The sequence below is a fragment of the Coregonus clupeaformis genome, chromosome 31 (genome assembly GCF_020615455.1).
Source record: "Coregonus clupeaformis isolate EN_2021a chromosome 31, ASM2061545v1, whole genome shotgun sequence".
Classification (NCBI taxonomy): domain Eukaryota; kingdom Metazoa; phylum Chordata; class Actinopteri; order Salmoniformes; family Salmonidae; genus Coregonus; species Coregonus clupeaformis.
The window spans coordinates 36,988,257-37,132,435 of NC_059222.1; the positions used below are offsets into that span (position 1 = coordinate 36,988,257).

Below are 144,179 nucleotides of genomic sequence, written 5' to 3' on the forward strand. Positions count from 1 at the left end.
CGCAGCGATGCTCCACGGACAGTAAACTCCATCCCTGCGCCTACTACTCTCGTCGCCTTTCGCCTGCGGAGAGGAATTACGATGTGGGTAACCGGGAGCTTCTCGCGGTGAAACTTGCCTTGGAGGAGTGGCGCCACTGGTTGGAGGGGCGGAGCAGCCGTTTATTGTCTGGACTGACCACAAGAATCTTGCTTACGTGCAATCGGCTAGACGTCTCAACTCCCGTCAGGCCAGGTGGTCGTTGTTTTTCGGACGATTCAATTTTTCCCTGACGTTCCGACCTGGATCTAAGAACGGCAAGGCGGACGCCTTGTCTCGGATGTTCTCCAAGACGGAGGAGAGTGGGTCCAAGACCGAGACAATTCTCCCCCGGAACTGCGTCGTGGGAGCTGTTAGGTGGAGGATTGAGGAGGAGGTGATGGCGGCTCTTCGGACGCAGCCCGGTCCCGGTAACGGTCCACCCGGTCGGTTGTTTGTGCCTGAGTCGGTTCGTCCTGCGGTCCTCAAATGGTCCCACGCCAGCAAGATGGCTTGTCACCCTGGCGTGGCTCGGACGATGGCGTTTCTTCGCAGAGCGTTTTTGGTGGCCTGCCATGGCCGAGGATACTCGGGGTTATGTTGCTGCCTGTCCAGTGTGTGCGCAGAATAAGAGTACCAATCGGCCCAGCTCTGGACTACTTCACCCCCTTCCTATTCCCCGGCGACCATGGTCGCATCTGGCCCTGGACTTTGTCACTGGGTTGCCCGCTTCTGAGGGGAACACGGTCGTTCTGACTATCGTGGACAGATTCAGCAAGTTCGCCCACTTTGTGCCAATTGCCAAGCTTCCCTCTGCCTCGGAGACGTCCGAGATCCTGGTTAGGGAGGTTTTCAGGGTCCACGGGTTGCCCAGTGATATCGTTTCCGACCGTGGCCCTCAGTTTACCTCTGCTGTCTGGAAGTCCTTCTGTTTGGCCATTGGAGCTACAGTCAGTCTCACATCTGGTTATCACCCCCAATCTAATGGTCAGGCGGAGAGAGCCAACCAGAAGATGGAATCCACGCTACGCTGCCTGGCCTCTTCCAACCCCACCTCCTGGGTCTCTCAGTTGCCTTGGGTTGAGTATGCCCACAATACTCTCCCTACATCTGCCACTGGGATGTCTCCCTTCCAGTGCCTGTATGGCTACCAACCTCCCTTGTTCCCTTCTCAGGAGAAGGAGCTCTCAGTGCCTTCTGTTCAGGCCCATATTCGTCGTTGCCACCGGACCTGGCATCGGGCCAGAAAGGCACTCCTTAGAGTTTCGGACCGGTATCAGCTCCAGGCGAATCGTCGCCGGATCCCCGCTCCCACCTACACCATCGGAGATAGGGTCTGGTTGGCCACACGGGATCTTCCTTTACGGACTGAGTCTAGGAAGTTGTTACCGAAGTTCATTGGTCCGTTTGTGGTGGAGAAGGTGATCAATCCGGTGGCAGTTCGACTCAAACTCCCGAGGACGCTCAGAGTCCATCCCACCTTTCATGTCTCCTGCCTCAAGCCTGTTTTCCTCAGTCCTCTGTTGCCTCCTCCGCCTCCTCCTCCTCCTCCTCGGATGATCGGAGGTGGTCCTGCCTACACGGTGCGACGCATCATGGATTCCAGACGGCGGGGCCGGGGTTTCCAGTATCTCGTGGACTGGGAGGGGTATGGTCCTGAAGAGAGGAGTTGGATTCCGCGGCGACAGATCCTAGATGCTGACCTCATCCGTGACTTCTACCGCCTCCATCCTGGCGCTCCGGGAGTCCGCCCGGTGGCGTTCGTCGGAGGGGGGTACTGTAACGATCCCGGCAGTCTGAGTCGGGTCCTGTCTGTGGACTAGTTTTCGGCTCGTGATCTCCAGTTTCCCGAGGGTTCTGGAACGCTCCGGGGAGCTCTCTTGATTTCCGCACCTGCATCCCATCAGCAATCTGCACACCTGGTCCTGATCATCACCCTTCTTAGGCTCTGGCCTAACATCCATTCCCTGCCGGATCGTTAGCCATGAACAGTAGGTTTACCAGAGTATCAGTCTTAGAGCTTCTAGCGTTAGTTTTGTTGTTTTGCACCTTGTTGGTTTGTTGTTTACTTACCTCCGTTTTGTTCCATCTGCAGTCACTCGTCCGGAACCTTCATCCAACCTCTGCCTGGTGGTCGGCGGCTGCCGAGCCATGATTGGATCAACCACTGCACCCCCAACAACTAATCAACGCCGCCCGCTCTGTTCCCTGGATTATTCAGCATCACTCTTGAATTTGTAAATAAACACTCACCTTCGTTTCAACTTACCTTGTCCTGGTCTGCTTCTGGGTTCTGGCTTTGTAACTCGTGACAGTCCTACCACTACGAATCGGGAAAACATGCAGTTTATTAGGCTACAGATGAAATAAGTTATGAACTTCACAGGGTGGTGAAAGTGCAAGGTGATGAGCTTGATGCTCCTTTCCAATAAATATCGAGGGTCTTATTCTGGTGACATGGTACCAACAGAGATGGCGCCGGAGGAGATGGCTGCCGTTTTTCGGCCCTCTAACCAATTGGGCTATTATGTGTGTTTTTTCACGTTATTTGTAATTTATTCTGTACATTATGTTTTTGCCACCGTCTCTTATGACCAAAAAGAGCTTCTAGATATCAGGACAGTGACTACGCACCTCGTATTGGATGAAGATTTTTTATTCAAAGAGTCGGACGCAAAGGATATTCTACAGACACCCGACAAGGCCCAAATTCCCGTCATTCGCATGAGAAAGAGGTCAGGACGTAGGTCAGGGTGCCTTGCAAGGATCCGACGGCGAGCGAGTAATCTGCCTCTTCCATCAATCCTATGAGCCAACGTACAATCATTTGAAAACAAAATGGACGACCTAAGATCAAGGATATCCTACGAAAGGGACATAAAATGTTTTAATATCTTATGTTTCACCGAATCGTGGCTGAACGACAACATGGATAACATACAGCTGGCGGGATATACGCCACATCGGCAGGATAGAGCGGCTGACTCCGGTAAGACAAGGGGTGGCGGTCTGTGTATATTTGTAAACAACAGCTGGTGCATAAAATCTAATACTAAGGAAGTCTCGAGATTTTGCTCGCCTGAGTTAGAGTATCTCATGATAAGCTGTAGACCACACTATTTACCAAGAGAGTTTTCTTCCTATATTTTTCGCCGTGGCTTCGTAAGAAGCATTTCAAGGTCCTGGAGTGGCCTAGCCAGTCTCCAGATCTCAACCCCATAGAAAATCTTTGGAGGGAGTTGAAAGTCCGTGTTGCCCAGCGACAGCCCCAAAACATCACTGCTTTAGAGGAGATCTGCATGGAGGAATGGGCCAAAATACCAGCAACAGTGTGTGAAAACCTTGTGAAGACTTACAGAAAACGTTTGACCTGTGTCATTGCCAACAAAGGGTATATAACAAAGTATTGAGAAACTTTTGTTATTGACCAAATACTTATTTTCCACCATAATTTGCAAATAAAATCATAAAAAATCCTACAATGTGATTTTCTGGATTTTTTTCTCATTTTGTCTTTCATAGTTGACGTGTACCTATGATGAAAATTACAGGCCTCTCTCATCTTTTTAAGTGGGAGAACTTGCACAATTGGTGGCTGACTAAATACATTTTTTCCCCACTGTATCTATATCTGTTCAGGGTATATAATGTACTTCTACCTCTGTGCCAAAGTTTACTATTGAGTCTACATTTTCAGTTTAGCCACACACCATTAGTAAACAAAAGAGAGGTTATTTTTTATTTTATATTAACACAGAAATCATGATAAATTGTTGTTTTTTTTGTCTATAACTAGTTGCTTGACAAAGTCCTACAATTTCAGAGGGGTTTAGAAATTGACATTTTGGGCGCTTTTAGGGTTAACATTGGTTTTTCAGTGATCTAATTAATAGATGTAAATGAATGGCCACAAAACAACAGCAATTGTCAATTCTGTTGGGTAATCCCCACTTCTGTTTCCCTTGAGTTAACTACAGGATTTTGTCATTTTTCTTTGCCTCACAGTTTATTTTCAAAGTGTCAGCTTACACTCTGTCCACAAGGCTGGTGAAATTGTATCTAATAAAAATGTTATTCAGTTTACTTTATTCATCATTCTACATGGTTCTCCCTATAGAGTCATTTATATAAAGAGTTGGGCCAATGCGGTTTCTGCATAATGAGCTATTTACATGACCCTTTATGGCAGCCGTGTTACTGTTAGCTCCCCATTACCATTACATTAGGAATATTTAGACAATACTATCTAACTGAATGTCTAGAATTAGAACCATATACAACATTCTATAAGTTGGCCTAACTGTCTAAATATATGGCTCCGGCCCCTGTTTGTCTTCTTTGAGTGGGCTGGGACTTCCACTACAGCTCAATCAGTGTCTCTTAAACAGCACGGCCATCTGGGTCAGATTTGTACATGTTGTTTGGTATGACAAGGCTGCAGCAAGACACACAAAGAATGTCTCCTAACACTGCCATATAGTGTGTATGTGTGCTTGTATGCACATTTGTTTCCTGAACTAGAGAAAGTGTGGTGGTGTGTTGTCTTCCCAGAGTCCCAAAAGGCTGCATTTGACCTGATATGTCTTCTCCAATCATTGTAAAATGAAGGACCTGTGCCTTGGCAGGATTTGCCCTGAAACTTTCATCTTCAGACGTCCTTTCATGAGAAGCAAGCATTTTCCCAAGGTTAACTTGTGTCTTGTGTTGTAAATTTAGGACAAATTCAAGGTTCCCCTCCATTGTTACAAACGTAAATGGAGGATTACGTACTGAATATTGGCCCTATGTGAATTACCTACTGTTTGAAGATCAGTGGATAACATTTTGCTATCAATCTTAAACAACAGTTTGCCAGTCATTTATTCTTGAGAATGTCATGCCAAATGATTGCAAATGATGCCATATTTCCACATTTTATATATTTTTCCTGTCCCATTTTATGTGTTACATTTTTGTTTTATCATCGCTAACTCTAAATTGAATAGCTGGAACTGACAAATGTATCTGACAGTTTATCGCCTGTATAAAAATGTAAACATGTTCTGTATGTGTTCCTGTTTAGTGTAGTCTCCTTGGCAACTACAGTATTGAAGAGGTGAGGTGCATTCCTGATTCTGCTGTCATGTAATGATCGGAGATTTGGGATTTACTTTCAGTTATGGAAAGCTGTGTTTGTTGTGGATTTCATAAAAATAACTATTTTTTTGACTAATACAGGAAACATGCCTCGCAAATAATTATACAGTAACGGTGTTATAGACTGCTGTTTCATGTAAAGTGTGACTGGTTTAATAAATTACTTTCTTGAATACATTCTTGTAAATCTGTCTTTGAAATGAAAGTCCAACATTGAGGGTTTTAAGAGTAACATCTAATGCTACAATGAATACCTTTGGAATCACTCTATGATGTTATCAGAGGCAGGGTGGCCAGTGCAAGTCTCATATTGATGAAACACATCTGTATTTCCCCAAGGGGTCTAATTCAAACAGGCTAGCCTCTGGATAATCTCACTTGTTAATGTTTTCCAGTAGGAACAAAGTCAGAGCTCCTGGCCACATCATGCGAACTTGGGAAGAGAATGTGTGCTTTCTTCTTACTGTACAAGGCTGTAGGCATGTTACAGTAACTTGCAGTCAGCCATGTCATAAGGATACAGTCAAATAGCGCTTTTATGCATGTTTTCCAATACTACACCAGGACAGAACAACATGACTGATATGTGTTTTTCAGGGGAAAATACCTAAAAGAAAAATATAGTAAGGAAAAAACGGACTAAATCAGCTGTACAGTATTAACCATCTTCTTCTGAAATGGGTTTAAACAAGGTCCGAGATCTCATATTAAACATACTGATTTATCATCAAGACTCAAAAGCCGATGGTTGATCTCCTGCCAGAGATCAGAAGACAAACCCACCTGGTTTCTATTTCTCTGTCAGTTCTGGGCCCAAGTGAAATTAAAAAGCACTATTGCCTGTCAGTGGTTACATCCAGAAGTAACATCCTTGCCAAAAGAAGCCTGATGACAAACAGTATTCCAAACGGATGTACATTGACACAGTATTAGTCGTTTTAGTCTTTGGATAAAAGAAGAGACTATAATTTCCTTAGTCAATCTTCATCACTGTCATGGCAGCCAAGACAAATATTGCATCAAAATGTGTCTAGTTGTGTAAGACGGATAGGTGGAGTAAAATAGATTTGCCAGGCTAGGGGATGCTAAACGGAAGTCTACCTTCCATCTGTTGTTCTAGGCACAGGGAATAATACTGTTGCTTTGGATACGAAATCCATTGTGCATTGGGTTCCTCATCAGTCAGGTATTTCTTTGTGTGTAGTTATGTGTTAAACCTCACCAGAAAGATTAGTTATGCTCTCTACTGTCTTTTCATCCTCTCACAACATCCGAGGAAGACATGTTTGTTTTTGAAAAATAGATACAGGGAGGAATCATACAAAGCAGGATCAATGAGTTAGCCAGCTAAATATTCAGAAATAACTTTTTATTTTTTAGAAAGTTAAGCTTGAAATGGGTATGGTCTACTTGACTCAACAACCAAAAACCCATACTTATGTTAAGCTTTCTTAATGAATCAGAAATTTTTTGGGGTTGTTTCTCAAAGTAAGCTGGCTAGATCATTAATTATCCTATGTAGTATACCTCTCTGGTCACTTAGAAAGTAAATAGAGATATCAACAGCTGCCATTTAACACATTGTCTCTCTGGCTCTTGTAAAGAATGCTATTAAATATAATTTCTCCCACCAAAGAGATGGGAATATTTGAGAGATCATTTATAACATGAGCAGAGCCTTAGATTCCTCTACTGGGTAATTAACCAATCTGCACAATACATCTTAAGCTGCATTAGAACATCTGCCTAGATACATCAATGTCAAACCTGTTGTTACCTAGTGTTCTATTTAATAGCCCAGCAGGAGTCTTCTCAGGATTCAAATTGACCATGTGGCAATCTTACAGCCAATCCATCATGTTCAAGCAAAAATAATAACTTTTCATCGTAATTCGGATTCCAAGTTTTAATGATTCAATGACGGTACATTATTCTGCGTTCCCACCTGCTGAACAGTACTTTAACAGTCAACATGTTGCTGCTGTGTACATACGGTAAAGCTGTCATAGAAGGCATGACAAGCAGTCGACGGGTCTCAAAGCCAGCTACTGCTTAGTAGCATGAAAATCTGTTGAGAAATGTCCTACATGACCCTGCACTTGATGGTCCTTTGGGGACAGTGGCCCCAACGCAGAGGTCAGTGACTTTTGTAACCAAAAACCAAGGGATGCTAGGCAATGTGACTACTCCAAAGTAATCTTTAACACACATGCTGTCTCTGAGGGGTGCTATGGAAAGTTGGCCACAGCCAGTCGACCTTCCTGAAAACTATAAGGTAACCCGCTGTTTTTATAAAGGCTTTTACGTTGGTTGAGGGGGAAAGGTCACAGATCTGTTTATTTTTATCGCATTGTATCTATTCAGCATATCTGATGCCGCCCACATACACATCTCAATTCATCCATTCTGACCAGATTTTGCTGACACAGACCTTTGCAACCAGATAATCACTGGTAAACTAATTTAGTTCTAACTTTCCATGGTTGAAGAGTACATTTATAAAGCTTTCCTGCTGCCCATAAATAACGGACATTGTTAAAACGTATTCTAGCATTCACAGTTGAAGAATGAATGAGGATCTTCTATTGCAACCAGTGCTTTTAAGCAATTCAATCAAATACATGGTTTAGAATTGAAGACAGGTGTAGGGATGAAAATGGGTTTAATCTGGATCCTGTTTTCTGTGTTCCATTTTGTTTTCAATATCTGAGAGTTTAAAACCCTTTCATGTCGTGAAAAACCTGTTCCCTATAAAGTGTGTTTTTCACATTTGTTTCTTTCTGAACATAATAAGATATACTCTCAATTACTCACAAGCAACATTTTCCAGATTAGATGGGTCTTTAAGAGGAAAACTGTTGCCGTTTGCCATTGAGTTTTTATTTTACATATTTTAATTCATTCGTCTTCTGATTGCTCTCCAAGAGTTTCATGTGTAAAATATATTGTGTATATGAGGTCCAAAAGTATTTGGACAGTGACACATTCTTGGTTGTTTTGGCTCTGTACACCAGCACTTTTAAATGATACAATGACTATGAGTTTAAAGTACCGACTGTCAGCTTTAATTTGAAGGCATCCATATCAGGTGAACTGCTTAGAAATTACAAAACTTTTTGTACATAGTCTCCTCATTTTAGAGAACCAAAAGTATTTGGACAAATTAATTTATACGTTTATTAAAGTAGTCAAAAGTTTAGCATTTGGTCCCATATTCCTAGCACGCAATGACTACATCAAGCTTGGGACTACAAACTTGTGAGATGCATTTGCAGTTTGTTTTGGTTGTGTTTCAGATTATTTTGTGCCCAATAGAATTTAATGGTAAAAATGTATTGCGTCATATTGGAGTCACTTTTATTGTAAATAAGAATACAATATTTTTCTGAACACTTCTACATTAATGTGGATGCTACCATGATTACGTATAATCCTAAATGAATTGTGAATAATGATGAGTAAGAAAGTTACAGAGACACAAAGGTCATACCCCCAAGACATGCTAACCTCTCACCATTCCCAATAACAGGGGAGGACGTTAGCATTTTTTGTGGGGTATGATATTTATGCCTCTGTAACTTTCTCACTGTGGCTAGGTCAGCTAATGACCACTCTGCAGAGCTGCCTCCAGGACAAGATTCATCCCAATAAATGCCAGCCTGCTCTTATTCATGGCATGAATCGTTAAGCTATTTCAAATGTACAAAAGCCCTATAATATCCTTTTGATATGTGTTTTCTCTAACATAAAACTTCCTCACTCGCCTGCACTGCGTAGCTTTGAATAAGTAGGGATTCCCCTAAGGGGCTTTTTTCCCCCCTTTAAAAGTTACCCTCAGCAGCTGGTATTAGTCAAGATGAGCTTCCATTGTTGTCCTTTTAGCTGCATAGCTCTCATGAAAGGGAAACATTAAATGCCCAGTTAGGGACATGCAACTGATGTAGTTTATTCCAGCTGCCAGAGATTCAGTACCAGCCTTTAGAAAATCTACCCTGCAGAGGCCATTTTCATTTGCCCAGGCCCCAGATAGTAACACTGTACTGTATAGTAGAATTAGAAACTTGCTTTGGCAATGACACATTGTTGTTGGATTACTTTACCTTTAACCCATTCAACTGAAATTGAGTATTAATGCAGGTATACAATATGATGATACTGTATGTGTCCGCAGAAACTCCACAGAATAGTAAACCTACAGCCAAACTGTTTTTTATCGAGATGACTAAAATGACAGCCTTTCAATAGCAACCTTTCAATTTCATCTAAACTCTCCCTTTCAATTTAACTGTGATTTATGCACCCATCATGGAAACCATCTGCAAAAATGGCAGGGTTGGCATTCCATGCCGAAACCCTTCCCTATTTTCAGTGGCCCAGAGAAGGTTGTGAGGGTGGGATTCTAAATGATCTGCCATGAGGGAGTTTTCAAATTTAGGGAGGTGACAAGTGATGGACATAAACCTGGGAGTCAATGACACAAAGAGACCTGAAGACCTTTCATGGGACGGTCATACGAGTTCCGTCTCTCCCCCTGAGTGAGGTAGGGGTCTCTCATTGCAGGGCAGCTTATTATGGTGAAAGGGTTCAGTGCTAGGACTTCATTAAGCCCCTCTATTGTTAACATCTGGGTGAGAAAGAATGGGTCTTTCTCTGGTAAACTGTGCCCCTGCTTTACAAGAGGATTTTATTACGCTACGCCGTTGACATTGGCAGCTAGTGGCACACCTGGCAATGGAAAACCTTCAGCTGTTTCAGTCACAGGAGATCAATCAAAGCAGCCTGTTTCCCTGAAGCCTTAGATTTCATCCTGAAAGGGGGAGGTGGGGGACTTACAATAAGCAGTGTGTGACTGGTCTTATTCTAGAGCCCAGAGACTCGGCAGGCAAGTACTTCCCTTTGAGAGCTTCCTGACCTCTCAGCTCACACAGTCCCTCGTAACACTGTCAGACTAGTCCAGACAAAACATTAGCTCACACTTGAGTCCCCAGTGAGCCAGCTAGTCACTGACACTCCCGTCCCTTCCATATGCCACTCTCTCATCGCCTTTTTAAATCTCTCTCTATCGCTCGCTCCCTCTCTCTCTCTCTCTCTCTCTCTCTCTCTCTCTCTCTCTCGCTGACTATCTTCTCTCTGTCTCCATCCACTCCCTGCTAGGGATGCGGTTGCCACGGCAACTGCTGAGTCACTGCCAGCTCTCTGCTGTCAGCTGCCGTCCTCTAATATGATTCTTTCAGCGAGGGGGGGGGTGGCCAGGGTCTCAGTCATCCACCCTGTCTGCTTCGTGAGCGTATTGATCAGAGAACTCCACCATGTATATTTGTTGCAGTCGAGCATAAAGATCCATCACTGCGGGTGTCAGAGCCAGAGGATCCTGGGGGAGCTCTACAGGCCAAACGGGAGCGTTTCGGATGGGCAACATCCCCACCACGGTGAAGCACTGCCTGAGCTATGAACAACTCATCCAGGATTATCCGTGGCTAGGAAGCCGGCTGCAGGAGGAGAAGGTAAGGGTCATTATCGTGCTTTCTTCCCTCTGCAAGCATGACACATATACAGAGGGAGGGTGCAGGGTGGAGACATATGAAAGGACAGAGAGGGGGCATCACCCTGGGATGGCAGAAACAGGCACTATACTAACTGGCGTCAAACTGTGCAAATGCTCTATTTCTAAATCAATTAAATTGTCGTGATAAGAAAGAATTGTTATGCCTACTGTTTAATGTTGTACCACTGTTGACTTGCGGTCTAAAAGCAGGACCCTGTCCTCCCAATGATTTATAGATACACTAGATTACTGATAGGGGGCGCTGTGTTGAATCCACCGCGCCAGTGGCAGCCCCACTGTTGTAAAAAATTTTTTGGAAGCTATAGAAATGAATTTATTAATGTCTACATTCGTTTTTTTCAAGTTTATTCCATTACAGACACCTTAATGCATACTTTTAAATTATATTATGTGAGATAAACATACAAATAAAACAAATCCTTAAAGTATAATTTTGAGAGATTACTAATGTTATTATCCTCACTACAACAACAAAAATACTTAAATACAGTGGCTTGCGAAAGAATTCACCCCCTTGGCATTTTTCCTATTTTGTTGTCTTACAAACTGGAATATAAATGGATTTTTGGGGCGTTTGTTTCATTTGATTTACACAAGATGCAAAATATTTTATTTGTGAAACAAACAACAAATAAGACAAAAAAACAGAACTTGAGCGTGCATAACTATTCACCCCCCCAAAGTCAATACTTTGTAGAGCCACCTTTTGCAGCAATTACAGATGTAAGTCTCTTGAGGTATGTCTCTATAAACTTGGCACATCTAGCCACTGGGATTTTTGCCCATTCTTCAAGGCAAAACTGTTCCAACTCCTTCAAGTTGGATGGGTTCCGCTGGTGTACAGCAATCTTTAAGTCATACCACAGATTCTCAATTGGATTGAGGTCTGGGCTTTGACTATGCCATTCCAAGACATTTAAATGTTTCCCCTTAAATCACTTGAGTGTTGCTTTAGCAGTATGCTTAGGGTCATTGTCCTGCTGGAAGGTGAACCTCCTTCCCAGTCTCAAATCTCTGGAAGACTGAAAGAATTTCCCTGTATTTAGCACCATCCATCATTCCTTAAATTCTGACCAGTTTCCCAGTCCCTGCAGATGAAAAACATCCCCACGGCATGATGCTGCCACCACCATGCTTCACTGTGGGGATGGTGTTCTCGGGGTGATGAGATGTGTTGGGTTTGCGCCAGACATAGCGTTTTCCTTGATGGCCAAAAAGCTCAATTTTAGTCTCATCTGACCAGAGTACCTTCTTCCATATGTTTGGGGAGTCTCCCACATGGCTTTTGGCGAACACCAAATGTGTTTGCTTATTTGTTTCTTTAAGCAATGGCTTTTTTCTGGCCACTCTTCCGTCAAGCCCAGCTCTGTGGAGTGTATGGCTTAAAGTGGTCCTATGGACAGATACTCCAATCTCCGCTGTGGATCTTTGCAGCTCCTTCAGGGTTATCTTTGGTCTGTTTCTTGCCTCTGATTAATGCCCTCATTGCCTGGTCCGTGAGTTTTGGTGGGCGGTACTCTCTTGGCAGGTTTGTTGTGGTGCCATATTCTTAGAATTTTTTAATAATGGATTTAATAGTGTTCCGTGGGATGTTCAATGTTTCTGATATTTCTTTATATCCCAACCCTGATCTGTACTTCTCCACAACTTTGTCGATAATCTGTTTGGAGAGCTCCTTGGTCTTCATGGTGCCGCTTGCTTGGTGGTGCCCCTTGCTTAGTGGTGTTGCAGACTCTGGGGCCTTTCAGAACAGGTGTATATACAGTTGAAGTCGGAAGTTTACATACACTTAGGTTGAAGTCATTAAAACTCGTTTTTCAACCACTCCACAAATGTCTTGTTAACAAACTATAGTTTTGGCAAGTGGGTTAGGACATCTACTTTGTGCATGACACAAGTCATTTTTCCAACAATTGTTTACACACAGATTATTTCACTTATAATTCACTGTATCACAATTCCAGTGGGTCAGAAGTTTACATACACTAGGTTGACTGTGCCTTTAATCAGCTTGGAAAATTCCAGAAAATGATGTCATGGCTTTAGAAGCTTCTGATAGGCTAATTGACATCATTTGAGTACATGTGGATGTATTTCAAGGCCTACCTTCAAACTCAGTGCCTCTTTGCTTGACATCATGGGAAAATGAAAAGAAATCAGCCAAGACCTCAGAAAAAAATTGTAGACCTCCACAAGTCTGGTTCATCCTTGGGAGCAATTTCCAAACGCCTGGAGGTACCACGTTCATCTGTACAAACAATAGTACGGAAGTATAAACACCATGGGACCATGCAGCCGTCATACTGCTCAGGAAGGAGACGTGTTCTGTCTCCTAGAGATGAACGTACTTTGGTGCGAAAAGTGAAAATCAATCCCAGAACAACAGCAAAGGACCTTGTGAAGATGCTGGAGGAAACAGGTACAAATGTATCTATATCCACAGTAAAACGAGTTCTATACCGACATAACCTGAAAGGCTGCTCAGCAAGGAAGAAGCCACTGCTCCAAAACCGCCATGAGAAAGTCAGACTATGGTTTGCAATTGCACATGGGGACAAAGATCTTTGGAGAAATGTCCTCTGGTCTGATGAAACAAAAATAGAACTGTTTGGCCATAATGACCATCGTTATGTTTGGAGGAAAAAGGGGGTTGCTTGCAAGCCAAAGAACATCATCCCAACCGTGAAGCACGGGGTTGGCAGCATCATGCTGTGGGGGTGCTTTGTTGTAGGAGGGACTGGTGCACTTCACAAAATAGATGGCATCATGAGGAAGGAAAATTATGTGGATATATTGAAGCAACATCTCAAGTTATTGGAGTGGCCATCACATAGCCCTGACCTCAATCCTATAGAAGATTTGTGGGCAGAACTGAAAAAGTGTATGCGAGCAAGGAGGCCTACAATCCTGACTCCGTTACACCAGCTCTGTCAGGAGGAATGGGCCAAAATTCACCCAACTTATTGTGGGAAGCTTGTGGAAGGCTACCTGAAATGTTTGACCCAAGTTAAACAATTTAAAGGCAATGCTACCAAATACTAATAGAGTGTATGTACACTTCTGACCCATCGTGGCCAGGTTGGTGTCGGGAGAGGTCGTGTTTTTCTCTAGCTGGAGGTAAGCAGGAGGTAAGCTTCTCATATGGTGTTGAGTAAAGCTTAACCATGTATTAGATCGTAGGTAGGTAGTTAGCTGTAGTTAGGTATTGTATTTATTATAGGTTAGTATTGTTGTTATTGTAGGTTTCCGTAGGTAATTGTAGGTTAGTATCGAAGCACGAGGCTAGCTAGCTAGCGGGTAGCTACTGGTAACGATTAGCAACGCTGGAGAGCTGTTTCCAATGTTAATGTAGTCCTAGCCAACGTTTAATTTTTTGCTTAACCATGTATTAGATCGTAGGTAGGTAGTTAGCTGTAGTTAGGTATTGTATTTATTATAGGTTAGTATTGTTGTTATTGTAGGTTTCCGTAGGTAATTGTAGGTTAGTATCGAAGCACGAGGCTAGCTAGCTAGCGGGTAGCTACTGGTAACGATTAGCAATGCTGGAAAGCTGGTTCCAATGTTAATGTAGTCCTAGCCAACGTTTAATTTTTTGCTTAACCATGTATTAGATCGTAGGTAGGTAGTTAGCTGTAGTTAGGTATTGTATTTATTATAGGTTAGTATTGTTGTTATTGTAGGTTTCCGTAGGTAATTGTAGGTTAGTATCGAAGCACGAGGCTAGCTAGCTAGCGGGTAGCTACTGGTAACGATTAGCAACGCTGAGAGCTGTTTCCAATGTTAATGTAGTCCTAGCCAACGTTTAATTTTTTGCTGCGTTATGCGTTATGAAAGGAACTAGACACGGACTTGAATTATCTGTTTAGTGTGCTAACACACTCTTGGCAGTTTGTTGTAACCAAGTATTGATGCTAAATTGTGTGTTAATGGATGCTAGCTTGCAAGTTAGCTACGGCGTCATAGCTAGGCTTCGTGGGTTGTTGTGGGTAGTTACTGTGTCTTGGCAGTGTCCTCGGCCGTGCCGGCTGTAGCACGAAGCTAGCTAGCTAGCCGTTCTTCAAACAAAGTCAACACAGTGGCCATTGCTAGCTCCCCAACACGACCAGCTAGCTGTACTGTAGTAACTAACTACAATATACTTGTCCTAGCTAGCCAACGTCTAATCATTGCTGCGTCACGAAAGGAACTTGACACAGACACGAATGATCTGTTTAGTGTGTTATCACATTATTGGTGGTTTGTTGTGACCAAGTGTTGGTGCTAAACGGTGTGTTATTGTTATTGGATGCTAGCTTGCTAGTTGGCTATGGTGTCATAGTTGGCTAGCTGAATAAAGTGGGTTGAGTCTATTCCTTAAACATTGAACCGCTGTGGTTCACAACAATTCTGATTTCTAAAGGCGGAAGTTGGGAGAGTTTTTGTTCGGGTGGTTCAGTGAAACAATTTTAGTTTCTGAGGTAGAAGTTTTTGGTGAGGGAGGCCCTGCTCTCTCCGCTCCCAGATGCTTAGCCCATTTCATTCCGATCTCCTCTGCATTTTTGTAGCCATTTGCTACAGCCTGTCAACTATGCCTCTGCCTATCCCTGTTCTCTCCTCTCTGCACAGGCTACACAAACGCACCACACCGCGTGGCTGCTGCCTCTCTAACCTGGTGGTCCCTGCACGCACCACCCACGTGGAGTTCCAGGTCGCAGGTAGCCTCTGGAACTGCCGTTCTGCTGCCAACAAAGCTGACTTCATCCCAGCCTATGCCAACCTCCAGTCCCTCGACTTCCTGGTGCTGACGGAAACATGGATCACCACTGAAAACACTGCTACTCCTACTGCTCTCTCCTCGTCTGACCATGTGTTCTCGCATACCCCGAGAGCATCTGGTCAGACGGGTGGTGGTACAGGAATCCTCATCTCTCCCAAGTGGACATTCTCAATTTTTCCCCTAACCCATCTGTCTATCTCCTCATTTGAATTCCATGCTGTCACAGTCACTAGCCCATTTAAGCTTAATATCCTTGTCATCTATCGCCCTCCAGGTTCCCTTGGAGAGTTCATCAATGAGCTTGACGCCTTGATAAGTTCCTTCCCTGAGGATGGCTCACCCCTCACAGTTTTGGGGGATTTCAACCTCCCTATGTCCACATTTGACTCATTTCTCTCTGCCTCCTTCTTTCCACTTCTCTCCTCTTTTGACCTCACCCTCTCACCGTCCCCCCTACTCACAAGGCAGGCAATACGCTTGACCTCATCTTCACTAGATGCTGCTCCTCTACTAATCTCACTGCAACTCCCCTCCATGTCTCCGACCACTACTTTGTTTCCTTTTCTCTCTCACTCTCCTCCCACACTACTCACTCTGCCCCTACACAGATGGTAATGCGCCGCCGCAACCTTCGCTCTCTCTCTCCCACTACTCTCTCCTCTTCCATCCTATCATCTCTTCCCTCTGCTCAATCCTTCTCCCTCCAATCTCCTGATTCTGCCTCCTCAACCCTCCTCTCCTCCCTTTCTGCATCCTTTGACTCTCTGTGTCCCCTATCCTCCCGGCCGGCTCGGTCCTCCCCTCCAGCTCCGTGGCTTGATGACTCATTGCGAGCTCACAGAACAGAGCTCCGGGCAGCGGAGCGGAAATGGAAGAAAACTAAACTCCCCTGCCGACCTGGCATCTTTTCACTCCCTCCTCTCTACATTTTCTTCATCTGTTTCTGCTGCTAAGGCCACCTTCTACCACTCTAAATTCCAAGCATCTGCCTCTAACCCTAGGAAGCTCTTTGCCACATTTTCCTCCCTCCTGAATCCTCCCCCCCTCCTCTCTCTCTGTGGATGACTTCGTCAACCACTTTGAAAAAGAAGGTTGACGACATCCGATCCTCGTTTGTTAAGTCTAATGACACTGCTGGTCCTGCTCACACTGCCCTACCCTATGCTTTGACTTCTTTCTCCCCTCTCTCTCCAGATAAAATCCTGCGACTTGTGACTGCAGGCCGCCCAACAACCTGCCCGCTTGACCCCATCCCCTCCTCCCTTCTCCAGACCATCTCCGGTGACCTTCTCCCCTACCTCACCTCGCTGATCAACTCATCCTTGACCGCTGGCCATGTCCCTTCCGTCTTCAAGAGAGCGAGAGTTGCTCCCCTTCTCAAAAAAACCAACACTCGACCCCACTGATGTCAACAACTACAGACCAGTATCCCTTCTTTCTTTTCTTTCCAAAACTATTGAGCGTGCCGTCTTTAGCCAACTCTCTTGCTATCTCTCTCAGAACGACCTTCTTGATCCAAACCAATCAGGTTTCAGGACTGGTCATTCAACTGAGACTGCTCTTCTCTGTGTCACGGAGACTCTCCGCACTGCTAAAGCTAACTCTCTCTCCTCTGCTCTTGTCCTTCTAGACCTGTCTGCTGCCTTTGATACTGTGAACCATCAGATCCTCCTCTCCACCCTCTCCGAGCTGGGCATCTCCGGCGCGGCTCACTCCTGGATTGCGTCCTACCTGACCGGTCGCTCCTACCAAGTGGCGTGGCGGGAAGCTGTCTCCGCACCACGTGCTCTCACCACTGGTGTCCCCCAGGGCTCGGTTCTAGGCCCTCTCCTTTTCTCCCTATACACCAAGTCACTTGGCTCTGTCATATCCTCACATGGCCTTTCCTATCATTGCTACGCTGACGATACACAACTAATCTTCTCCTTTCCCCCTTCTGATAACCAGGTGGCGAATCGCATCTCTGCATGTCTGGCAGACATATCAGTATGGATGACGGATCACCACCTCAAGCTGAACCCTGGCAAGACGGAGCTGCTCTTCCTCCCGGGGAAGGACTGCCCGTTCCATGATCTCGCCATCACGGTTGACAACTCCGCTGTGTCCTCCTCCCAGAGTGCGAAGAGCCTAGGCGTGACCCTGGACAACACCCTGTCGTTCTCCGCCAACATCAAGGCGGTGACCCGCTCCTGCAGGTTCATGCTCTACAACATTCGGAGAGTGCGACCCTGCCTTACACAGGAAGCGGCGCAGGTCCTGGTCCAGGCACTTGTCATCTCCCGTCTGGACTACTGCAACTCGCTGTTGGCTGGCCTCCCTGCCTGTGCCATTAAACCCCTACAACTCATCCAGAATGCCGCAGCCCGTCTGGTGTTCAACCTTCCCAAGTTCTCTCACGTCACCCCCTCCTCCGCACACTCCACTGGCTTCCAGTTGAAGCTCGCATCCGCTACAAGACCATGGTGCTTGCCTATGGAGCAGTGAGGGGAACGGCACCTCTGTACCTTCAGGCTCTGATCAGTCCCTACACCCAAACGAGGGCATTGCGTTCATCCACCTCTGGCCTGCTGGCTCCCTTCCTCTGCGGAAGCATAGCTCCCGCTCAGCCCAGTCAAAACTGTTCGCTGCTCTGGCACCCCAATGGTGGAACAAGCTCCCTCACGACGCCAGGACAGCGGAGTCACTCACCACCTTCCGGAGACATTTGAAACCCCCACCTCTTTAAGGAATACCTGGGATAGGATAAAGTATTCCTTCTAACCCCCCAAATTGTAAAGTGGTTATCCCACTGGCTATAGGGTGAACACACCAATTTGTGAGTCGCTCTGGCTAAGAGCGTCTGCTAAATGACGTTAATGTGCCCTTGAGCAAGGCACTTAACCCTAATTGCTCCTGTAAGTCGCACTGGATAAGAGCGTCTGCTAAATGACTAAAATGTATGATGTAAATGTGATGAAAGAAATAAAAGCTGAAATAAATAATTATCTCTATTATTATTTCACATTCTTAAAATAAAGTGGTGATCCTAACTGACCTAAGACAGGGAATTTTTTACTAGGATTAAATGTCAGGAATTGTGAAAAACTGAGTTTAAATGTATTTGGCTAAGGTGTATGTAAACTATACTGAGATCATGTGACAGATCATGTGACACTTAGATTGCACACAGGTGGACTTTATTTAACTAATTATGTGACTTCTGAACGTAATTGGTTGCACCAGATCTTAATTAGGGGCTTCATGGCAAAGGGGGTGAATATACCACTTTTCCGTTATTTATTTTTTATACTTTTTTGAAACAAGTTATTTTTTTCATTTCACTTCACCAATTTTGACTATTTTGTGGATGTCCATTACCTGAAATCCAAATAAAAATCAATTTAAATTACAGGTTGTAATGCAATAAAATAGGAAAAACACCAAGGGGGATGAGTACTTTTGCAAGGCACTGTACATGTAATTTTGTTCTTGAAACATTTAATTGAAATACTGCAGAATTTCATTAATTCGTTCCTCCTCCACCGTCTATCTGAAGTCTGTGTATTGTCAGATAGAGTGCATCAAGTCAACACCCTGTTACTTCCTATCTTCCTCTCATATTTTCCCTTTATCTTTTTACAACTGTTAGATTAGTTAGTCAGGTATAATATCAAAAAACCTGTATTATTGTTGTTGGTGGACTGCATTTGTTGTCAACTGTAAAATCGACTGTTGATACTATTAGAAACTAAAAACTGACACACGTTTCATGCATTATTAAAGTGCCAGCAGTGATCTGAAAATCAAAGTGTTCTGGGCTTAAAGAGCGACTGCCCGTAAAAAACAACTAATCCGTTTGAAAACGGCCTATGTGGCATCCATGTGAGTAGGAATTATTTATTCTAGTGTCAAAATTGACTACAAAGTGTAAATAGGATAATTTTGGTCGTAAAGTCAGTCTCGCCTAAAACAAAGTTTGGAACCTCAGTGTGTCACAACGAGTAAATTAAGGTTGGGTTTGGATTGCAATTATGTCAACAAATCATGCCCCCTTTTTCCAAGCTCCACACGCAAATCGCCCCTCAGCCCACTTCGCTTCCCTTTATTGAATGGGGCTCCTGTTGTTCATCGCCCCCAACCAACGCGTTCAAAGGATCACGGCTGTTCAAGACTGAACAGCCCTATATGGATTGACCATGCAATGCATCGTTCCAGAAGGATGCACAGCCAACAACTATGGTTTGTATGCCCTGCCGAAGGACCCTATCATGCGCAATAGGTGGTTGGAGTTCGTTGCTCCCCAGTGGTGGTGAGTATACTGGTAGCTAGACACTAGACTGCTGGTTATGTATCTGGTTATGTATATTTTGATAATCATTATCACTATCATCGCTAGCCTAGCTGACGTTCTCTAGCTAGCTAACTACCTACCTAACTAACTAGATAGCTGGCTACTGTTAGCCTACCTCAATACAACTCGGTCTTGGCAATAACATTTCGAAAGAAGACAAATAATTAGTAGGAAAACCTTTTGTCATGATTGTGATGTCACCAGATTGACTTTAGATGCAGTATAACTTTAGCCAGCTAACTAAGATCGAAGACACAACAGTATTTTAGCTAGCTAACATTAGCATTGCTAGCTATTTTTGACAAACTTCGCTAGTAACAGTAATGGCAACATTGCCATCTCTCTAGAGTAAATTTGACGACATGTTAGAAATTGCGTAATTCAAATCTGGTATTGGAATAAGAATCAAGAGATCTTCAATCCAAGCTTAATTTATTATATGCAAAATGTATGTATGATAAGTATGAAGGTTCGTATATACGGGTCCGCTGAAATACCACGCAGGGCACTCAGAGAACTAAACTATTGTTTACAGGTTCTTTCTCAAATACTCTGACAGAGAGTTCCCACCTCTTCTGTTGGCCAATCAGAGTAAAGGACTGAGTGTGGTTTAGACTTTACTCAGCCAATCCGTTGGCGCACGGGTTAGTCCCAAACCCTTGGCGCTCCACCCCTTGGCGCTCCACCGTTCCCAGGCATAAGTTGCTATCATAATAACCTGTAGAGTCAGCACCCAAAAGACACCCTTCCAATCTGTACTCTATGTACCTACGTTCAAGGACGGTTTCACAGACAACAAAGAGAGAGTGTTCGTATCTGTAAGAAATACAAGTCTTATCTGTCCTACCCCCTAACGTTCCTTACATGAATCACAGCCTGTTATGTGAAACAATTTATATCAGTATAGTACAAACCTATGCTTATCATTAATGCATTCCTTCTAAGTTATTCATCACATACAGATCCAATTATGAGAAAAATAGAACCCAACAGACATCATAATATGGCAAAGTTGTTTCCAACAAATGTTTTGCCTACTTTAGCATTGCCATCGTGTTTCCATGACCCTCTTCTTTAGTTTAATGTAGACTAAACAATCACATTAGCCTCCGAGGTGCAACCCATGTCTAGTGCACAAATACAGTAAATATTGGATGCAGCTATGATAGTACTAGGTAACTCATGTCAGTCTACAACAGTGTACTAACTAGCAGCAACAAACTCAAACCAACCCTGGGCCATAGCAAAACATGCATAGTGTAACGGCGTCACCGGCCTGAATCTAATCCAATCTGGAGCAGTCAGTCTACATCTGTAAAGCATCCAAACGAGATTGTTATTTCTCTAGCTATGTTTATAACTGAGGGATGATGACAATCATTGACCTTGTTTTTCTGTTAGACAAAATGCACAGTTGGTCATGAACGGATGCCAGGACCTACCAGAAAGAGCAAAGGTGGGTACCATAACATGTCTAGCAATGGGACTGCAATGGTTTAGCGACCTCCAAAAATAATTTAATTCACTGTTCTCTTGCTATTTTCACAGCTTGTCAGGCAAGACCTCAGAATAAAAGTGTGTAATGCGACACAAGTACCCGTGTGACACCTCATTCATTGTTTCCAGTCTCCCTCGACTCCTATGAAAAGGACAGACCATCATGAGGCCTCTGATTGTGACCCGAGTTGCTGCCCTGATGACACAGATGACTTCATCAACACAGACAAGTAATGTGAAAAGTTGTATTCAAAAACACTTGATAAAATAGTAGGCTAATTCCCCAGCCAAGCAGATACAACTAGTAGAGTCATTTTGGTTGTGAAGTGCATTAGCAAAAAGCTTTGCCCTTTCTTTAGAACAAAATGTAATTTACCACTTGGCTGTCTATTATATCATCCTGTTACAGGCCCTCCCAGTCAACACCACCTCATGAGATTGCCTGCTGCACTTGTTCAAGAGATGTCCAGTTTGCAGCCGGACATGCAGCATAAAGAACACCAGCAAGAGGGCCCCCTATCAGCATCATGCAGACATGCCCTCGCTGTGAGCACTCCTATGAATGGAACAGTTAGCCACATATTGCCAAGTATCCGACCAGCAACCTTCACCTGTCAGCGGCAACAGCTTTCACAGGCTCATAATTTGTACTAATACAGAAGGTAACCCACTTCATTACTTGGATACATTTGATAACCCAATTGTGAAACAAAATGTATGTAAACTGATATTATTTGTTGCTTATTTTCTATAATGTCCAGGGCATAACCTAGCCTGGTTGAACCAGCCTGATTGCTGTGTTCACCATTCTTTTTCATATAGAAATAGAAATGTGAACACAGCGATCAGGTTGGTTCCACCAGGCTGATCATAACCACCATTAATAATGTAATCAGTGCTCTGTGTGTGTGTGTGTGTGTGTGTTTGTGTGTGACTGACCAGTATCTTTGATGAGGGGCCAGGAGCTGATCTACGCTGCCATGCCTATCAATGGGGCTCTGGCAAAGGCCTCACCTCCAGCCTCACCTCTTGCCTGCTCACCAACGGTCGTCGATGGGGAGAACAGAATTAGGTAGGTTTAGTGTGACCTGCACAAACTTCAACATAGTACCTGTTTGTGTGTCAGATATTACCTATCCTAACTGCCATTGGTAATAGAACAGTGACTATGTGTTCACAGAAACATGTATGGAGCCAGCACATGGAGACTTGCAAGATGACGTGATGAAGTCCAGACAGACAGACGGGCTTGATACTGGTGTCTCTGAATGGAGAGAGACCTGGCACTCGGCATAAAATGTTTACTAGACACAACTTTTACTTGTATTGTCTTTTTTATTATTGAATTTAATGGTATCAGTCAGTATGCGGAAGGAGAAACCCTGTGTTTTTTTCTCACCAGGATGAGGGAACTCCTGTTGTATATGGGACACCACACAGGAAGGTATGACTACTCTGACATGTTTGCCAAGGTATCCCCATTATCACAAGACAAAATGCCGATAGGCAAGGTATCTGTATCAGCTAGGAATGACAATGAAAGATAAAAGGTGCACATTGTTATATTGGCAGAACACTGCTTCTATGGTATTATGTACAGGGTTGTTTATTCTACATGGACCTGTTACTACATTTGAAAGATATCAAAACACTTAGTTTAGAATATCTACATAAATTCAGCAATTGCATTCTTCTCATATTATTCTGTAGGCTACTTACCTATTCAAAGCTTCCTCCGGCATCTCACCATACATCTTCCTGTCGTTATTGAGTTCAAACTGCAGGATGTTTGTTTGTTGTGATTGAGTGGGGAGAAACAGTTGTGGGCAAGGTTCTGACAGATGGGTGTGTCTTGGTGGTGGCAAGGATACACCCAAGAAACACCCACATCAAACCACACCCCCAAGCCAACTCGCATTCGGCTTCTGTCATGGCCGCCAGCATTTCTTGAGGAGCAAGCCAAAAAACGAGGCCAAATCAGCAGGTGTAGTTCCCCTTTTACGGTTGTAACACATTATTGGACAGGAGAAACAGAGTTAAGTGGGAAAATAGTGCTTTGTTAGAGTTTGTGACAACAGATATAACATTTGTTTTCAGTGGTGGAAAATGTACCCAATTGTCATACTTGAGTAAAAGTAAAGATACCTTTATACAACATGACAAAAGTAAAAGTCACCCAGTAAAATCCTACTTGAGTAAAAGTCTAAAAGTATTAGGTTTTAAATATACTTAAGTATCAAAAGTAAAAGTATAAATAATTTTTACTTCCTTACAGTGGGGAAAAAAAGTATTTAGTCAGCCACCAATTGTGCAAGTTCTCCCACTTAAAAAGATGAGAGAGGCCTGTAATTTTCATCATAGGTACACGTCAACTATGACAGACAAATTGAGGAAAAAAAATCCAGAAAATCACATTGTAGGATTTTTAATGAATTTATTTGCAAATTATGGTGGAAAATAAGTATTTGGTCACCTACAAACAAGCAAGATTTCTGGCTCTCACAGACCTGTAACTTCTTCTTTAAGAAGCTCCTCTGTCCTCCACTCGTTACCTGTATTAATGGCACCTGTTTGAACTTGTTATCAGTATAAAATACACCTGTCCACAACCTCAAACAGTCACACTCCAAACTCCACTATGGCCAAGACCAAAGAGCTGTCAAAGGACACCAGAAACAAAATTGTAGACCTGCACAAGGCTGGGAAGACTGAATCTGCAATAGGTAAGCAGCTTGGTTTGAAGAAATCAACTGTGGGAGCAATTATTAGGAAATGGAAGACATACAAGACCACTGATAATCTCCCTCGATCTGGGGCTCCACGCAAGATCTCACCCCGTGGGGTCAAAATAATCACAAGAACGGTGAGCAAAAATCCCAGAACCACACGGGGGGACCTAGTGAATGACCTGCAGAGAGCTGGGACCAAAGTAACAAAGCCTACCATCAGAAACACACTACGCCGCCAGGGACTAAAATCCTGCAGTGCCAGACGTGTCCCCCTGCTTAAGCCAGTACATGTCCAGGCCCGTCTGAAGTTTGCTAGAGTGCATTTGGATGATCCAGAAGAGGATTGGGAGAATGTCATATGGTCAGATGAAACCAAAATATTACTTTTTGGTAAAAACTCAACTCGTCGTGTTTGGAGGACAAAGAATGCTGAGTTGCATCCAAAGAACACCATACCTACTGTGAAGCATGGGGGTGGAAACATCATGCTTTGGGGCTGTTTTTCTGCAAAGGGACCAGGACGACTGATTTGTGTAAAGGAAAGAATGAATGGGGCCATGTATCGTGAGATTTTGAGTGAAAACCTCCTTCCATCAGCAAGGGCATTGAAGATGAAACGTGGCTGGGTCTTTCAGCATGACAATGATCCCAAACACACCGCCCGGGCAACGAAGGAGTGGCTTCATAAGAAGCATTTCAAGGTCATGGAGTGGCCTAGCCAGTCTCCAGATCTCAACCCCATAGAAAATCTGTGGAGGGAGTTGAAAGTCCGTGTTGCCCAGCGACAGCCCCAAAACCCTTGAGCAAGGCACTTAACCCTAATTGCTCCTGTAAGTCGCTCTGGATAAGAGCGTCTGCTAAATGACTAAAATGTAAAATGTAAATGTAAAACATCACTGCTCTAGAGGAGATCTGCATGGAGGAATGGGCCAAAATACCAGCAACAGTGTGTGAAAACCTTGTGAAGACTTACAGAAAACGTTTGACCTGTGTCATTGCCAACAAAGGGTATATAACAAAGTATTAAGAAACTTTTGTTATTGACCAAATACTTATTTTCCACCATAATTTGCAAATAAATTCATTAAAAATCCTACAATGTGATTTTCTGGATTTTTTTTTCTCATTTTGTCTGTCATAGTTGACGTGTACCTATGATGAAAATTACAGGCCTCTCTCATCTTTTTAAGTGGGAGAACTTGCACAATTGGTGGCTGACTAAATACTTTTTTCCCCCACTGTATATTAAAACCTCTTAAGGATCTGACCCTTTTTTTTCAATTTTCGCCTAAAATGACATACCCAAATCTAACTGCCTGTACAGTCGTGGTCAAAAGTTTTGAGAATGACACAAGTATTGGTCTCCACAAAGTTTGCTGCTTCAGTGTTTTTATATATTTTTGTCAGATGTTACTATGGTATACTGAAGTATAATTACAAGCATTCCATAAGTGTCAAAGGCTTTTATTGACAATTACATTAAGTTTATGCAAAGAGTCAATATTTGCAGTGTTGACCCTTCTTTTTCAAGACCTCTGCAATCCGCCCTGGCATGCTTTAAATTAACTTCTGGGCCACATCCTGACTGATGGCAGCCCATTCTTGCATAATCAATGCTTGGAGTTTGTCAGAATTCGTGTGTTTTTGTTTGTCCACCCGCCTCTTGAGGATTGACCACAAGTTCTCAATGGGATTAAGGTCTGGGGAGTTTCCTGGCCATGGACCCAAAATGTCGATGTTTTGTTCCCCGAGCCACTTAGTTATCACTTTTGCCTTATGGCAAGGTGCTCCATCATGCTGGAAAAGGCATTGTTCGTCACCAAACTGTTCTTGGATGGTTGGGAGAAGTTGCTCTCGGAGGATATGTTGGTACCATTCTTTATTCATGGCTGAGTTCTTAGGCAAAATTGTGAGTGAGCCCACTCCCTTGGCTGAGAAGCAACTCCACACATGAATGGTCTCAGGATGCTTTACTGTTGGCATGACACAGGACTGATGGTAGCGCTCACCTTGTCTTCTCCGGACAAGCTTTTTCCCAAACAATCGGAAAGGGGATTCATCAGAGAAAATGACTTTACCCCAGTCCTCAGCAGTCCAATCCCTGTACCTTTTGCAGAATATCAGTCTGTACCTGATGTTTTTCCTGGAGAGAAGTGGCTTCCTCGCTGCCCTTCTTGACACCAGGCCATCCTCCAAAAGTATTTGTCTCACTGTGCTTGCAGATGCACTCACACCTGCCTGCTGCCATTCCTGAGCAAGCTCTGCACTGGTGGTGCCCTGATCTCGCAACTGAATCAACTTTAGGAGACGGTCCTGGCGCTTGCTGGACTTTCTTGGGCGCTCTGAAGCCTTTTTCACAACAATTGAACCTCTCTCCTTGAAGTTCTTGATGATCCGATAAATGGTTGATTTAGGTGCAATCTTACTAGCAGCAATATCCTTGCCTGTGAAGCCCTTTCTGTAACGATCCCGGCAGTCTGAGTCGGGTCCGGTCTGTGTACTAGTTTTTCTGCTCGTGATCTCCAGTTTCCCGAGGGTTCTGGAACGCTCCCTGCCTGGTTGCCGGGCAACGTTGCTAGGCGGGAGCTCTCTTGATTTCCGCACCTGCATCCCATCAGCAATCTGCACACCTGGTCCTGATCATCACCCTTCTTAGGCTCTGGCCTAACATCCATTCCCTGCCGGATCGTTAGCCATGAACAGTATGTTTATCAGCGGATCAGTCCTAGAGCTTAGAGCATTAGTTTTGTTGTTTTGCACCTTGTTTGCTGGTTGTATGCTTACCTCCGTTTTGTTCTCCCTACAGTCACTCGTCCGGAACCTTCACCCAACCTCTGCCTGATGGTCGGCGGCTGCCGAGCCATCATTGGACCAACCACTGCACCCTCTACAACTCATCCACGCCGCCCGCTCTGTTCCCTGGATTATTCAACATCACCCGTGGATCAGTTAAATAAACACTCACCTTTGACACCACTTACCTTGTCCTGGTCTGCTTCTGGGTTCTGGCTTAGTAAACCGTGACAGAACGATCCGGCCAGTAATGAACCCAGCGGACCTGGACTCTGTTCGCCATGCCATTACCCATCAGGAGAAGATGTTGGGCCATCATAGCACGGAGCTACAGGAGATCGCGTTGGCAGTTCGGAACCTTTCTACCGGTCTGACGGAGGTCCAGAACCAGCGCAAGTTTCCGGTGGAGGATCCACTACCGGTTTCACCCATCTCGCCTGCCGCGTCTGGAGCTGTGTCCTTCCGTGAGCCCAAGGTTCCGACGCCGGATAAATATGAGGGGGAGCTGGGAAGATGCCGTTCTTTCCTTATGCAGTGTGGGTTAGTGTTCGATCTACAGCCCTACTCTTATGCCACAGACAAGGCTAGGATAGCCTTTGTGATTGAGTTGCTGCGTGGTCGGCGCTGGAGTGGGCTTCAGCCGTTTGGGAACGACAAGACCCCTGCATGGCTTCATACCAGGGGTTCACGGCCGAGATGAGGAAGCTCTTCGACCATTCCGTCCGAGGGAGGGACGCAGCTAGGCGCCTGTTTTCGCTTCACCAAGGAACTCGCAGCGTGGCCGACTTCGTGATCGAGTTCAAGACGTTGGCTGTGGAGAGTGGGTGGAATGAGGAGTCTCTGCAAGCGGCCTTTTACCAGGGTCTGTCGGAGCAGCTCAAGGATGAGTTGATCTCCTATCCGGAGCCTAGTGACCTGGACAGCTTGGTAGCCTTGTCTATTCGGGTGGATAATCGAGTCCGAGAGCGAAGGAGGGAGAAGCAATGGGGTCCGTCCAATCGATCAGCTTCTCAGGTTCCAGTCGGGTCGGGGATTGGACCAGAATACGTCGATCATCGTCCACCACACAGGATTAGTGGAGAGGTCCTGTCTCCCGATTCTGAACCAATGCAAGTAGGGCGGCACGGGTTAACCAAGGAGGAACGCCAACTCAGACGTAGGACTAACTGTTGCCTCTACTGTGGTGGTTCGGGACATTACCTCGCCACCTGTTCCCGGCGGTCGTCAAACTGCGCGGCTCGCTAAAGTTGGGAGGACTTTTAGCGAGCCAGTTTCGACCTCTCAATACCTCTGTCAGACCCCGTTTCCCGGCTACCCTTGTGAACAGGAATCAGAGCTTAGCGATTAACGCTTTTATCGATTCAGGTGCCGATGGAAGCTTTCTTGATGCCGAGTTGGTGGAACAGCTGGGGCTTTCCAAGGAGCAATTGCCGGAAGCCATTGAAGCGACCACTCTGAACGGCAGTAGTCTGGCACGTATCACGATGAGGACTGAACCGGTTAAGATGCTGTTGTCGGGGAATCATTCGGAGATGATTTCATTCTTCATTCTGCCGTCTTCCCATGTTCCTCTGGTCCTTGGATACCCCTGGCTGAAGGAACACAATCCCACGTTCGATTGGGTGACGGGCAAGGTAACGAGTTGGAGCCTTGATTGTCATGCTAACTGTCTCAAGACTGCCTGTCCCCATTCGGTTCCCAGTCAGGTGATTGAGGCTAAACCCCCAGATTTGTCCCTGGTTCCCGAGACATATCACGATTTGGGGGAAGTGTTCAGTAAGCAGAAGGCTCTGTCACTCCCTCCCCACCGACCATATGATTGTGCCATCAACCTGTTCCCTGGAGCTGTCTACCCCAAGGGAAGGTTATACAGTATCTCCCGCCCTGAACGTGAGGCTTTGGAGACCTACATCAAGGAGTCCCTAGCTGCTGGTCTCGTTCGTCCCTCGTCATCACCCCTGGGGGCAGGATTCTTCTTTGTGGGTAAGAAGGATGGCTCTCTTCGACCGTGTATTGATTATCGGGGGTTGAATGACATCACGGTCAAGAACAAGTATCCCCCTGCCCTTGATGAGTTCTGCCTTCGACTCCTTACAGGGTGCTACGGTGTTCACCAAGCTAGACCTACGCAATGCGTATCACATGGTCCGGATCAGAGAGGGAGACGAGTGGTTGACGGGTTTCAATACACCGATGGGTCACTCGAGTATCAGGTGATGCCGTTTGGACTGACCAATGCTCCAGCGGTATTCCAGAGTATGGTGAAACGGCGTCCTGAGAGATATGATCGGTCTCTTTGTGTTTGTTTACCTGGATGACATTCTGATCTTCTCGAAGGAACCTTCCGACCACGTCCAGCATGTCCGGCAGGTTCTGCAGCGATTGTTGGAGAATCGCCTGTTCGTGAAGGCCGAGAAGTGCGAGTTTCACGCCCACACGACATCCTTTCTCGGGTACATCATCTCCAGGGGAGAGATTAGGATGGACCAGGAGAAGGTTAGAGCGGTTCTGGAATGGGCCCAGCCCGGTACGAGATTGCAGCTCCAGAGATTTTTGGGGTTTGCGAATTTCTACCGCAGATTCATCCGGGATTACAGCCGTGTGGCCGCTCCGTTAACTGCCTTGACTTCCAGTATCAGGAGCTTCAAGTGGAATCCGGAGGCGGATCGAGCGTTTCTGGATTTGAAGAGGCGATTCACCAACGCACCGATTCTCTCTCAACCGGACACGGCCCGTCAGTTCGTCGTTGAAGTGGACCGCGTCTGATGTGGGAGTTGGCGCCATCCTGTCGCAGCGATGCTCCACGGACAGTAAACTCCATCCCTGCGCCTACTACTCTCGTCGCCTTTCGCCTGCGGAGAGGAATTACGATGTGGGTAACCGGGAGCTTCTCGCGGTGAAACTTGCCTTGGAGGAGTGGCGCCACTGGTTGGAGGGGGCGGAGCAACCGTTTATTGTCTGGACTGACCACAAGAATCTTGCTTACGTGCAATCGGCTAGACGTCTCAACTCCCGTCAGGCCAGGTGGTCGTTGTTTTTCGGACGATTCAATTTTTCCCTGACGTTCCGACCTGGATCTAAGAACGGCAAGGCGGACGCCTTGTCTCGGATGTTCTCCAAGACGGAGGAGAGTGGGTCCAAGACCGAGACAATTCTCCCCCGGAACTGCGTCGTGGGAGCTGTTAGGTGGAAGATTGAGGAGGAGGTGATGGCGGCCCTTCGGACGCAGCCCGGTCCCGTAACGGTCCACCCGGTCGGTTGTTTGTGCCTGAGTCGGTTCGTCCTGCGGTCCTCAAATGGTCCCACGCCAGCAAGATGGCTTGTCACCCTGGCGTGGCTCGGACGATGGCGTTTCTTCGCAGACGTTTTTGGTGGCCTGCCATGGCCGAGGATACTCGGGGTTATGTTGCTGCCTGTCCAGTGTGTGCGCAGAATAAGAGTACCAATCGGCCCAGCTCTGGACTACTTCACCCCCTTCCTATTCCCCGGCGACCATGGTCGCATCTGGCCCTGGACTTTGTCACTGGGTTGCCCGCTTCTGAGGGGAACACGGTCGTTCTGACTATCGTGGACAGATTCAGCAAGTTCGCCCACTTTGTGCCAATTGCCAAGCTTCCCTCTGCCTCGGAGACGTCCGAGATCCTGGTTAGGGAGGTTTTCAGGGTCCACGGTTTGCCCAGTGATATCGTTTCCGACCGTGGCCCTCAGTTTACCTCTGCTGTCTGGAAGTCCTTCTGTTTGGCCATTGGAGCTACAGTCAGTCTCACATCTGGTTTTCACCCCCAATCTAATGGTCAGGCGGAGAGAGCCAACCAGAAGATGGAATCCACGCTACGCTGCCTGGCCTCTTCCAACCCCACCTCCTGGGTCTCTCAGTTGCCTTGGGTTGAGTATGCCCACAATACTCTCCCTACATCTTCCACTGGGATGTCTCCCTTCCAGTGCCTGTATGGCTACCAACCTCCCTTGTTCCCTTCTCAGGAGAAGGAGCTCTCAGTGCCTTCTGTTCAGGCCCATATTCGTCGTTGCCACCGGACCTGGCATCGGGCCAGAAAGGCACTCCTTAGAGTTTCGGACCGGTATCAGCTCCAGGCGAATCGTCGCCGGATCCCCGCTCCCACCTATACCATCGGAGATAGGGTCTGGTTGGCCACACGGGATCTTCCTTTACGGACTGAGTCTAGGAAGTTGTTACCGAAGTTCATTGGTCCGTTTGTGGTGGAGAAGGTGATCAATCCGGTGGCAGTTCGACTCAAACTCCCGAGGACGCTCAGAGTCCATCCCACCTTTCATGTCTCCTGCCTCAAGCCTGTTTTCCTCAGTCCTCTGTTGCCTCCTCCGCCTCCTCCTCCTCCTCCTCGGATGATCGGAGGTGGTCCTGCCTACACGGTGCGACGCATCATGGATTCCAGACGGCGGGGCCGGGGTTTCCAGTATCTCGTGGACTGGGAGGGGTATGGTCCTGAAGAGAGGAGTTGGATTCCGCGGCGACAGATCCTAGATGCTGACCTCATTCGTGACTTCTACCGCCTCCATCCTGGCGCTCCGGGAGTCCGCCCGGTGGCGTTCGTCGGAGGGGGTACTGTAACGATCCCGGCAGTCTGAGTCGGGTCCGGTCTGTGTACTAGTTTTTCTGCTCGTGATCTCCAGTTTCCCGAGGGTTCTGGAACGCTCCCTGCCTGGTTGCCGGGCAACGTTGCTAGGCGGGAGCTCTCTTGATTTCCGCACCTGCATCCCATCAGCAATCTGCACACCTGGTCCTGATCATCACCCTTCTTAGGCTCTGGCCTAACATCCATTCCCTGCCGGATCGTTAGCCATGAACAGTATGTTTATCAGCGGATCAGTCCTAGAGCTTAGAGCATTAGTTTTGTTGTTTTGCACCTTGTTTGCTGGTTGTATGCTTACCTCCGTTTTGTTCTCCCTACAGTCACTCGTCCGGAACCTTCACCCAACCTCTGCCTGATGGTCGGCGGCTGCCGAGCCATCATTGGACCAACCACTGCACCCTCTACAACTCATCCACGCCGCCCGCTCTGTTCCCTGGATTATTCAACATCACCCGTGGATCAGTTAAATAAACACTCACCTTTGACACCACTTACCTTGTCCTGGTCTGCTTCTGGGTTCTGGCTTAGTAAACCGTGACACTTTCTGTGCAAAGCAATGTGTTTCCTTGCAGGTAACCATAGTTAACAGAGGAAGAACAATCATTTCAAGCACCACCCTCCTTTTAAAGCTTCCAGTCTGTTATTCTAACTCAATCAGCATGACAGAGTGATCTCCAGCCCTGTCCTCGTCAACACTCTCACCTGTGTTAACGAAAGAATCACTGACATGATGTCAGCTGGTCCTTTTGTGGCAGGGCTGAAATGCAGTGGAAATGTTTTTGGGGGATTAAGTTCATTTTCATGGCAAAGAGGGACTTTGCAATTCATCTGATCACTCTTCATAACATTCTGGAGTATATGCAAATTGCCATCATAAAAACTGAGGCAGCAGACTTGGTGAAAATTAATATTTGTGTCATTCTCAAAACTTTTGACCACGACTGTAGTTCAGGCCCTGAAGCAAGGATATGCATTTTCTTGATACCATTTGAAAGGAAACACTTTGAACTTTGTGGAAATGTGAAATTAATGTAGGAGTATATAACACATTAGATCTGGTAAAAGATAATACAAACAAAAAAACATGTGTTTTCTATTTATTTATATTTATCATCTTTGAAATGCAAGAGAAAGGCAACAATATAATATTGCAGTTTAGGTGCAATTTAGATTTTGGACACTAGATGGCAACAGTGTGTGTGCAAAGTTTCAGATTGATCCAGTGAAGCATTGCAATACTGGACCATTTTGTATCAAGTCTTCCCAAATGGGCCGAATTGGTCAATTTTCAAGTACATAACTATAGAGAACATACAAAAATGATATGGTAATTCAAAATGTAAGTTTACACACACCCAGGAATGTCATACATGATGGATCATTAGCTTATACACTAACTTTCACACATCTAGATGGCCGGGCAGGGTGGGTGTGGAGCCAGAGACAGCAGGGGTTCAAACTGTAGAACCCAGTTCCTACATTTGAATATAAAAATTGATTTTATCAAACAAAACTATGCTACATTTTATCTCTGGGACCCTTAGGATGTCAAATCAGAGCAAGATTAGTGAATGCTGTTGTATTTTTTTGACTTTGTTTTGTTTTACCCCATATGTAACTCTGTGTTGTTGTTTTTATCGCACTGCTTTGCTTTGTCTTGGCCAGGTCGCAGTTGTAAATGAGAACTTGTTCTCAACTGGCTTACCTGGTTAAATAAAGGTTAAATAAAATAAAATAAAAATAAAAATGTAAGCACATTATTTACATTCAGAGGTGAATGTATCAAACCAGTTGCTGTGATAAGTTTGTTGTTGTTGTGCACTGTCCTCAAACAATAGCATGGTATTTATTCACTGCAATAGCTACTGTAAATTGGACAGTGCAGTTAGATTAACAAGAATTTAAGCTTTCTGCCCATATAAGACATGTCTATGTCCTGGAAAGTTTGCTGTTACTTACAACAGTCATGCTAATCACATTAGCACACGTGAGCTCAACCTTCCCGTACACGGGACACCGATCCCGTAGAGGTTAAGCAAACCAGAAGGCACCATTTTCTTGTTTTTTTATGGATAGCCAGGGGAACGCTCCAACACTCAGACATCATTTACAAACAAACCATGTGTTTAGTGAGTCCGCCAGATCAGAGGCAGTAGGGATGACCAGGGATGTTCTCTTCATAAGTGTGTGAATTAGACCATTTTCCCATCCTGCTTAGCATTCAAAATGTAACTTTTGGGTGTCAGGGAAAATGTATGGAGTAAAAAGTACATAATTTTATTTAGGAATGTAGTGAAGTACAAGTAAAGGTTGTCAAAAATATAAATAGTAAAGTACAGATAACCCAAAAACTACTTTCAGGTATTTTTACTTAAGTACTTTACACCACTGTTTGTTTTCAATATCTAACATTACTCTTTCTTTTCATTTTCAGCGCACTTTAACACGTGAATATCCAGAGTATGTCAAAATTATTGAAGTCGGTCCAAGAGACGGACTTCAAAATGAAAAGGTATATATTTTCATCACAGTCACACATCTGACAACACAGCCTTATTCTAAAATTGATTAAATAAAATGTTTTCCTCATCAATTCACACACAATACCCCGTAATGACAAAGCAAAAACAGGTTTTAAGACATTTTTGCAAATGTATTAAAAAATGTTTTACAAAACTTATATACATAAGTATACAGACCCTTTGCTATGAGACTCGAAATTGAGCTCAGGTGCATCCTGTTTCCATTGATCATCCTTGAGATGTTTCTACAACTTGATTGGAGTCCACCTGTGGTAAATTCAATTGATTGGACATGATTTGGAAAGGCACACACCTGTCTACATAAGGTCCCACAGTTGATGGGGCATGTCAGAGCAAAAACCAAGCCATGAGGTTGAATGAATTGTCCTTAGAGCTCCGAGACAGGATTGTGTCGAGGCACAGTTTTGGGGAAGACTACCAAAACATTTCTGCAACATTGAAGGTCCCCAAGAACACAGTGCCCTCCATCATTCTTAAATGGACGAAGTTTGAAACCTCCAAGACTTCCTAGAGCTGGCCGCCTGGCCAAACTGAGCAATCGGGGGAGAAGGGCCTTGGTCAGGGAGGTGACCAAGAACCCCATGGTCACTCTGACAGAGCTCCAGAGTTCCTCTGTGGAGATGGGAGAACCTTCCAGAAGGACAACCATCTCTGCAACACTCCACCAATCAGGCCTTTATGGTAGAGTGGCCAGACGGAAGCCACTCCTCAGTAAAAGGCACATGACCGCCCACTTGGAGTTTGCCAAAAGGCACCTTAAGGACTCTCAGATCATGAGAAACAAGATTCTCTGGTCTGCTGAAACCAAGATTGAACTCTTTGGCCTGAATGCCAAGCCTCATGTCTGGAGGAAACCTGGCACCGTCCCTACAGTGAAGCATTGTGGTGGCAGCATCATGCTGTGGGGATGTTTTTAAGCGGCAGGGACTGGGAGACTAGTCAGGATCGAGGGAAAGATGAACGGAGCAAAGTACAGAGAGATCCTTGATGAAAACCTGCTCCAGAGATCTCAGGACCTCAGACTGGGGCGAAGGTTCACCTTCCAAAAGAACAACAACCCTAAGCACACAGCCAAGACAACGCAAGAGTTTCTTCGGGACAAGTCTCTGAATGTCCTTGAGTGGCCCAACCAGAGCCCGGACTTGAACCCGATCTAACATCTCTGGAGAGACCTGAAAATAGCTGTGCAGCGACGCTCCCCATCCAACCTGACAGAGCTTGAGTGGATCTGAAGAGAAGAATGGGAGAAACTCCACAAATACAGGTGTGCCAAGCTTGTAGCGTCATACCCAATAAGACTTGAGGCTGTAATCACTGCCAAAGGTGCTTCAACAAAACACTGAGTAAAGGGTCTGAAGAATTATGTAAATGTGATGTGGGGTATTGTGTGTAGATTGATGAGAAAAACAACAACAATTACATAACTTTTAGAATAAGGCTGTAACATGTGGAAAAAGTCAAGGGGTCTGAATACTTTCCGAATGCACTGTACATTTACAAATGATTTGTGTTCACTACACCATTACAAACTCAATATGACATCTGAGACCTGAAAGCTTGCTTCTTTTGTGGTAAGCCCACATTTGTATTACGTAACTATCCTTTTGATTGATTCCTGGTTGATTTGATGATCCCCTTAAACATATGGATTATTTTTCTATGATTACCCCAGACATGTGTTTCACATTTTCTTCTCAAAAAATGTATTGATCAAATGAACACCAACTGCCCTTGAAATCTATGGGAAACATGACATGATTTTACCAGATGGCTCATATGTTGTATGTTTAGTATGGCTGTGTCGCAACCTTATCATTCCCATATTGAAATCTGCTGTAGCTGTACAGATTGACATGATGACAAAGTCAAACTCTGGGGGTACTACATGCTTTAATTGTAGGAGATACTGTATGTTTGGAAGAAGTGGACCTAGCAGGTGAGTGCCGTAAATTACTCTGGTTGCAAAGACATTGTAGCTGAATTGCCCAGATGTCCACTCCGCATATACCTCCAATCTTGAGAAGGGATCAGAATCAGATCCAGAAAGATGGGATCAGAATCAGATCCAGAAAGATGGGATCAGAATCAGATCCAGAAAGAGACGGTCTCCATGTCATTGTTTTCCAGGAAATGGTTCCGACAGGAGTCAAAATCCAGCTGATAAACATGCTCTCAGAAACAGGCCTGCCTGTGATCGAGGCCACCAGCTTTGTGTCTTCAAAGTGGGTACCACAGGTAATAACTCTTCTTTGTGTTCCCAGAAAGTTTACTGAGTGATGTATTAGGCTGTCATTGTTCTCTCCAGGACTACTGGGAGAAACCTGCTCCTCCAGTATCCCAGTTATGCCCTGGACTCGCAGATGTTTTCGGGGAAAACCTTGACAAATAGGCCTATTCCAGAACCTGTTGTTTTCCAAGCACTTTATTTTGTTTGCCTGTGTAAAATATAGGACAGCTCAACTCATGAAATAAACTACAGATGTCTGTGTCATATTCTTGAGTTGTATTGAGACATATGATGTGGAGCAGCTATCTCTGCATTTCTATAAGTTTTCGCAAAACCCATATCTAGGCTACATACTAGTCTCACTTGCCAGGCGCAGGGACCTCCACCAGCAGCTGTGGGAAGAGACTATACTCTGTCGACATATTTTGTAAACATTATTTTCTATGTTGTCAAGATGGCGGACCACACTGAAGTGCTTCAAGCCATCCACAGATCTTCTCATGCTCGTTATCCTGTTCTGACACCCAACATGCACGGCTTTCGGGATGCTGTAAGCATTTCATTATTCATGCAAGAAATCACACTCTTTAAAAAGAACAGATATCTCCCCAGGCTTCTCTGATGTTTAGTGCTATATAGAGGCTGAGGGTACACTATGCCTGAGATTAACGGAGAAGTTTTAAAGTAAAATGTTTTGCATTATGTTACATCTGATAAAAAGCATGAGCTAGCGCACACCCAGAGAACATCACTTAGTGTAGAGGTGCTGACCAACGGAGAATAAACTGTAAGCTATAAAAACAAATAAAGAGAGTCGCACCCTCTATGTATAAACTCCCAGTCATTTATTGGGTAAAAAACCACCAACGTTTCGGCATCAGGTCTGAAGAAGGCACAGTAATGCCGAAACGTTGGTGGTTTCTTACCCAAGAAATTACTGAGAGTTTATATAAAGAGTGTGCGACTCTCTTTATTTGTTTTTATACCATAATGTTACATCAAAATAATGTGATTACATATTCCTATGTTGCAACTTCCCTCTGTCCTGTTGAAGGTTGCAGCTGGTGCTACTGAAGTGGCCGTGTTTGGGTCTGCCTCTGAGACCTTCAGTCGGAAAAATATAAATTGCTCTATCGATGCCAGCATGCTGAGGTTGGAGGAAGTCATTTGCGCTGCTAAACAACAACAGATTCCAGTCCGTGGGTTTGTATTATTCCTTACTTTGTGCTTCTTCCCCAGTAAAAACATTTTACTTTAATATCTTGCAATAATTCCATATGCTCTATAGCTGATGTCAACCATGTACAGTTGCACTTTTCTTAATTTTTTTTCCTATTTCTTCTAAAAAAAATAAGTTGAAATTGAAAAAGCAGTTTGGTCTCCACACCATGTTATTGGATTTTCAACATTGCAGAACCAATTTTATTTTTGTAAACTTAAGTTTACAATTTTAATTTAAAAAATAAAGACGAATTGTATGGAATGGTTACTGGGGGCCTTGAACGTGTGCAAGTCATCATGAAATCAAGACTATCAATGTGTTTTGGGGTCCAGTGTTCAACTCAGTGTCCAAAAACTGGGTCTCCATTGAAGGTTGTGGGTCTTCCAGCAGGACAACGACCCCAAACACATATCAAAAGCAACCATGAATGGTTCAAGAAGAAACACTGGACTCTCTGAATCAGATCCATAACCCACGGCGAGAGCTGAAAACAGCAGTTGGTGGAGGGCAACCCTCAAACATTGAAGAATTTGAGCAGTTTGCTGCTGAAGAGTGGGCCAAATTGCCAGTAGAAAGGTGCAACAAGCTCATTGAAGGCTACAAGAAGCAATTGTTGTCAGTTATCTTGGCCAAAGGCTGATCAACCAAGTACTATCTCTGGGGTGCCAGTAATTGTGTCCATGCCATTTGTCTTTATTTTCTAAATTAAACTGGAAATTTAAGTTTACAAAAATAAAATTGGTTCTGCAATGTTGGAAATCCAATAACAAGGTGTGGAGAAAAAGGTTTTTGAAATTTCAACTTATTTCTTAAGAAATAGGTAAATATTTAAGTGCAAGGATGCCAATATATTTGACCAAAACTGTATGTTTATGTTGACTTTGAAAAAAATGAACTACAGTAAAATGTTTCATAGGCCTAATGTTACTCTCTCTATTAGCAAAGGTACACTCAGACAGCGCTAAATGACTCCAGAAATAATAGGTTAACAAGCAAATTTCCAGATGTGCACTGATCGTTCTATGTGTTGCTACAACTACAAGTCCAGATGGACAGTATAGAACCGCTGACATGAAGCATGTTTAAATTCTTTGGTACAGTAGCCCCCTTTCATCCAAACAACGCCGCAATGCCATGGCAACGCATCAGTTTGACACAGGCGTTCTGGCAAATGGCCTGCTGTTGGAGATGGCTTGGGCAGCACTCCCTTCCCTCGAGTCCAGCTAGAACTTTCTGGAAGTTCCGGTGGCAAACTGAGGTATCGTCTAACGGCTGCGAACCCAAGAGAAACATTTTCTACTTTTCACATGTTGTCCGCTATTTCAGGCGGTGAACGTTTCCTACACATATGGAATCGCCATATAGTTTGACAACACTCCCCTGCCTCATTTCTCACTGCTACTGTCAACAACATAACCACTACATATAACAAAATATTCAACACCAATTGGATATAAGATTTGAAGTCTATATTGCACTGGCAGTTAGTGGTTACTGAATCCAGAAAACAGAGTTATGATCTACCTTAATTCTAATGACAGATAGCATAAATGATATGAGTTTTTGACTAGAGAGAGTTAACCTTTTAGTGCAATTCACTTTGTGACATTTGGCAAAGTTGGCATGTTTATGACCCATGTATTAATATATGCCATGAGTGTTCATGATCCATGTATTAATATATGCCATGTGTGTTTATGATCCATGTATTAATATATGTGTGTTCATGACCCATGTATTAATATATGCCATGAGTGTTTATGATCCATGTATTAATATATGCCATGAGTGTTTATGACCCATGTATTAATATATGCCATGAGTGTTCATGACCCATGTATTAATATATGTGTGTTCATGACCCATGTATTAATATATGCCATGAGTGTTTATGATCCATGTATTAATATATGTGTGTTCATGACCCATGTATTAATATATGCCATGAGTGTTTATGATCCATGTATTAATATATGCCATGAGTGTTTATGATCCATGTATTAATATATGTGTGTTCATGACCCATGTATTAATATATGCCATGAGTGTTCATGATCCATGTATTAATATATGCCATGTGTGTTTATGATCCATGTATTAATATATGTGTGTTCATGACCCATGTATTAATATATGCCATGAGTGTTCATGATCCATGTATTAATATATGTGTGTTCATGACCCATGTATTAATATATGCCATGAGTGTTCATGATCCATGTATTAATATATGCCATGTGTGTTTATGATCCATGTATTAATATATGTGTGTTCATGACCCATGTATTAATATATGCCATGAGTGTTTATGATCCATGTATTAATATATGCCATGAGTGTTTATGACCCATGTATTAATATATGCCATGAGTGTTCATGACCCATGTATTAATATATGTGTGTTCATGACCCATGTATTAATATATGCCATGAGTGTTTATGATCCATGTATTAATATATGTGTGTTCATGACCCATGTATTAATATATGCCATGAGTGTTTATGATCCATGTATTAATATATGCCATGAGTGTTTATGATCCATGTATTAATATATGTGTGTTCATGACCCATGTATTAATATATGCCATGAGTGTTTATGATCCATGTATTAATATATGCCATGTGTGTTTATGATCCATGTATTAATATATGTGTGTTCATGACCCATGTATTAATATATGTGTGTTCATGACCCATGTATTAATATATGTGTGTTCATGACCCATGTATTAATATGTGTGTGTTCATGACCCATATATTAATGTATGCCATGAGTGTTTATATTTACCATTTATGTTTGTTCTCTTTTAGATATGTTTCTTGTGCACTAGGATGTCCATACGAGGGACCCATTGAACCCACTAAAGTTACAGAGGTAAGACAACACTTCTGCATTGCCTTCTTCTGTGAATAATGTATACTTTGTATGTGGGTCGCTCCACGATATTAGTCCCTTTTGGCTGGTGTAACTTGGTGAAAAAAAACAACGTTTTATTCAACGTTCAACTTAATAAAAAACGTTTTCCCATCTCAAGATAAATAAAACAATTACTATAGTACGTGCCTATTAAGTGCCAAATAAAATAACAGGGTTGACCGTAACAGGGTTGACGATTTAATCTTAAATCAGCCATAAATCCCCTTGTGACAGGGGAAATGGAAGCTTGTTGTGTGCAACAGGGAGTGGCAATTGAATGCAAGCTTCACAAAGAAAATGTAATTGTGCAAACATTTCTTGTCAATTGTACACTGGAGTTGCTTACCAAGAAGACATTGAATGTTCCTGAGTGGCCTAGTTACAGTTTTGACTTAAATTGGCTGTCTAGCAATGATCAACAATCAACTTGACAGAGCTTGAAGAATTTCCAAACGAATAATGGGCACATATTGTACAATCCAGTTGTGCAAAGCTCTTAGAGACTCATAACTGTAATCACCACCAAAGTCGGGGTATTGTGTGTAGATGGGTGAGAAAAAAAATCAATTTGGAATTCAGGCTGTAACACAACAAAATGTGGAATACGTCAAGTGGTATGAATACTTTCTGAAGGCACTGTATAGTAAAGAGCACTTCATTTCATATATCAGGCTTTTAAAATTAAATATTAGTGTACAATTTCTACTTAAAATATGAAAGGGACCAAATAGGGATTCATTTCGTGTACATGTAATCTAAACAAAGGACTGTTTTCCTTTTCTCGACAAATGAAAAAACATTCATATGTCTGTAATGCTGTAAGTACAGCATACACAGTTCTTATCAAGCGAAAGAGCTCTGAGCTCCTGCCCGTTGATGTTTCCAAGGGACTTGTTATGATAAATTGCTCTATTCTTGGCTATAGGTGGTCAAGCGGTTGTATGAACTGGGCTGCTATGAGGTGTCTCTGGGGGATACTACCGGTGTAGGCACCCCAGGTTCCATGGCCAAGATGCTGCACTGCGTCATGAAGGAGGTACCCAGCAGCGCTCTGGCCGTTCACTGCCACGACACCTACGGCCAGGCTCTGGCCAACATCCTAACTGCACTGCAGGTAACGAGCTAACAGCTAACATTCAAGCACAATATGGGCACGATGGTTGTTTCAAAAGCCCCTGACAATCTAGGGTATGAGTAATCTGTAGTAAAACATTACTGAAAGGCTGCATGGTAAACCTTCATGACACATTACATAACAATGTGGTAAAGGGACATTATGAAGTGATCCAAGATAGTACAAATGTTGGATCTTCATTTGAGCCAGTTTGCTACAGCAGGAAAATAATCCTGTAACAACAGGAAATGTGAACTATTATGTGGATTATAATTAATGGGCATTTTTGTAAGGGTTGATACACTTTTCGTAAGGGAAAGTCTGACATTTCAAAGTGGAAATTACACTCAACTACACTACACGTTTTACATTTCCTACATTGCAGGAAAGTTCTCTCATCAAATGAAAGTTCTACATCTGCATTACAGTATGAATGCTTTTGCGTGCCAAACGTCTTGTGTGCTCGGTTTGTTTTGTGAGAATTGAGGAGGCATTGTGAAGGGGGTCCACACAAAGGCTCACCTATCTGGTGTCTGTTTCACATGACAGTGCCCTGGCCTTGAAAAAGGTACTGAGTGCGAGGGGAGGAAACAGCCAGCCCTGAGGGACTCCGAACTCATCTGCTGCTTGGCTGTTGCACTATCTGACAGTGCTGCACTTAAAAGGCACGGGGAAAATTATCCTATCATTGGCCCGCATGAAACACATGGCAAATGGAGAAGGCGAAAGAAACCCGTCCAGACCAGTAACTATGTAACCGAGACAGGGAGAATGCAGTGACTATCGCTGGATTCATTGAGAAATCGAGAGCTTGGGACTATAAGGTTCTATCTGCAAAAAGATGATTCTGAGATAATTGGCTTCAAAGTTTCGAACTCTCATTGGTTTGAATGGTGTCAGCAATTCTAATATTGTATTATTTTGAACTTAACAACATGAATTGGGGTATTTAGAGTACTATATAGGTAGAGGGCATTGAACAGAACAAGGCTATGTCATTTTGACAAAAATGCAGATAGAACCTTATAGTCCCAAGCTCCCGAAATGTAAGACTCATGGTAAGACATTTAGAAAAAGTCTAAATGTCAAGAAAAAAGGCATCATTCACTTAAGATAATCTCTGACAATTTTCATTGTTTCATTGTGTTGCAATCCCACTTACCCTAAATAACCCAAAGTCTGCATAACTGTTATCACCGATTCATGGCTTTACTTAAGAATTTATATACACAGCAAATTCTCCAGTGTTAAATCAAACACTGACAGTGTTACATTTAACACTGGTCCAGCGTCTATGCATTTCCACACTTTTCAGTGTTAAATTAACACAGTGCTTAGTCTAAAGCCTTATTTGCATAAAACATAGATATTGAAACAAACAATTCTAAAAATCAACCTGCAATAGAGCATGCTGGGAAATTTGATAATGATGGCCGTGGTTTTGGTTTAACACTGGTTATTAACACTGACACTTGGGTTCTTTTACAACAATTAGTTTTAATTTAACACTTACAGAGTTAATTTTAATCCTGAATCAACACTAGAAATGTTACACTGAAAAATGTACACTATTTAACACTGGCCAATTTGCTGTGTACTTCCATGCTCAAGGAATTGTACATGTTCATAAAACAGCTTTCTGTTTTGCATTTAAACAAATAACCTTTCAGCAGATCCTGATGTTGGGCACTTTTGACAAGGGGTGAGAAGAACCAGAGGGTGGGTGAAATTCCTTTCTGTGAATCACATTGAAATTGATTTATCACAGCTGCCCCATGAACATTGAAAATAATAACAGGCGTGGATATTTAGCCAACCATTTGTTCTCCTCCCATCTCAACAACCTCAGTGGAAATGAAAGATTTTATCACAGACTTTTCATTACTGAGTGCCAGTAGTCCATGCCACCAACAGGGATAGAAATGAATTCCACTAACCCCTGTCAACCCCGTGTCAACTCTGCTTTTGTTCATGATAATGACATTCCACGCTCTTTGTACCTTTCTTTTGCAACGTTCTGGGGTCCTTTGTTACAAACCCACCTTGGCGGGTCACACAATGACAAAGTATGTACTTGGTTTTTCAGACTTGACTGGGAAATAGATTTGATCTGGCCCAACGTTTCCATGTAAACTGCAGCTGACTTGCTGAGCTATTGATAGAACTCAGTGTAGCCTCTTGGCTGAGAATTCAGACCTGTTCTTACTCACGCTTAGCTCCTCTACACTAAGCAAAGTGAGTCCAAGCCAAAGCTCATGGACAGAGCTTTAATCTTGTGAATCTCGCTAAATACACTACATGTACAAAAGTATGTGGACATCCCTTCAAATTAGTGGATTCGGCTATTTCAGCCACACCCATTGCTAACAGGTGTATAAAATTCAAAGTGCCTCTGGAAGCAACGTCAGCACAAGAACTGTTCAATCAATCAATCAATCAATTTTATTTTATATAGCCCTTCTTACATCAGCTAATATCTCGAAGTGCTGTACAGAAACCCAGCCTAAAACCCCAAACAGCTAGTAATGCAGGTGTAGAAGCACGGTGGCTAGGAAAAACTCCCTAGAAAGGCAAAACCTAGGAAGAAACCTAGAGAGGAACCAGGCTATGAGGGGTGGCCAGTCCTCTTCTGGCTGTGCCGGGTGGAGATTATAACAGAACCATGCCAAGATGTTCAAAAATGTTCATAAGTGACAAGCATGGTCAAATAATAATCAGGAATAAATCTCAGTTGGCTTTTCATAGCCGATCATCAGAGTTTAAAACAGCAGGTCTGGGACAGGTAGGGGTTCCATAACCGCAGGCAGAACAGTTTAAACTGGAATAGCAGCAAGGCCAGGCGGACTGGGGACAGCAAGGAGTCACCACGGCCGGTAGTCCCGACGTATGGTCCTAGGGCTCAGGTCTCTCAGTTGGCTTTTCATAGCCGATCATTTAGAGTTGAAAACAGCAGGTCTGGGACAGGTAGGGGTTTCGTAGCCGCAGGCAGAACAGTTGAAACTGGAATAGCAGCAAGGCCAGGCGGACTGGGGACAGCAAGGTGTCATCATGCCCGGTAGTCCTGACGTATGGTCCTAGGGCTCAGGTTCTCAGAGAGAAAGAGAGAACGAGAGAATTAGAGAGAGCATACTTAAATTCACACAGGACACTGGATAAGACAGGAGAAGTACTCCAGGTATAACCAACTAACCCCAGCCCCCGACACATAAACTACTGCAGCATAAATACTGGAGGCTGAGACAGGAGCGGTCCGGAGACACTGTGGCCCCATCCGAAGAAACCCCGGACAGGGCCAAACAGGAAGGATATAACCCCACCCACTCCGCCAAAGCACAGCCCCCGCACCACTAGAGGGATATCCCCAACCACCAACTTACAATCCTGAGACAAGGCCGAGTATAGCCCACAGAGGTCTCCACCACAGCACAAACCAAGGGGGCGCCAACCCAGACAGGAAGATCACGTCAGTAACTCAACCCACTCAAGTGACGCACCCCTCCCAGGGATGGCATGAAAGAGCACCAGCAAGCCAGTGACTCAGCCCCTGCAACAGGGTTAGAGGCAGAGAACCCCAGTGGAGAGGGGAACCGGCCCGGCAGAGACAGCAAGGGCTGTTCGTTGCTCCAGCCTTTCCGTTCACCTTCACACTCCTGGGCCAGACTACACTCAATCATATGACCTACTGAAGAGATAAGTCTTCAGTAAAGACTAAAAGGTTGAGACCGAGTCTGCGTCTCTCACATGGGTAGGCAGACTGTTCCATAAAAATGGAGATCTATAGGAGAAAGCCCTGCCTCCCGCTGTTTGCTTAGAAATTCTAGGGACAATTAGGAGGCCTGCGTCTTGTGACCGTAGCGTACGTATTGGTATGTACGGCAGGACCAACTCGGAAAGATAGGTAGGAGCAAGCCCATGTAACGCTTTATAGGTTAACAGTAAAACCTTGAAATCAGCCCTTGCCTTAACAGGAAGCCAGTGTAGGGAAGCTAGCACTGGAGTAATATGATCAAATTTCTTGGTTCTAGTCAGGATTCTAGCAGCCGTATTTAGCACTAACTGAAGTTTATTTAGTGCTTTATCCGGGTAGCCGGAAAATAGAGCATTGCAGTAGTCTAATCTAGAAGTAACAAATGCATGGATTAATTTTTCTGCATCATTTTTGGACAGAAAATTTCTGATTTTTGCAATGTTACGTAGATGGAAAAAAGCTGTCCTTGAAACAGTCTTGATATGTTCGTCAAAAGAGAGATCAGGGTCAAGAGTAACGCCTAGGTCCTTCACAGTTTTATTTGAGACGACTTTACAACTATCAAGATGAATTGTCAGATTTAACAGAAGATCTCTTTGTTTCTTGGGACCTAGAACAAGCATCTCTGTTTTGTCCGAGTTTAAAAGTAAAACGTTTTCAGCCATCCACTTCCTTATGTCTGAAACACAGGCTTCTAGCGAGGGCAATTTTGGGGCTTCACCATGCTTCATTGAAATGTACAGCTGTGTGTCATCCGCATAGCAGTGAAAGTTAACATTATGTTTTCGAATAACATCCCCAAGAGGTAAAATATATAGTGAAAACAATAGTGGTCCTAAAACGGAACCTTGAGGAACACCGAAATGTACAGTTGATTTGTCGGAGGACAGACCATTCACAGAGACAAACTGATATCTTTCCGACAGGTAGGATCTAAACCAGGCCAGAACTTGTCCGTGTAGACCAATTTGGGTTTCCAGTCTCTCCAAAAGAATGTGGTGATCGATGGTGTCAAAGGCAGCACTAAGGTCTAGTAGCACGAGGACAGATGCAGAGCCTCGGTCTGACGCCATTAAAAGGTCATTTACCACCTTCACAAGTGCAGTCTCAGTGCTATGATGGGGTCTAAAACCAGACTGAAGCATTTCGTATACATTGTTTGTCTTCGGAAAGGCAGTGAGTTGCTGCGCAACAGCTTTTTCTAAAATTTTTGAGAGGAATGGAAGATTCGATATAGGCCGATAGTTTTTTATATTTTCCGGGTCAAGGTTTGGCTTTTTCAAGAGAGGCTTTATCACTGCCACTTTTAGTGAGTTTGGTACACATCCGGTGGATAGAGAGCTGTTTATTATGTTCAACATAGGAGGGCCAAGCACAGGAAGCAGCTCCTTCAGCAGTTTAGTAGGAATAGGATCCAGTATGCAGCTTGAAGGTTTAGAGGCCATGATTATTTTCATCATTGTGTCAAGAGATATAGTACTAAAACACTTAAGTGTCTCTCCCGATCCCAGGCCCTCGCAGAGTCTGTGCAGATCCAGGACAGCTAAGCCCTGGAGGAATACGCAGATTCAAAGAGGAGTCCGTAATTTGCTTTCTAATGGTCATGATCTTTTCCTCAAAGAAGTTCATGAATTTATCACTGCTGAAGTGAAAACCATCCTCTCTTGGGGAATGCTGCTTTTTAGTTAGCTTTGCAACAGTATCAAAAAGAAATTTTGGATTGTTCTTATTTTCCTCGATTAATTTGGAAAAGTAGGATGATCGAGCAGCAGTGAGGGCTCTTCGGTACTGCACGGTACTGTCTTTCCAAGCTAGTCGGAAGACTTCCAGTTTGGTGTGGCGCCAACAGTTGGATGGCGCCATCCAACTGTTCGTCGGGAGCTTCATGAAATGAGTTTCCATGGCCGAGCAGCCAAACACAAGCCTAAGATCACCATGCGCAATGCCAAGCGTCGGCTGGAGTGGTGTAAAGCTCGCCACCATTTGACTCTGGAGCAGTGGAAACGCGTTCTCTAGAGTGATGAATCACGCTTCACCAACTGGCAGTCCTACGGACAAATCTGGGTTTGACGGATGCCAGGAGAACGCTTCCTGCCCCAATGCATAGTGCCAACTGTAAAGTTTGGTGGAGGATGAATAATGGCCTGGGGCTGTTTTTCATGGTTCAGGCAAAGCCCCTTAGTTCCAGTGAAGGGAAATCTTAACGCATTATAGATGATTCTGTGCTTCCAACTTTGTGGCAACAGTTTGGGGAAGGCCTGTTTCAGCATGACAATGCCCTCGTGCACAAAGCGAGGTCCATACAGAAATGGTTTGTCGAGATCGGTGTGAAAGAACACAGAGCCCTGACCTCAATCCAATCGATCACATTTTGGATGAATTGGAATGCCGACTGCGAGCCAGGCCTAATCGCCCAACATTAGTGCCCGACCTCACTAATGCTCTTGTGGCTGAATGGAAGCAAGTCCCCGCAGCAATGTTCCAACATCTAGTGGAAAGCCTTCCCAGAAGAGTGGAGGCTGTTATAGCAGCAAAGGGGGACCAACTCCATATTAATGCCCATGATTTTACAATGAGATGTTCGACGAGCAGGTCTCCACATACTTTTGTCATGTAGTGTATTTACAGAGTGGAAAGTATGGATGTTATTCTGATAATGGGTGTAAGTCGGTCAGTAAAGGGACACTATTCCATCTTGTCCAATACATCTAAATACTCAGATCAGTGTTTTCCCAATGGTGGCTTGAGAGACCCACTAATGGGTTGTACTGTAGCTAAATCCAGCTGGGTAGTGGATTGTGACAGGGTTTTGTATAGAGATGTTTCTGTTCACTTGTGGCATACAAGAAACCTCACAAAGCTTTAGATGATCCCAGAACCAAAATGTTTTGGAACCACTGGTGACAGAGACAAAGTTGGAATTAGGATAATAATGTTTCGTAATCATGGTCATGACAAATCAAACAGGCATGTTGTCCAATAAACCTAGGGTTTTGAGTTAAACCATGCAATCCAGAAGACATTACATTTGAGCTGTGTAGGTGTAATGTTGAGTGTCATTAAAGTGAAGTGAGATGTGTGTAAAGACTTGTCAGTGGTATACAACTCAGCCTATTTTCAACAAAATGACTAAACATTTAGACAGCTTCATCCATGCAGTTTGATGGTTGATTACTAAAGCCTTACTCAAAGGTCAAGGAGCAAAGTCTCTAAAGTAATGAGTGTTAACATTAGTTTAATGTTATTGACTCTTCAAACGAATTGTTGTTGACATATGAACAAAGGGAGTCTTGCCCAAAGGGAGTCTCTTTTCTAGAGAATTTGGAACGCTCACGTTGTGCAGTCTTAGCAATGTTTAGTGCTCTAGCTAGCTAGCCTACAGCACCGCATATGACAATACTTTAACCTTTCCCTAAAAATGACTTCTGGAAATTTGGCAACATTGCCAACATGACAGGCTAGAAGGAACTCCCATTTAATTGCCTGCTGAGGATATTAGCTTATTAGAAAAGGCCTGTGCACCAGAGTGTGGTGCAGGTGTCAGTGTATGTGCCAGGTAACCATAGTGATGAAAGCCAGTAACTTGGATGGAAAATATTCCTCTCCGCGTGCGCTTAAGCTCAAGACAACGCTGCCCTGGGCATGGTCCCTTTAGAACATGAGTACACAAATAAATGGTGCCTTATTAGAGAGTAAAACACTATCAATTAATCAACCTTAGGTCGACATGAGGTGTCTGCTGTGTCTCAAGGAGGAAAATATATTTTAATATTCTGAAAATCATGCATCTCAAAGAAAACTACAAAAGGATAGATTGGCACAGGAATTGGTGCAGCCCATGAGGCAGGTGAAATTAGTATTTCTTGAATTTAGTATGACTTACTCCTTCAGCTCACTGTACAAACATTGGTAGTCAAATGCTTTGAGTGGTTTATACTGTAACTGAGGGGTGCTTTCTTTAAGAGTGAGGTCTCTACTTGGCCAATGACCTCCATGGTCTGACTAGACAATAGAAGGTTTTCATGCTTTAAGGTTAAAATTCCCCTCTTTTCATTTCTGAGTAATCCATTTATGTTTTTCTGTCTACCTCCCTATTACCCACAAATATCAAGGAAGAGGTTGTGGCTTTACAGTGACAGGACAGTTTATTTATTGCTGGAAAGGGCTGTCCCAGGTTAGAAATTTGTCAGCCTTGTGAGTTACCATTGAATACAATCTCCTTCAGTTCCACAGTTTATGTAGAGAAATGTCAAGGCTGTTTTGGCGAAACCTTGCTGCCTCAAACACTTCAATGAACATACCCTTTCTGCCCCAAGTGACGCACGGCCGCACTTAAAACAAACAATACTGGACAAGAGTGTGGCAATCTCTCAAGTTGTTCACTTACAGTAAATTAGCCGCCTTCCTTAATTCCATATCATGTGCTGTGAACAGCCCGAGCACACACTAAAGTGTATTTTGCCAGGAATGCAGTGTTTTTATACCTCCACGGCTCACTGAATGTGGCTCTTTAATAGCCAGGCCACATCTGGTTTCTGGGCTATGAGAGGCTAATTGAATGCTGGCAATTTGGACTTTCTGACCACCAGTCCCATTGAGCAACAGGAGTCAGACGTGCTGTCGAAAAGGATCGCTGTGCTCTTGCCTTTTGTTCCTCTCGGAAATGGTCCGCCGGAGACCCTCTGACCCTCTGACCCTCTTGCAGTTAGCGGCAGAATGCGACAGGTTTGGCATGATAAATGACAACTCTGTTTACACAACAAAAAGTATCCCGGTACAATATCCTGCCCTGGAGTTAACTAAGGTCTGGGAATCTTGTGCGCAGTGTACACCGGAGTGGATCACTAGGCCTTTGCCAACACAAACAGCAATTACAGGTGTGTCAGACAGCCCCTGGATAAAATAGACCCTTGTCTCTGAGAAAAAGCACAAATTAGGACCATTGTTTAGAGAGAAAACCGTGCTTCCGTTATTGTTGTTTGCTTGGGTCTGTCCTCCAGGGAAAGACGTCCTTCATGGTTTCAGTCTGATGTGTCCCCGTGCCACAGGGGGGTCAGTGGGAGGATAAGCGAGTTAATTTTGTATTACCTCTGACATCTGGCTCTGCCACGGAAGCTGGAAAACATCTTTAATATTCTCCTGACAGTCGCTGAGATATGTGGAAAACATTGTGGATATCTTAATTTGCAATGCCTGTGAAAAATAGATGCTTGGCTTCGGGGCCTTAGCCTTTTGGGGGTTCCACCTCACGGGCAAAACATTTTAGTGGCTCCCCTCTTGACGGCAGAGAGAAAAAGAGAACATTTCCTGCAATGCTACACATTTTGCCATGGGGCGAAGAGAAAATGTTGCAGTTTTAAAGCACGTTTTCTGCCGTTCTACACATTTTGCCATGGAGCGTAGAGAAAATGTTGCAGTTTTAAAGCACGTTTTCTGCCGTTCTACACATTTTGCCATGGGGCGGAAATACATTTTTGACATTTTATAATATGTAAGATTTTTTTTTTTAATGTATAAGAAATTTCATGCAATTCTACTCATTTTGTCATGGGGAAGAGAGAACAAATTTGCTGTTATAAAGCCAATTTCCTGCAGTTCTACCAATTTTGCCATGACTTACAGTGCATTCAGAAAGTATTCACACCCCTTGACCTTTTCCACATTTTGTTGTGTTACAAAGTAGGATTAAAATGGATTTCATTGTTTGTTTTTTTGTCAATGATCTACACAAAATACTCTGTAATGTGGAGAAAAATGTGAACATTTCAACAAAAAAACAAAATGTATATTGAATAAAACACTAATATATAAGTATTAAATCCCCTGAGTCAATACATGTTAGAATCACCTTTGGCAGCAATTACAGCTGTGAGTCTTTCTGGGTAAATTTCTAAGAGCTTTGCACACCTGGATTGTACAATATTTGCACATTATTCTTTAAAAAATTCTTCAAGCTCTGTCAAGTTGGTTGTTGATCATTGTTAGACAGCCATTTTCAAGTCTTGCCATACATTTTCAAGCCGATTTAAGTCAAAACTGTAACTAGGCCACTCAGGAACATTCAATGTTGTCTTGGTAATCAACTCCAGTGTATATTTGTCCTTGTGTTTTACAGTGCCTTGCAAAAGTATTCATCTCCCTTGGCGTTTTTCCTATTTTGTTGCATTACAACCTATAATTTAAATTGATTTCTATTTGGATTTCATGTAATGGACATACACAAAATAGTCCAAATTGGTGAAGTGAAATGAAAAAAAGAACTTGTTTCAAAAAATTCTAAAAAATAAATAACGGAAAAGTGGTGCATGCATATGTATTCACCCCCTTTGCTATGAAGCCCCTAAATAAGATATGGTGCAACCAATTACCTTCAGAAGTCACATAATTAGTTAAATAAAGTCCACCTGTGTGCAATCTAAGTGTCACATGATCTCAGTGTATATATACACCTGTTCTGAAAGGCCCCAGAGTCTGCAACACCACTAAGCAAGGGGCACCACCAAGCAAGTGGCACCATGAAGACCAAGGAGCTCTCCAAACAGGTCAGGGACAAAGTTATGGAGAAGATCAGGTTTGGGTTATAAAAAATATCAGAAACTTTTAACATCCCACGGAACACCATTAAATCCATTATTAAAAATGGAAAGAATATGGCAACACAACAAACCTGCCAAGAGAGGGCCACCCACCAAAATTCACGGACCAGGCAAGGAGGGCATTAATCAGAGAGGCAATAAAGAGACCAAAGATAACCCTGAAGGAGCTGCAAAGCTCCACAGCGGAGATTGGAGTATCTGTCCGTAGGACCACTTTAAGCCGTACACTCCACAGAGCTTGGCTTTACAGAAGAGTGGCCAGAAAAAAGCCATTGCTTAAAGAAACAAATAAGCAAACACGTTTGGTGTTCGCCAAAAGGCATGTGGGAGACTCCCCAAACATATGGAAGAAGGTACTCTGGTCAGATGAGACTAAAATTGAGCTTTTTGGGCATCAAGGAAAACGCTATGTCTGGCGCAAATCCAACACCTCTCATCACCCCGAGAACACCATCCCCACAGTGAAGCATGGTGGTGGCAGCATCATGCTGTGGGGATGGTTTTCATCGGCAGGGACTGGGAAACTGGTCAGAATTGAAGGAATGATAGATGGCGCTAAATACAGGGAATATTCTTGAGGGAAACCTGTTTCAGTCTTCCAGAGATTTGAGACTGGGACGGAGGTTCACCTTCCAGCAGGACAATGACCCTAAGCATACTGCTAAAGCAACACTTGAGTGGTTTAAGGGGAAACATTTAAATGTCTTAGAATGGCCTAGTCAAAGCCCAGACCTCAATCCAATCGAGAATCTGTGGTATGACTTAAAGATTGCTGTACACCAGCGGAACCCATCCAACTTGAAGGAGCTGGAGCAGTTTTGCCTTGAAGAATGGGCAAAAATCCCAGTGGCTAGATGTGCCAAGCTTATAGAGACATACCCCAAGAGACTTGCAGCTGTAATTGCTGCAAAAGGTGGCTCTAAAAAGTATTAACTTTGGGGGGTGAATAGTTATGTATGCTCAAGTTTTCCATTTTTTTGTGTCTTATTTCTTGTTTGTTTCACCCCAAAAAATATTTTGCATCTTCAAAGTGGTAGGCATGTTGTGTAAATCAAATGAAACAACCCCCCCCCCCCCAAAAAAAAAATATCCATTTTAATTCCAGGTTGTAAGGCAACAAAATAGGAAAAATGCCAAGGGGGGTGAATACTTTCGCGAGCCACTCTAGGTTATAGTCCTGTTGAAAGGTGAATTTGTCTCCCAGTGTCTTGTGGAAAGCAGACTGAACCAGGTTTTCCTCTAGGATTTTGCCTTTGCTTAGCTCTATTATGTTTATTTTTGTCCCCCCAAAAAACTCCCTAGTCCTTGCCGATGACAAGCATACCCATAACAAAATATGAAGTGTGGTATTCAGTGATGTGTTGTTTTGGATTTGCCCCAAACATAACACTTTGTATTCATATGGAGGTCAGGGCCCCTGGGTACGTGCGTTGCGTTGCGTGCCTGGTCGGTATTCGGCCATGATTACTACAAGTTTAGATAGCTGGCTAGACTAACTTACCCATCTAAAAATTGTTAGCTGACATGAATCTCAGTGACTGACATAACAAGATAAAAAACTGCTGATGCACAACCAGATTTCGAACTTGCATTTTGTGTATTCTACTATTCTAACTCTCAACAGTAAGTTGAGACCCTGACTGAGTACCTAATAAATGTTGTTTTTTGGGGTCATGGGCCCCCTAGCAGCCGGGGGCCCTAAGCGACCGCTTGTGTCACTTGTGCCTGGAGCCGGCCCTGCTTGGCTTCATAATTTGTCCGATTGAAGACAAAATGTTCCAAGGCTGTTGTAAATAACCTGATGGCTTTGAGGCCTGAGGTCCTGAGAGGCATATCATATAGTCATTTCCCCCATCCTGAAAGTAAGTGAAGCTGTGTACAACGTTTTTATCACGTGGCAGTTGATAAGCTGTATAAAACTCAGGTTCTCTGTTGGAGCATATAAATCATGTCTAAAACCCAACATAACAACAACAGCATATCCCGTGATTTGAGAGTAAACATCTGGTAAAACTTCTCTATGGTTCATAATGTCTTTAATGAAACGTAAATGTATTCAACAAGAATGATTAAATTTATCTGGCGAACTGAAGATGTTTTCATGACATCAACATTTTGGACGAAACAAGCTCTTGATTTAATGGAAGACAAATTAGTGAGGTGGGTTTAAGGCAAATGGTTATGCTTTCATGTGTTTTTGAGGTTTTTGAGGTATTCATAACTTGGTATTGAACTGTCACTTTCAGCTCTACTTCCTGTCTCCTTTGCTTAAAGTCTGAAGGGACAACAAAGGACAACAACACATCTTTATGCCTTTCTGCATTCTTTATACAGTGATGTTGCATTCCATATGAAAGATAAAAACATTATTATTATGATCAAGTGGATTCTTCTCCCCAGGACCACATGAGGTGGATGTTTTAGGAATGTTTAACTACAATAATGATTTTTTTCCCCTTGATAAGCAACATGTTCTGGCTGTTTGGTACTGTGGTCCAACAATAAGCCCCACAATGCATAATTAATTATCATATGGAGGCCAGACAGTTGGTGTCGTAGGCAGTAAAAAGTTGTTTCCCACAGAAAGTAGAACTCTCTCTGCAATCACTTTTATTGTGGACATTGCATAAACCAATTTGAACTCAGAGACATTAAACAAGACATACATTTTATATGTGATTATTTTTACATATGGGTGCGTTCTATTTATTCAGGACATGGGAAAGACTGAGACATTGTACTCAAAGACAGCAGAGGGTGTCTTGATATCATTGAAATTGAGTTATAGCCTTGAATTTAAACAACCCCAGAGCTTAGTAACACACACCTTTGGAATTAACCATTTACAAATGGACCGTAGGTAGAATACTAATTATCCAATGAATGGATAAAGTTATAAGTCTTTGAGTTATAGAAAAAAGACCCAACAAAATATACAGTACCAGTCAAAAGTTTGGACACACCTATTCATTCAAGGGTTTTCCTTATTTTGACTATTTTATACATTTTATAATAATAGTGAAGACATCAAAACTATGAAATAACACATATGGAATCATGTAGTAACAAAAAAGTGTTAAACAAATCAAAATAAATTTTATATTTGAGATTCTTCAAAGTAGCCACCCTTTGTCTTGATGACAGCTTTGCACACTCTTGGCATTCTCTCAACCAGCTTCATGAGGTAGTCACCTGGAATGCATTTAAATTAACAGGTGTGCCTTGTTAAAAGTGAATTTGTGGAATTTCTTTCCTTCTTAATGCGTTTGAGCCAATCACATTTACATTTACATCATTTAGCAGACACTCTTATCCAGAGCGACTTACAAATTGGTGCATTCAACTTATGATAGCCAGTGGGACAAGCACTTTATTTTTTCCTTCTTTTTTTTCTCTTTTTTTTATGGGGGGGTGGGAGAGGGGGGGGTAGAAGGATTACTTTATACTATTCCAGGTATTCCTTAAAGAGGTAGGGTTTCAAGTGTCTCTGGAAGGTGGTCAGTGACTCCACTGTCCTGGCGTTGTCCTGGCGTCTGTCCTGGCGGAACTTGATCCACCATTGGGGTGCCAGAGCAGCGAATAGCTTTGACTGGGCTGAGCGGGAACTGTGCTTCTGTAGAGGTAGGGGAGCTAGCAGGCCAGAGGTGGATGAACGTAGTGCCCTCGTTTGGGTGTAGGATCAGAGCCTGAAGGTAAGGAGGTTCCGTTCCCCTCACAGCTCTGTAGGCAAGCACCATGGTCTTGTAGTAGATGCAAGCCTCAACTGGAAGCCAGTGGAGTGTGCAGAGGAGCGGGGTGACATGAGAGAACTTGGGAAGGTCGAACACCAGACGGGCTGCGACGTTCTGGATAAGTTGTAGGGGTTTAATGGCACAAGCAGGGAGCCCAGCCAACAGCGAGTTGCAGTAATCCAGACGGGAGATGACAAGTGCCTGGATTAGGACCTGTGCCGCTTTCTGTGTAAGGTAGGGTCGTACTCTGCGAATGTTGTAGAGCATGAACCTGCAGGATCGGGTCACCGCTTTGATGTTAGCGGAGAACGACAGGGTGTTGTCCAGGGTCACACGAAGGTTCTTTGCACTCTGGGAGGAGGACACAATGGAGTTGTCAACCGTGATGGCGAGATCATGGAGCGGGCAGTCCTTTCCCGGGAGGAAGAGCAGCTCCGTCTTGCCGAGGTTTAGCTTGAGGTGGTGATCCGACATCCACACTGATATGTCTGCCAGACATGCAGAGATGCGATTCACCACCTGGTTATCAGAAGTTAATTGTGTGTCTTCTGCGTAGCAATGATAGGAGAGACCATGTGAGGATATGACAGAGCCAAGTGACTTGGTGTATGGAGAGAATAGGAGAGGGCCTAGAACTGAGCCCTGGGGGACACCAGTGGTGAGAGCACGTGGTGCAGAGACAGATTCTCGCCACGCCACCTGGTAGGAGCGACCTGTCAGGTAGGACGCAATCCAAGAGTGAGCAGCGCCGGAGATGCCCAACTCGGAGAGGGTGGAGAGGAGGATCTGATGGTTCACAGTATCAAAGGCAGCGGATAGGTCTAGAAGGATAAGAGCAGAGGAGAGAGAGTTAGCTTTAGCAGTGCGGAGAGCCTCCGTGACACAGAGAAGAGCAGTCTCAGTTGAATGACAAGTCTTGAAACCTGACTGGTTTGGATCAAGAAGGTCATTCTGAGAGAGATAGCAGGAGAGTTGGCTAGAGACGGCACGCTCAAGAGTTTTGGAGAGAAAAGAAAGAAGGGATACTGGTCTGTAGTTGTTGACATCGGAGGGATCGAGTGTAGGTTTTTTGAGGAGGGGTGCAACTCTCGCTCTCTTGAAGACGGAAGGGACATGGCCAGCGGTCAAGGATGAGTTGATGAGCGAGGTGAGGTAAGGGAGAAGATCTCCGGAAATGGTCTGGAGAAGAGAGGAGGGGATAGGGTCAAGCGGGCAGGTTGTTGGGCGGCCGGCCGACACAAGTTGCAAGATTTCATCTGGAGAGAGAGGGGAGAAAGAAGTCAAAGCATAGGGTAGGGCAGTGTGAGCAGGACCAGCGGTGTCATTTGACTTAATAAATGAGGATCGGATGTCGTCAACCTTATTTTCAAAATGGTTGACGAAGTCATCCACAGAGAGGGAGGAGGGAGGAGGATTCAGCAGGGAGGGAAAGGTGGGAAAGAGCTTCCTAGGGTTAGAGGCAGAGGCTTGAAATTTAGAGTAGTAGAAAGTGGCTTTAGCAGCGGAAACAGAGGAAGAGAATGTAGAGAGGAGGGAGTGAAAAGATGACAGGTCCGCAGGGAGTCTAGTTTTCCTCCATTTCTGCTCGGCTGCCCAGAACCCTCTTCTGTGAGCTCGCAATGAGTCGTCAAGCCACGGAGCAGGAGGGGAGGACCGAGCCGGCCGGGAGTATAGGGGACATAGAGAGTCAAAAGATGCAGAAAGGGAGGAGAGGAGGGTTGAGGAGGCAGAATCAGGAGATCAGAGGGAGAAGGATTTAGCAGAGGGAAGAGATGGTAGGATGGAAGAGGAGAGAGTAGCGGGAGAGAGAGAGCGAAGGTTGCAACGGCACATTACCATCTGAGTAGGGGCAGAGTGAGTAGTGTTGGAGGAGAGCGAGAGCGAAAAGGATACAAAGTAGTGGTCGGAGACTTGGAGGAGTTGCAGTGAGATTAGTAGAAGAACAGCATCTAGTAAAGATGAGGTCAAGCGTATTGCCTGCCTTGTGAGTAGGGGGGGACGGTGAGAGGGTGAGGTCAAAAGAGGAAAGGAGTGGAAAGAAGGAGGCAGAGAGAAATGAGTCAAAGGCAGACGTAGGGAGGTTAAAGTCACCCAGAACTGTGAGGGGTGAGCCATCCTCAGGAAAGGAACTTATCAAGGCGTCAAGCTCATTGATGAACTCTCCAAGGGAACCTGGAGGGCGATGTTAAGCTTGAATGGGCTAGTGACTGTGACAGCATGGAATTCAAATGAGGTGATAGACCGATGGGTCAGGGGAAAAAGAGAGAATGTCCACTTGGGAGAGATGAGGATTCCTGTGCCACCGCCGCGCTGACCAGATGCTCTCGGGTATGCGAGAACACATGGTTAGACGAGGAAAGAGCAGTAGGAGTAGCAGTGTTTTCTGTGGTAATCCATGTTTCCGTCAGCGCCAAGAAGTTGAGGGACTGGAGGGTAGCATAGGCTGAGATGAACTCTGCCTTGTTGGCCGCAGAACGGCAGTTCCAGAGGCTGCCAGAGACCTGGAACTCCACGTGGGTCATGTGCGCAGGGACCACCAGATTAGAGTGGCAACAGCCACGTGATGTGAAGCATTTGTATGGCCTGTGAAGAGAGGAGAGAACAGGGATAGACAGACACATAGTTGACAGGCTACAGAAAAAGGCCACAATAATGCAAAGGAGATCGAAATGAAATGAACTAAACATCTGGGAAAGCGAGAGAGTGGGGCCTCCCTCACTTACGTTTCACTGAAACACTCAAATATAACTCTCCCAACTTCCACTTCAGAAATTATAATTGTTGTAAACTACAGCGGTTCAATGTTTTCTAGGAATAAGCTCTAACTTAGTTTATTCAGCTAGGTAACTTGGTACAGAATTCTTCTGTGAAAACCGTCCAGGGCACTGAATCCTATGACGCCAAAGCCAACTAGCATGCCAGCCTCCAATAACACGGTTTAGCACCAATACTCGGTTACAACAAACCACCAGTGTGTTAACACGCCAAGTAGATCATTCGTGTCCGTGTCTAACGTTGTGTAAAGTTTTGGGTTAGTTTTGACAGTTTGAGTGAGTACGTCGTCAACTTATTCAGCCAGTTACCTCCTCCCACGGCACGAACACACAGAGAGCCAAGCTAACGTTAACTAGTCACCCATGTCCCGAATTCCCTTGAACGACTCTGGTTACCAGTATGTAAAAACAAAACAAAAATAAATGTAGGTTATAACTTACCCTTAGTAGCTACTATTAGCCAGTTAAGTGCAAAGCTAGCCACTGAATCGATTCAGCCAGTTCGCGCCTGTCCCAACGGAGAGAAAGCGTCTCCAAATATTAAAGCTAGGTCGTTCCAGCTATTGTTTAGTTAGCTATCCAGATAGCTACATTTCGAGTACAGTAGCTACTAACTACCTAACGTTAACGCTTCAGATAATGAGGTTAGAAAAACAGCTGAATGGTAGGTAGCTAGATGGCATAATTACAGGTACTCTTAAGCGTGAAATAACATTGGAAACAACTATCCACAGTTGCTAATAGTTACCAGTAGCTACCCGCTAGCTAGCTAGCTTTATTGGTCCAGGTAGTGAGTTAGCTAGCCTCATGCTTCACCGGGCTCAGCCGAATACAATACTTACCTACAATAATTACCTACAATAACTACCTAGATAAACTACCTACAATACCTAACTACAATACCTACCTACCTACAATCTTTTAATACATGGTTTAAGCTTTACTCGACACCATATAAGCCAAGCTTACCTCCCGTCAGAGAAAGACACAACCTCACCCGACGCTGTCTTCCAATCAGTTGTGTTTTGACAAGGTAGGGGTGGTATACAGAAGATAGCCCTATTTGGTAAAAGACCAAGTCCATCTTATGTCAAGAACAGCTCAAATAAGCAAAGAGAATCATCATTACTTTAAGACATGAAGGTCAGTCAATACAGAAAATGTATTCAAGTGCAGTCGCAAAAACCATCAAGCGCTATGATGAAACTGGCTTTCCGCCACAGGAAAGGAAGACCCACAGTTACCTCTGCTGCAGAGGATACAGTGGGGAAAAAAGTATTTAGTCAGCCACCAATTGTGCAAGTTCTCCCACTTAAAAAGATGAGAGAGGCCTGTAATTTTCATCATAGGTACACGTCAACTATGACAGACAAAATGAGAAAGAAAAATCCAGAAAATCACATTGTAGGATTTTTAATGAATTTATTTGCAAATTATGGTGGAAAATAAGTATTTGGTCAATAACAAAAGTTTCTCAATACTTTGTTATATACCCTTTGTTGGCAATGACACAGGTCAAACGTTTTCTGTAAGTCTTTACAAGGTTTTCACACACTGTTGCTGGTATTTTGGCCTATTCCTCCATGCAGATCTCCTCTAGATCAGTGATGTTTTGGGGCTGTCGCTGGGCAACACAGACTTTCAACTCCCTCCAAAGATTTTCTATGGGGTTGAGATTTGGAGACTGGCTAGGCCACTCCAGGACCTTGAAATGCTTCTTACGAAGCCACTCCTTCGTTGCCCGGGCGGTGTGTTTGGGATCATTGTCATACTGAAAGACCCAGCCACGTTTCATCTTCAATGCCCTTGCTGATGGAAGGATGTTTTCACTCAAAATCTCACGATACATGGCCCCATTCATTCTTTCCTTTACATGGATCAGTCGTCCTGGTCCCTTTGCAGAAAAACAGCCCCAAAGCATGATGTTTCCACCTCCATGCTTCACAGTAGGTATGATGTTCTTTGGATGCAACTGAGCATTCTTTGTCCTCCAAACACGACGAGTTGAGTTTTTACCAAAAAATTATATTTTGGTTTCATCTGACCATATGACATTCTCCCAATCCTCTTCTGGATCATCCAAATGCACTCTAGCAAACTTCAGACGGGCCTGGACATGTACTGGCTTAAGCAGGGATTTGAGTCCCTGGCGGCGTAGTGTGTTACTGATGGTAGGCTTTGTTACTTTGGTCCCAGCTCTCTGCAGGTCATTCACTAGGTCCCCCCGTGTGGTTCTGGGATTTTTGCTCACTGTTCTTGTGATCATTTTGACCCCACGGGGTGAGATCTTGCGTGGAGCCCCAGATCGAGGGAGATTATCAGTGGTCTTGTATGTCTTCCATTTCCTAATAATTGCTCCCACAGTTGATTTCTTCAAACCAAGCTGCTTACCTATTGCAGATTCAGTCTTCCCAGCCTGGTGCAGGTCTACAATTTTGTTTCTGGTGTCCTTTGACAGCTCTTTGGTCTTGGCCATAGTGGAGTTTGGAGTGTGACTGTTTGAGGTTGTGGACAGGTGTCTTTTATACTGATAACAAGTTCAAACAGGTGCCATTAATACAGGTAACAAGTGGAGGACAGAGGAGCCTCTTAAAGAAGAAGTTACAGGTCTGTGAGAGCCAGAAATCTTGCTTGTTTGTAGGTGACCAAATACTTATTTTCCACCATAATTTGCAAATAAATTCATAAAAAATCCTACAATGTGATTTTCTGGATTTTCTTTTCTCAATTTGTCTGTCATAGTTGACGTGTACCTATGATGAAAATTACAGGCCTCTCTCATCTTTTTAAGTGGGAGAACTTGCACAATTGGTGGCTGACTAAATACTTTTTTTCCCCACTGTAAGTTCATTAGAGTTAACTGCACCTCAGATTGCAGCCCAAATAAATTGCTTCACAGAGTTCAAGTAACAGACATCTCAACATCAACTGTTCAGAGGAGTCTGCGTGATTCAGGCCTTCATGGTGGAATTGCTGCAAAGAAACCACTACTAAAGGACACCAATAATAAGAAGAGACTTGCTTTGGCCAAGAAACATGAGTAATGGACATTAGACAGGTGGAAATCTGTCCTTTGGTCTGGAGTCCAAATTTGAGATTTTTGGTTCCAACCGTCGTGTCTTTGTGAGACGCAGAATAGGTAAACGGATGATCTCTGCATGTGTGGTTCCCACTGTGAAGCATGGAGGAGGAGGTGTGATGGTGTGGGTGTTCTTTGCTGGTAACACTGTCTGTGATTTATTTAGAATTCAAGGCACACTTAACCAGCATGGCTACCACAGCATTCTGCAGCGATACGCCATCCCATCTGGTTTGCGCTTAGTGCGACTATCATTCGTTTTTTAACAGGACAGTGACCCAAAACACACCTCCAGGCTGTGTAAGGGCTATTTGAACAAGAAGGAGAGTGATGGAGTGCTGCATCAGATGACGTGGCCTCCACAATCACCCAACCTCAACCTAATTGAGATGGTTTGGGATGAGTTGGACCGCAGAGTGAAGGAAAAGCAGCCAACAAGTGTTCAGCATATGTGGGAACTCCTTCAAGACTGTTGGAAAAGCATTCCAGGTGAAGCTGGTTGAGAGAATGCCAAGAGTGTGTAAAGTTGTCATCAAGGCAAAGGGTGGCTACTTTGAAGAATCTCAAATATAAAATCTATTTTGATTTGTTTAACACTTTTTTGGTTACTACATGATTCCATATGTGTTATTTCATAGTTTTGATGTCTTCACTATTATTCTACAAAGTAGAAAATAGTAAAAATAAAGAAAAACCCTTGAATGAGTAGGTGTGTCCAAACTTTTGACTGGTACTGTATGTGGAGAGCAGTCTTTTTAAAATTGAGTAACAATTGAGTAAAACGTATCAACAGAAATTCATATTTTGTGGCTAAGAGGTCACAGAGATGGTGCAGTTTAACACACGTTACCATGAGGATCAGAAAACATGACACAACAATATGGAACTTTCTTTCTGCTATTACCAAAAACAAATGATGTGCCACTGGTTTAGTATGACAAAGAGGATGAGTAAGCTGTACTGTGGAGGACACCAGGCTGTTGCGCCCACTCATCTCCGAGAAATGAAGACCACAGTTCACCTAACTGTCCTTAAAAAACCACCACAACCCTGGCACGGCACGCTGTACCAACACATTACAATACAGGAGAACAGGGGACATTGTTCTGCATGGGATTTTACCTTCTGCTTGCTCTGTGTGTGTGGTTGTTGAATGTCTCTCCTGTCTGTATGTCTACTTCAGATGGGGATTTGTGCGGTGGACTCGTCTGTAGCAGGTCTGGGAGGGTGCCCATATGCCCAGGGTGCCTCTGGTAACGTGTCAACAGAAGATGTTCTCTATATGCTCCATGGCATGGGCATTAAAACTGTGAGTGTTGCTTCACATGTAACTTGAAAATACCACTTTAAAACAGCTTTGTAATCGCTAGGGAAAATACAGCTCACCCCCATTCATTTGAGAAAGCTTCAGACATAGGATTGGGTCTTGTTTACATTAGTAAAGTGTTTTTTTGCGTAGCTGTCATGTGTATTGGTAGGCCTGCTATTTCTATTTCCACAACTGTTTCTGTTGCAATTGCTCCCCCTGCTGGCAGGGTACCATTCCTGCTACTTTGATCCGTTGTTTCTTTCATTCCAGGGAGTGGATCTCTCCAAGGTAATAGAGGCAGGTGATTTAATCTGCAAAGCCTTAAACCGCAAGACCAACTCCAAGGTAGCCCAAGCAAGAAGCAAGTCCTCATGATTACTCTGTGCATTGACGCAAGAAGAAGAGAAAGACCTTTCCCTTTAGCACAGTATTTTGTCCTGTTGATGCTGCATATTGATAGCCATTGATGCTATATAAAGTACAATATACTTCTTTTTTTTAAACCAAAATTGATGGCCATTTAGCAGAGGCACTTTATTAAAACGTTGCTGGATAAGGCCTACTTAAATTCAAGAAATAACTGAACACTTTTTAAACCAAAAAACCTCTTCCAGTTATCATGTATAGTCTGTCTGGTAGGAAGTGAAAGACAGAGATGACTCCTCACTAAGTTATGAAAGTTATTCATGGGTTTCTGTGGGGTTCTCTTCCCATTCATTTCCGGCTCAATGTGGTTACAGTTAGACCTGGGAGGGTCAAGGGAGTCCTGCTGGGTTTAAAACCAGTGAGGGTCGATCATTGTCTCACTCAAAATGTATTTTCATTTCCTAAGTCCGTTGCTCCGTCAAGATGGAAGTCTGTCTGCCTCCAAATTAAAATATGGATTTTTTTTTTCTCTCTTCAAATCAAATTGAGTCAAATTGTATTTGTCACATGCACCGAATACAACTGGTGTAGACTTTACAGTGAAATGCATGCTTATGAGCCCTTCCCAACGATGCAGAGTAAAACAAAATAATAGTAACACAATTCATCCTCACCAGTGCATGACACCATTCGAAACCATATAGATGGTCATTTTATTCTGTGGAGTTAAATGGACAGTAGGTGGCAGCTTTATGTTGACCTATTCTATGTGCAATAGTCAGAGGCCAAATGTATTTTAGCTGGAGAAGCCTCTTAACCGTTTATTTTAGTTGAAGTAGGCCTTCTGAACATACAGCATCTCTAAGAACACGGAACAATATCAAATTTTGTAAATTAAATCCCTTCATGAACTTTGTTGTATAACAAAGTATTTAACCTCCCTTCCACTAGACAGTACTCCTTTTTAAATGCCTTTTAAAATGTCAATATACACAAGTAAGTTATTTTATTCATTTGCATTTCGATAGTAATGAATACAGTTCAATGTGAAGTACTATGTGACAGAGTGCTATAGTAATAAGAAATATGTTCAATGTATGTAGTGACGTTATTCTATGGGTTCATCTTGCAATAGGGAGCAACATATATATTATACATTAAATAAATAGTTATTTAAAGAAGGGTGGTTGAGTAAGTCTGATTTTGTTAGCAAACTAAGATACATAATGGTATCCCTTTTATATTGGAGTTGGATTGGAGGTAATATAAACAGAAATAAACTGAAGAGTGTTGTGGCAAACCACTGTGAATCCAACATGTTTATTACATAAAGATAATAAAGGTTGATTAAACAAAGTTGTTTACAGTTAAAGAGCTAGATTACTGTAGGTTTCAGATTACACATGACATTCTAAGCTTTCAGTGTTTGCCTACTGTGCTGCCTGCAAATCTAATATTTATCTAATCTACCTGCCCCTTCAGCCCAACCTTTCCCCAAAATCAAGGCCTAGCATTGTTATTATCTTGTGACAATATTGCATTACTTAAATTATTATTTTACTTGAGATTAATCCAAACATTTGGTAACCTTTAAATATTTTACTGTGAGAGTATCACAGGATTAAACACACAAATTTTTTTTTGATACACATTACCAATATATTTTCTGGAAGTTAAAAATACCAAACAAAATTCCCATTGCTTGTGGAGGACTTAAGTAAACACATCATCCATTTTGTAGACATCTGGATGAAGGAGTTGAGGTTCAATGAAAAGGGGTGCATGACAAAGCAATGCATCTTATCAGACTTGAGACAGGTCAAAGACCTGACCTTAAACATAAACATCTGCTACATACCAACGTTAGCCATCATATATCATCCTAATTATGCTGTTCTCTAACACGTTCTGTATAGCCAGCTAGCATATTGCTAATATAATGAACTAATGTTGGTTACTGTTAATACATTACACATGTTAAAATACAACAAAGATCTTGTTGTCTTTGCTCCCTTGGGAAAATGAGATGGTTACAAGGCTGTAAAAAATATATAGACATGACTTTCTTATAAGTAGGCTGAATCAGCTCTACAGCATTGGAGTGACAATAGAGGCAAGAAAAAAATCACTTAAAAGGGATGTGTCAATATTTGACCATCATTGCCTTGTTGACATAACCAGTTGTATAATGTCACTTACTGACTGTGTTGTGTACCAGTTACTAGAGCGCTATCAGCTTTTTCCAGGAGTTATCACGTAAACCACGCCACTGTGTTCTGACACTCACTCAAGCAAGGATAGCAGAAAAGGCTTATGACCGTACATTTGTTTTAATTGCACAAAATTATCTTAAAACAGAGTCATGTTTTGACATATTAGTATAACTAGCTAAGTAAATGTTGATAAAAATAGTATTTTCAAAAAGCCATTAGATACCAATAAATCTAAATTAGATCAGAAAATGCAGGTTCTGCATTATCAGACATATACCATTGCATACTGTACCATAATCATATACACAATATATACACAGTTACATGGGTGTTTGAGTCTCAACATGGTCCGAAAATTACAACACCATTTTTATCAGGAGGGTGAAATTGGGGCTTTTCGTTCCCTCTGTGTGTCCTATTAGAAAAAAAAGCAATGTATCAAACAATTGTAATTTTTAAGCATTCTAATCTGCATCCATTATTAATGTATACTTACTTACCGTATGTGAAAAACAATCATGACTGCCATCAGTACTACTGCAACAAGCAGTATGTATGCAAAAACATACAACAGTTGATCTGAAAAAACAAAATACACTTTAATTGGAAGCTCTCGTGGTGAATGTCAATTGATTTGACTGTCTCAATAACATTTTGAATACACACAACAACCATTACAGTGCTGACATTTAGAGTTACAGTTGAAAGATAACTTAAAACATTACCACTCAACCATTCGTATCCTGATCCTGATTCACTCACTGGAGGTGGTACATATGGAGTCCTATCTTTCTTCACTGGTGACACTGAAATATATATTTTTTAAACTGTTAGATCTTCAGCAATGTTTTATCATGAACACAAACTATTTGTCCCCCTCCCCCCACTGACTTTGCTGATAACTTCAATGTTGAGAGAAAATGTACTTGCTACGACTGTGATATGTTGTTGTCTCACATAGCTATCTTAAGATGAACGCTCTAATGTAAGTCGCTCTGGATAAGAGCGTCTGCTAAATGACTAAAATGTCCAATGTAAATGTAATACACACATCCATTGGAGAACAAACTTCACCATATAAATACTACAATAAGTAGTGTTGTAGTTAACTGTGGATGTCACTCACTAAAATGCGTTCGGTTGTGAAGTACTTGATGCATCATGTCACACTTGAATAGGTCTTTGTTGTGAAGTCCATCACATGTACAGGGATGCTGAAGTGCTGTGCCCATTGTAGCAATCAAGGCCATTCTGCACTCGGCATCTCCTCCAAGAATAAGAGCAGGATCCAGAAGACTAGTACATTCATCCATAGCATAATCACTGCATGGCGTGTCTTCAGTATCCCAGCAGTTTGATAGGAGAGCTTCTAAACGGTTCCTGTTAATTTATATTTATATAATAAGTCATACAGCAAAAAGACCCAGACAGGCACTACAATGTCTACATGAAAACATCAGAGAAATCCCATGCAGACTTCTAGAAATGTTGTATCACGATTGTCCAATACAAACCTGCAGAGTGCCTCCCGCAGGCAGTTGTCAAAGATTTCCAGACAGATCTGGGTCCTGGCCTCCTCCAAATGTTCTCCACATGTGCCACTGTGCAGACCCTCCTTCATATGCAGACAGTCCGGATCGCCCGGATCACATTCACAGAGGACGAACATTTCTGCGATGTTGTATGGCAGACCAGCGTAGAGCTGTTGAGTGACCTGTCGACAGTGAGTGCTGTTGCATTGCTTTGCCGAACACGTCTGCACAAGAGGAACCATTCGCCTGTTGCAGACCTCATCATGGAGGCAGATTGTCATCTGTTGCAAACAGGACCCATCAATGTCATGAACTGAAAAATAGGGGTCCGGAGTAAATGCTACAGTTTATAGCCCAAACTACAATATTTCCAGTAACATAAATAGTTATAATCGCCACATTTTGTTCTAAATGTATGAACATGAGGATAATAAATTGAATACCATATTCTTTCAGACTGCTACTTTTCCAGTCCACAATTGAACTCTTCTTCTGTTGTGCTATATGGGAGAAAGATTCAAAACCGGTATAAAGCCAGCCACTTATACCTACAGTACGTGCCAAAGGTTTGGGCACACCTACTCATTTAAGGGTTTTTCTTTATTTTTACTATTTTCTTCATTGTAGAATAATAGTGAAGACATCAAAACTATGAAATAACACATACGGAATCATGTAGTAACCAAAAAAGCGGCGGTTGGAACCAAAAATCTCAAATTTGGACTCTAGACCAAAGGACACATTCTTGGCCCAAGCAGGTCTCTTCTTCTTATTGGTGTCCTTTAGTAGTGGTTTCTTTGCAGCAATTCGACCATGGAGGCCTGATTCACACAGACCCCTCTGAACAGTTGAGATGTGTCTGTGACTTGAACTCTGTGAAGCATTTATTTGGGCTGCAATTTCTAAAGCTGGTAACTCTAATGAACTTATCCTCTGCAGCAGAGGTAACTCTGGGTCTTCCATTCCTGTGGGGGTCCTCATGAGAGCCAGTTTCATCATAGCGATTGATGGTTTTTGCGACTGTGCTTGAAGAAACGTTCAAAGTTCTTGAAATGTTCAGCATTGACTGACCTTCATGTCTTAAACTAATGATGGACTGTCGTTTCTCTTTGCTTATTTGAGCTGTTCTTGCCATAATATGGGCTTGGTCTTTTACCAAATAGGGCTATCTTCTGTATACCCCCCCTACCTTGTCACAACACACTGATTGGCTCAAATGCATTAAAAAGGAAAGAAATTCCACAAATTAACTTTTAACAAGGCACACCTGTTAATTGAAATGCATTCAAGGAGACTACCTCATGAAGCTGGTTGAGAGAATGCCAAGAGTGTGCAAAGTTGTCATCAAGGCAAACGGTGGCTATTTGAAGAATCTCAAATATAAAATAGATTTTTACTACATGATTCCATATGTGTTATTTAATAGTTTTGATGTCTTCACTATTATTCTACAAGGTAGAAAATAGTAAAAAATTAAGAAAAACCCTTGAATGAGTAGGTGTGTCCAAACTTTTGACTGGTACTGTATGTCCATTTTAAAAGTAAATAAAAGTGTATCAATACCCTGTAAACTACAGAAGATAAAATGAGTGTCTTACCATTACCAGTTAACTTCTTTCTTGTATTTGACCTGTCCTTTAAATCATGTAGACCCGTTGAACCCAATGCCTCCAGTGCGTTCTGAATGCAGGAGTTGTTGTTCACAACACTCCATATCCCTTGGCACTTTCTTCTGCTCATGGTGCATGTACAATTAGACAGAGAGGTGCTCTGGAGTTCCATCCACAATGACAGACAGTGGTCCTGAGAGCTTGGAGAGTTGCACAGTTTTTTTCCTTTCTGGCATGAGTCCTTCAACTTCTTATACACCAATGCACAGTGGTGGGACTTCTGGCAACTATGAAGGGCAGACAGACAGCTATCTCTGGTGGTTATTGGTTGTTCCTTCATAGGATTCCAGCGGGATCTAACAGAGCTGCTCAGGGCTTGACCATCTACAAATACAGATGTATTGTAATGTAAAAGGGACATGTAATGTATGTATCACCAAAGGAGGGTCACATTTACCGTACTAGGTTTGCTTCATTTTGTACTTCATTGATTCCTTACGAAGAATACAACTAATTTAAGTGTTGCCTATGTTGATAGAACAACTAAAACAACATGTACAGATGTAGGATGTTAATTTGAGCCAGTTTGCTACAACAGGAAAATAATCCTGCAGCAACAGGAAATGTGAATTATTATGTGGATTATAATTAATTGACTTTTTTGTAGGGGTTGATACGTTTTTCTAAAGGGAAGATCAAGTCTGAAATTTAGAAGTGGAAATTATAAACTTCAGAAGCCTTTTAAACCTCAAATACACCATGTTTTTAATTAATTTTAAAGTTCTTCTCCAACAGGGTGATCAAATGAAGATCCTACATCTGTACCATGTATGAGAGAATGGGTTCACCTGTCTCAGGGAGGCATTGTGATGTGAGTAGTTCCAGAGAGGTACAGGGCTCCTCCCATGCACACAGACACCCTCTCACGGTAGGATATTGGTCAAGAATGGAGTGGATGGTCATATTACAGACCTTTGAGCCTTTTATTTGGCAACTTCCATCTGGATTTGAGCACAAAGGAGAAGAGGTAGAAAAACCAGATTTTCAAAGGCAGTTAAATAGATGCACATTGGCACTGATATGTATTCTGTGCAACAGGTGTTTATTTTTTCAAGGCTGGGCTACCCCCCACCATGTAATTGGCAAAAGGAATTGTTTGATTATCTCAGAATAAACACAAATAATTTCTGGGAAGGTTTGACGTAGCTTTGTGGGAGTCCAAAGAAAGACGGACATGTAAATGTCCAATCCATTTCTCACAACAATGTAGCCTACAGCTCCCAGAATTACAGTCATTGAGGTTCTATTTATCCTCTCGCTGAGACAACAATTTCATCTGCTCTAGGCAATAACAGGTGGGAAATCCATTTTCCACATAAGACTATAGGCTTGAGGCTATTGCTTCAGTAGTATTAGGTTTCCTTAATATCGTACAGGGGTGGAATCGAACATTATGTTTTTGTAAATTAATTTATGTTCCATGGCTTTTGATAGTATTTTATTCACTCAAAGAATGGAAATATGGTTAAGTCCCAGTAATCAAATAAAACAGATTAAATCCCTTACAGCAAAAAAATTACCTTTAGGATTACAGATGTTTCTGAGAGATGTTTTCTCACAGAAAGCTGACTCTGATAGGCAGGTCTCCATAAAAGCCAAACAGCCTGTGGATCTGGATGAAATCTGGATGCTGGTTATCTGGTAAACAAGAACTACTGGAAGATATTTACAAAAAAAGTTTGAATACAACATTTTTAAAGTTATCTTCTTTGGATTGAACTCTTCTCCAACGTTTTGGTAGATAGAACACCTTCCCCATCCTTCTCTTATGAGTGGATTTCACACTGAGCAAGCTGAAAAGTAGGCTACTGCTTGAATTTGAATACAAAACTTTTGTCCTTATGTTCCCCTTTAAACTACTGGCTGGGCACAGACCTCAGTTCAAGGTCCAGTTTTGATTTACATTTTGCTAAGTTGTGAATTCAATGTAAAATCAACAAACAAACAAAAATCCAAATTTCATTGGATTTAGGTTAAAAGTTGGGTAAAAAAAAGAAAAGAAATGCCCTTAGATTGATGACTTTTTGCAAATCCAATCAGTTTTCCGCGTTGATTCAGCATCATCACATCGGGCCCCGTGTAGCTCAGTTGGTAGAGCATGGCGCTTGCAACGCCAGAGTTGTGGGTTCGAATCCCACGGGGGGGCAGTATGAAAAAAAAAGAATGTATGCACTCACTAACTGTAAGTCGCTCTGGATAAGAGCGTCTGCTAAATGTAAAATTATATAGATTTTTTTTTTCGTTGAAATGACGTGGAAACATAGTTGATTAAACCAGTTTTTGCCCAGTGGGTAGATTGTGTAGCATTATTTCAAGCAAGTTTACCGTAGGCTGCCAATTCACTAATTTATTTGGCAAATGCAAATACTAAACATATGGATATTATCATACCTCTATTTAACTTGACCACTTTTGCTACTTACTCTACATTGGGGAGCTACAGTCTATCTTTATAGGTCAGGTATCACAGTAGTAGTAAAGGAAATTCACCTGCTTGAGGCTCAGTAAAAAGAAGCTAAACATACCCCAAATCACCGGTAGACTTTAAATACTCACCAATTACCATCGCGGTTTTCACACCTGTCGTTCGCTGCATGGTAACACCTTCCCTTTCGGTTGGTACCTCTTCAAGTGGACAGCTCCGATCTTTGCAGCTGCGATTACCCCAGTGCGTACCAATCGCTATGACGTCAGTTGAAAGGTAACCAGACTTGCAGGTGGGATCTAGGCTAAGTACTTACACCTCTGAGGTTATGGTTAGTTAAACAGATAAGTGAATTAAAGTTTAAGGTCCAGCTGATTGCACAGATCATACTTCATGCTCATAAAGTAAACATTTCGTGCCCTTGTTATTCATGCAGCACTGGGTTATCAAATGAAATAACTTGGTAACTTGTATCTTGAATCTTTAGGGAGTACTGAAATTTCATTCTAATGTAAGATGTTAAAAGTTGTCAAACTCATGGTGACTGACAGTCAATGAAATATGTTTAGGACAGGGTGGAATACATACACCACTAATTAATTAGTTGTATAACAAAACACATCGCATTGTCTCCAGGTTGCTTTCATCAATGTTATGATTAGTGGATAAGGACAGTGGTGGTCAGTAAGAGGTGGGTATATTCAGCCATTTAAATAATAGCCTATACAACCTGGTTAGTCAATCATGGTCAAGTTTATCCTTAACCACAGGAGGCTGGTGCCACCTTAATTGGGGAGGATGGGCTCATGGTAATGACTGGAGCGGAATCAGTGGAATGGTATCAAATACACCAAACATATGATTTCTAGGTGTTTGATGCCGTTCCGGACATTATTATGAACCGTTCTCCCCTCAGCAGCCTCCTGTGTACTTAAAAAAATATATATATATATTTCACCTTTATTTAACCAGGTAAGCCAGTTGAGAACAAGTTCTCATTTACAACTGTGACCTGGCCAAGATAAAGCAAAGCAGTGCGATAAAAACAACAACACAGAGTTACATATGGGGTAAAACAAAACATAAAGTCAAAAATACAACAGAAAATGATATATACAGTGTGTGCAAATGTAGCAAGTTATGGAGGTAAGGCAATAAATAGGCTATAGTGCAAAATAATTACAATTAGTATTAACATTGGAATGATAGATGTGCAAGAGATGATGTGCAAATAGAGATACTGGGGTGCAAATGAGCAAAATAAATAACAATATAGGGATGAGGTAGTTGGGTGGGCTAATTTCAGATGGGCTGTGTACAGGTGCAGTGATCGGTAAGGTGCTCTGACAACTGATGCTTCAAGTTAGTGAGGGAGATAAGAGTCTCCAGCTTCAGAGATTTGTTTACTTAACCAATGTATTTCTCCTTTTTAGGTTCATACAGTTTCATGTTTATTTACGTGCAAATATTATGGAATAACACACAATACAATACGAATAACACAAATTATATTCATTATCATGAATAGCAACATCGATAACATCATGAATAACAACACACTGTGAGTTATTGTTTTACTCAGGATTCCCCTGGAATGCTGTGGCCTATCAAATTGTATCTCAAACATTTTGCCCCTATAGAGTAGGCCCTCTCCATAAATACCAGACCTGGGTTCAAATAAATGTGTATTTGATTTTGTATTATTTAAAAACTTATTTTCTGTGTATTTGAGTATTTTCAAATACATTCCTATAAATAGCCTAATATAAAAATATATATTTTTAAACGTATTTCCAAAAACATTATTTCAAATACCAAACAGACCTGGGTTCAAATGCATAGGAGTTTTTATCTGTATTTAAAAGTGTATTTCCAAATACATTCCAATATACTTGTGTTTTCAAATAAAATATGAAAATACTTACTTCCAAATGTCTTTGAAAGTAATTGAAATACCCTATAAAGTATTTGAACCCAGGTCTGATGAATACAAGGTCAATGTTGATACAGTGAGGGAAACAAGTATTTGATCCCCTGCTGATTTTGTACGTTTGCCCACTGACAAAGAAATGATCAGTCTATAATTTTAATGGTAGGTTTATTTGAACAGTGCGAGACAGAATAACAACAACAAAATCCAGAAAACCGCATGTAAAAAATGTTATAAATTGATTTGCATTTTAATGAGGGAAATAAGTATTTGACCCCCTCTCAATCAGAAAGATTTCTGGCTCCCAGGTGTCTTTTATACAGGTAACGAGCTGAGATTAGGAGCACACTCTTAAAGGGAGTGCTCCTAATCTCAGCTTGTTACCTGTATAAAAGACACCTGTCCACAGAAGCAATCAATCAATCAGATTCCAAACTCTCCACCATGGCCAAGACCAAAGAGCTCTCCAAGGATGTCAGGGACAAGATTGTAGACCTACACAAGGCTGGAATAGGGCTACAAGACCATCACCAAGCAGCTTGGTGAGAAGGTGACAACAGTTGGTGCGATTATTCGCAAATGGAAGAAACACAAAAGAACTGTCAATCTCCCTCGGCCTGGGAATCCATGCAAGATCTCACCTCATGGAGTTGCAATGATCATGAGAACGGTAAGGAATCAGCCCAGAACTACACGGGAGGATCTTGTCAATGATCTCAAGGCAGCTGGGACCATAGTCACCAAGAAAACAATTGGTAACACACTACGCCATGGAGGACTGAAATCCTGCAGTGCCCGCAAGGTCCCCCTGCGCAAGAAAGCACATATACAGGCCCCCGTCTGAAGTTTGCCAATTAACATCTGAATGATTCAGAGGAGAACTGGGTGAAAGTGTTGTGGTCAGATGAGACCAAAATGGAGCTCTTTGGCATCAACTCAACTCGCCGTGTTTGGAGGAGGAATGCTGCCTATGACCCCAAGAACACCATCCCCACCGTCAAACATGGAGGTGGAAACATTATGCTTTGGGGGTGTTTTTCTGCTAAGGGGACAGGACAACTTCACCACATGTACCGTCAAATCTTGTGTAAGAACCTCCTTCCCTCAGCTAGGGCATTGAAAATGGGTATTCCAGCATGACAATGACCCAAAACACACGGCCAAGGCAACAAAGGAGTGGCTCAAGAAGAAGCACATTAAGGTCCTGGAGTGGCCTAGCCAGTCTCCAGACCTTAATCCCATAGAAAATATGTGGAGGGAGCTGAAGGTTCGTGTTGCCAAACGTCAGGCTCGAAACCTTAATGACTTGGAGAAGATCTGCAAAGAGGAGTGGGACAAAATCCCTCCTGAGATGTGTGCAAACCTGGTGGCCAACTACAAGAAACGTCTGACCTCTGTGATAGCCAACAAGGGTTTTGCCACCAAGCACTAAGTCATGTTTTGCATAGGGGTCAAATACTTATTTCCCTCATTAAAATGCAAATCAATTCATAACATTTTTGACATGCGTTTTTCTGGATTTTGTTGTTGTTATTCTGTCTCTCACTGTTCAAATAAACCTACCATTAAAATGATAGACTGATCAGGTCTTTGTCAGTGGGCAAACGTACAAAATCAGCAGGGGATCAAATACTTACTGTACATACTATGTTGTTTTACAAGAAGCACAACAAACAATGATAAATGTTTAAAATGTTTACCTTCAAACAGATCAAAAACAACAAACACTTACATGAACACATACATTTCTAGGGGAAACTGCTTAACATACTATTTGAAAATTACATGACATGATAAGAAACACCAATAAGAAATCATCACAACAAGCACCTGAGAAGAACTCACAAACAAAAGCAATTGTAGAAACTGCTTTTCAAGGGTTCACATGAAATAAGACGTCGTAAAAAAAAACGATCAGAATTCAATGTCTTGTAGGGTTATTTACTTCTGATTGGTTGTTGTTTGATCCAGCAGTGAATTAGAAACAAAGCCGTCTTTATGATATAAGGTTGTGAGAATTTAACATTCCACCTTGTCATGAAAACCTCTGTAGATGTATTCCTCCATGGAGGTTTTCTAACTTTGGCTGGATTGTCAATGTACAATACCACGTCTGTAAACATATAACCAGATATTACACATAGAATAGGAAGAAATAACAATAATAAACAGCATCCACAACAACAACAATAATACAAATATTAATAATAACAATAATTATTATTATGATAAGTGAAGTCATCATAAGTAAACATCACAAATACACATGTAGTACACTGATGTGGCTAGTTAACGAGTAAACTGTTCTTTTGTACTCCATCTTCGGATTTAAGAAGCTTTGATAATAACCGTTGATAGGGTTTAATCTTTGTGCATTGTGATTCATCCTTCAGTCTGTTCTTTCTGGTGAGGTGTACAACACCATGGGGGGCTCCTTCCTGCCTCTGGTGGGATGAGAATCAAAGACTGGAGCCGATATGACTGTTATCCGTCTGTAACAGACATGACTCATTCAAATCACTTCTCTTCCCCTGGGGAGGGATTTGCTTTCACACAGGGTGGTGGATATTGAGTGCTTTCAGTCCATTCGGAGTACGTGGTCTCATTCAAGATGTCTGTTATGAAAAGGTTGACGTTACAATGTGTATGAATTCTAATTGTGATCTTTGTACATATCATGGCGACAGTGAATGCCAGTGTGTCCTGGGTGGCATGGTGCAATTATAAGAACTCCCAGCATGCCCCAGCATAGGATTAAACCACATGGTCAGATATCCGTGAGACATTGTCCATGTTGTTGACTTGAGTGGACAAGGATTTACGGCTGTCAGTGTTTATTATTTTCCGTATGCCCGCTGTTTGGTTCTGGCATCGGCCAAAAGAGTGACAGGAAAATGCTGCTTTGAATTCCGCTCGAAACTTCCCTGTGGAAAAAAGCTAAACTTCGTTAAACACATAACATTTTAGTAATTTAGCAGATGCTCTTATCCAGAGCGACTTACAAGAGCAATTAGGGCTAAGGGCCTTGTTCAAGGGCACATTGGCAGATTTTTCCTAGTCTGCTTGGGGATTTGAACCACCAACCTTTCGGTTACTGACCCAACACTCTAAACCGCTAATCAAGCCTCAAATGAAAGGGGAATTCTGTTGAAATTCTACCACTTCAGTATTATGTTTCTTTACCATTAACATTGACTGAACAAGTTATGCTGCACATCAAATCCCTCTTCCAAAGTGCCACTAAGTGTGTTGTGATGTACCGTACTGTCCAGCAGATGGGGCAATAAAATCATGAACTAAATATATTGAGATAAACTCACCACTTAAAAAGTTATAGATGATTGGATTTGCAGCACTGTTGGCATATATCAGCCAATGTGAGAACGTGAACCAGGCGTACACAGTCTCTCTGCTGTTTGTGTACTTAAACGTCCCAAATACTCTGCAATGACAAGGTGACATCAGTGAGACCTCGTCAGTAATGACACCAAGTGTGTTGAAGCTGTAAATGGAGCTGTAGCTTATTGACAGGTGTTTGCAAGTGTACACATATTTACTAGATGGAGGGAGGGGGGAGGGGGGATATTAAAGAGATAGTTTACCTAATTCTATGAATAACTAGCAATTAATATATCGTTGCTGTCTGATGAAAACCTCGTAACTAAATGTTTTGCCAATTTGTATTATTGTTTTACATTTAATGAAAGCAGTAACTCCCCTCAATGTACTCTGAACATTTCATGACTCTAGGACCAAGAAAATATATTATTTAGTTTCATAATTCTATATTAATATGAAATTATGGTATTTTTTCCCAAATTCCTGAAAAGTTTCTGTTTTGGAGAAAATTGGTTTTCATCAGACGGCGATGATGTACACCCTGAGAGACAGACATCCCAGATATGTTGTCTTACCACGTTGATGGAGCAGAACAAATCTCATCTACGTATGCTAATTTAATGCTTACAGATTACTCAATTCTCAGTATGTGATCACCTTTTTCTGTAAACACAATGTTTACCAGGGACTACTGTGAATGACAACTGTTATTGGAGTCAAATGACTCATTTCCAAACGTAAACGGCTGACTCCTACAAACTACTGACTCCGTGAAACATCTCTACGTTGAATCCTAGAGTGAATTGGCTATTGATCCTGATGACAGAGAGACAGAGCACCCAAAGAGGCTGCTACCTTTTCATGATGTTGAGGACGCTGATGGGCAGGTAGCAGAGGGCAAAGACGAAGAGCACCACCATCAGCATGCGGGCGGTCTTCCTGCGGGCCCGGACCTGTTTGATCTCAGCGGACACTGTGCTGGTCCGGACCCTGGCTGACTCCCCAGGACCTGGGGGATAAGCGGAACACTGGAGGGACGTCCGCTTCCTCTGCAGCACAGATGACGTCCCAGGAATCTGTTTAAAGAACCCACAGCCGATCACACTGTGGTCTTTGAACAGCTTTTGCTTGTCCGACTCATTAAAACTCAAAACATTAAAAAAGCTCAATGGAATGGATCTGAACAGTGGAGTGCATATTCTGAGAGTGCATTGTCAAATAATTGCAAGGATAATGGACACTGATAACTTGGTGACTGCATGATCAATCAACAAACAGCCAGATTGCTAAGAAACAGTGCAAATGTTGTCTGTTATTGTTCAAACATTTACATACCTGTTGACACCACAGTTTATGACATATCTGGGTGTATGCCAGAACCATCAGACAGAGGGGAGCGAGGTATGTGGCGATGAAGAAACAGGTGTGATAGATCCTGGGGTAGACATCAGCTATTGGGAGAATGAAATATGACTTAGCTAAATTATTGTGACATAGATGTAAATTAGAGGCGCTACCCTTACAGAAAAACCACATGATTTCACATGAAATGTTCCATGTTATGTCACGTGAAAACATGTTTTTGTAACACTTCACATGTGATCACATGTTTTCAGGTGTAGTTTAATGTTATCACATGTTGATTTACATGTTGTCACATTAACTTCACATAAGATCACGTGATCACATGATTTTGGAATACTTCAGGTGTTCACATGTGAGATTCATGTGGTTTTTTCGTAAGGGTACTGTAGGAATTGTGGTGGTAATTGGTAAAACGCAAAGGGCAAACAAACATGGCTACATTGATATACATATTTATCAGTAACATGCATGAGCTTGTAGTTACTGTGCAGGAATCTAAATTGAGTGGCAAGACAGAACTGATTTTTTTTTAAAAAGGGAATCATCAGATTGTGCTGAAATATGGTTCCTATTAAAGAAAGGTTCAGCTGAACAAATACAACATTCTACACTTTACGAAATAACAATTGAATAAGTAGGCAGGTTTCCATTGACCCAGGTTTATTCCACAAAATCAATGTCACAAAAGAAAACATTACGACATGTGTAATGTAAACGGCAGTTATAGGCGAAATGTTTTAAAAATCTACTACATTATTTATTAGAAAAACACCGTTTCCATCATAATTTGTAGCAATAAAAAAAGTTTGACAATAGAAAAATCCGCCCCTGTTGAACATACAAAAATGTAGTAAATGATAAAAATGCAGTAGATGTTCTACATCTACTACATTTTTATATGTTCAACAGGGTCGGATTTTTCTTTTGTCAAACATTTTTTTATTGCTACAAATTATGATGGAAACTGTGTTTTTCGAATAAATAATGATTGCCGAATAATTTTGAAGGTACGCTGGGCATGTGATGTCATCACATAACTATAAAGCTCTACTCCACATTTATCCTTAATCTAAATGACTACTGCTTGCTAAATCTTTTTTTTTTTTTCAACTATAAAAATAATGTTTCTTAGCAGGACAAGACTTGTCCTGACTATCAAGAATGAATTAACTGCTTCACCTTGCTTTTCTGGTTGGCTGGATGCAAGTTCCACGATCCAATTATTTCAGGTCTACAGGAGTGCACGTTTAACCATGGCACGGTTGGGCGATACGTCGGCACATGAGAATTATTAGAATGTTGCAAATATTAGTCAATACTTGTTGACATGAAACAGATAGGTGTGAGTGGGCCAGTGACGGTCAGTGCCGTTTACGATTTTTTTTATTTATGAGCATGACCTTATTTCTATATGACTCTCATTCATATTCCATTCACCCAGTTCAATGTAACATCGATAGGTTTAGGCTACTACATGATACTCGAATTTTCCCTATACCCATCATGAGGTTGCTATAACCTAGCCTATGAATGAAAGTTTACAAATGTATTCGCACACAGGTCGAGAGGAAGATTTGAGATGACAGACAGTGACCCATGGACAGACATTGACACATTCAATACCGCCTTGCACATTCTTGCCTGCATCTATCTTATCTAGGGTGTAATCATTAGTCCAACAGTTGCAAACAAGTGTTTCTATTGGACAAATTCAGGTATTTTTATCCCTGTTTCGTTTGCTTCCGTTTAAGAAACGGTTTTCAACAGAATTGTTGGAATGAATACACCCCATATCACGCATAAACACAGTTCACTTTTATAGCAGCCACGTTGTATTCCTTCTCGCCTCTATGCACTCACCTCCTCTCACCTTTTCCCTTCGTTCGTGGACTTCAATGAACAACACATCAGCTGTATGTGACCAGGCGAAAAAAACGTTCCAAGCCAAACCCTGTCATAAGCGCTACATCGTTATCCTCATATTAGCTAAAGTAATGTCCTAGTCAACATAGCTAATAGAACTAATGTGTTAAAAAACAATGTGTTTTAATCAATTATTTGTAGTATTGTAATATAGTTTTATCTAAAAAGGATAACTTTTTCAATGTTACATTTTTTTTATTTTTCTGAAATTCACTGAGGAGGATTGTCCTCCCCTTCCTCCTCTGAGGAGGCTCCAGTGGAGCGGGCATACCATTTTATTAATGCACTCTACCCTACATGGAATGAGTTTGACACCCCTGCATTAGACAAACTGCTGAGCAATAATTGCATCCTGGCAATGGAACTGACCCCATACGACTTAAAAGATAACTTTGGCATTTCAGAGATTTGAGTCATGAGTAATGCCGCGTTCACGTGCTAGTCAGAACTAAAAAACTCGGAAATGTCCGACTTGCTAACTGGTTGTAGTTATATACGTGTCGTGTTCAACCAGTTAGCAAGTCTGACATTTCCGAGTTCTGACTAGCACGTGAACGCGGCATCAGTCTGAGACGAAGGTACTGTACATACACTACATGGCCAAAAGTATGTTGACACCTGCTCGTCGAACATCTCATTCTAAAATCATGGGCATTAATATATAGTTGGTCCCCCCTTTCTGCTATCACACTCTTCTGGGAAGGCTTTCCACTAGATGTTGGAACATTGCAGCAGGGACTTGCTTCCATTCAGCCACAAGTGCATTAGTGAGGTCGGGCACTGATGTTGGGCGATTAGGCCTGGCTCGCAGCCGGCGTTCCAATTCATCCCAAAGCTGTTTATTTGGGGTTGAGGGCAGGGCTCTGTGAAGGCCAGTCAAGTTCTTCAACACCGATCTCGACAAAACATTGCACCTCGCTTAGTGCATGGGGGTATCATCATGTTGAAAAAGGAAAGTGCCACAAAGTTGGAAGCACAGAATCGCCTAGAATGTCATTGTATGCTGTAGCGTTAAGGTTTCCCTCCACTGGAACTAAGGGGCCTAGCCCAGACCATTATTCCTCCTCCCCTAACTTTACAGTTGGCACTATGCATTCAGGCAGGTAGCGTTCTCCTGGCATCCGCCAAACCCAGATTCGTCCTCCGTCGGACTGCCAAATGGTGAAGCGTGATTAATCACTCCAGAGAACATGTTTCCACTGCTCCAGAGTCCAATGGCGGTGAGCTTTACACCATTCCAGCCGACGCTTAGCATTGCGCATGGTGATCTTAGGCCTGTGTGCAGCCGCTCGTCCATGGAAACCCATTTCATGAAGCTCCCAACGAACAGTTCTTGTGCTGACGTTGCTTGCAGAGGCAGTTTGGAGTGAGTGTTGCAACCAAAGACAGACGATGTGTACACACTATGCTTTTCAGCATTCGGCCGTCCCGTTCTGTGAGCTTGTGTGGCCTACCACTTCGCGGCTGAGCCGTTGTTGCTCCTAGACGTTTTCACTTCACAATAACAGAATTTACAGCTGACCGGGGAAGCTCTAGCAGGGGAGCAATTTGACGAACTGACTTGTTGGAAAGCTGGCATCCTATGACAGTGCCACGTTGAAAGTCACTGAGCTCTTCAGTAAGGCCATTCTACTGCCAATGTTTGTCTATGGAGATTGCATGGCTGTGTCCTCGTTTTTATACAGCTGTCATCAGCAGGTGTAAATAGCCGAATCCACTAATTTGAAGGGGTGTCCACATAGCGTATGTAGGATCTTAATTTGAGCCAGTTAGCGACAGCACGAAAATAATCCTGCAGCAAACAGGAAAAGTAAACTATTATATGGATTTTATACCATAGCATTGTTGAATACTCGTTTCTGATTGGCTTGAAGGGCATTCTAGAGCATACATTATTTCCCTATAACACACAGTATATCCGCATGTTAGAATTTAATGTTAATAGTTAATTCTTACATGTTCTATGTTTGACCTGCTCTTGAAAGCAAAAGTCGAATTGAAAACATTATTGACATTGGTGAATTCCATTTTCATAACAGCAAGCTAGGACTGATGGTTTGATTAGCTAAACTAGCAAGTCTGTTTGTTTGGTTTCCAATGGCAACTACTGTAGCTATCTAGTAAACTTGCTAGCTACTTCAGTGGATGTTGAACACATTTCTTACGGCAAATGAACACATTTCTAGTGGCAAATGTGTTAAATTATAGTCATGGTATACTGTAAAAGGGACAATCAACTTGGGGCTCTATGCGTTCTCTGGAAAATATTGGAACTCCATGTAAGGTCAGTTCCACTCTGCTAGCGCGTCGTGGAACACACCTTCCACGTCAATCATTATTTTCCTTAGAACGCATTGCCCCTCGTTGATTATCCCTTACATAATCAATGGACATAAAAAAAAAATCACATACACTACAAGTTTTAAATGTCCTGCATCAAATTAAGATCCTACAGTAAATTAAGATCCTACATCGGTAGATATCAACCTTTAAAGTTGAGAGTTTGCATGAGGACAAATTCCTGCAAAGGTTTTCCACACTAAAACGAATTTGAGAGATGGAGTACTTTGATCTCGCTCATTCAATCGATAGCCTTGACACATTCATTTATTTTCTATCTAAACAATTGTGCTGCCAATAGTTGAAAGGTTTTCTGTGTGCGAGTATTTGTCTATAGCAATCAAGAGGCATCCAAGCCTCTTTTATCAGATGACCTGCAAAGTCATCCCTCGATGCTTTCCAAGTCTTTTTCAACTGTCTGACCGTGAATCATTCAGCAGGACAGATAAATGGGAGGCTGGTGAGGGGAGGACAGCTCATAATAATGGATGGAATGGAAAACCAGGTGTTTGATAACTTTCCATTAATTCCGTTCCAGCAATTACTATGAGCCCGTCCTCCCCATTTAAAGTGCCACCATCCACCACTGCCCTAATCATACAGTCTGGTTAGATAGTAGTTTTTCCTATCAAAGGAAGACAGTGACTTGTTTTCAATATCGTGTCATCATGGATGTTGCATTTATATTATTCATTGAGTAGAATTCAAAAGGTACCCACCCATGTAGAAAAATATGTAGGAGGCTGGATAGAACACTCAACCATGTAGAAATAACTTGCAAGAGGCCCAAATAGAAACATATTTTTGCTCTGTAATTACATGCTTGACAGTAGATGATGGTAGAAACCTATGCTTTCTGTTTGCACTTTTTTGCCACTTGCATTTGCACCTTTTTGTGTTCACTGTCAAGAATGTAATTAAAACACCAATATTATTTTATATCTGACTCCTGCATGTTTTTTTCTGCATGGTTTGAGTGTGAGTACCTTTTGAATTCTACTTAGTTATCCCCGTACTTAGTATATGATTAGAATACTATACAGCAGCTAAGATAATGTAACCAAATCTTATTTTTTTATCTAATTGAATTCTTCCTAGAAATTAAGTGAATTAAGGACATTGTCACAGCAACTCATTTGGACACTGGTCTCACACAAGTTCAGAATCCCTTAAAGGAAAATTCCACCCCAAAACGAGCTTTTGGTATTTGTTTCATTAGTCCATTGTTGATTTAGTCCCAAAATGTTTTGCATGTCAGCAATCAGGTTTTCAAGATGAATAACTTTCAAAATGCAGAAATACAGCTGGTACAGTGGCTTGCGAAAATATTCACCCCCCTTGGCATTTTTCCTATTTTGTTGCCTTACAACCTGGAATTAAAATTGATTTTTGGGGGGTTTGTATCATTTGATTTACACAACATGTCTACCACACTGAAGATGCAAAATATTTTTTATTGTGAAACAAATAAGAAATAAGACAAAAAAACTTGAGCGTGCATAACTATTCACCCCCCCAAAGTCAATACTTTGTAGAGCCACCTTTTGCAGCAATTACAGCTGCAAGTCTCTTGGGGTATGTCTCTATAAGCTTGGCACATCTAGCGACTGGGATTTTGCCCATTCTTCAAGGCAAAACTGTTCCAACTCCTTCAAGTTGGATGGGTTCCGCTGGTGTACAGCAATCTTTAAGTCATACCACATATTCTCAATTGGATTGAGGTCTGGGCTTTCACTAGGCCATTCTAAGACATTTAAATTTTTCCCCTTAAGTATGCTTAGGGTCATTGTCCTGCTGGAAGGTGAACCTCCGTCGCAGTCTCAAATCTCTGGAAGACGGAAACAGGTTTCCCTCAAGAATATTCCCTGTATTGAGCGCCGTTCATCATTCCTTCAATTCTGACCAGTTCCCCAGTCCCTGCCGATGAAAAACATTCCCACAGCATAGGATGGTGTTCTCGGGGTGTTGAGAGGTGTTGGGTTTGCACCAGACATAGCGTTTTCCTTGATGGCCAAAAAGCTCAATTTTAGTCTCAACTGACCAGAGTACCTTCTTCCATATGTTTGGGGAGTCTCCCACATGCCTTATGGCGAACACCAAACGTGTTTGCTTATTTTTTTCTTTAAGCAATGGCTTTTTTTCTGGCCACTCTTCCGTAAAGCCCAGCTCTGTGGAGTGTACGGCTTAAAGTGGTCCTATGGACAGATACTCCAATCTCCGCTGTGGAGCTTTGCAGCTCCTTCAGGGTTATCTTTGGTCTCTTTGTTGTCTCTCTGATTAATGCCCTCCTTGCCTGGTCCATGAGTTTTGGTGGGCGGCACTCTCTTGGCAGGGTTGTTGTGGTGCCATATTCTTTCAATTTTTTTATAATGGATTTAATGGTGCTCCGTGGGATGTTCAAAGTTTCTGATATTTTTTTATAACCCAACCCTGATCTGTACTTCTCCACAACTTTGTCGATGATCTGTTTGGAGAGCTCCTTGGTCTTCACGGTGCCGCTTGCTTGGTGGTGCCCCTTGCTTAGTGGTGTTGCAGACTCTGGGGCCTTTCAGAACAGGTGTATATATACTGAGATCATGTGACAGATCATGTGACACTTAGATTGCACACAGGTGGACTTTATTTAACTAATTATGTGATATCTGAAGGTAATCGGTTGCACCAGATCTTATTTTAGGGGCTTCATAGCAAAGGGGATGAATACATATGCACGCAACACTTTTCCGTTATTTTTTTCATTTCACTTCACCAATTTGAAGTGAAATAGGAAAAACGCGAAGGGGGATAAATACTTTTGCAAGGCACTGTATGATGCATTTTGCATCACATGATGCTGCGCTTTTCTGTATTTTGAAAGTCTAAACATTTTGGGACTATATGAACAATGGACTAATGAAACAAATACCAATAGATAGTATTTGGGTGGAATTTTCCTTTAAGAGTGATGGCGACGCAGGAGACACTATGAATGTTATTTTCTAATGCTCCTATGGAATATTGATTCCATCAGAAAATAACCAGCACATTTGTGGAGCTGCTCTAGTGTTTATAAATGATAAACTGGGTGGTTCTAGCCCTGAATGCTGATTGGCTGAAAGCTGTGGTATATCAGACCGTATACCACGGGTATGACAAAAAAAATCATTTTCACTGTTCTAATTACGTTGATAACCAGTTTACAATAGCAATAAGGCACCTCGGGGGTTTGTGGTAAATGGACACTATACCACGGCTAAGGGCTGTATCCTGGCACTCCACGTTGCGTCGTCCGAAAGAACAGCCCTTAGCCGTGGTATATTGGTCGTATACCACACCCCCTCAGGACTTATTGCTTAATTATTCCCCATCTGACAACAGCTCTGGAGGTTTCGTCACAATAACTGAAATATGCCGGTTGCCTTTGGTCAAGACCTTGGTTCAAATAGTGAGTGTTTGCTAGAGACTGCCTGGAATTCTAAATGGGCACGCTTTATATTTTTGGGACTACTCCAGTGGAGTACTCAATTCAGGCAAGCTCAATCAAGTAGAAGTATTAGAAGTTGGTCTGGGCTGGGGTTACAGTCCCTTGGCGAGGTCCTGTGGCATTGAGAGGAGGGAGTTTGTGGATGCCTGCCTACCTCCCCAGTGCTCATCACACACAGTGAAAAGGCTGGTTTTGTTGGTGAGCTCAGGGAGCAGGCTGCTGCACTCCATCACGATGGCCTGAGGGATCATGATGACACAGGAAACCAACCAGATGAGGATGATACTCTTGCGGGCGCGCCTGGCCGTGCTTTTGAACATCAGCGGGTGGCAGATTGCGTACCAGCGGTCGAGAGCGATGCAGCTCAGAGTCAAGACTGACACAGATACGGAGATTGTCTGGGAGATTGAAAAAGAGGATGTGCAGTTAATTAAAGCACAAAGTGAACCAGGGCAAAAAGTACTAGACTTAATATATACCTACAGAGAGAAAATCAGTGATTTCCCTTGGACAAACAAAGGACGTCTGACTGCTGACATTTTCACAGGATTCTACATGTAGAATCGGCTTGCACTCGGTTTGAAAATTACGGGCGGCACTCCATTCAGAGGTGCTAAGTACTCTCAGCCGGCAAATGGTACTGGTGTGTCTGTGTCTTTATTAGAAGCGCAGAGATAATCAACTGTCAGGGATTAGTATTATATATAGTATATATGATGAAGTCTGACTAACTACCATAACCAAAGGATGATTACAATATAAACATTTATATGATGAATCTGAGTTTACACAATACAGACAAATTCTAGCAACAAAAAAAGAAAATGGCATTACTGTTGATATGGCTGAGATGGGGAAATACTGTCAAAGTATGGGGGCCCTAGTCTATATTCAACAGGTCTACTATATTCCCTAAATAGTCAACATTCTCAGCATTAATAACAATCTTGTTTTCTTTAAGTGTAAACTGATGATACATAAATAATACATTTCCTATGAATAGATAGATGTTTCCAGGAAATTAAAAGTAGCTGTAATATGAAACACCTATGATGATTATGGCTGGCACAATTACCGTATAACCGTATTGTCGTATAACCGACGGTTATGGATGAAGACTGTCATGAAAATAAAATAACCGTCAAAACCGTTATTTTTTGTGGTTTTTATTTGGAGCATACAGCTAATTTATGACGGGACGGCCGGGCATTCCTGCGGTTGAGTTTGTTTCTACAGTATTGACGCAATAATTTCGCTGGTAATTTAGAATGTTCATTCAAATGATGTGGCTCATGCAATCAAATGAATTTTTTGTAATGTCAGTTGAGTTGAATCAACAAATCACAGCACATATTCAGTGGTAGTCACTAGTTAGCACAGCCACAAAGTCCTAAACCCCGCCTATTTCTACAATTTATCTTCTTAAAATGTGATTTTACATTTTAGCATGCTCTTATCCAGAGCGACCTACAGTAGTGAGGGCATACAATCTCGTACTGGCCCTCATGGGAATTGAACCCACATCTCTGGGTTTACAAGCACCATGCTCTACCAATTGAGCCACCCACTTGAAACCTAACCCTAACCACACTGCTAACCTTATGCCTAACCCTAACCTTAAATGAAGACCAACGCAATGGCCGCCAGTCCACCCATTATGCCACCATTGTCTTGAATGGGGATGCCCGTTCCATTCATTGTATTTCTATGGCAGCACATGCAAAGAGGAGCGGAGAGGAGAACATTTGCATCTTTAAAAATAAAACGTTTTTGGTTTGTTGTTTTTTGCTATTCAAACGGTTGTTACGTGACCGCGGTCATTTGGCAGACCAATAACCGTCATCCAAAATTCCATGAACCTCACAGCCCTAAATGAGCATTGTTACTCATCACAGTGATATGAACCTACCAGCCATTTTCTGCTATCCTTATAAGTTCCTCTGTTGGTTTAGAGTGGCAGGAATTATTATGATTATAGGCTTATATTAATCATAACACTTTCTAGAGATAATTTGGCAACTTCATTTATTTATTTATATGAATAAAAAGATAAGCATCACAAATCTGGAAATTATCCCGAGTGGCGCAGTGGTCTAAGGCACTGCATTGCAGTGCTAGCTGTGCCACTAGAGATCCTGGTTCGAATCCAGGCTCTGTCGTAGCCGGCCACGACCGGGAGACCCATGGGGTGGCGCACAATTGGCCCAGCGTCGTCCAGGGTAGGGGAGGGAATGGCCGGCAGGGATGTAGCTCAGTTGGTAGAGCATGGCGTTTGCAACGCCAGGGTTGTGGGTTTGATTCCCACGGGGGGCCAGTATGACAAATGTATGCACTCACTAACTGTAAGTCGCTCTGGATAAGAGCGTCTGCTAAATGACTAAAATGTATATGGGGCTGGTGTATTCTTTCCAGTCGTTTTAGATTGTGTCATATAGCTGGATCTATAAAACAGACAGCCTGGGCCTTTTACATTTTGCAGACGCTCTTATCCAGAGCAACTGCATACATTTTAATACTTAATTCGTACTGGTCCCCCGTGGGAATCAAACCCACAACCCTGGCACCATAAGTGCCATGCTCCACCTACTGAGCAACACAGGACTTTTCTTGATATTAGACTACTTTTGATGTCTTAAAACTTCTGGCACACTTTTATCTTGAAGCGTTATGTTCCTTTAATGTCTGCAGCCATCACTCAAATATCAATTAGAGACCGTAGACAGTAGAGGAGCTGTAAGAATTACAATTGGGTCCATCTGACTGACAATGGGGGACATTTTCAGCTCTCTCATTAACATCCTTTAGCAAATGGACACATCAAATTGGCCCTACAGCTATTCCAATTTACCTCAGCCATGCTTCACACAGCCATTAGGATAGGCAAGATGTACACACAGTGCTGTAGTAAATATTGGAGTAACTAATGAAATGTCAATTAAGTTTGTGCAGCATTTACATATGACCTTCCTTTGGAGAGTACCTATGTCATACTGCAAGAAGGCCAGGGGAGAAAACCAATTTAATATTCTGCTTCTGCAGCTCATCAGGTAAATGTTTTATAAATGGTTTTAATTTAGCTCTTGATGGGGTGAGAGACCACCAGCTGCCTCTCCTCTGTTGGAAAATTATAGTCCTCTCAACTCTGTCTTTCAGACAGACATGAATGATAACGGAGTAATTCAGACCAGGACGTTATTGATAGGACTCCAGGCATTTGTCTGTGGGTTTTGGATACAGTCCTGTGTTAAGGCCTCCCAAGTGGTGCAGTGGTCTAAGGCACTGCATTTCAGTGCTAGAGGCATCACTACAGACCCTGGTTCGATCCCGGGCTGTATCACAACCGGCCGTGATCGGGAGTCACATTGGGCGGCGCACAATTGGCTCAGCATCGTTAGGGGAGGTTTTGGCAGGGGTAGGCAGTCATTGTAAATAAGAATTTGTTCTTAACTGACTTGCCTAGTTAAAGAAAGGAAATCCAAAGATTAACTAACCTGATAAACCCTTTTTTCAATCTCCTGACCATATTTTTCAACAGGCAGCATTGCAAAAATGTAATTACACTATGTACTATATTTGTCCCAGCATGAATGCAAAATAATATGAGTCAGACATGGATTGAGAGGCTCCCTTTAAATAATTTCAATGTTATTTTCACAACGGTTAGGCAAGAGGTTTTTTCAATAGGCAAATTGCATTGAAAATGTATGCCCCCATTAAACTTGAAAATAACTGGAGACAGGTTGTTTTGTTTGTCATATCCTCGGACTAGCCAGAATCCGACATTCATTCATTTCTTCTCTGTATTCGGAACGGTGCTGTGCCAGAATGTGGACAGCCAGTGCCCGGAGCGGTAAATGGCTTGGAAAATGTACCTCAATCCAGGGATGGAATATGTCGCTGTACTCCTAATTATCCTGAAATTACGAATGGAGAATCGAGAAGATTGGAAAACTGCTAGTTTTTTATTAAACTGCATGCTAGGCTAGCTAATGCTATAGCAGCCAATTGGATTCCTTGAAAATGCATTGGGGTGAGTAGTTAACAGAAGTGTTGTGGAATCCAATGGGTTGCTTTCATAGCCATGGAAAGTAGGGGTGCTGAGGGTGCTGCAGTACCCACTGAAAAATCTATACAAAATAAAAATAATTAACAAAAGATTCTCACAAAATAGTGAACTGGGCCTTTACTAGTCCTGTATTAGCGGACTGATATAGCTGTCTGTAGCACTGGCAAAAAAAGTATAATCAACCCCCAGCATGCTGACGAAAATGGCAGTTTAATAAAAAAAAGTATTTCAAATCTTGATGTATCATTTTGGAAAATTTGATAATTAGGTGAACAGCACCTTGAGGTACGTTTTCTGTGCCATATCTCGCGTCCGCTCCGCGGTGTCCTCATCATGGCAGCCTGCCGTTCAGACCTTACCGGGAAGATGTAATTACAGTGACCGCAAGGTCTGAATCTTTAGGCTAATCCTCTGGTATACAGTATGGCTGTGGATTCTGCCCCATTTGGCTGAATGTTCCATCACACTGGATCAAAAGAGAATTATGATGTTGATCCATAGAAGACTGAGCCCACAGCAGTTGAGGTGGGAAAGCAAAATACTTTCCTGTGGCACAAGGATCACCATGGGGTCCCTTCAAAGGTGTTTTAAAGAATAGCGTTTAGTACCCTGGAGTTACATACCAACTATCAAGCTTGAAGTGGCAAGCGGTACCGGTACTGGAGCGCCAAGTCTGGGACCAAAAGGCTCCTAAACAGCTTCTACCCCCAAGCCATAAGACTGCTGAACAGTTAATCAGATGGCTACCCGGACTGTTTACATTGACCCCCTTTTTGTTTCTTACATTTCTATTTTCTTTGCACTGTCTCTATGCACACACACACACACACACCTGTAGCTCAGTTGGTAGAGCATGATGCTTGCAACGCCAGGGTTGTGGGTTCAATTCCCACGGGGGGCCAGTATGACAAATGTATGCACTCACTAGCTGTAAGTGGCTCTGGATAAGAGCGTCTGCTAAATGACTTAAATGTAAATATTGACGCCACACCCTTCATACGCTTCTGCCACTCTTATCTATCCTGCTTGCCTAGTCACTTTTACCCATACCTACATATTACCTCAACTACCTCGTACCCCAGCACATTGACTCGGTACTGGTACTCCTTGTAAATAGCCTCGTTATTGTTATTTTATTGTGTTACTATTTCCTTTTATTTTGCTACTCTTTTCTTACTTTTTAACTCTGCATTGTTGGGAAAGGGCTCGTGACTAAGCATTTCATAGTAAAGTCTACACCTTTCGCAGTCTGATGTTACTCAGTTGGTAAAGCATGGAGCTTGCAACACCAGGGTTGCAGGTTTGATTCCCACAGGGGACCGGTATGAAAATGTATACAGTTGCTCTGGATAAGAGCGTATACTAAATGATAAATGTATTCGGCACGTGACAAAGTTAAAGTTGGGAAATGTGAAAATAAAAACCTTGAAACATCCTCTTACCTGTAAGTAAGGTAGTATTTTACAAAGAGTGTTTCCAAAGAACCATGTTTCTGTAATGTCCACCACAAGACTTGCCGGGAGACAGGTGATGGTGACCAGGACATCAGCAAAGGAGAGATTCACAATGAAACAGTTGGTCACTGTGCGCATGTGATGGTTTTTCCACACTGCAAAACAAACTGACAACAAGACACAACCAAGAACTGCTGCTGTTAGGAATACATGGAGACATCAATGACATTGATTGTTCTGAATCAAATGCAATACAACACACAGCACACACCTGAATAACAGCACCTGAATAACAGCTATCAATTGCATAATCAATATGAATTCATTTCAAATTAACCTGTTGTTGTCACGATCGTTTACAGACGGGACGGAGCAAGGCGCAGCGTGATATGCATACATGTTTATTTATATTGAATGACCACAACAAATGCAACATGCAGTCCAAGGTAGACAAACACCATACCTCACACAGAGCAAGATCCCACAACCCACTAGTGCCAATAGGCTGCCTAAATATTGTCCCCAATCAGAGACAACGAGCGACAGCTGCCTCTGATTGGGAACCACACCGGCCAACATAGATCTATACCTACTAGATCTAAACATAGAAAATACAACATAGAAAATCACAACAAGGAATATACACACCCTGACTCAACATATAAGCGTCCTCTGAGTCAGGGCGTGACAGTTGTCCTGTTATGTCTCTTACATTTCCCTTGGTGATTATGAAAAGGGCAGTCAAATAACAATGTATAATAGTGACGAATTTAATCTACAATAAGCCTACATCTGTGATAAGACTGTCATAAACACATTTCTAATTTACTCCAAAATAATGTGGAAGGTAAAAATAATGGATATGAATACAGTCAACATAGCCTCTTTTCAGTATCCACAGGGTATGACATCAGGACAGGTTTACAACTCAGGAGAGTTAGACATATTGAACAGATTTCTCGTTTTCAAAGGTTCCCCAGTCTGCAGTGAACCATTCCATCTCCAACCCTGCTCTTCAAGAAGCACAGAACGCTCTTCCTGCCTTAAAGACACAATGTACCTTTACTACAGACACGTATTATAATTGGCAAATAAACCAGTCTCATTCACAAACAGATCATGAAGAATTAGTAAAATCGTGCCCTAAACTTCGGGTAAAGAGAAAAATGCCGTTCCTATCAACACAAGCGAACAGCACTGCCATGGTAACAAAAGAAACTGCACACTGAGAAAATGAGACGCACTTGTAGGCTACTTGAAAACATTGTTAAACGATGCCCGTATTGTCAGCACATAAAAAATGATTTAGAAGAAATGTAGACACTTAATTAAGACCATTAACAAGAATTAGATTAGCCAATAATCTCATAATAGCAGTTATCCAGGGCTAGATTCAATTGGATTCAAACATGCCATGTTTAAGCAGTATCTTAAATGTCTTGATAAGATACTGCCCAAGAATCTTATTCTGAAAACTGGAAGCATCTACTTAATGCAGTAAACTTTATTTATTCTACAGGCATCTTATTATGAACTAGAAGCATAGGCCTAATAGAGATGCTCCAAAAATATGTTCTTTCCAATTTCTAATATGCCCTCACCTATATTAGTATTATTAACACCCAAAACGGAAAAATACCGTTTAAAGAGAATGCTTTGTACACCACTTTGATTCTGGTTTATCACTTTACAGATCGCGTGGCTTATCATTTTAGCTGTCGCGTGTCACATGCACATACGAATACGACAGATGCCCATGCATGTCCGCGCTCCGGATAAGGTCTTTATTTTACGCTTCCCAAATACATTCGATTGTCAATAAACTCATGTTTTATTCATAGACGGTAGTCTACTGATACTGCATTAGTGAACACCAAATTAATATCTTAATAATAATAATAATAATAATAATCATATATATATGGATAGCCTACAATCGACTCACCGGTAGCCTAACTTCTATGAAAGTACCATTATGTTCAATGAAGCCCAGATAGCTTTGCGGACTTGATCTAATGCCATGCACTTTAAAATTAGGATGACATTTTAGAAATTATCCTGGCTCAATTAATCCAGCCTGCGACAAAACCTTTAACAAAACTTACCTAATGTGTTTCCAATGAGAGAAACGAAAAAAACAAGTATGTATCCTGCAATAAGAACCCATTCATACTGCTTGGGATGCAAATATTCCCTCCAGATATACTTCAGAAGTTCATCATCCTCATCGATGCTAGAGTATGGGTGTAATTCCGTGGTGCAAAGCTCATGTGAAGGGGCTGAACATTCTCCACAATCCGAATTCACTGTGATCCCCGACATCCTTCAAGATTTGGAAGTGTTTAGGGTCTTTTTAGTGTCCATTCAGCGCGCCTGGAACGAGCAACAGACTACCGGGTTTAGTGTCTGCTAAAATGGTTATGCACCAGATCTGAATCACTTGGGCATTATCAAGGTGACTGAAGGACCCATCTCTCCAAGGCAGGGAGCATGCAAGGCAAGGAACAAATCAGAAAATTCCTTGTTGACAAAAAAAGAGGGGGAAGGGTTAATACCCCAAATACCAGAAGCCCTGTCATAAAACGCAAATGATAGCATGAGGAATTGAAGAGACCAGATTGGATGACTTAATCAAATAACATTATTTTTAATAGAAAGATGTGATATATAAATGTATAACAATTAACTGAAAAAGGTCTCAGTGGGGGGATCCTGATGGTTACCTTATTGAACCAAAATAAGACCAGAGTTGAAGTCAGGTCTTTGTCTTGGAAAAAAACAAGAAAAAGTCAGCAGGAAGCAGAAGTGGACATTGGATTTGAATGATACGATTTTATCACATTTGTATGTACACCAATATTAAGACTAGCGCAGGGGTACACCAGACCAACTGAGCTAATTGATCAGTTCAGTGATAGAAATTCAACACACTGGTCTTCCAGGTTGGTTAAAACAAAAACATGAAGTGCCTGCGGCCCTCCAGGAGTAGGGTTGCCTACCCCTGGACTAGTGGTTCCCTACACAGATGAATCACTGGCATGCAACAGCATATTGACGGCATTGTCTGACTGCATGTTGTTTCTGGTTGGAGGGGGGGTCCCTGTAGCTCAGTTGGTAGAGCATGGCGCTTGCAACGCCAGGGTTGTGGGTTCGTTTCCCAAGGGGGGCCAGAATGAAAATGTATGCACTCACTAACTAAGTCGCTCTGGATAAGAGCGTCTGCTAAATGACTAACATGTAAATAGTAAAATGTATTGACAGATAATGGACCAGGACAGAGTTTGGGAAACCCTGGGCTAGCTGTTGATTGGGGTCACATACCCAAGTGGTTTGACATTGGTTTGGCGCCTATCATTAAACTTGTCCATAGCCTCATGCACTCCTCCATGTTTACTGGGGGTGAGGGAATGGCACTCCCTCTTAAAAGCCTCTGAGCATATCAATTTGATGCTGAGGTGCTCTAAAGGAAGAGCATCCTCTGCTGAAAACTGTGTCTCTCTGTTTTCACACAGACAAGTATAGTTTGTGTGTGAGTTCAACCCAGTATCACAGATTATTGTGAAATAGACACAACTACGTTATGAAGAAAGAAAGAAAAATGATACACAAGAAAAGTGTACTTTTTCTTGTGCCTGTCACAAATTTCCAATAAGTAATTCCTGTTTATTTCACAATAAACTGTGATAGTGTTGATGAGTTCAGGTGGGCCTTCGCACTTCAGCAAACAAAAGAAAAGGAGGGTTCTTTACAACAATGACAACTAGAAAAGGACATTTCAGTAGAAACTTTGTGTGCTTGCTTAGCTGTCCGAAAGTATTATTATTAAATGGTAGTGGAAGAAGTTTACACAGTGAAATAGTTCGCCCTGTATCTTCGAGATATCTTTCAGTAAAACCAATGCCTTTAAATGCTTACAGTTTTAAAAGTATAGTCTTTGCCTCCTTCGATTTGCTGAGGGAAACCTATAATCTTCCCTGAAGTAATTTTTTCAGATAAAGATTAGAGACTATGTTAGAAAACATCTTCCTACATTTGGAAATGCTAAACCTTCCATGTTTTACAGATGCATCAACATTTGTCCCACCTCAGGCAAACTGATATCTCGTCTATAAGACGCTTTTCAATCTGTTAGCACACCCTCTACAGATGCCATTAAGGCAAAATGTGAGGACGAGCTAGGGACTGACATTTCTGTAGCAGACTGGGAAGATAGCTTGGAGTATATCCACACCTGCTCCATTAACTCCAGACATTGTCTCATACAATTCAAGATATTACACAGATTACACTATTCCAAAACTAAGCTGCATAGGATATTTCCTGAGTGTGATAAATGTCATGCTGTGGAGGGTACACTACTCCACTGCTTTGCCCTATGCTCTAACCTGCATGGTTATTGGTGTGGAATCTTTAGGATCCTCTGGGAAATTCTGGAGACTTTAATTGACCCAGACCCGCTTCTGATCATACTGGGAGTCTCAGAAACCCTAAACAGATTAACCAACCCCCCAAAACAACTAATCTCTTACAGTCTCATTTTGGCAAAAAATTAATCTTGTTGTTTTGGGAAAATAAGGAAGTTCCCTCTACCAAATTATGGCTCAGTGATTTGGCAAACACTCTACACTTTTTATCAAATCTGGCAACCACTCCTCTCTTATTTGGACCATTCGGCGCTGTGAATTTGTAAATGTCAATGCACTCTCACTGCTGATCTTTCCATGGGGGGTCTGGGTCTTTTTATATCTGTCTGCTCTTTTATGTTTATCAACTGACTGGCTTTCTTGATGGCTATCATGCAATCTGGTTTCCGCTCAGGTTATGGATGTGTCACTGCAACCTTAAAGGTCCTAAATGATGTCACCGTTGCCCTTGATTCTAAGCAATGTTGTGCTGCTATTTTTATTGACTTGGCCAAAGCTTTTGATACTGTAGACCATTCCATTCTTGTGGGCCGGCTAAGGAATATTGGTGTCTCTGAGGGTTCTTTGCCTGGTTTGCTAACTACCTCTCTCAAAGAGTGCAGTATATAAAGTCAGAACTTGATATGCAGATTATACAGTCTTTAACTCAGCTGGCCACTCCCCGGATTTTGTGTTAAACGCTCTACAACAAAGCTTTCTTAGTGTCCAACAAGCTTTCTCTGCCCTTAACCTTGTTCTGAACACCTCCAAAACAAAGGTTATGTGGTTTGATAAGAATAATGCCCCTCTCCACACCGGTGTGATTACTACCTCTGAGGGTTTAGAGCTTGAGGTAGTCACCTCATACAAGTACTTGGGAGTATGGCCAGACGGTACACTGTCCTTCTCTCAGCACATATCAATGCTACAGGCTAAGGTCAATCTAGACTTGGTTTCCTCTATCGTAATCGCTCCTCTGTCACCCCAGCTGCTAAACTAACCCTGATTCAGATGACCATCCTACCCATGCTACATTACAGAGACGTAATTTATAGATCGGCAGGTAAGGGTGCTCTCTAGCGTCTAGATGTTGTTTACCATTCGGCCATCAGATTTGCCACCAATGCTCCTTAAAGGACACATCACTGACTGCACTCTATACTCCTCTGTAAACTGGTCATCTCTGTATACCCATCGCAAGACCCACTGGTTGATGCTTACTTATAAAACCCTCTTAGACCTCACTCCCCCCTATCTGAGATACCTACTGCAGCCCTCATCCTCCACATACAACACCCGTTCTGCCAGTCACATTCTGTTAAAGGTCCCCAAAGCACACACATACCTGGGTCACTCCTCTTTTCAGTTCGCTGTAGCTAGCGACTGGAACGAGCTGCAAAAAACACTCAAAATTGACAGTTTTAACTCCATCTCTTCATTCAAAGACTCAATCAGTCAGACAGTTGTGGCTGCTTCGCGTGATGTATTGTTGTCTCTACCTTCTTGCCTTTGTGCTATAGCCTGTGCCCAATAATGTTTCTACCATGTTTTGTGCTGCTACCATGTTGGCCTGCTGCCATGTTGTGTTGCTATCATGTTGTTGTCATGTGGTGTTGCTGCCATGCTATGTTGTTGTCGTAGGTCTCTCTTTATGTAGTGTTGTGGTGTCTCTCTTGTCGTGATGTGTGTTTTGTCCTATAGTCAGTAGTTTTTGTGGTCAGTAGTTGTGGTCAGTATTTGTGGTCAGTAGTTGTGGTCAGTAGTTGTGTGGTTGTGGTCAGTAGTTGTGGTCACTAGTTGTGGTCAGTAATTGTGTGGTTGTGGTCAGTAATTGTGGTCAGTAGTTGTGGTCATTAGTTGTGGTCAGTAGGTTTTGTGGTCAATAGTTGTGGTCAGTAGTTTTAGTCAGTAGTTTTTGTGGTCAGTAGTTGTGGCTAGTAATTGTGGTCAGTAGTTGTGTGGTTATGTTACAAGTTCTTTGGGCCCTACAGTATGGACATGGTCAGTAGTTGTGGTCAGTAGTTGTGTGGTTGTGGTCAGTAGGCATGGTCAGTAGTTGTGGTCAGTAGTTGTGTGGTTGTGGTCAGTAGGCATGGTCAGTAGTTGTGGTCAGTAGTTGTGTGGTTGTGGTCAGTAGGCATGGTCAGTAGTTGTGGTCAGTAGTTGTGTGGTTGTGGTCAGTATTTGTGGTCAGTTGTTGTGGTCAGTAGTTGTGTGGTTGTGGTCAGTAGGCATGGTCAGTAGTTGTGTAGTTGTGGTCAGTATTTGTGGTCAGTTGTTGTGGTCAGTAGTTGTGTGGTTGTAGTCAGTAGGTGTGGTCAGTAGTTGTGGTCAGTAGTTGTGGGATTGTGGTCAGTATTTGTGGTCAGTAGTTGTGTGGTTGTGGTCAGTAGGCATGGTCAGTAGTTGTGGTCAGTAGTTGTGTGGTTGTGGTCAGTAGGCATGGTCAGTAGTTGTGGTCAGTAGTTGTGTGGTTGTGGTCAGTAGGCATGGTCAGTAGTTGTGGTCAGTAGTTGTGTGGTTGTGGTCAGTATTTGTGGTCAGTTGTTGTGGTCAGTAGTTGTGTGGTTGTGGTCAGTAGGCATGGTCAGTAGTTGTGTAGTTGTGGTCAGTATTTGTGGTCAGTTGTTGTGGTCAGTAGTTGTGTGGTTGTAGTCAGTAGGTGTGGTCAGTAGTTGTGGTCAGTAGTTGTGGGATTGTGGTCAGTATTTGTGGTCAGTAGTTGTGGTCCGTATTTGTGGTCAGTAGTTGTGGTGAGTAGTTGTGTGGTTGTGGTCAGTAGTTGTGGTCACCAGTTGTGGTCAGTAGTTGTGTGGTTGTGGTCAGTAGTTGTGGTCATTAGTTGTGATCAGTAGATTTTGTGGTCAATAGTTGTGGTCAATAGTTGTGGGTAGTAGTTTTAGTCAGTAGTTTTTGTGGTCAGTAGTTGTGGTTAGTAATTGTGGTCAGTAGTTGTGGTTAGTAGTTTTAGTCAGTAGTTTTTGTGGTCAGTAGTTGTGGCTAATAATTGTGGTCAGTAGTTGTGGTCAGTACTTGTGTGTTTATGTTACAAGTACTTTGGGCCCTACAGAACAGACATGGTCAGTAGTTGTGGTCAGCAGTTGTGTGGTTGTGGTCAGTAGGCGTGGTCAGTAGTTGTGGTCAGTAGTTGTGTGGTTGTGGTCAGCAGGTTCTGTGGTCAATAGTTGTGGTCAGTAGTTGTGTGGTTGTGGTCAGTAATTGTGGTCAGTAGTTGTGGTCATTAGTTGTGGTCAGTAGGTTTTGTGGTCAATAGTTGTGGTCAGTAGTTGTGGTTAGTAGTATTATATATATATTTAGACAGCACCAGGCGAAATGATGTGTTTTTACATTGTCCCACAGTGAAAATGTAGTTCGTATTCCTGGCTTGCTAGTTACCTAGCTAGCTATGTTTCTAGATTAGATTAAAGGATGGTATGCTAGCTAGTAAGTCTCTATTTGTTGAAAGACAGAGCTAGTTAGCTAGCTAGAAACATATGAAACTTGCTAGCCAGCTAGCAATTTTTTTTGCTAGCACTAGTGATATTGTCTATCTTCTAAATGGCTTATTTTATCAGTGAAAAAGCATTTGTAGGACTATAGGAAACATCAGGCATTGACTTTACAAGTGTTGTTTTGATAACATTTGCATAATTCATCTTATAAAACAAGTTACTTGTTCATATAGAGACTGGTGTGTGTCCACCCCCAAAAGTACTGCATGTAAAGAGCGCAACTCAGAAATCAAGTATAGCTTTGAATGACACTCTCCTGTCTTGATCAATGAGAGAAGAGTGAAATAGACAAGATGGCGGCATACACATTGTTGGATTAGTTTATGGAGCAAAACAAATATTTAATTTCAATAACGGAGCATTTTCTAAATTCCAACGTTCCACCTGAAACTAACCATGGATCTTTAGAAGACTGCAGTGGCTTCCAAGTCAGGAATTGAGGAAGTATCGGCAAGCAAATCTGCTGCTTACCATTAACACTACCATCGTATCGTATCAGCTGACAACCGCAATCTGGAACAGCTAGTAATGTCGGACGAGCTGTTGATTTCAGCTAGGTATTCAGATGGTCCCTTGAATGGCATCGTCACGCTCGTTTAAGGACGGGTCAGACCAAGGCGCAGCGTGAAATGCATACATGTTTATTTAAACGATAAACACACCAACAAAACAACGTAACGTGAAGTCCTAAGGCTAAACACAATACAAGCCTCAAACCGGAACAAGATCCCACAACTAATGATACAAACAGGCTGCCTAAGTATGATCCCCAATCAGAGACAACGAGCGACAGCTGCCTCTGATTGGGAATCACACCCGGCCAAACATAGAAACACACAACATAGAATGCAAACATAGAAAATACAACATAGAATATCCACACCCTGACTCAACATACAAGAGTCCCATGAGTCAGGGCGTGACACACCCTGACATGACAGGGAAGGGTCCGGGTGGGCATTCCGCCTCGGAGGCGGATCCGGCTCCGGGCGTGACGACCACATTCTCCCAGCCTCCCCGTTACGCCCCTGGTCTGGTCTGGACCTCGGCGCGCTGCTTCCCCTCTCCTTCCTCCCACGATGTACCAAGCCCTGTCTGGACCCTGGTGTGGGAGACCCCGAACCTGGAGAGGGGCTGACGTCTGGGTCTAGACTGGAGCCGCTGACCGGAGCTGGACCGGGCACTGGTGGAGCGGACTGCTCTGGCTCCGGAGTAGAGCTGCTAACCGGAGCTGGACTGGACACCGGTGGAGCGGACTGCTCTGGCTCTGGAGTGGAGCCGCTGAACGGGCACGGGCCGTGCCGGACTGGACACACGCACCACTGGTCTGGTGCGAGAAGCAGGAACGGGCCGGGCCGGACTGGGGACACTCACCACTGGCTTGGTGTGGGGAGCAGGAACGGGCCGGGCCGGACTGGCAACACGCACCACTGGCCTGGTGCGAGGAACAGGAATGGGCCGGGCCGGACTGGGAATACGTACCACTAGTCTGGTGCGAGGAGCAGGAACAGGCCGGGCCGGACTGGGAACACGCACCACTGACCTGGTGCGAGGTACAGGAACGGGCCGGGCCGGACTGGGAACACGCACCACTGGCTTTGTGCGGGGAGCAGGAACGGGCCGGGCCGGACTGGGAACACGCACCACTGGTCTGGTGCAAGGAGCAGGCACGGGCCGGGCCGGACTGGGAACACGCACCACTGGCCTGGTGCGAGGAGCAGGGACAGGCCGTACCGGACTGGGAATGCGCACCACTGTCCTGGTGCGAGGAGCAGGAATGGGCCGGGCCGGACTGGGAGCACGCACCGCTGGTCTGGTGCGAGGAGCAGGAACGGGCCGGGCCGGACTGGGGACACACACCACTGGCTTGGTGCGGGGAGCAGGTACGGGTCGTACCGGGCTGGCGACACGCACCACTGGCTTGGTGCGAGGAACAGGAACGGGCCGGGCCGGACTTGGAACACGCACCACTGGTCTGGTGCGAGGAGCAGGAACGGGCCGGGCCGGACTGGGGACACACACCACTGGCTTGGTGCGGGGAGCAGGCACGGGCCGGGCCGGACTGGGGACACACACCACTGGCTTGGTGCAGAGAGCAGGCACGGGCCGTACAGGACTGGTAAGGTGCACTGGTGACACAGTGCGTAGAACCGGAGCAGGATATACTGGACCTTGGAGGCGCACTGGAGACCAGGAGCGTTGAGCCGGCACAACCCATCCTGGCTGGCTGCCCACTTTCGCACGACACGTGCGGGGGCGCTGGCACAGAACGCAGTGCATGTCTCCGCAGACATGGGTTCCTCTATTAACCCACGCTCCTTACGTTGCCTAACCAGCTCCTCTCTCCGTGCATCTACTTCCTCCTTCTCCCTACGAGCCTCCTGCAGTGCCTCCTCTTGAATGGAGATCTCCTGCTCTATTCTTGCTATCAGCCCCCGTAATGTGGTGGCCTCCTCTCTTACCCTGCAGATCCGATCCTTCTCTCTCTCTCGGCACTCCTCCTCCAGTGAGGACTCCTCCGGGAGCCCCCACGAGTTAGGGAACAGAAACTCATTGTCGTCGTCATCCTCTGACTCCTCAGTATTAAACTGTTCCCACTCTTCTTCCCATGGTCGTAGGGACTCAACCTGGAAACCCACCGGGTGCAGTGGTCGGGGCTCTTCTCTCTCACTCCCCGACCACTCCTTTAGCCCCCTCAAATTTTTTTATTGGGGCTGCCTCTCGGGCTTCCTCCTCGGCCGGCGCCTTCTGTGTTGCCGTTGCTTCTCTCCTGCCTGGGCTTCCTTCTTCGCCCAGGGTCCTTTCCCTGCAAATATCTCCTCCCAAGACCAAATCTTCCCCACCTGTGTCCAGGGTGTTTGCTCCTGGGCACGCTGCTTGGTCCGTGTTTGGTGGGATCTTCTGTCTCGCTCGTTTAAGGACGGGTCAGACCAAGGCGCAGCGTGAAATGCATACATGTTTATTTAAACGATAAACACACGAACAAAACAACGTTATGTGAAGTCCTGAGGCTAAACACAATACAAGCCTCAAACCGGAACAAGATCCCACAACTAGTGACTGCCAATAGGCTGCCTAAGTATGATCTCAACATACAAGAGTCCCATGAGTCAGGGCGTGACAGGCATTTAGTCGGTTTTCACTGTGATTAGATAAAACAACATGTCTTATTCCTGTCTTATTTGTACACTATTAGGAATTTTGATAGCCAACATCTCAATGAATTGTTATTTTCTGAACAGTCAATTCAAGATAGTTTATGACAGCAGTATTTATGTTTTCTTCTTCATTTAGGAATATGACAAGGTAGGCACATTGTTACGGTCAGACTCAAAACACTGTTCTGTAACCTGGGTTTGCTATCGACCCATATTATATGTCGCTGTACCTGCCATTCGGCTCAGAAATCATTTGTCAGGTGTTACATGAATACAATGCTTTAATACTGCTGCTAAAATGATTATTCATCATGACAGATATGTTATTGCAAAAATACAATAATTCATACAACCTCAAATGGCCACTGTTGGTAAAGCCAGTGTTAAGACTGGTGTTCATTTGAAAAGCTTATCAGTTTTGTGTTGTCAACTGGGTCTTTAAGAATAGTCATGTCTGTTCCTCATATTATTAGACACTATGTTCTGTACAGTCCCTTGCTTTATCCCACTGCAGGGTTGGGTTAAATTCTATTTAAATTCCAGTCAATTCAGAAAGTGAACCAAATTCCAATTCCACATTTTCCTCATTGAAAAGCATTGAAGAGAATTGGAATTTCAGTGTACTTCCTGAATTGACTGGAACTTAAACACAATGTATTCCAACCCTGTCCCACTGTGCTGCAGAAACTGGTTTGACATTAAGTGGGAGAGAAAAACGTTCTTCCCTCATCATTCGCCATGCGAGCTCCAAGGTTAATGAAATATTTACAGTAAATAGATCAGCAAACACAGGTCTCAGGGGCTAGGGTGGCATAGCTGTTCTTGCATGCTTGACTGTAAGTTTCTTTCAGGGCCGGCTCCAGGCATAAGTGCCATAAGCGGTCGCTTAGGGCCCCCAGCCGCTAGGGGCCCCCCAGCCGCCATATATATATATTTTATTTTTATTTTTTATTTTTATTAGGAACTCAGTCTGGGTCTCAACTTACTGTTGAGAGTTAGAATAGTAGAATACACAAGGTGCAAGTTAAACATTTGGTTGTGCATCAGCAGTTTTTATATTTTGTCAGTCACAGTAAGTTAGTCTAGCCATTTATCTAAACTTGTAGTAATCATTGCCGAATACCAGCTGGCCACGCAGGGCACGTGCCCAGGGGCCCTAACCTCCAGGGTTCCCCCATTGATTTTGTTAGTCACTCTCAGTCAGATATCATTAATATGGCACCAGTCATGGCAAAATATGTAGAATAGCTTAGCTTTAAAATGGCTAAAATGGCTATCTGCCCCATGGCAAAATGAGTAGAATTGCATGGATTTTAGTATAACGTTTTAAAAAATGTATCTCCTCCTGTCAGCGTCTGGGTGAAGTGGGGAAACGGAATCAGGCGCAGGACACAGAACTGAGAGATAAATGGCTTTACTAGACTCAAAGTAAACCATAGCAAACCCTCCACGCAGGGAAGAGCAAAACAACAGCTCAACAGATGACGTAAACAAAGAACAATCACGCACACACCCAGGAGGGAAAACCGAGGTAAAATAGGGAAACTAATAAGCCTAATGAGTAACAGGTGTGAAAAATAAAGACAGAACTAGTGAGACACAGAAACATCGATCGGTGGCAGCTAGTACTCCGGTGACGACGACCGCCAAAGCCTGCCCGAGCGAGGAGGAGGGGCAGCCTCGGCCGTATCCGTGACACCTCCCCATGGAAACATTTATAGAACTGCAGAAATCTTTCTTTAAAACTTTACAATATTCTCTACACCCCATGGCAAAATGTGTAGAATTGCACTTTAAAACAGAACATGTTCTCTCCGCTGTCAAGAGGGGCAGTCAATAAATGTTTTGGCCCGCTCGGTGGGGGGGTCCCCCCAACCAATTCTCGCTTAGGGCCCCCTAAAGACGAGAGCCGGCCCTGGTCGCTTTGGATAAAAGCGGCTGCTAAATGGCATACAGTGGGGGAAAAAAGTATTTAGTCAGCCACCAATTGTGCAAGTTCTCCCACTTAAAAAGATGAGAGAGGCCTGTAATTTTCATCATAGGTACACGTCAACTATGACAGACAAAATGAGAAAGAAAAATCCAGAAAATCACATTGTAGGATTTTTAATGAATTTATTTGCAAATTATGGTGGAAAATAAGTATTTGGTCAATAACAAACGTTTCTCAATACTTTGTTATATACCCTTTGTTGGCAATGACACAGGTCAAACGTTTTCTGTAAGTCTTCACAAGGTTTCACACTGTTGCTGGTATTTTGGCCAATTCCTCCATGCAGATCTCCTCTAGAGCTGTGATGTTTTGGGGCTGTCGCTGGGCAACACAGACTTTCAACTCCCTCCAAAGATTTTCTATGGGGTTGAGATCTGGAGACTAGCTAGGCCACTCCAGGACCTTGAAATGCTTCTTACGAAGCCACTCCTTCGTTGCCCGGGCAGTGTGTTTGGGATCATTGTCATGCTGAAAGACCCAGCCACGTTTCATCTTCAATGCCCTTGCTGATGGAAGGAGGTTTTCACTCAAAATCTCACGATACATGGCCCCATTCATTCTTTCCTTTACACGGATCAGTCGTCCTGGTCCCTTTGCAGAAAAACAGCCCCAAAGCATGATGTTTCCACCCCCATGCTTCACAGTAGGTATGGTGTTCTTTGGATGCAACTCAGCATTCTTTGTCCTCCAAACACGACGAGTTGAGTTTTTACCAAAAAGTTCTATTTTGGTTTCATCTGACCATATGACATTCTCCCAATCCTCTTCTGGATCATCCAAATGCACTCTAGCAAACTTCAGACGGGCCTGGACATGTACTAGCTTAAGCAGGGGGACACGTCTGGCACTGCAGGATTTGAGTCCCTGGCGGCGTAGTGTGTTACTGATGGTAGGCTTTGTTACTTTGGTCCCAGCTCTCTGCAGGTCATTCACTAGGTCCCCCCGTGTGGTTCTGGGATTTTTGCTCACCGTTCTTGTGATCATTTTGACCCCACGGGGTGAGATCTTGCGTGGAGCCCCAGATCGAGGGAGATTATCAGTGGTCTTGTATGTCTTCCATTTCCTAATAATTGCTCCCACAGTTGATTTTGTCAAACCAAGCTGCTTACCTATTGCAGATTCAGTCTTCCCAGCCTGGTGCAGGTCTACAGTTTTGTTTCTGGTGTCCTTTGACAGCTCTTTGGTCTAGGCCATAGTGGAGTTTGGAGTGTGACTGTTTGAGTTTGTGGACAGGTGTCTTTTATACTGATAACAAGTTCAAACAGGTGCCATTAATACAGGTAACGAGTGGAGGACAGAGGAGCCTCTTAAAGAAGAAGTTACAGGTCTGTGAGAGCCAGAAATCTTGCTTGTTTGTAGGTGACCAAATACTTATTTTCCACCATAATTTGCAAATAAATTCATTAAAAATCCTACAATGTGATTTTCAGAATTTTTTTTCCTCAATTTGTCTGTCATAGTTGACGTGTACCTATGATGAAAATTACAGGCCTCTCTCATCTTTTTAAGTGGGAGAACTTGCACAATTGGTGGCTGACTAAATACTTTTTTTCCCCACTGTATATATTATTATTATTACATATAAAATATATTCAAGAGACTCTATACTTTTGTATTTCCCATAGAAAACACTCTGATCTGCTAATTTATAAATAATTATTTTGATCAGACTAGTGACCTTTTTACTATAATGGCTATATCTGGTATTCCATATGTATTTGTACAGTAACTCCTATTTGGCATGTAATATCAAATGATGGTCTTAGTGGAACATGATGGGTTGTTTCCCAAAAGAACAATACAAATGTATTACTAATGCAGAGGCTTTTCGAAGCAGTTTTATCTTTGTCATTCCATTGCATATACAGTATTGCACAAATTGGAATTAGAAACCGAGTGGGAAAAACTGGTTGCAATGACACATCTTCCTAGCGACATTACAAAATTATGTTTCTGACTTGATAGTCATAATGCTGACCTTCATATGTCACGGATTCTGCCGAGACTGCTCCTCCTCCTGGTTCGGGCAGGCTTCGGCGTTCGCCGTCCCCGGAGTACTAGCTGCCACCGCTCTATGTTTCTTGGTGTGATTGCTTTCGTCTGTCTTTTACACCTGTGTCCGGTTGTGTGTTGATTACTTGTCCTATAAGTTCCTTGTTTTGCTTAGGCTAGATTGTGTGTTGTTTTTTGCCTGTCCGTTGTGCTGCGTGTTTTGTTCCTGTTTTCGTGTCATTTTGTTTTACGCAGAGTTTGCGTATTTTCTCGCCTCTATTTATTGTTGAGGCCGTTCTCTGTATTTTGCCATTTGGATTACTTCAGTAAACTTTGTTGGACTAGCTTCGGTGTCCTGCGCCTGACTTCCACACACCATACACCTCAGCCCTTGACAGAACAACACACCACATCATGGAGTCAGCAGGAGCAGTGGCGGCACCCAAGTCGCTGGAGGATCGGATCAGCGATCAAGACACCATGATCCGGCAACTTGGGGCCGCCATGAACGAGGTGTCCAACACTCTGCGCCGGTTGGTGACTGGAGAGGTGCCCACGCCTTCTCACACCATCCCATCACCAACGGCCAGTCCTCCTCTCTCAGCACCGGAACCCAGTGGCATACGGCTCTCGCTCCCGAGGGCATATGACGGTTCTGCAGCCGGGTGTCAGGGGTTCCTCCTGCAGGTGGAACTCTACCTGGCTACCATACACCCAGCGCCCTCGGGGTACGAGAGCGTCTCCGCCCTCATCTCCTGTCTATCCGGCAAGGCGTTGGAGTGGGCCAACGCCGAATGGAGGGGAATAGACGCCGTTACCATCATCTACGGGAGCGTCTGTTCCACCTCCGACAGGGGAAGAGGAGCGCACAGGAGTTCGCCCTGGAGTTCCGGACTCTAGCGGCGGATGCGGGGTGGAATGAGAGGGCCCTCATCGACCATTACCGGTGTAGCCTACGAGAGGACGTTCGTCGTGAGCTGGCCTGCAGGGACACCAACCTTTCCTTCGACCAGTTGGTAGACATCTCCATCCGTCTAGACACCCTGCTGGCTACCCGCGGACGTCCCGAGTGGGGGTCGTCCATTCCACCCTCCAGCACCTCCGAGCCGGTTCCCATGGAGCTCGGGGGTGCTGGCGCTAGAGAGAGGAGGAGAGAGAACCCGAGGGGGGCCATCCCCTGCACCAACTGTGGCCGTGGAGGACACACCGCGGCCAGGTGCTGGGGAGGGTCGCCTGGGAGAGGGGACAACAGGTCACGCACTGGGGAGTCATTTCAGGTGAGTAGGCGCCCCACTTACCCAGAGCTCTCTGTTGGTCACATGAGTATACCTGTGAGATTTCCACAGGTGGCACCTCATTCCCAGCATAAGGCGCTAGTAGATTCTGGCGCAGCTGGGAATTTTGTTGATCGAGCTTTTTGTTATAAGTTAGGAATTCCCCTTCGGCCAGTAGAAGCCCCCTTTCCTGTTCACGCCCTAGACAGCCGGCCGTTGGGGTCGGGGCTGATCAGAGAAGTCACAGCACCACTTAAGATGACGACGCAGGGGGGTCATGAGGAGACCATTCAGTTTTATCTGATTGACTCTCCTGCGTATCCCGTGGTGCTGGGGCTTCCCTGGTTAAGCACCCATGATCCTACCATTGCGTGGCAACAGAGGGCTCTTATGGAGTGGTCTGCCCAGTGTGTAGGGAGATGTCTAGGTGTTTCCTTAGGGGCGACCTCGGTAGAGAGTCCGAACCAAGTGCCCGCAATGCACATTCCCCCTGAGTATGAGGATCTAGCACTTGTGTTCAGTAAGACGAGGGCTACACGGCTGCCACCTCATAGACAGGGGGATTGTGCGATAGATCTCCAAACAGGAGCGGCACTTCCGCGGAGCCGTGTGTATCCACTGTCTCAAGAGGAGACAGCGGCTATGGAAACTTACATAGCCGAGTCATTGGCACAGGGATACATACGGTCCTCTACTTCCCCGGTTTCCTCGAGTTTCTTCTTTGTGAAGAAGAAGGACGGGGGTTTGCGCCCGTGTATTGACTATCGTAGTCTCAATCAGATCATGGTTAAGTACAGTTACCCTCTTCCGCTGATTGCGACTATGACAGAATCATTACGCGGAGCGCAGTTCTTCACAAAGTTGGATCTCAGGAGCGCATACAATCTGGTACGCATTAGGGAGGGGGACGAATGGAAGACCGCATTTAGCACCACCTCGGGTCATTACGAGTATCTCGTCATGCCATACGGGTTAATGAATGCTCCTTCAGTTTTCCAATCCTTTGTTGACGAGATTTTCCGGGACATGCATGGGCAGGGTGTGGTAGTATACATCGACGACATCCTAGTGTACTCTTCCACCCGAGCCGAGCATGTAGCCCTGGTGCGCCGAGTGTTGAGAAGACTGTTGGAGCATGACTTGTATGTCAAGGCAGAGAAATGCTTGTTCTTCCAGGAGTCCGTCTCGTTTTTGGGTTATCGGTTGTCCGCGTCTGGTGTGGAGATAGAGGTAGACCGTGTGTCGGCCGTGCGTAATTGGCAAACTCCAACTACTGTCAAAGAGGTGCAGCAGTTCTTGGGTTTTGCTAATTACTACCGGAGGTTTATCCGGGGCTTTGGACAGGTAGCAGCTCCCATTACGTCCTTGCTAAAGGGGGGTCCGGTTCGGTTGCAGTGGTCAGCTGAGGCGGACAGGGCATTTGCCAAACTGAAGAACCTGTTCACCTCGGCCCCGGTGCTGGCGCATCCGGATCCCTCTTTACCATTCCAAGTAGAGGTAGACGCGTCCGAGGCCGGCATTGGGGCAGTCCTGTCACAACGGTCCGGCACGCCACCTAAGCTCCGCCCCTGTGCGTTCTACTCCAAGAAGCTCAGCGCGGCGGAGCGAAACTATGACGTTGGGGACAGGGAGCTGTTAGCTGTAGTCCAGGCCCTAAAGGTGTGGAGGCATTGGCTTGAGGGGGCTCAACACCCTTTCCTCATTCTGACTGATCACCGTAACCTGGAGTACATCAGGGCAGCTAGGAGATTGAACCCTCGTCAGGCTAGGTGGAACATGTTCCTGACCCGGTTTGTTTTTAAGATCACATACATCCCAGGGGGCCAGAACGGTAAGGCAGACGCCCTGTCCCGGCTGTATGACACAGAGGAGAGGTCCATTGAGCCTACTTCCATACTGCCGGAGTCTTGTTTGGTGGCACCGGTGGTGTGGGAGGTCGATGCGGAAATCGAGCGGGCACTGCGTGCCCGACCCTACTCCCCCCGAGTGTCCTGTGGGGCGGACGTACGTCCCGCTCGAGGTTCGTGATCGCCTGATTTATTGGGCTCATACATCACCCTCCTCTGGACATCCAGGTATTGGCCAGACAGTGCACTGCCTTAGCGTGAAATATTGGTGGCCAACGTTAGCTAGGGATGTGAGGGTTTATGTCTCCTCCTGCTCGGTGTGCGCCCAGTGTAAGGCGCCTAGACATTTGCCCAGGGGTAAGTTACATCCCCTGCCCGTTCCACAACGACCATGGTCCCACCTATCGGTGGATTTTGTGACCGACCTACCCCCTCCCAGGGGAATACCACCATTTTGGTCGTTGTGGATCGGTTTTCCAAGGCCTGTCGTCTCCTCCCAATGCCGGGTCTCCCTACTGCCCTACAGACCGCTGAGGCCCTATTTACCCACGTGTTCCGGCACTATGGGGTCCCCGAGGATATTGTGTCTGACCGAGGTCCCCAGTTCACCTCCAGAGTTTGGGGGGCGTTCATGGAACCCCTGGGGGTCTCGGTAAGCCTTACCTCGGGGTACCACCCAGAGAGCAATGGGCAGGTTGAACGTGTCAACCAGGATGTGGGTAGGTTTTTGAGGTCCTATTGCCGGGACCGGCCGGAGGAGTGGTCTAGGTTCATCCCCTGGGCAGAGATGGCCCAGAACTCTCTCCGCCACTCCTCCACCAATCTAACACCTTTCCAGTGTGTTTTAGGTTATCAGCCGGTCTTGGCACCATGGCACGAGAGCCAGATCGAGGCCCCTGCGGTGGACGAGTGGATTCGGCGCTCGGAGGAGACGTGGGACGCTGCCCATGTCCATCTGCAGCGTGCCATCCGTCAACAAAAGGCGAGCGCCGATCGCCACCGCAGTGAGGGACCGGTGTACGCACCGGGAGATCGAGTCTGGCTCTCGACTCGAAACCTGCCCCTCCGCCTGCCCTGCCGGAAGCTGGGTCGGCGGTTTGTGGGGCCCTTCAAAGTCCTGAGAAGATTGAACAAGGTGTGTTACAGGTTACAACTGCCCATTGAGTACAAAAATATTAACCCCTCGTTCCATGTGTCTCTTCTCAGGCCGGTGGTAGCTGGCCCACTCCAAGAAGATGAGATAGGAGAGACCCCTCCGCCCCCCTTTGGACATCGAGGGGGCCCCGGCGTACAGGGTCCGGACCATCTTGGACTCGAGGCGCCGGATGAGTGGTCTCCAGTATCTCGTGGAGTGGGAGGGAGTGCGGTCCGGAGGAACGGTGCTGGGTGCCCAGGAGGGACATCCTCGATCCATCCCTCCTGACTGAGTTCCACCGTGGGCATCCCACGCGCCCGGGTCCGCGTCCTCCTGGCCGTCCCCGAGGCCGGGGTCGGCGCACGGCTGGAGCCGCGCGTCAAGGGGGGGGTACTGTCACGGATTCTGCCGAGACTGCTCCTCCTCCTGGTTCGGGCAGGCTTTCGGCGTTCGCCGTCCCCGAGTACTAGCTGCCACCGCTCTATGTTTCTTGGTGTGATTGCTTTCGTCTGTCTTTTACACCTGTGTCCAGTTGTGTGTTGATTACTTGTCCTATAAGTTCCTTGTTTTGCTTAGGCTAGATTGTGTGTTGTTTTTTGCCTGTCCGTTGTGCTGCGTGTTTTGTTCCTGTTTTCGTGTCATTTTGTTTTACGCACAGTTTGCGTATTTTCTCGCCTCTGTTTATTGTTGAGGCCGTTCTCTGTATTTTGCCATTTGGATTACTTCAGTAAACTTTGTTGGACTAGCTTCGGTGTCCTGCGCCTGACTTCCACACACCATACACCTCAGCCCTTGACATCATACAACCTCTTGTAGACTACAATCTCATAATTCAGACATAATTCAGACCTAAATTATAACAGATCTGTTGTACAATATCTATTATCATCATTACTAAAGACAGAAAACACAGGGCAACTACAGATAATTAAATTCAAATATTAAAAGGGCCAAGTGTTCACATATCCTTAAAGAGAGCAAACACCAACATCCTATTATCAAACACAGATAAAAAAAAGTTTATATAAAACAATTCTCAACCTTCACTCCATCATATGTCCCCCCCATTTTATATTGAATGTGTTTTCTTGTATACCTGATGCAATGACAATTATTCCCATATGAATTACAAGCAGTTGAATACCTGCATGCATACACTCTGTGAACATCACATTGAACGCTTTCTATGTGATGTGAACGATTGAGTTCTTGAAGTACTTAGTGACAGTAGGAACCCCGTCTACTGAAAGTATGAAAAGGCATGGTTCAAATAGTCCAGAATCAGTGGAATGCAAAACGCAAAAATAATGCTGTGCTATATTCAAGTCATGCTCATGTACCATGTTGACTGTGAAATTGTCTTTAGTTTGTCAGAGGAATGGGTTGAATACTAACGCATACAACCTGACCAAAAAACTATTCCGTAGCTTAAACATACTGAAATAAATAATTAACCTAATAGTGGTACTGTAGGATGCACTGCCCGGTAGGTTATACAGCAAAGGATCAAAGGTAACAAAAACACAATGTCACATTTGTTTGGAAAAAGCAAATATTATTTTAAACCAAAAATGTTCTGTGTTTGTACAGCTCAAATATTTCACATATTTACAAAGACACACAATGTACATTTCCTTAAATTACTCCCTCATAATACCACTGCATTTCCCACAACACCTGTAAAATCCAAGCATATTTTGCCAAGACATTTTTCCAAGAAAGCTATTCATCAAAACACCCCAGACACTGCAATGATGACAAGAACGGCATTAGGTTTTGACAAATTAACTAATTCAGCCTATCATGCAATTCACACGTACGCACCGTAAAACCTGTACCCTGGATATGTTTCTCTGATATTGTGGCTAACAAATGGTTGGTTTTCACTCTTTTGATCAGAGCTTTTATTGTGACAGACATCTTTAAAATGTAATGATGACATTTAATGTGTTTTATATGGAAATGAGTGCATCCTATTTAACACACTTAACTTTTAGTCTCTCGTCACAGCCATCGAGCAGCTGATTTAGTTCAGGTTTTTTTTTTTTATGCTCATGCATTTGATGTATTATGAAGAATATAGATCTTTGATGTATTAAAGACCAAAAAGCATAACATATTATAGCTCTCTTGGACTCGAAGAGCAAATATTTAACAAATTTGTGTTCAGTGTTTCCCCACACTGAAGTGTACAAACACACACGCACACACTTTTATCTTACCTCATTTAGTCTTGGACTGAAGACTTATCAACGTCAAGGTACTGGAGTGACGAGCCACCCTTTCTGTCTCTGCTTGGCTGGCTCCCCACTCAGCTTCCCTGCCGCTGACCACTAATTCCCCTCTAGCTCTCTCTATGTCTCCCCTACCGCAAGGACCAGAGCCCTAGGACTGTGCCTCGGGACAACCTGGCCTGCCAATTCCTGGCTGTCCCTGTCAGTGGAGGCTGCTGAAGGGAGGACGGCTCATAATAATGGCTGGAACGGCTCAAATGGAATGGCATCAAACACATGGAAACCATGTGTTTGATGTATTTTATACCATTCCACCAAATCCGCTCCAGCCATTACCATGAGCCCAGCCTCCCCAATGAAGCTGACACCAACCTCCTGTGGTCCCTATCCCACAGTTCACTTGGCCATGCTGCTGTTCCAACTGACACTGTGGGCCCCTGAATTGATTTCACAGTCTGTGATACCCCCCCACACTCATATCTTTGTGCTTCGTAGAAAGTGTTACCAATAATCTAAACATCAACGTTTAATTCAAGTAAAAATCTGTTTGCCATTGCCTTAAAGCAGGGCTGCCCAACCCTCTTCCTGGAGATCTACCGTCCTGTGGGTTTTCAGTCCAACCCTAATTTAACACACCTGATTCTACTTATTAGCTGCTCAACAAGACCTTAACTAGCTGTATCAGATATGCTAAATTAGGGTTGGACTGAAAACCTACAGGACAGTAGATCTCCAGGAAGAGGGTTGGTCAGCCCTGCTTTAAAGAGTCCTGAAAGGATGTCATCTCTTCATGTAAGCAGTTTTCAAGTTAAATAGTGCAGTACTCTGTTTCCACTCTGCCTACCATTTGATTGGGCCCTTGAAACGTTTTGTAAATTTGACCAGTAATCCATGATGTATTGGTTCAAGATGCTAACTTTCTTTTCTACTACTTATTTTTGTGAATGAAATGCCCCACTCTTTGAATGAATTTGCCCAGTTTGTTTTCATGGTGGCTATGTATCTGCTGGCCACTGTGGTTGTGTTGTTCATTGGTGGAGCTACTTTTAGCAGGGCCTGTTACATATTGTGAGGAGTGGGGTGGCTCCTTCTCCAATGAACAGAAAGGCTCAAATCTGCTATACAAACGACTATCGCCACCCCGATCGCTACGCCAGTTTCCTGATGCAAGGCTTGCCCTTTCATGCCTTTTATCAATGGAAGTGTGCTGCCCCTGTGTCCCCGTGGATGTAGTTCTGGCAGGAAGGTTTTGGTGCAGCTCTTCAGTGTTAAAACGAGGGGTTGAGGATAGTCCTATATCATCTGCACAGTGGTTCTTGTCCATCTGAAGCCTGGTAGGGGATTTGGTTGGATGTACCGTGCTACTCTGTGGTGCAACCTTCCTCTCTCTGTCTGGTCTTTGCCCCTCTTCCTCAGTCACTATGGTGTCTGAGCTACCACCCCCTTTAGGGAAACCCCCTTTAGGGGAACCCTCTTTTTTCTTTGGTATGTTGAGCAATGATCTGATTTGCTTGGAGCTCTTCTTGAGGAAACGTGGTGAACCCAATGCCGTACTGGTGGACTTGTAAGTGGGCTCTTTACTGTTCATATCAAGGGCTGCTGCAGACACAGTTCTGGAGGGAGGCTCTTTGCTGTTCATGTCAAGGGCTGCTGCAGACACAGTTCTGGAGGGAGTCTCTTTGCTGTTCATATCAAGGGCTGCTGCAGACACAGTTCTGGAGGGAGGCTCTTTGCTGTTCATATCAAGGGCTGCTGCAGACACAGTTCTGGAGGGAGGCTCTTTGCTGTTCATATCAAGGGCTGCTGCAGACACAGTTCTGGAGGGAGGCTCTTGCCAAATGGAAACAGGGGGGCTCTTTGTGTCCACATCGTTTTTGACGTCATAATGAGAGACAGATCTCTGATCCTTGTTCAGATTTGAAGAATATCCTCCGTTCTGTGTACCCACTCTTATTCCACCAACATCTGGCTGACTCCTCACAAAGGCCCCACCATACATGTGACTGGATAACTCTTTATTGACTCTGTAGTCACCGTTGGACTTTGAGTCTGCCACACTGTGTCTTTTGTGCCAGTTGTCTTGAAGGAGCTCAGGGGTTTTGATTACCAGTCCCTCTTTGGCTCTTCCCAGGCTGGCATAGACCGACTGATGTAGGTCTCTTCCTGGGCCATAGCCAATGTTATTCCTAGGATCATCCAAAATCTGCAGACTCCGCCTTTTCATTATGTATTCATCTTGTCTCATTCTGTTTTCCATCGATGTTGCTGGATTCCATTGCAATTGCATTGAGGAGTAATACGGTGCATTGTTTGGCTTTGCAGAGGGGTTGACCTGACGTATGGAAGAGCTGCTTGAGTGACTGTTTGTCTCCGGTTTCTCTGGAATAGTGGACTTGAAAACAAGGGATGACTTAAGTCTGTAAGGAATCAATGAGCTAGTTTTGATTTCCGGAGCTTCATACTGGTCCAGATAGTCACAGGATTCCCCAATAGGATCATCAGTGTTATTGAGGTAAGACTCTATCCTATATGTGTGCAAGAAGGACTTAGCCGTGTGCTTCAAAGTTGGCATGTTCCGCTGCATGGAGCGGACTTGTTTGTCATTCCCGTGGAAGGACTGGCGAATATTGCGACCTCTGTATATCTGTGCCCCCTGAGAATGGTCTTCCATAGCATTGGAAAAGTGGCTTCTTCCAGGAGCACAGTGATTACCTCCATCTCCAGCCACTTTCCAGTTGCTTGCCCCATACCTTGTGTTGTGTGGAACATACAAGACTTCTTGTCTCTCCCCAGCATAACTGTGCCTTTTCAGGAAGTTCACAGTCTCTGCAGACTGGAACTGATGGACGCGGTTTTGAACACTCTCGCCGTGATTGATCATGGGTCGGTGTTCAAATGGCTCCTTGTCATAGAGTCTCTCCTCCATCTCTCGGATAGGGCTCGTCATGCCCGTCTGTCTCTCACAGGCTTTCCTGTACACTGTGTCCAGGGTATGTCTCAACTGGTCCTTCCTCTCAAAGGCTTGTCTGGATTCAGAAGCATACTTTGCCTGGGCATGTCTTCCATTCCGTTCTAGTAGCACAGTCTCGGGAGGGATGAGAACTGCTAGCACGAAGGAACGGGCGAAGAGCGTTCGAAACTCCTCGTCATAGGACTCCACCAGCTGGCCTGTTATGACCTGCACCATACTCAGGTTGATTTTCTCATAGGACCACATGAAGCTGGGTGGAGAAGAATAAACAGAGAGCAGTAATTACTTCAGTGAAAATTTAATAACAGCCATTTTTAGCTCAGCCAACTGTACACGGTCAACTGAGGTAGACAGTTTCACAATATCAGTAAATTGTCTGCTGTCAACCCTTAGCATCTCTAATTCATGCTGACTTTTTGTATCGAAGATAAGCCTTTAGGCTGTCTAAAGTTTTTAAAAAATGTAACATTGCCTTATCCTGTTACCCATAGGTATTCTAGGAATTTATCAGCCTCTACCTCAACACTTTTTTTGTGTTTGATATGGTAAAGGTAAAGGTTAGGGTTAGGGTAGGGATGTCCCAAGGAACCTGGATTGCACTAAGAGCAACAATAGGGTCAGGTTATTGGACATGTATTCTCCCTGGGCTCCTAGCTCCATTTACCTGTACGATCCGTACACCACTGTTTGGCAGTCCACCAACAGAAACTTCTGCTCCATTGCTCCATGAAATGTAGCTCCTGAACGGCAGAGATAATCCTGACCCTTCACTGTCCGTACTTTCATGTTCTGTAGACCAAGAGAGTCAGTGGAATGTTACCAATACCGTTCTATGGTAACACATTGTTTTATGCAAAGCCTGAATATATATATATATATACACACAGTGGGGGAAAAAGTATTTAGTCAGCCACCAATTGTGCAAGTTCTCCCACTTAAAAAGATGAGAGAGGCCTGTAATTTTCATCATAGGTACACGTCAACTATGACAGACAAATTGAGGAAAAAAAATCCAGAACATCACATTGTAGGATTTTTAATGAATTTATTTGCAAATTATGGTGGAAAATAAGTTTTTGGTCACCTACGAACAAGCAAGATTTCTGGCTCTCACAGACCTGTAACTTCTTCTTTAAGAGGCTCCTCTGTCCTCCACTCGTTACCTGTATTAATGGCACCTGTTTGAACTTGTTATCTGTATAAAAGACACCTGTCCACAACCTCAAACAGTCACACTCGAAACTCCACTATGGCCAAGACCAAAGAGCTGTCAAAGGACACCAGAAACACAATTGTAGACCTGCACCAGGCTGGGAAGACTGAATCTGCAATAGGTAAGCAGCTTGGTTTGAAGAAATCAACTGTGGGAGCAATTATTAGGAAATGGAAGACATACAAGACCACTGATAATCTCCCTCGATCTGGGGCTCCACGCAAGATCTCACCCCGTGGGGTCAAAATGATCACAAGAACGGTGAGCAAAAATCCCAGAACCACACGAGGGGACCTAGGGAATGACCTGCAGAGAGCTGGGACCAAAGTAACAAAGCCTACCATCAGTAACACACTACGCCGCCAGGGACTCAAATCCTGCAGTGCGAGACGTGTCCCCCTGCTTAAGCCAGTACATGTCCAGGCCCGTCTGAAGTTTGCTAGAGTGCATTTGGATGATCCAGAAGAGGATTGGGAGAATGTCATATGGTCAGATGAAACCAATATAGAACGTTTTGGTAAAAACTCAAATCGTCGTGTTTGGAGGACAAAGAATGCTGAGTTGCATCCAAAGAACACCATACCTACTGTGAAGCATGGGGGTGGAAACATCATGCTTTGGGGCTGTTTTTCTGCAAAGGGACCAGGACGACTGATCCGTGTAAAGGAAAGAATGAATGGGGCCATGTATCGTGAGATTTTGAGTGAAAACCTCCTTCCATCAGCAAGGGCATTGAAGATGAAACGTGGCTGGGTCTTTCAGCATGACAATGATCCCAAACACACCGCCCGGGCAACGAAGGAGTGGCTTCGTAAGAAGCATTTCAAGGTCCTGGAGTGGCCTAGCCAGTCTCCAGATCTCAACCCCATAGAAAATATTTGGAGGGAGTTGAAAGTCCGTGTTGCCCAGCGACAGCCCCAAAACATCACTGCTCTAAAGGAGATCTGCATGGAGGAATGGGCCAAAATACCAGCAACAGTGTGTGAAAACCTTGTGAAGACTTACAGAAAACGTTTGACCTGTGTCATTGCCAACAAAGGGTATATAACAAAGTATTGAGAAACTTTTGTTATTGACCAAATACTTATTTTCCACCTTAATTTGCAAATAAATTCATAAAAAATCCTACAATGTGATTTTCTGGAGAAAAAAAAATCTCATTTTGTCTGTCATAGTTGACGTGTACCTATGATGAAAATTACAGGCCTCTCTCATCTTTTTAAGTTGGAGAACTTGCACAATTGGTGGCTGACTAAATACTTTTTTCCCCACTATATATATATATATATATACAGTCCCAGTCAAATGTTTGGACACACCTACTCATTCCATTTTTTATTTTTTTGAACTATTTTCTATATTGTGGAATAATAGTGAAGACATCAAAACTATGAAATAACACATATGGAATCATGCAGTAATGAAAAAAGTGTTAAACAAATTCTTCAAATAGCCACCCTTTGCCATGATGACAGCTTTGCACCCACTTGGCATTCTCTCAACCAGATTCACCTGGAATGCTTTTCCAACAGTCTTGAAGGAGTTCCCACATATGTTGAGCACTTGTTGGCTGCTTTTCCTTCACTCTGCGGTTCGACTCATCCCAAACCATCTCAATTGGGTTGAGGTCGGGGGATTGTGGAGGCCAGGTCATCTGATGCAGCACTCCATCACTCTCCTTCTTGGTAAAATAGCCCTTACACAGCCTGGAGGTGTGTTGGGTCATTGTCCTGTAGAAAAACAAATGATAGTCCCACTAAGCCCAAACCAGATGGGATTGTGTATCACTGCGGAATGCTGTGGTAGCCATGCTGGTTAAGTGTGCCTTGAATTCTAAACACATCACAGACAGTGTCACCAGCAAAGCACCCCCACACCATAACACCTCCTCCTCCATGACTTATGGTGGGATATAAACATACGGAGATCATCCGTTCACCCACATCGCGTCTCACAAAGACACAGCGGTTGGAACTAAAAATCTCAAATTTGGACTCCAGACCAAAGGACACATTTCCACCGGTCTAATGTCCATTGCTCGTGTTTCTTGGCCCAAGCAAGTGTCTTCTTCTTATTGGTGTCCTTTAGTAGTGGTTTCTTTGCAGCAATTCGACCATGAAGGCCTGATTCACAGTCTCCTCTGAACAGTTGATGTTGAGATGTGTCTGTTACTTGACTCTTTATTTGGGCTGCAATTTCTGAGGCTGGTAACTCTAATGAACTTATCCTCTGCAGCAGAGGTAACTCTGGGTCTTCCATTCCTGTGGCGGTCCTCATGAGAGGCAGTTTCATCATAGCGCTTGATGGTTTTTGCGACTGCACTTGAAGAAACGTTCAAAGTTCTTGAAATGTTCCGTATTGACTGACCTTCATGTCTTAAAGTAATGACGGACTGTTGTTTCTCTTTGCTTATTTGAGCTGTTCTTGCCATGATATGGACTTGATATTTTACCAAATAGGGCTTCCCCCTACCTTGTCACAACCCAACCGATTGGCTCAAACGTATTAAGAAGGAAAAATTCCACAAATTAACATTTAAGAAGGCACACCTGTTAATTGAAATGCATTCCAGGTGACTACCTCATGAAGCTGGTAGAGAGAATGCCAAGCGTGTGCAAAGATGTCATCAAGGCAAAGGGTGGCTATTTGAAGAATCTCAAATATGAAATATATTTTAATTTGTTTAACACTTTTTTTGGTTACTACATGATGTGTATTTTCATACTTTTGATGTCTTCACTATTATTCTACAATGTAAAAAATAGTCAAAATAAAGAAAAAACCTTGAATGAGTAGGTGTGTCCAAACGTTTGACTGGTAGTGTGTGTATATATATCAGTTGAAGTCCGATGTTTACATACACTTAGGTTGGAGTCATTAAAACTCATTTTTCAACCACTCCACAAATTTCTTGTTAACAAACTATAGTTTTGGCAAGTCGGCTAGGACATCTACTTTGTGCATGATACAAGTAATTTTTCCAACAATTGTTTACAGACAGATTATTTCACTTATAATTTACTGTATCACAATTCCAGTGGGTCAGAAGTTTACATACACTAAGTTGACGGTGCCTTTAAACAGCTTGGAAAATTCCAGAAAATGATGTCATGGCTTTAGAAGCTTCTGATAGGCTAATTGACATCATTTGAGTCAGTTGGAGGTCTAACTGTTGATGTATTTCAAGGCCTACCTTCAAAACTGAGGCCTCAAAGCTTGACATCATGGGAAAATCAAAAGAAATCAGCAAAGACCTCAGAAAAAAAATGGTAGACCTCCACAAGTCTGGTTCATCCTTGGGAGCAATTTCCAAACGCCTGAAGGTACCACGTTCATCTGTACAAACAATAGTACGCAAGTATAAACACCATGGGACCATGCAGTCGTCATACCGCTCAGGAAGGAGACGCGTTCTGTCTCATAGAGATTAACATACTTTGGTGTGCAAATCAATCCCAGAACAACAGCAAAGGACCTTGTGAAGATGCTGGAGGAAACAGGTACAAAAGTATCTATATCCACAGTAAAGCAAGTCCTACAGTGAGGGAAAAAAGTATTTGATCCCCTGCTGATTTTGAAGTTTGCCCACTGACAAAGAAATGATCAGTCTATAATTTTAATGGTAGGTGTATTTGAACAGTGAGAGACAGAATAACAACAAAAAAATCCAGAAAAACGCATGTCAAAAATGTTATAAATTGATTTGCATTTTAATGAGGGAAATAAGTATTTGACCCTTCTCAATCAGAAAGATTTCTGGCTCCCAGGTGTCTTTTATACAGGTAACGAGCTGAGATTAGGAGCACACTCTTAAAGGAAGTGCTCCTAATCTCAGCTTGTTACCTGTATAAAAGACACCTGTCCACAGAAGCAATCAATCAATCAGATTCCAAACTCTCCATCATGGCCAAGACCAAAGAGCTCTCCAAGGATATCAGGGACAAGATTGTAGACCTACACAAGGCTGGATTGGGCTACAAGACCATCGCCAAGCAGCTTGGTGAGAAGGTGACAACAGTTGGTGCGATTATTCGCAAATGGAAGAAACACAAAATAACTGTCAACCTCCCTCGGCCTGGGGCTCCATGCAAAATCTCACCTCGTGGAGTTTCAATGATCATGACAACGATGAGGAATAAGCCCAGAACTACACGGGAGGATCTTGTCAATGATCTCAAGGCAGCTGGGACCATAGTCACCAAGAAAACAATTGGTAACACACTACGCCGTGAAGGACTGAAATCCTGCAGCGCCCGCAAGGTCTCCCTGCTCAAGAAATAACAAATACAGGCCCGTCTGACGTTTGCCAATGAACATCTGAATGATTCAGAGGAGAACTGGGTAAAAGTGTTGTGGTCAGATGAGATCAAAATCGAGCTCTTTAGCATCAACTCAACTCACCGTGTTTGGAGGAGGAGGAATGCTGCCTATGACTCCAAGAACACCATCCCCACCGTCAAACATGGAGGTGGAAACATTATGCTTTGGGGGTGTTTTTCTGCTAAGGGGACAGGACAACTTCACCGCATCAAAGGGATGATGGACGGGGCCATGTACCGTTAAATCTTGGGTGAGAACCTTCCCTCAGCCAGGGCATTGAAAATGGGTCGTGGGTGGGTATTCCAGCATGACAATGGCCCAAAACACACGGCCAAGGCAACAAAGGAGTGACTCAAGAAGAAGCACATTAAGGTCCTGGAGTGGCCTAGCCAGTCTCCAGACCTTAATCCCATAGAAAATCTGTGGAGGGAGCTGAAGGTTTGAGTTGCCAAACGTCAGCCTCGAAACCTTAATGACTTGGAGAAGATCTGCAAAGAGAAGTGGGACAAAATCCCTCCTGAGATGTGTGCAAACCTGGTGGCCAACTACATGAAACGTCTGACCTCTGTGACTGCAAACAAGGGTTTTGCCACCAAGTACTAAGTCATGTTTTGCAGAGGGGTCAAATACTTATTTCCCTCATTTAAAATGCAAATCAATTTATAACATTTTTGACATGCGTTTTTCTGGATTTTTTTGTTGTTATTCTGTCTCTCACTGTTCAAATAAACGTACCATTAAAATTATGGACTGATCATTTCTTTGTCAGTGGGCAAACGTACAAAATCAGCAGGGGATCAAATACTTTTTTCCCTCACTGTATATCAACATAACCTGAAAGGCCGCTCAGCAAGGAAGAAGCCACTGCTCCAAAACCACCATAAAAAAAGCCAGATTATGGTTTGCAACTGCACATGGGGACAAAGATTGTACTTTTTGGAGAAATATTCTCTGGTCTGATGAAACAAAAATAGAACTGTTTGCCCATAATGAGCATCGTTATGTTTGAAGGAAAAAGGGGGTTGCTTGCAAGCCGAAGAACACCATCCCAACCGTGAAGCACGGGAGTGGCAGCATCATGCTGCGGGGGTGCTTTGCTGCAGGAGGGACTGGTGCACTACACAAAACAGATGGCATCATGAGGAAGGACAATTATGTGGATATATTGAAGCAACATCTCAAAACTACCTGACTGATGTCAAAGCTTGGTCGCAAATGGGTCTTCCAAATGGACAATGACCCCAAGCATCCTTCCAAAGTTGTGCCAAAATGGCTTAAGGACAACAAAGTCAAGGTATTGGAGTTGCCATCACAAAGCCCTGACCTCAATCCTATAGAACATTTGTGGGCAGAACTGAAAAAGCGTGTGCGAGCAAGGAGGCCTACAAACCTGACTCAGTTACACCAGCTCTGTCAGGAGGAATGGGCCAAAATTCACCCAACTTATTGTGGGAAGCTTGTGGAAGGCTACCCGAAACATTTGACCCAAGTTAAACAATGTAAAGGCAATGCTACCAAATACTAATTGAGTGTATGTAAACTTCTGACCGACTGGGAATGTGATGAAAGAAATAAAAGCTGAAATAAATCATTCTCTCTACTATTATTCTGACATTTCATGTTCTTAAAATAAAGTGGTGATCCTAACTGACCTAAGACAGGGAATTTTTACTAGGATTAAATGTCAGGAATTGTGAAAAACTAAGTTTAAATGTATTTGGCTAAGGTGTATGTAAACTTCCGACTTCAACTGTATGTATGTATGTATGTATGTATATGTGTGTGTGTGTGTGTGTTATATATATATATATATATATATATATATATATATATATATATATATATATATATACACACACAGTGGGGAGAACAAGTATTTGATACACTGCCGATTTTGTAGGTTTTCCTATTACAAAGCATGTAGAGGTCTGTAATTTTTTTTATCATAGGTACACTTCAACTGTGAGAGACGGAATCTAAAACAAAAATCCAGAAAATCACATTGTATGATTTTTAAGTAATTAATTTGCATTTTATTGCATGACATAAGTATTTGATACATCAGAAAAGCAGAACTTAATATTTGGTACAGAAACCTTTGTTTGCAATTACAGAGATCATACATTTCCTGTAGGTCTGTCACGGTTTCGGCCGAGGCTGCTCCTTCTCCTTGTTCGGGCAGGCTTCGGCGGTCGTCGTCTCCGGAGTACTAGCTGCCACCGTTCTATGTTTCTATGTTTGATTGGTTTTGTCTGTTTGTATCACCTGTTCCTTGTTAGTGTTCATTATGCGTCCTATTTAGTTCTCTTGAGTTTGGTCAGGTGTTGTGTGTAATTGTTCGATGTCACGTGTTGTGTTAGTTCGTTGTTCTGTTCTCTCTGTATCGTTTTGTTAGAGAGAGTCCCGCACTTTGTGCGCATTTATTTTTGTACTTACCATTGTGCGTAAAGTTCGCCTGTGGCCTGTTGCCGTGTTTGGCTTGTTTCTTGGACTTCACTAAAGACATCTGTTTCGAACCTCTGTGTGTCCTGCGTGTGATTCTACGTTACCTCTACACTCAACCCTGACATAATTACACACCATTACAATGGAATCAGCAGGAGCAACCGCACCCACGGAGATCATTGAGGAGCGCCTCCGTGGACAGGAGGACAGGATTAACCAAATCGGGCACGCTCTGGACAGAGTGATGAACACCCTCCATCGATGGGAGACCAGCGGGGTACCCACACCCCCACCTACCACACCATCACCATCGGTCAGCCCGCCTGTCCAACTTCCGGAACCCAGTGGGATTCGGCTCTCGCTCCCGAGGGCGTACGACGGCACCGCATCCGGGTGTCAGGGGTTCCTGTTGCAAGTTGAACTCTACCTCGCCACCGTACACCCGGCGCCCTCGGGACACGAGAGCGTTTCCGCCCTCATCTCCTGTCTCACCGGCAAGGCGTTGGAGTGGGCCAACGCCGAATGGAGGAGAATAGACGCCGCAACTATCACCTATGCAGAGTTCTCCCGCCGCTTCCGTGCAGTGTTTGACCATCCACCGGAGGGGAAGGCGGCGGGGGAGCGTCTATTCTACCTCCGGCAGGGGATGAGGAGCGCTCAGGAGTTTGCACTGGAGTTCCGGACTCTAGTGGCAGATGCAGGGTGGAATGAGCGGGCTCTCATAGATCATTTCCGCTGCAGCCTCCGGGAGGACGTCCGCAGAGAGTTGGCGTGCAGGGATACCACGCTTTCATTTGACCAATTGGTTGAAATGGCCATTCGGCTGGACACCCTGCTCGCCGCCCGCGGGCGTCCCGGGTGGGGGTCGCCCATTCCACCCTCCAGCACCTCCGAGCCGAGCCCTATGGAGCTCGGAGGTGCTGGCGCTAGAGAACGGAGGAGAAGGAGCCAGAGGGGGGCCGTCCCCTGCACCAACTGTGGCCGTGGAGGGCACACCGCGGCTAGGTGCTGGGGAGGGTCTCCTGGTGGAAGAGAAGGCTGGCCACACATTGGGGAGTCCTCCCAGGTGAGTAGGTGCCCCACTTACCCAGAGCTTTCTGTCATACACATAACCATACCTGTTTGTTTTCCACAGGTTGCACCTCGTTCCCAGCATAAGGCGCTAGTAGATTCAGGCGCAGCTGGGAATTTTGTAGATCGCAAATTCTGTGTAGAGTTAGGGATCCCTCTCCTTCCGGTAAATAATCATTTCCCTGTACATGCCCTAGATAGCCGTCCGTTAGGATCCGGGTTGATTAGGGAGGTCACAGTGCCACTTAGGATGGAGACGCAGGGGGGTCATGAGGAGACGATTCAGCTCTATCTGATCGACTCTCCTGCGTATCCGGTGGTGCTGGGGCTTCCCTGGTTGATTACACATGATCCTACTATTTCGTGGCGAGAGAGGGCTCTTAAGGGGTGGTCTGCCCAGTGTGAGGGGCTATGTCTGGGTGTTTCCGTAGGGGCGACCTCGGTGGAGAGTCCGAACCAAATGCCCGCACTGCACATTCCCCCCGAGTATGAGGATTTGGCACTCGTGTTTAGCAAGACGAGAGCGGCGCGGTTGCCGCCTCATAGACAGGGGGATTGTGCGATAGACCTCCAGGCAGGAGCTGCGCTCCCGCGGAGCCATGTGTATCCTTTGTCACAAGAGGAGAAGAGGGCGATGGAGACATACATTGCCGAGTCTCTGAGACAGGGATACATACGGCCCTCCACTTCACCCGCCAACGTTAGCCAGGGATGTGAGGATTTATGTCTCCTCCTGCTCGGTGTGTGCCCAGTGTAAGGCGCCCAGACATTTGCCCAGGGGTAAGTTACAACCCCTGTCCGTTCCACAACGACCCTGGTCCCACCTCTCGGTGGATTTTGTTACAGACCTTCCCCCCTCACAGGGGAATACCACCATCCTGGTCGTTGTGGATCGGTTCTCGAAGGCCTGTCGTCTCCTTCCCATGCCGGGTCTTCCTACTGCCCTACAGACCGCTGAGGCTCTATTTACCCACGTCTTCCGGCATTACGGGGTACCCGAGGATATAGTGTCTGATCGAGGCCCCCAGTTTACCTCCAGAGTCTGGAGAGCGTTTATGGAACGGTTGGGGGTTTCGGTGAGCCTTACCTCGGGTTACCACCCGGAGAGTAATGGGCAGGTCGAACGTGTCAACCAGGATGTGGGTAGGTTTCTGAGGTCGTATTGCCAGGGCCGGCCGGAGGAGTGGGCGAGATATGTTCCCTGGGCCGAGATGGCACAGAACTCTCTCCGCCACTCCTCCACTAAACTAACCCCTTTCCAGTGTGTGTTAGGGTACCAGCCGGTTCTGGCACCTTGGCATGAGAGCCAGATCGAGGCCCCCTGCGGTGGATGAGTGGGTGCGGCGCTCGGAGGAGACGTGGAACGCTGCACACATCCATCTGCAGCGAGCCATCCGTCGACATAAGACGAGCGCCGATCTCCACCGCAGTGAGGGGCCAGTGTACGCACCTGGAGATCGAGTCTGGCTCTCGACCAGAAACCTGCCCCTCCGCCTGCCCTGCCGGAAGCTGGGTCGGCGGTTTGTGGGGCCTTTTAAAGTCCTGAGGAGATTGAACGAGGTGTGTTACAGGTTATAACTGCCCATTGATTACAAGAATATTAACCCCTCGTTCCATGTGTCTCTCCTCAGGCCGGTGGTAGCTGGTCCACTCCAGGACTATGAGATAGAAGAGACTCCTCCGCCCCCGTTGGACATCGAGGGGGCTCCGGCGTACACTGTTCGGTCCATCCTAGATTCGAGACGCCGGATGGGGGGTCTCCAATATCTCATGGAGTGGGAGGGGTACGGCCTGGAGGAGCGGTGCTGGGTGCCGAGGAGAGACATCCTAGACCCGTCTCTTCTGACCGAGTTCCATCGTGGTCATCCCACGCGCCCTGCTCCGCGTCTTCCTGGTCGTCCCCGAGGCCGGGGTCAATGGGGGGGTACTGTCACGGTTTCGGCCGAGGCTGCTCCTTCTCCTTGTTCGGGCAGGCTTCGGCGGTCGTCGTCTCCGGAGTACTAGCTGCCACCGTTCTATGTTTCTATGTTTGATTGGTTTTGTCTGTTTGTATCACCTGTTCCTTGTTAGTGTTCATTATGCGTCCTATTTAGTTCTCTTGAGTTTGGTCAGGTGTTGTGTGTAATTGTTCGATGTCACGTGTTGTGTTAGTTCGTTGTTCTGTTCTCTCTGTATCGTTTTGTTAGAGAGAGTCCCGCACTTTGTGCGCATTTATTTTTGTACTTACCATTGTGCGTAAAGTTCGCCTGTGGCCTGTTGCCGTGTTTAGCTTGTTTCTTGGACTTCACTAAAGACATCTGTTTCGAACCTCTGTGTGTCCTGCGTGTGATTCTACGTTACCTCTACACTCAACCCTGACAAGGTCTTGACCAGGTTTGCACACACTGCAGCAGGGATTTTGGCCCACTCCTCCATACAGACCTTCCCCAGATCCTTCAGGTTTCAGGGCTGTCGCTGGGCAATACGGACTTTCAGCTCCCTCCAAAGATGTTCTATTGGTTTCAGGTCTGGAGACTGGCTAGGCCACTCCAGGACCTTGAGATGCTTCTTACGGAGCCACTCCTTAGTTGCCCTGGCTGTGTGTTTCGAGTCGTTGTCATACTGGAAGACCCAGCCACGACTCATCTTCAATGCTCTTACTGAGGGAAGGAGGTTGTTGGCCAAGATCTCACGATACATGGCCCCATCTATCCTCCCCTCAATATGGTGCAGTCGTCCTGTCCCCTTTGCAGAAAAGCATCCCCAAAGAATGATGTTTCCACCTCCATGCTTCACGGTTGGGATGGTGTTCTTGGGGTTGTACTCATCCTTCTTCTTCCTCCAAACACGGCGAGTGGAGTTTAGACCAAAAAGCTATATTTTTGTCTCATCAGACCACATGACCTTCTCCCATTCCTCCTCTGGATCACCCAGATGGTCATTGGCAAACTTCAGACGGGCCTGGACATGCGCTGGCTTGAGCAGGGGGACTTACGTGCGCTGCAGGATTTTAATCCATGACGGCGTAGTGTGTTACTAATGGTTTTCTTTGAGACTGTGGTCCCAGGTCTCTTCAGGTCATTGACCAGGTCCTGCCATGTAGTTCTGGGCTGATCCCTCACCTTCCTCATGGAAGAAAAACTAACAGGTCTGTGAGAGCCGGAATTCTTACTGGTTGGTAGGTGATCAAATACTTATGTCATGCAATAAAATGCAAATTAATTACAATTACATTAAATTAAAAATCATACAATGTGATTTTCTGGATTTTTTAGATTCTGTCTCTCACTGTTGAAGTGTACCTATAATAAAAATTACAGACCTCTACATGCTTTGTAAGTAGAAAAACCTGCAAAATCGGCAGTGTATCAAATACTTGTTCTCCCCACTGTATATATATATATATATATATATGTATGTATGTATGTATGTATGTATGTATGTATGTATGTGTATATGTATGTGTGTATGTATGTGTATATATATATATATATATATATATGGAAAGGTTTTTGTCACATACACTAGATAGTTGTAGTGAAATGTGTTGTTTTACAGGGTCAGCCATAGTAGTACGGCATCCCTGGAGCAAATTGGGGTTAAGTGCCTTGCTCAAGGGCACATCGACAGATTTGGACCTTGTCGGCTCGGGTATTCAAACCAGCAACCTTTCGGTTACTGGCCCAACACTCTAAATGCTAGACTACCTGTCGCACTTTTGTGAATATACTTAAAGGGTGTTGTTGCCGCATCCAAAATGCCTCATCCCTCTGGTAATACATACAGGTAACTGCTAAAATAAAGGAAACCCCAACATAAAGTGTGTTAATAGGGCGTTGGGCCACCACGAGCCAGAGCAGCTTCAATGCCCCTTCGCATAGATTCATCCCTCTGATAATAAATACCTCGGTCTGTAAACTGCTTCGCCCTGCAAAAGCAGGAGGAGTGAGACTTTTGACTTCTTCAGTCTGTCATTTTGAGGGCCTACCGTCAGTGGTTGAATCAATACTGTTTATACGATGAGAGGACAATCAGTCGATACATGTACATCTCAACCTACATACATTACCATTGTAGCAGAGTATCTGAACTTACCCTAAGTTTTGGGATTTGGATGTCTTGATTCTCAACCATTAAGAGAAAGCTTTGCAGATGAAATTCATCCAGAAGCACATAAACTGGAATTCCTCTGGTGGAGGCATCAACCACCTCTTTGAATATATCCACATCTGTAAAAATGTCCATTACAATTGCAATAACCTGTAGGGAAAGAAGGGAAAATAACAAATTAGAACCAGAAGTACAGAAACAATTATTCGTATACCATTTATATACTATTATATAGTATAGACCTTAGTGCTGATGAACTGTTAATTAGAGTATCAGGCTTTACTGTAAGCTCAGGAGCTCTGTGTGATTACTGTGACCCTTTGGAGACTGTGATGCCAACAAAGTACAGGTGACAAAAATGGTACTTCAGGAGCTCATTAGATGGTGGTTAAGGCTGTGTGATATTGTCATCCTTCTATACGTGTTATTGTAGGATCTGTCTCTGACTCATGTTACAGCTTTCTATCCATTTGTTGGTAATCAGAACTGCATTATGTGGAGATATAATGGATACTACCTGATGACTAAGACATATTACAGTTTGGTAAAAACATGTTGTTTAAGGTCACTAAAAGTACCTTTAAAGGGCACCCTTTTACAGTCCGGATACAACATGACCATCACAACAACAACAAAAAACACATTCAGCACACTGTAATATACTGTATGTGCCTAGACCTGGTAAAAAAAAAAAAAACATAATATACACACTTTGAAGCAAATGTCACATTGTGCTGACTCTTCCTTTTATGCTAGTGATATCTATATTGTATAGTATCTCAAACGGTAACTTAGTAAGTGTGTGGTCACAAGGACACTGTCACTCTGTGTTTACCATATTTCCTGTGACAAGTAGGACTTGGTTTGACACATGGATGGAAGATTTACCTATATACACACCCATCTCCTCTGGCTAATACACCATATACACAAAAGTATCGGGACACCCCTTCAAATTAGTGGATTTGGCTATTTCAGCCACACCTGTTGCTGACAGGTGTATAAAATCGAGCACACAGCCATGCAATCTCCATAGACAAACATTGGCAGTAGAATGGCCCGTACTGAAGGTCAGTGACTTTCAATGTCACACCGTCATAGGAATACCACCTTTCCAACAAGTCAGTTCGTCAAATTTCTGCTGCCCCGGTCAACTGTAAGTGCTGCTATTGTGAAGTGGAAAGGTCTAGGAGCAACAACAGCTCAGCCTCGAAGTGTTAGGCCACACAAGCTCACAGAACGGGACCATTGAGTGCTGAAGCGCGTAAAAATCATGTGTCTTTGGTTGCAACATTTTTACATTTTAGTCATTTAGCAGACGCTCTTATCCAGAGCAACTTACAGTTAGTGAGTGCAACATCAACATCAGTGCCTGACCTCACTAATGCTCTTGTGGCTGAATGGAAGCAAGTCCCTGCAGCAATGTTCCAACATCTAGTGGAAAGCCTTCCCAGAAGAGTGGAGGCTGTTATAGCAGCAAAGGGGGGACCAACTCCATATTAATGCCCATGATTTTGGAATGAGATGTTCGACGAGCAGGTGTCCACATACTTTTGGTCATGTACTTGGAATACTTGTAGCTAATACTAGCTAGACAACGTAGACGAAACCACAGTAAAACTATAGCTTGAGTGTTCTGATAGAATATTTGTAAATGTTCAAAAGAACACATCCTTGACTGATGCGGATGAAGCAGCAAATATAATTATCAGGGGTTTGGCATTGGATAGTCAACAGATTATATGGCTCCATGATAGGATTCAAAGTACACTCTCAGAATAAAGGGCATGGTTAGAGCAAAGTACAGTAGATGAAAATACACAATGTACCTTCAGAGGTACACATATGGTCTCACATGGTATTGTTTGGTACCTTTTAGGGCACATGTAGGGATAATCTAGTATTATGGTACATTTTTGTACCAAATATTATCAATATAAAGGTACAATAATTGGAGGTGTGGGGCTTAGTGGGGGTGTGGCTTTCAGTTAGTTAATTTGGGCCACCCGTGAGTGGAAGTGTTGTACCAGTTTAAGTGGTCTATGGTTATGTTCATTAAAGTTTGAGCATGTCCGCTGCCAGTTCTGAAGTCTTTATAAAGGCTTAAATAAGTGACAATAAAAAGCTGTAAGTAACATTGTAGCGACCTTAACCCAACACTGAGTGAGCTAGTCAAGAGGTACAGACATCTTCGCTTGACAGTCACTATACCCAGGTTTGAGTACTGGTTGGGGAAACCCTCTAAATTTGCTACATTGGTGTCAGAAGTTTGATGGCGGAGAGGCGTGTACACATGAGGGACTTGGCATAGAGAATAGGTACATTTTTGGCTCTTTTGAGGTACAAACTGCAAGGGTACAATTATGTACTTATAACTAATGGTACAATGGATGTACCTTACAGGGTAGCACTACAGTGACAAGCATTTGTAGCCCTTTAAGTACAATTCGGTACCTTTATTTTCTGAGAGTGTAGTTATGACTGCCTGTACAACCAGTCCTTTCTTTGAACACAACATTGACAGATTTCTTGCATGACAGCTGCAGGCAATCCATGATCTGTGTACTGTCCTGCTGTCCTGCTGTGCAACATAAGGTAAAAGTATTGATCTTTGCATTGCTATTTCTGGTAATGGTAGTCTGAAAATGTATTGTGGATCACACAGAGAACAAAGGTCAGAAGCAGGATTATCTGGACATGGCCTAATCTCAGGATTTGACCCACAACTACAATAATTACCTAACATTCAAGGATACTGAGTGAGTTTTCGTTGCAGCTGCACCTATACTTTTACTCATGAAGGTAAGTTGTAAAAATAAAAAATAAAAATGACACCCCCTCAGACACTCCTGTCTAGTGAAAAGGAAATATATGTGTATAATTCTGCCCTGGGAGAAAAGGGAGTTGTGCTGTAAATCATTTTGTCCTGGAATTGTTTCAATTTGTGATTCAGGAGCTAGCACGTTCACCGAAAGAGACAGTCACAGTTGAAGAACAGACAGTTTTGTGCAACAATTAGGCTTTGTACTATTAGTCCACAAAGGTGCTATACGTTGTTTTTTTAAAAATTATAATAATAATGATAATTAATTTTTTTTAAAGGAGCTGTCACCATAAGCATTGCCATTGTTGATGACACAATGCATTGCAGAATTACCTGTCTGGCATCTTGAATCTGTTTACGGATCACCTCTTTGATGGTGGGGCTGTTTAGTCTGGGTGGATGGAAGAGCAGATCTATATTGGTTTGCAGTCTATCATGCGTGACCTCTGGCCACCCTAACTCCAGGTCGGGTGTTGCTATGTCTGAGTGCACAGGCCAGTACGTCCCAGTTGAAGACTTGCTGGCCGGAGTGTCCGGAGCTGGGCCATTAATTTCTTCTGTGTGGTTGCTAGGCAATGGCTGTGAGGCGTTTGTAGTGATGAAGTGGAGTTCATCTTCTGAGAGGAAGCTCCCTATCCGCTCGGCCTTGAGGAACTCCTGGTAGCTCTCTCTGCCTTCATTCACCAGGGAATCAATGGCAAGGCGATAGGCCTCCTTATAGTGGGGCTGAATGTAATCCTCAGGCTTCAACTCTTCCTTCAAGGATGACAGCAGGGAGAGTTGTTGGGAATCCATCATAACGGTGGCTTAGTGCGTTCTGTTTAGATGGTGGATGCTTGAAGTCAAAGAGACAAGAAGCAAGGCGTTAGAAAAACAATGTGGTAGTTAGTGTGTCTTCCTTTAAATAAATTGTGTTTTCACTGAAAATACACATTTAGGCATTTCCCAGGTCATGTTTGTCCAACTTCTAGGAAGATTTTAACCTGCTTAACCCCAAGATTGCCCCAAGTTTTCACCATCATTGTAAAGCTTTGGGGCATCAACCCTGTGACACTCATCTTTTCCCATTGAATGCAATGTATTGACAGAAGCATCAATTGGTTGACGCTCATCTTTTCCCATTGGCACCGCAAATCCTGCTGGGAGCATGGCCAGTTTACATAAGCATCAATTGGTTGATGCCTAACTTTTAGCAAAAACGTGACAGGATGACGTTTTGATAATGGGCTGACATTATATTATGCATCCTGCATTTTGCAGGATGAAAAGCAACAACTTTTGTTTCTACTCTTGTTCAAAGTTAAATATATCCACCAGGCAATTTGGGTGTAAACAGGGCAGCCCCTAAATAACTGAAAAATATCTTAAATGTAATTTGATAGCTTCAGGTAAGGTGAAAGTCAGAGGATGTCAAATAAACACCTTTAATAATTTCATTACCCCCACCCTTTGATGTCTGTAGACAGGCTGGAGCCGAGTTGGAATGTTTGTATTTCTCTGCTCTCAATTACAGAACCCTGCCATGCTCTACATCAATGCTTAATAACATCTGGGTTTAAAGGAGATCTTAAAGGGATAGTTCTGGATTTTGGCAATTAAGCCCTTTATCTACTTCTCCAGAGAGATAAACTCATGAATACCATTCAAGAGAGGTAATTTTGTGAGCCAGTGATAACTAGTTTAGCGCAAAGACTAGCTGTACCCGAAGACTTCCAGTCTTTGCGCTAAGCTAGTTAGCACTGGCTCTCAAAATTACCTCAAACTTCCTGCATACTGAGCGCAGAGACATAGAAATGATATCCATTGCCAAAATCCAGAACTATCCCTTTAAGATCTCCTTTAAACCCATATGTTATTAAGCATTGATGTAGAGCATGGCAGGGTTCCCTAATTGACAGCAGAGAAATACAAACATTCCAACTCGGCTCCAGCCTGTCTACAGACATCAAAGGGTGGGGGTAATGAAATTATTAAAGGTGTTTATTTGACATCCTCTGACTTTCACCTTACCTGAAGCTATCAAATTACATTGAAGATATTTCAGTTATTTGGGGGCTGCCCTGTTTACACCCAAATTGCCTGGTAGATTTATTTAACCTTGAACGAGCGTGGAAAACAAACGCTCGTTTGGAAGCATAATATGACATGTCATTCAGGCTTATCAAGTTGTTAAACATAATAAATGTTAAACATGACAGCTATAACCACCCTTAGCTAGAGCCCATGAATGCCGTGCAAACGGCTGTACCAAATCAGCATACTAATGAGCCACTTGTTTCAACTGCACCCGGGTTAGATATTGATAATCATAATAACAAATCAACTGCCGTTAAATTGTGACCCTAAAGCACCAACCCACTGGGCAAAAACTGGTTGAATCATCGTTGTTTACACGTCATTTCAACCCCCAAAAAATACATGTGATGACGTTGAATCACTGTGGAAAACTGATTGGATTTGCTAAAAGTTATCAACATAAGGGAATTTTGTATTTTTTTCACCCAACTTTTAACCTAAGTCCAATGTCATGGTGACATTTTTTGTTGATTTCAACTCAACCAAATGTAAATCAAAAATAGATTTTGAACTGAGGTCTGTGCCCAGTGGGAAGATACCTTACCTGCATTAGCTTGTTAAGAAAGAAGATATCCACTTAGTGTGAGGAGGCCTTTAACACGCTATTAGAGTAATGTGTGTAGAGGAAGCTGTCACTGTGAGGAGGCCTTTAACACGCTATTAGAGTAATGTGTGTAGAGGAAGCTGTCACTGTGAGGAGGCCTTTAACACGCTATTAGAGTAATGTGTGTAGAGGAAGCTGTCACTGTGAGGAGGCCTTTAACACGCTATTAGAGTAATGTGTGTAGAGGAAGCTGTCACTGTGAGGAGGCCTTTAACACGCTATTAGAGTAATGTGTGTAGAGGAAGCTGTCACTGTGAGGAGGCCTTTAACACGCTATTAGAGTAATGTGTGTAGAGGAAGCTGTCACTGTGAGGAGGCCTTTAACACGCTATTAGAGTAATGTGTGTAGAGGAAGCTGTCACTGTGAGGAGGCCTTTAACACGCTATTAGAGTAATGTGTGTAGAGGAAGCTGTCACTGTGAGGAGGCCTTTAACACGCTATTAGAGTAATGTGTGTAGAGGAAGCTGTCACTGTGAGGAGGCCTTTAACACGCTATTAGAGTAATGTGTGTAGAGGAAGCTGTCACTGTGAGGAGGCCTTTAACACGCTATTAGAGTAATGTGTGTAGAGGAAGCTGTCACTGTGAGGAGGCCTTTAACACGCTATTAGAGTAATGTGTGTAGAGGAAGCTGTCACTGTGAGGAGGCCTTTAACACGCTATTAGAGTAATGTGTGTAGAGGAAGCTGTCACTGTGAGGAGGCCTTTACACGCTATTAGAGTAATGTGTGTAGAGGAAGCTGTCACTGTGAGGAGGCCTTTAACACGCTATTAGAGTAATGTGTGTAGAGAAAGCTGTCACTGTGAGGAGGCCTTTAACACGCTATTAGAGTAATGTGTGTAGAGGAAGCTGTCACTGTGAGGAGGCCTTTAACACGCTATTAGAGTAATGTGTGTAGAGGAAGCTGTCACTGTGAGGAGGCCTTTAACACGCTATTAGAGTAATGTGTGTAGAGGAAGCTGTCACTGTGAGGAGGCCTTTAACACGCTATTAGAGTAATGTGTGTAGAGGAAGCTGTCACTGTGAGGAGGCCTTTAACACGCTATTAGAGTAATGTGTGTAGAGGAAGCTGTCACTGTGAGGAGGCCTTTAACACGATATTAGAGTAATGTGTGTAGAGGAAGCTGTCACTGTGAGGAGGCCTTTAACACGCTATTAGAGTAATGTGTGTAGAGGAAGCTGTCACTGTGAGGAGGCCTTTAACACGCTATTAGAGTAATGTGTGTAGAGGAAGCTGTCACTGTGAGGAGGCCTTTAACACGCTATTAGAGTAATGTGTGTAGAGGAAGCTGTCACTGTGAGGAGGCCTTTAACACGCTATTAGAGTAATGTGTGTAGAGGAAGCTGTCACTGTGAGGAGGCCTTTAACACGCTATTAGAGTAATGTGTGTAGAGGAAGCTGTCACTGTGAGGAGGCCTTTAACACGCTATTAGAGTAATATGTGTAGAGGAAGCTGTCACTGTGAGGAGGCCTTTAACACGCTATTAGAGTAATGTGTGTAGAGGAAGCTGTCACTGTGAGGAGGCCTTTAACACGCTATTAGAGTAATGTGTGTAGAGGAAGCTGTCACTGTGAGGAGGCCTTTAACACGCTATTAGAGTAATGTGTGTAGAGGAAGCTGTCACTGTGAGGAGGCCTTTAACACGCTATTAGAGTAATGTGTGTAGAGGAAGCTGTCACTGTGAGGAGGCCTTTAACACGCTATTAGAGTAATGTGTGTAGAGGAAGCTGTCACTGTGAGGAGGCCTTTAACACGCTATTAGAGTAATGTGTGTAGAGGAAGCTGTCACTGTGAGGAGGCCTTTAACACGCTATTAGAGTAATGTGTGTAGAGGAAGCTGTCACTGTGAGGAGGCCTTTAACACGCTATTAGAGTAATGTGTGTAGAGGAAGCTGTGACTGCTGCTGCTCTCATGAACCTCTCACTAACTTTGAGCAAGGCACTTAACCCTAAGATAAGAGCATCTGCTAAATGACGTACATGTAAGTACAATTTTTCCTCAACAAAGTAGCTGTCAGTGCTATTAACAAAAGACAAGTGTTCGTGCGAGAAACGCAGGGTGTTTACTTGATTTTTGAAAGAATCACTAATTGCTATGAGAAACTATTTAGATGAATAGGGATGCTTATTGTTATGCATAGTAGTCCATATGTCTTGCTATTCATTCATTAGTCCATTTAAATATTTTAAAGCATACTGTACATTCCATATCACAACAGTCTAATGTTAAACTCTATAGTAGTTACTTACATGTTATAGAAAAATCCTCTTGTAGTTTCCCAATAAATCCCCGTACTGCATTTTTCAATTCTGCCGACTGTTTAGCCGTATTTGAGCAAAAGCTGATATCTGCCAACTGAAAGTAACAAAGACCGGGAGGTGTCTCAACATGAGAAGCACTGTGTGGATGGAGGGTGTGGATTCTAGTTTTCACATGCAAACAGCTCAGGCTTCAAACTTGCTCACAGGCCAAGGGCTGCCATAAACCTGTTTCAGATAGGTAGCCACACCCCTCTCTTCTTCAAGCGTTCAAAGTTCAATTATGGCATAGACAATGGCGGTTTTGATAGTCTTATCTTTTCTAGCAAATTTAAAGAAGGCTTAGCACTTTTACATATAATATGGTCATATGTAATTAAGCTTTAACTGTACTTGTTAACTTATTTGATGACATTTACCCATCATAAGTATTCACCCCCCTTGGATTTCTTCACATTTCATTGTTGCAAAGTGGGATTAAAATTGATTTAATCATAATTTTTTTGTCAATGATCTACACAAAATACTCTGTCTAAATAAAAGATTGTTGTACATTTTATTTATTAAGATTAATGAAAAATAAAACACAAATGTACCTTGATATTGTAAATACCCCCCCCCCCCCCACCCCCACACCCTGAGTCAATATTATGTTCGAAACAACTTTGGCAGCGATTACAGCTTTGAGTCATCTTGTGTAAGTCTCTAAGAGCTTTGCACACCTGGATTGTGCAATATCTCTCCCTTATTATTTTCAAAATTATTCAAGCTCTGTCAAGGTGTTGACTCCGGAGTGGCGCAGTGGTCTAAGGCTTTGCCACTAGAGATCCTGGTTCGAGTCCAGGCTCTGTCGCAGCCGGCCATGACCGGGAGACCCGTGGGCGGTGCACAATTGGTCCAGCGTCGTCCAAGGTAGGGGAGGGTTTGGCCGGCAGGGATGTGGGTTCATTTCCCACGGGGGGCCAGTATAAAAAAACAAAACATGTATGCATTCACTACCTGTAAGTCGCTCTGGACAAGAGCGTCTGCTAAATGACTAAAATGTGTTGATGACAATGGCTAGACAGCAATTTTTAAGTATTGCTACTCGTTACATTTAGAATGCTCAAGCAGGATAGGATTATGGCACCTATCAATATAACGCTTTGTCATCCCTACTGCCTCCGATCTGGCGGACTCACAAAACACAAATACTGTGTTTGTAAATTATGTCTGAGTGTTGGCGGGTGCCCCTGTCTGTCCGTAATTAAAAATAATATGAAGATCGTGCCGTCTGGTTTGTTTACTATAAGGAATTTGATGTATAGCATTTACTTTTACTTTGTACTTTTACTCAAGTATGACAATTGAGTACTTATTATACCACTGTACTTAAGTCCATTTAAAACCAGATACTTTTAGACTGTTACTCAAGTAGTATTTTACTGGGTAACTTTTACTTGAGTCATTTTCTGTTAAGGTATCTTTACTTTTACTCAAGTATGACAATTGAGTACTTTTTCCACCACTCCTGTCATTAAGGTCATTATTGTAGAGTCACTGCAATGTTGTTGATCAAAACAATGCTGTCATTAAGGTCATTATTCTGGAGTCACTGCAATGTTGTTGATCAAAACCATGCCTTAAAAATACATATTTGATTGCCATTTGTGTTTGCTTCTACTTCACTCTGCTTGACAGATCCAAAAGTACCTGTCAATTTCCCACCATTTAGCAATGATATACCAGTAGGCTACTATTATCAGGTTTATAGCAGTGGTACCCTGTGGTGCATCTGGAGTCTGGAAAAATCCAACAGATTGTGAATCGATTACTTATTTCTGTGTGGTTGTCAACAAGCCAATAGGGCCTGGGCAATCTTTATGAATTCAACAGAGGGTTATTTTACAATGCTCCCTCAAATTTCAATGAATATTAATCAACTGGGCATTCAATTCCATATATCTCTGAGACTATTTATAATTCTCTGTGCATCAGGGATTATTCTCTTTAACTAATAATCACTGCAATTATACAATGAACAGCTCTTACTTGGCAACCATGTCAAACACTTACTTGTGTTCCTTACCTTATTAACTATTATACCCTTAGAAAGCGTGTATAATTATATTAACCTAGCTAATAGAGTAATTTAGAAATGACTGAGGCAAATTGTTTTGAAGTACTAGCGCTGCATTGATTTTTATACTAATATTTGAGAAATATGAAAACTACATATTTGAAATTATGCCTAAAACTAAGAACATTTCCTGGGGTCTTTTCAAACATAAAGAGAATACTTATACTTATCTGAGATGTATGTCAAAGAATGAAATGATCAGATATTTCTGAGCACTTAGTTTCACCACCAGTCTAGAGTCAGTCAGACAGTGTGAACTCCAGGGCTAAATGCCTACGTTGGGTGTGTATTAGCAGTAGTAGACCTATGGGCAATAGACCACTATTCCCTTATTCAATCAATGTTTTGCAGAGATGGGGCCTTGGAGTCATACAGAGTTGACTAAATGAACTCTCATCTGGGGAGGCCAAATGTTGTTATTTATCAGCCTGAAGAGGCATTTTTCTTTATTATTATTTTTTGTTACAAAATACAATCTAGTGCAACACATCGACTGACAATGAGACAGTGCTCGGACTGCTGTTTCAGTTAAATCGCCTTCATCTGCAAATCAGTGGCTCACCTTATTTCCATGTTACTAAGCTAACACATTTATTTCCTGAAGAGCAGCTTGCTTTGTGTTTTCACTGTCTGCCTATCAACAATGATGCTGCTTTTTTGTACTTTCAAACATCTATTTCTAATGAATCATCACACTACTAGGCAAACACACATCTATTCTCTTTTATCTCATCTATTATGAGGTAAAGACAGGAAATTAGGTTTGTATTGATGCCTGTGGCGTTGGTTGTAGTGGATTTTCTGAAGTATTTAATTTCTGGCGCAGTTGTAACGAACCCTGCATCCTGAGTCGGTTCCTGTCGGTGTTGTCAGTTTTTCTGTTCGGGATCTCCTGTTTCCCGAGGGTTCTGGAACGCTCCCTGCCTGGTTGCCGGGCGACATTGCTAGGCGGGAGCTCTCATGATTTACCACACCTGCATCCCATCAACAATCTGCACACCTGGTCCTGATCATCACCCTTTTTAGGCGCTGACCTGACATCCATTCCCTGCCGGATCGTTAGCCATGAACAGTAGGTTTACCAGAGTATCAGTCTTAGAGCTTCTAGCGTTAGTTTTGTTGTTTTGCACCTTGTTGGTTTGTTGTTTACTTACCTCCGTTTTGTTCCATCTGCAGTCACTCGTCCGGAACCTTCATCCTACCTCTGCCTGGTGGTCGGCGGCTGCCGAGCCATGATTGGATCAACCACTGCACCCCCAACAACTAATCAACGCCGCCCGCTCTGTTCCCTGGATTATTCAGCATCACTATTGAATTTGTAAATAAACACTCACCTTCGTTTCAACTTACCTTGTCCTGGTCTGCTTCTGGGTTCTGGCTTTGTAACTCGTGACAGAACGATCCGGCCAGTAATGAACCCAGCGGACCTGGACTCTGTTCGCCATGCCATTTCCCATCAGGAGAAGATGTTGGGACAACATAGCACGGCACTACAGGAGATAGCGTTGTCAGTTCGGAACCTTTCCACCGGGCTGACGGAGATCCAGGCCCAGCTCAGGTTGCCGGTGGAGAATCCACTACCGGTTTCACCCATCTCGCCTGCCACTTCTGGAGCTGTGTCCGTCCATGAGCCCAAGGTTCCGACGCCGGATAAATATGAGGGAGAGCTGGGAAGATGCCGTTCTTTCCTTATGCAGTGTGGCTTAGTTTTCGATCTACAGCCCAACTCTTATGCCACAGACAAGGCTAGGATAGCCTTTGTTATTGAGTTGCTGCGTGGTCGAGCGCTGGAGTGGGCTTCAGCCGTTTGGGAACGACAGGACACCTGCATGGCTTCATACCAGGAGTTCACGGCCGAGATGAGGAAGCTATTCGACCATTCCGTCCGAGGTATGGACGCAGCTAGGCGCCTGTTTTCACTTCGCCAAGGAACTCGCAGCGCTGCCGACTTCGTGATCGAGTTCAGGACGTTGGCTGTGGAGAGTGGGTGGAATGAGGAGTCTCTGCAAGCGGCCTTTTACCAGGGTCTGTCGGAGCAGCTCAAGGATGAGTTGATCTCCTATCCGGAGCCTAGTGACCTGGACAGCTTGGTAGCCTTGTCTATTCGGGTGGATACCCGAGTTCGAGAGCGAAGGAGGGAGAAGCAATGGGGCCCGTCCAATCGATCAGCTTCTCAGTTCCCAGTCGGGTCGGGTGGTGGACCAGAACACGTCGATCATTCTCCACCACAAAGGATTAGTGGAGAGGTCCTCTCTCCCGATTCTGAACCCATGCAAGTGGGGCGGCACGGGTTAACCAAGGAGGAGCGTCAACATAGACGTAAGACCAACTGCTGCCTCTACTGTGGTAGCTCGGGACATTACATCTCCACTTGTTCCCGGCGGTCGTCAAACTGCCCGGCTCGCTAAAGTTGGGAGGACTTTTAGCGAGCCAGTTTCAACCTCTCAGTACCTCTGTCAGACCCCGTTTCCCGGCTACCCTCATGAACAGGAATCAGAGCTTAGCGATTAACGCTTTTGTCGATTCAGGTGCCGATGGAAGCTTTATGGATGCCGAAGTGGTGGAACAGCTGGGGCTTTCCAAGGAGCAATTACCGGAAGCCATTGAAGCAACCACTCTGAACGGCAGTAGTCTGGCACGTATTACGATGAGGACTGAACCGGTTAAGATGCTGTTGTCGGGGAATCATTCTGAGGTGATCTCATTCTTCATTCTGCCGTCTTCCCATGTCCCTCTGGTCCTTGGTTATCCCTGGCTGAAGGAACACAATCCCACGTTCGATTGGGTGACGGGCAAGGTAACGAGTTGGAGCCTTGATTGTCATGCTAACTGTCTCAAGACTGCCTGTTCCCATTCGGTTCCCAGTCAGGTGATTGAGGCTAAACCCCCAGATTTGTCACTGGTTCCCGAGACATATCACGATTTGGGGGAAGTGTTCAGTAAGCAGAGGGCTCTGTCACTTCCTCCCCACCGACCATATGATTGTGCCATCAACCTGTTCCCTGGAGCTGTCTATCCCAAGGGACGGTTATACAGTATCTCCCGACCTGAACGTGAGGCTTTGGAGACCTACATCAAGGAGTCCCTAGCTGCTGGCCTCATTCGTCCCTCGTCATCACCCCTGGGGGCAGGATTCTTCTTTGTGGGTAAGAAGGATGGCTCTCTTCGACCGTGTATTGATTATCGGGGGTTGAATGATATCACGGTCAAGAACAAGTATCCCCTGCCCTTGATGAGCTCTGCCTTCGACTCCTTACAGGGTGCTACGGTGTTTACCAAGCTAGACCTACGCAATGCGTATCACCTGGTCCGGATCAGAGAGGGGGACGAGTGGTTGACGGGTTTCAATACACCGATGGGACACTTCGAGTATCAGGTGATGCCGTTTGGACTGACCAATGCTCCAGCGGTATTCCAGAGTATGGTGAACGACGTCCTGAGAGATATGATCGGTCTCTTTGTGTTTGTTTACCTGGATGACATTCTGATCTTCTCGAAGGAACCTTCCGACCACGTCCAGCATGTCCGACAGGTTCTGCAGCGATTGTTGGAGAATCGCCTGTTCGTTAAGGCCGAGAAGTGCGAGTTTCACGCCCACACGACATCTTTCCTCGGGTACATCATCTCCAGGGGAGAGATTAGGATGGACCAGGAGAAGGTTAGAGCGGTTCTGGAATGGGCCCAGCCCGGTACGAGATTGCAGCTCCAGAGATTTTTGGGGTTTGCGAATTTCTACCGCAGATTCATCCGGGATTACAGCCGTGTGGCCGCTCCGTTAACTGCCTTGACTTCCAGTATCAGGACCTTCAAGTGGAATCCGAAGCGGATCGAGCGTTTCTGGATTTGAAGAGGCGATTCACCAACGCACCGATTCTCTCTCAACCGGACACGGCCCGTCAGTTCGTCGTTGAAGTGGACGCGTCTGATGTGGGAGTTGGCGCCATCCTGTCGCAGCGATGCTCCACGGACAGTAAACTCCATCCCTGCGCCTACTACTCTCGTCGTCTTTCGCCTGCGGAGAGGAACTACGATGTGGGTAACCGGGAGCTTCTCGCGGTGAAACTTGCCTTGGAGGAGTGGCGCCACTGGTTGGAGGGGGCGGAGCAACCGTTTATTGTCTGGACTGACCACAAGAATCTTGCTTACGTGCAATCGGCTAGACGTCTCAACTCCCGTCAGGCCAGGTGGGCGTTGTTTTTCGGACGATTCCATTTTTCCCTGACGTTCCGACCTGGATCGAAGAACGGCAAGGCGGACGCCTTGTCCCGGATGTTCTCCAAGACGGAGGAGAGTGGGGCCAAGACCGAGACGATTCTTCCCCGGAACTGTGTCGTGGGAGCAGTTATGTGGAAGATTGAGGAGGAGGTTATGGCGGCCCTTCGGACGCAACCCGGTCCCGGTAACGGTCCACCCGGTCGGTTGTTTGTGCCTGAGTCGGTTCGTTCTGCTGTTCTCCAATGGGGCCACGCCAGCAAGATGGCTTGTCACCCTGGCGTGGCTCGGACGATGGCGTTTCTTCGCAGACGATTTTGGTGGCCTGCCATGGGAGAGGATACTCGGGGGTTTGTTGCTGCCTGTCCAGTGTGTGCGCAGAATAAGAGTGCCAATCGGCCCAGCTCTGGACTACTTCACCCCCTTCCTATTCCTCGGCGACCATGGTCGCATCTGGCCCTGGACTTTGTCACTGGATTGCCCTCTTCTGAGGGGAACACGGTCGTTCTGACTATCGTGGACAGATTCAGCAAGTTCGCCCACTTTGTGCCCATTTCCAAGCTTCCCTCTGCCTCTGAGACGTCCGAGATCCTGGTTAGGGAGGTTTTCAGGGTCCACGGGTTGCCTAGTGATATCGTTTCCGACCGTGGTCCCTCAGTTTACCTCTGCTGTCTGGAAGTCCTTCTGTTTGGCCATTGGAGCTACGGTCAGTCTCACATCTGGGTTTCATCCCCAATCTAATGGTCAGGCGGAGAGAGCCAACCAGAAGATGGAATCCACGCTACGCTGCCTTGTCTCCGCCAACCCCACCTCCTGGGTCTCTCAGTTGCCTTGGGTTGAGTATGCCCATAATACTCTCCCTACATCTGCCACTGGGATGTCTCCCTTCCAGTGCCTGTATGGCTACCAACCTCCCTTGTTTCCTTCTCAGGAGAAGGATCTCTCAGTACCCTCTGTTCAGGCCCACATTCGTCGTTGCCACCGGACCTGGCATCGGGCCAGAAAGGCACTCCTTGGAGTTTCTGACCGGTATCAGCTCCAGGCGAATCGTCGCCGGATTCCCGCTCCCACCTATACCATCGGAGATAGGGTCTGGTTGGCCACACGGGATCTTCCTTTACGGACTGAGTCTAGGAAGTTGTCACCGAAGTTCATTGGCCCGTTTGTGGTGGAGAAGGTGATCAATCCGGTTGCAGTTCGACTCAAGTTACCGAGAACGCTCAGAGTTCATCCCACCTTTCACGTCTCCTGCCTCAAGCCTGTTCTCCTCAGTCCTCTGTTGCCTCCTCCGCCTCCTCCTCCTCCTCCTCGGATGATCGGAGGTGGTCCTGCCTATACGGTGCGACGCATTATGGATTCCAGACGGCGGGGCCGGGGTTTCCAGTATCTCGTGGACTGGGAGGGGTATGGTCCTGAAGAGAGGAGTTGGATTCCGCGGCGACAGATCCTTGATGCTGACCTCCTTCGGGACTTCTACCGCCTCCATCCTGGCGCTCCGGGGAGTCCGCCCGGTGGCGTTCGTCGGAGGGGGGGTACTGTAACGAACCCTGCATCCTGAGTCGGTTCCTGTCGGTGTTGTCAGTTTTTCTGTTCGGGATCTCCTGTTTCCCGAGGGTTCTGGAACGCTCCCTGCCTGGTTGCC

General features: G+C 43.9%; 3 protein-coding genes and 2 long non-coding RNA genes across 7 annotated transcripts; 2 read left to right on the forward strand and 3 right to left on the reverse strand.

Annotated features, from left to right (window-relative positions):
- Window positions 1-10,337: 10,337 nt before the first annotated feature.
- LOC121547107 (3-hydroxy-3-methylglutaryl-CoA lyase, cytoplasmic) lies at window positions 10,338-64,247 on the forward strand. 3 transcript variants are annotated; one of them, XM_041858216.2, is made up of 9 exons: window positions 10,356-10,658; window positions 33,870-33,947; window positions 36,106-36,213; window positions 36,660-36,755; window positions 37,260-37,408; window positions 40,242-40,305; window positions 41,273-41,461; window positions 62,573-62,698; window positions 62,969-64,247. In XM_041858216.2, exons 1-9 carry the CDS (start codon window positions 10,563-10,565, stop codon window positions 63,071-63,073), a joined length of 1,011 nt encoding a protein of 336 aa, XP_041714150.1. In that variant the 5' UTR covers window positions 10,356-10,562; the 3' UTR covers window positions 63,074-64,247. The 3 variants fall into 3 exon arrangements, with proteins under 3 accessions (XP_041714152.1, XP_041714150.1, XP_041714153.1); XM_041858219.2 differs by lacking the exon at window positions 10,356-10,658 and adding an exon at window positions 22,665-22,747; XM_041858218.1 differs by lacking the exons at window positions 62,573-62,698; window positions 62,969-64,247 and adding an exon at window positions 42,011-42,305 and having other exon boundaries at window positions 10,338-10,658.
- Window positions 20,777-22,502, forward strand: LOC121547109. The gene is made up of 5 exons (XR_005996492.1): window positions 20,777-21,262; window positions 21,355-21,533; window positions 21,713-21,965; window positions 22,246-22,375; window positions 22,484-22,502. It is a non-coding gene; the product is annotated as an uncharacterized LOC121547109 (long non-coding RNA).
- Window positions 64,248-65,526: 1,279 nt separating the features above from the next.
- LOC121547233 lies at window positions 65,527-66,519 on the reverse strand. The gene is made up of 4 exons (XR_005996503.1): window positions 66,404-66,519; window positions 66,003-66,083; window positions 65,778-65,856; window positions 65,527-65,692 (listed from the first exon to the last, which is right to left on the reverse strand). It is a non-coding gene; the product is annotated as an uncharacterized LOC121547233 (long non-coding RNA).
- Window positions 66,520-74,430: 7,911 nt separating this feature from the next.
- On the reverse strand, window positions 74,431-93,106 carry LOC121548089 (orexin receptor type 2-like). The gene is made up of 7 exons (XM_041859475.2): window positions 92,890-93,106; window positions 90,773-90,951; window positions 85,419-85,662; window positions 77,509-77,624; window positions 77,029-77,249; window positions 76,155-76,276; window positions 74,431-75,758 (listed from the first exon to the last, which is right to left on the reverse strand). The coding sequence occupies exons 1-7, from the start codon at window positions 93,104-93,106 to the stop codon at window positions 75,589-75,591; spliced, it is 1,269 nt and encodes a 422-aa protein (XP_041715409.1). The 3' UTR covers window positions 74,431-75,588.
- Window positions 93,107-113,073: 19,967 nt separating this feature from the next.
- On the reverse strand, window positions 113,074-132,060 carry LOC121548090 (protein FAM83B-like). The gene is made up of 4 exons (XM_041859476.1): window positions 131,599-132,060; window positions 128,427-128,591; window positions 115,968-116,092; window positions 113,074-115,553 (listed from the first exon to the last, which is right to left on the reverse strand). The coding sequence occupies exons 1-4, from the start codon at window positions 132,058-132,060 to the stop codon at window positions 113,261-113,263; spliced, it is 3,045 nt and encodes a 1,014-aa protein (XP_041715410.1). The 3' UTR covers window positions 113,074-113,260.
- Window positions 132,061-144,179: the final 12,119 nt, after the last annotated feature.

Bases quoted from the DNA above. Each gene is read 5' to 3' on its own strand.
- LOC121547107 (XM_041858218.1), top strand. From the start codon at position 10,563: ATGGGCAACATCCCCACCACGGTGAAGCACTGCCTGAGCTATGAACAA. The intron at 33,948-36,105 runs GTATATATTTTC...ATTGTTTTCCAG, and splicing joins ACGGACTTCAAAATGAAAAG to GAAATGGTTCCGACAGGAGT. The intron at 36,214-36,659 runs GTAATAACTCTT...TATGTTGTCAAG, and splicing joins CTTCAAAGTGGGTACCACAG to ATGGCGGACCACACTGAAGT.
- LOC121548089 (XM_041859475.2), bottom strand. From the start codon at position 93,106: ATGTCGGGGATCACAGTGAATTCGGATTGTGGAGAATGTTCAGCCCCT. The intron at 85,663-90,772 runs GTAAGAGGATGT...TCAATCTCCCAG, and splicing joins AAATACTACCTTACTTACAG to ACAATCTCCGTATCTGTGTC. The intron at 77,625-85,418 runs GTAGGCAGGCAT...TTCTCCCAATAG, and splicing joins GTGTGATGAGCACTGGGGAG to CTGATGTCTACCCCAGGATC.
- LOC121548090 (XM_041859476.1), bottom strand. From the start codon at position 132,060: ATGGATTCCCAACAACTCTCCCTGCTGTCATCCTTGAAGGAAGAGTTG. The intron at 128,592-131,598 runs GTAATTCTGCAA...CTTTCCCTACAG, and splicing joins AGATTCAAGATGCCAGACAG to GTTATTGCAATTGTAATGGA. The intron at 115,554-115,967 runs GTAAATGGAGCT...TTCTCCACCCAG, and splicing joins GTGGTGTACGGATCGTACAG to CTTCATGTGGTCCTATGAGA.